Below are 144,179 nucleotides of genomic sequence, written 5' to 3' on the forward strand. Positions count from 1 at the left end.
TAGTTACGCAGATTTGAGTCTGATTTTGTGCGGAATTCGAAATTTTAATGCGGCTTTCCCAAGGGTGCGAAAGAGAGTTTTCTAAACTAAAAATAGGAGGTCCTTAGGGTTTTCTAAGGCATTCAAGAGGTAAGGCAAAAGGGTTTCCTAAAGCTTTGTAAGGGTTTGCTAGAGGGTTTACGGCTATCAAAGGTATAAGAGAGAGAGGAAGAAAGAGAGAGAGGAAGCTTGTGGAAGGGAGGCTATGCTCGTAGAGGTGATTTACCATATCTCAGCGCTTCCACATCCTCGTAATCAGTGAGATCTCTCCATTTTCTTTGTTTCTCTTATTGTTTATCCACTCCTGCGTGAATGAAGAAAGTTGTAACGGTTTACTTCATAGTGGATTATTGATCTGGACGAGGTCCCGTGGTTTTTACCTCTTAGAAAATTTTCTACGTAAAATCTCTTATGTGGTGTGGTTTGTGCTTTGATTTATTTCATTGCTTTATTATCCCATAATTCTGGTTTGTTTCGGGTAGCTAGATCTTAAGGTTTTGTGCAAGGCCCCCAACAAAGTGGTATCAGAGCTAAGTTCATTGAACGGAGTGGGATCAGTTTTGAATTATGGAAGGTAGTTCATCAAGGATGATCAGCCTCAATGGTTCTAACTAGACCATATGGAAGGCTAAGATGGAGGACTTGCTTTATTGCAAGGACATATATTCTCTAATTTTAGGCATATCAGCAAAATTCAAGGATATGTCTGATGATAATTGGAAGAAGATGGACCGGAAGACGGTGTGGTTTATTAGACAATGGCTGGATGATTCTGTGTTCCACCATGTGTCTACGGAGACCTTAGTCGCTAGCCTATTGCTGAAATTGGAAGGACTGTATGAGAGGAAGACGACCGGTAATAAAATCTTCCTGATACGACGACTTGTGAATCTCAAGTTCAAAGATGGTGGTTCTGTGGCCGAGCACATGAATGAGGTCAGCAATATAGTGAACCAGCTCTCCACTGTAAAGATGGTCATGGATGATGAATTGCGGGCTTTACTATTGCTTAGTTCATTGCCTGACAGTTGAGAGACATTGGTGGTGTCTCTAAATAACTCCGCGTCAGACGAAAAGATATCCATGGAACAGGTAACTGGTTGTTTCTTCAATGAGGAGACAATGAGGAAGTCTCAGGGGTCTATTCAGTAAGAGGCCATTGTGACACAGGAACGGGGGAGAGGAAAGAACAGGAAGGGCGGGAAGGCCCGAGACAAATTAAGAGGCAAGTCGAGTACCAGAAAGGATGTTGATTGCTGGAATTATGGCAAGAAAGGCTACTACAAGCATAAATGTCGTGGTAAGAAGAACGACAAGAAAAGAAAATGAAAGGAAAAGGAAGATGAATCAGATTCCACTGCGGTCGCTTCAGATGGCGACGTTGTAGTTATTCTTTCAGCAGATCACGATGTATGTCTCACGACTACAAGTCAGGACACCAACTGGGTGATTGACTTGGGAGCTTCTTTTCATGCGACTTCACGCAGGGACTTCTTCACAAGCTACAAGTCTAGTGACTATGGGACCGTGAAGATGAGAAATTTTGGCGTATTGAAGATCGTAGGAGTCGGTGATATATATGTGAAAACCGACGTGGGCTGCACATTGATTTTCAGAGATGTGAAGCATATCTCAGACCTTCGCCTCAACTTGATGTCGACGAGAATGTTGGATGATGATGGCTATGAAAATCGATTTGCTGGTGGGCGTTGGAAGCTCATCAAAGGTTTATTGATCGCAGCCAGAGGAAAGAAGTGTTGCACCCTTTACAAGGCAAGTATCAGTGTGTGCAAGAGTGGGTTGAATGCAGCGGAAGATTCAGCTATTGACATGTAGCACAAGCGTCTAGGTCACATGAGTAAAAAAGGGCTTCAGTAATTAGCGAGGAAGCGGCTCCTTCCAGATGTGACAAGTATACCTCTCAAAACCTGTATTAATTGTTTATCAGATAAACAGCATAGAGTTTCATTTATTAAATCTGCTTCTCATGTTAATAAAGTGTATACATTAGATTTGATTTATTCTGATGTTTGTGGTCCTATGAGGACAAAAACCTTGAGTGGGGCATTGTATTTTGTTACTTTTATAGATGATGCATTTAAGAGGGTTTGGGTTTATGCTTTGAAATCCAAGGACGAGGTCTTTGGTGTGTTTAAATTATTTTATGCTATGGTCGAGAGAGAGACGGGTAGATCATTGAAGTGCATCCGCACTGACAATGGTGGTGAATACATTGGCGACTTTCATGAGTATTATAAGTCCCTGGGTATATAGCATGAATAGACGGCTCTCAAGACCCCCCAGCATAATGGTGTGGCTGAGCAAATGAATCGCACCATTGTAGAGAGAATCATATGCATATTATCCCATGAGAAATTGCCCAAGATGTTCTGGGGAGAAGCAATGCATACGGCGGTGTATTTGATAAACAGGTCTCCATCAGCCACATTGAATGGAGAAGTACCTGAGAAGGTGTGGACTGGACATAATCCATCGTACAGTCATCTCAAGGTGTTTGGATGCAGGGCATCCGTTCACGTACCAAAGGACGAGAGATCCAAGCTCAATATGAAGATCAGGCAGTGTGTGTTCTTGTGGTACGGTGATGAAATGTTCGGTTACAGATTGTGGAATCTGATCGAGAGGAATCTCGTCAGGAGCAGAGATGTGGTTTTCTTTGAAGATCAATGTATAGAAGACATTAGTAAGCCAGAACTAGAGGACATGGATCCGATTATTTCTCCTGTGGTGCCTAATGACAGGGAAGTACAACAAAGTGCAGAGGACGAGGGAGTTCATTTAGAAGATGGACCAGGAGAACAACCCCCACTTAATCCACCTGTTAAGCCACAGGTGATGAGGTCATCTAGGGGCAGACAACCGTCCAAGAGGTACTCGCCGCATGAGTACATTATGCTAACTGATGGGGGAGAGCCAGAAGATTATTCTGAGGCCCTAACCGATGAGCATAAGGGAGAGTGATTAAGAGCTATGCGAGAGGATATGAGATTCTTGCATAAGAACTACACCTATTATATGATGAAGTGGATACTGTGGTATCTAAGAGGCTCATCCAGGTTGAGCCTATGCTATAGTGATGGTAAACCTGTGTTAGAGGGCTACACAGATGCAGATATGGCATGCGACATAGACCACATGAAGTCTACATCGAGGTTCACGTTCACGTTTGCAAGGGGAACGATTTCTTGGCAGAGCAAGCTATAGAAGGTCGTAGCATTGTCGACGACAGAGGCCGAGTACATTGCAGTCACAAAGGCATGTAAAGAGATGTTTTGGATGAAGAGATTCCTACAGGAACTTAGCTTAAAGCAGGAGGAGCACGTGGTTTATTGCGATAGTCAAAGTGTTATACACTTGAGCAAGAATCTAAGTCAGCACTCCAATTCGAAGCACATAGAGATTCGGTATCACTGGATCAGGGATACTTTGGAACAGAAGGTGTTACAGCTTGAGAAGGTCCACACGGACGATAATGAGTCAAACATGATGACCAAGGCTTTGCTCAAGGAAAAATTTGAGATTTGTAGAAATCGGGCTGGCTTGAAGAAGGTGAATTCCTCCTGGGTCGGAAAGGGGGAGATTTGATGGGGTTTTCCTCCTCGGGTCAGAGGAGATGAGGTGCGGTTCGGATGCCACAAACAGTGAAATTCCCTCGTTGCTCGACCAATCCTGTAGCCTGCTCGACCGGTCGAGTGAACAATGCTCGACCAGTCCTGAGTCACTTGACTCAAAGTCCAGCGAGCTTTATGAACAGTGCTTAAACAGTCGAGGGTCGGCTCGACCAATCGAGTGAACAGTGCTCGACCAGTCTTGCAGCATGCATGACCAGTCCTGGTTACGCAATTTTGAGTCCGATTTTGTGCGGGATTCGAAATTTTGAGGCGGCTTTCGCAAGAGTGTGAAAGAGATTTTTCTAAACTATAAATAGGAGGTCCCTAGGGTTTTCTAGGGCATTCAAGAGGTAAGGCATGAGGGTTTCCTAAAGCTTTGCAAGGATTTGCTAAAGGGTTTAGGGCTATCAAAGGTGTACGAGAGAGAGAGAAAGAGAGAGATGAAGCTTGTGGAAGGGAGGCTATGCTCGTAGAGGTGATCTAGCATATCTCAGCACTTCTACGTCCTCGTAATCGGTAAGATCTCTTTGTTTTCTTTGCTTCTCTTATTGTTTATCCACTCCTGCGTGAGTGAAGAAGGTTGTAACGTTCTACTTCATAGTGGATTATTGATTTGGACGAGGTCTCGTGGTTTTTACCTCTTAGAGGGTTTTCCACGTAAAATCTCTTGTGTGGTGTGGTTTGTGTTTTAATTTATTTCATTGCTTTATTATCTCATAATTCTAGTTTGTTTCGGACAGCTAGATCCTAAGGTTTTGTGCAAGGCCCCCAACAATTGACAGGACTTATTTCTCATTAACAATCTTAGTCATTATTGCACCCTATTTTTTAGGTTTTTGGAAGAACTAACTAAAATGAGACATTTTATTACATAAGATTATACAACACAAATGACATCTACAAGTACACATAGACAGTATTTTGCAGAAATGGGAAATATACATCGTCCATGTACGTAGCGTGACCGAAAAACTCGAAAGAAGAATGTGGTCGAGAGAAATATTGTGCTATAATAGTTACTAGGATAAGTGTCTAAGAAGAAGAGTATGAAAGATTGGGGTAGTGCCGAAGCAAGTGCTATTGATTAAACATGGGGAAGAAGCATTTAAATGGTTATCGCAAAGAGATCTATAAATAACAAAAGTATTTGATGAAACAAAAGCTCTCACACCAACCAAACCAATCAAATACCAACCAAACCAATCAAACTAATTATCGTATTAGTCAATTATCATTTATATTTATTAGCGTAATTAGTCCTTTTACGTTCCTTAGTACAAATAGTGGCTTAATCTTACATTAAGGGTAGCGGTAATTCATTTGCTATATTCCAAGTCTACGTCCATACGATGGAGTAGTTTTATTTCAATACAAGTAATTCTTCTTCTGAAAATGTGCTTTGCAGTTGTTTTCAGTGATCGACTATAATTATTTCTGTGTTGCAAAAGTTCTTTAGTATGTAAGGCAATGTGCAATCAACTTTCGGATGGCAAATCATACCCTTCGATAATCACTTAATTATCTTAAACAACATCTTACGAGTGGTTGAATAGGCGATTATTCTTCTCAAATCTCGATTATATATGTATCTATCTATCTTGACACTTGGGGTCAAAGTTGTTCGGTTGGAATTGAACCGAAGGGTCAGTTCTAGTGCACCCTCACGTTTCATGTGTGGCAAAAATTGTAAATCGAGGGGCAACAACTATCTAGTTTACAAGCCCGTAATCATATGATTAGAATCTTCCAATATATGATAGCCCATGAAAAAAAAGCAATTTGGGTGTGATAAAAAATTATAGGGTTTTCTCCTATCCTAATGTGTACCACCTTGATAAACATGCATTTTTTTATTGGGTTAATAAAAAATTTATAATTTTTTATTAAGCTCCACAAACACACGGTACTTTTTTATTGGACCATGTAAAATATTACACTAATTTTATATAATTCACGTTTGCTCATTAAATACATGCTGAATAAAATGACCGGATCGTGGCTATCAATTGAATTGTCCAGGTGTCCCAATACAACTACATGCAAAATAACTCAAGGAGCCCCCAAGGAATTTTTTTAATATTTATTTTAGGGGTTTAAATTATAAAATATAAAAATTCTGAGTCATTCAGATAGGATTGAGCCAAGTGGATGTTTTTTCAATTTTTAATCTTTAAAAAGGAAAGAAAGGCTTCTTTTCATTGTCATCCATTGATGAGTCGACATGATGACTCACCACGAGTCGCTAGTGTCTTTAATCATGATGAAAAATGCTCTATTGTTCTCCAAGGGCATTATAAGTTATAGTGCTCCTAGTTGTACTAGTATACTTAGACAGGCCAATCGATTGATCTAGACCGTTCATTAGGTCCAACGCAGATTTCATGCACTATGCAAAAATCACATTGATCAGATGATCCAATCGTCCTTATTCTGCACCCATCTCTTTTTTTCTAATCCAAAATGAGTCCTAACAAATAGATAGATGAAATTTCTGATGGGGCATGTTTTTAAATGATCTTAGCCCTTCATATTAAAGTCCATTGATCAAATGGTTAATTTATCATATCAGTGTAATTTTTTTGCATTGTAGAGCTGGACCCAATGAGTGGTCTAGATCAATAGATGGAAATATCTGAGTGTCCCGATGCAAGTAGGAGCACCATAATTTACAGCATTTTCAAGATCTACTATTGCTAATATAGTTTAATGATCCACAAAGACAAGATGCTAAGGTTGAGGTTTGCAAGAAAACATCTAGAAGTTTTTTAATAACACAAAAGCCCTGTCCATCCACATGCAAGGAGCTGATTATGCGCAGCCCTTGCCTTGGGGCCCACCTTGATGCATTTATTCTATATCCATGCCTTCCATCCGTTTTGCCAAATCATTTTAGGTAATGACCCTAAAAAAGAAATAAATAAAAATCTCAGATGGACCACACTATATGAAATAGTGTTGATTGAATGCCCGACTATTAAAAAATTCCTAGGGCCTACTGTAATGTTTATGTGCCATCCAACCCGTTGATAACGTCACATAAACATGGATGAAAGAAAATAACAAATATCACCTTGATCCAAAACTTTTGTGGCTCACAAGAAGTTTTTAATGGTCATTCACCACTGTCTTCTATGGTGTGGTCCATTAATGGTCATTCACCACTGTCTTCTATGGTGTGGTCCACCTGAGATTTAGATCTGCTTCGTTGTTAGGGGCTGATGCCATAAAATGATATGAAAAAACGGATGGACGGTGTGGATATAGAACACATATACAAGGTGGGCCCCACCTAATCCACTCCTGTTGCAGTTATTACTCATCCTTGTGGGCCACAATGGACAAAGCAAATGGATGGCTATGAGAAACTGTTCTAACCGTCCATTTGCTTTGTCCATTGTGGCCCTCACACGTGTGCCATGTTTCAATGTCGTGACTACGTGTAGACCCAAGAAACCTCGTGAGTTAGGACAGAAATGTCAACAACGACACCAAAAAATAATGATAATAAGGCCAAAGATGGCCGTTGGCACATTCCATTATTTTCCTTCAATTATTACAGCTGTTTCTATCTCGACCTACAAGATAATGACACGTGTCAAGAATATTGGATCAGGTGGGAAGCGATTGACTACTTCCTCTGCCACCAGCTCGGTGGCTGGTGGTCGGTGCTTTGTGGGCCCCGCCATGATGTATGTGCTTCATCCATTCCGTTCATCCATTTTTACTGATCATTTTAAGGTTGTATCCAGAAAAATGATAGCAATATAAGTCTCAAGTGGAACACACCACAGGAAAACAATAATGATTGGATACCCACCATTAAAATCCTCCTAAAGACTACTGTACTGTTTATTGACATCCAATCTGTTGATTAGGTCATAAAAACCCAGATAAAGGGGAAAAAAAATATCAGCTTGATCCAAAACTTTTATGGCCCCCAAAAAGTTTTTAATGATCAATGTTCATTCAACACTGTTTTCTATAATGTGGTCCACTTGAGATTTGGATATAACTAATTTTTAGTATCATACCATAAGATACCAGTAAAAAATAGATGTACGGAATGGATGAAACAAATATATCATGATGAAGCCCACAGAGCACCGACCCAATCCGTTTCCGGATCAGGTGGGCTATTCATGAACCTATACATGTGGCCGTCCCTGCAATAATCCTGGACCGGAATCTCTACGAGTACAACACTTATTTTATGCCACGTCAAACCCATCCCTGTGGGCCTCACCATATATATATATATATATATATATATATATATATATATATATATATATATATAAATCAGCCAGATCCATAAAGACTCTGTGGCGCCTACCGTGATGTATGTGTTTTATCCACACCGTTCATCTATTTGTCCAGGGAAAACACAAATATCAGCTTGATCCAAAAACTTCTATGGCCCCATGAAGCTTTCAACGGTAGTCGTTCAATCCCTACTGTTTACTGTCGTGTGGTCCACTTGATCTTTGTATATACTTCATTTTTTGTCTAACACCTTAAAATGAGCTGGAAAAACGGATGCACCGAGTAGATGAAACACATACGTCACAGTGGGCCCCACTTAGTCTTCACACGATCCTATAGGGTGCTTAGCGCCTAGCCGCCTACCTCCACAGTTCGCGTCCGATCCACAATTCAAGGCGGGCTATACGCCTCAGGGAACGGAGATGGGATGCCAACCGTAGGTTTGTCTGTGGGCCCACAATGGTATGTATCTATCATCTAAACCGTTAATCAGCATTATTTACCAGACATGATGTGAAAATACAAATCAATCTAATCCATATATCATGTGGCCCAAACCTCTTGAGTTTAGAGGATTTAGAAGCAGTTTTACATTGTTAAACATTGATTTGGATCATCAGAATTTTTAATGGGCTGATATTTTGTATGTACGGTTGTTGTAATGTTTATCACATGATGTACGGAGTGGATTATATATTTACAACATGGTGGGCCCCACAAGCTTGGGTGCTTGAGGTGTTGTAGACGATTCCAGCCCAATAATTTTTTTGTCCTTTCTCTTCCCACGTGTATCCCACGTGAATCTTCGCGAGAAATGCATGGGCCGGCATGCTTGCCAATCAAATCGTGCCATGTGTCCATTCCCACGTATCCAATTGCATAATGTTTTGGCACACGTGGCACAGGAGAGAGAGAGATCCAAACCATTCATCAAGTACAGGATACCTTAGATTATCTATACACCTGAAATCACACGGATCACAATCATAACTTCTCTGTTAGAGGACATGCCAACTAATGTTGCTTTCACCGTCCATTTTTCGTAAAAAGGAAAATTCTTCTGATTCAAGGGTTAGGATTGCCCTATTGGTGTCAGTTTTCAGATGTGGCCCATCTGTGGAAGGGCCTAACTGGTGATCCGTTTAGATCTCGTAAAAGTCTGCCACGTGTCGAAAAAGAGTGGCAGTCTTGTTCAGCCACACAATGTGAAAATATTCTATTCTACTCGGGATCTCTTATCTGCATATGGCAAACAACGACGCCCGCAGATTACACCCGTCTGTCCCGAGCACGGCACAGACAGAAGCTTTGAGAGCCGACTGTGATATATAGATTTTATCCAAACCGTCTATCCATTTTTGTATATTATTTTACTACAGAATCCAAAAAATGAGAGAGTTTAAAGTCTCGAGTGGACCACACCTTAGGAATCAGTGGTGATAATAGCACCTACTGTTGAAAATTTTCTAGGGCCCACCTAGATGTTTATTTGCCATCCGACCTTTCATAAGGTCCGAAAGAACTGAATGAAGGGAAAACAGAAATATCAACTTGATCCAAAACTTCTACAGCCCCAAAGAAGTTTTCAATGGTAGAAAATTCATTTCCCACTGTGTGGTCCACCTGAGTCTTTATATGCCTTATTTTTGGGAATTAACCTAAAATGATATGAAAAAATGGATGGACGGTGTGGATAAAACGAAAATATCACGGTGACTACTCAGAGCCCTACCTGTGCCGAGCAGGGAACATGCAAGGTAGTACCCAACACATACAGGCGTAAGGTTTGCTACAATACATGCAAGCGTATTGCAATACAATACGTCCGCACCCTGACTATATCAGCTGATCTGGGTTCATATTCGGTGATCCAAACCGTTTATAAGATGGGACCCATCGTGGATGATGGACTCCTAATGATAAAACTCTCTGAATGAAATACTGTAGAACTTTGATTAATTGATTGTTTTTTCCATTAAATATGAACCGTCTACATAACAGCTTCTTTGTGGGCCATTGTTTCAAAAGTCTAGGATTTTCCGATCTCGAAGTTTCTTGCAACAGACACGTTCCCCATCATAGATTGTCATATCAACAGTCTGGATCACTCAATGTGGCCTCAGATCCAACGGTTAGCAATACAAGAGGGATGTATTGTAGAAAAACCTCCTTGTGAGACTTACAATAGCATTTGTTTGAATCCATCCAAAAAAACAAATGCACTGTTCCACATTGTTGCAACTTGTTCTTGATAGTACAAGGATTCTACATGGCCCACCTTCCTGGGACTTTTGGCCACATCTCTTAAATGTGGGTAATTTTGTTACACGTGTCCTGTTTTCAGGAGCCATCCATGATCCAGCCAGGTGAGCCATGCCATGTGAAATTATGAAAAATCATGCTTAAAATATCTAAATGTATTTGGTGGGTCTACCTGAGCTTTGGAGTGCCTTGAAATTTGGCGTCACCCATTATCCACGTGGAACATACACAATGGATGGACTGGATGTCTAAATCACACTTTATTAGGACATATATACAATCTGAAAGGTTTTAATGGAGGGCATCCACTCTCAACTATTATTTGTAATGTGGCCCTCTTAAGTAATGGATTGGCTTGAATTTTAGGTCCATGGCTCACCATAGAAAGATGCATCTGATTGATGTGATGGATGTCTGTCACATATCATAGTGGGGCCATAGAGCTCCACCAAATGGGAAGCTTCCAAGAGGTAGGAGCTCATGTGTGAAAAGGTAACCTGACCACATGGCAGCTTCCCATCAGGTTCTATTGTGTGGCCGCAATGTGATGTGTGTTTGACATCTACATCATTAATCATATGCATTCTTCTATGGTACACCATGGGCTTAAAAATCATATTTAGGACTTAAGTGGGCTGCATCACAGACAGCACTTGAGCATGGATACCCATTCATTAAAACCTTTATGATTGTTTATATGCTCACTAAGATATGATTAAGATATTCAACTCATCTATCGTATGTATCACACTTGAACAAGGTCTTCAAAGAGGATTCTCGGCATCAACTTATAAAGGAATAGAGAAATGAGCAGATTATCGTTGTCTTAAGAAGACTCAAGTTTGAGATGGATAAGGTAAAACCGGTTAGCAATTTCCACGTTACTCATTTTTTACTTTCTTAAGAACAATGCCTTATGTTAGATAAAGCAAAGCAGTATATATCTCATATGACATACTCGAGCAAAATTGGCAGTTTGATGTACGTCATGGTCTGTACGAGGTCGGATATTACACATGCAGTGGGTGTTGTGAATAAATATATGTCAAACCCCGGCAAACAACACTGGGAGGCAATGAAATGTTTACTTCGTTACATACTAGGTACAGTGAACTACGTTTTGACATTCAAAAAATAGGAGGATAAGCTTATATGCCATGTGAATTCTAATTATGCAAGGAATATGGACAATGGAAGGTTGACTTTCAGTTATTCATTTATATTAGTGGGTGAAGCGATTAATTGGATGTTGAAACTTTAGTCTGTGGTCGCTCCGACATGCTTACAAATGTGGTTCTTGCGAAGAAGTTAATGTTTTGCTCGACTTATCTAAGCTTGACAAATGTTCGAGGAAAACGAAGTGTGCACAAGACGCGATGATGAAATTATGATGAAAACAATTAGAGATGGAGGAAGCAACTTAAAGCAGTGAAGCATAAAAATTAAATCTACAATAGAAATTGTTGAAATCAGGTGCCTTTAATATCTGCTGAAACAAGAAATTTTGTATAGAATCGACACCTTGGTTGATTTGATTGAGTAATTTCAGATTTTTCTCAATTGCTCGTTGTACAATTTTTGGAGATCTTTGATCCTATCAAAGTTGGGCTCGATCCTATCGACAAGCTGTCGATGCCACTCGATCATATCGAAGGTTCTACCGACAATCTGCATCTTTTACGTAAGTATGCAGTTTTATTTCTAATTCTGAATTCGGGTTACATATACGAGTGTAATATGGGTTTATGGTTATATGAAGGATTGAAAGCTTGTTCTAGAGAGAGCCAGAGTTGTGAAAAAAGGATATCTATAATTTTTTACTCTAGGGTTTGCATGTAAGTTGATTCCATCTCTTGTAATTTCATTCTTATAGTGAATTGTTTGTCACTTTGTGCTGTGGTTTTTTTTTCTGCAAAGATTTTTCCATGTAAGTTGTCATGTTCTCTGCGCATGCTTAATTTTTTTTTTTTTCTCTATGTTTGTTTGATTTACATTTGGATCACATCTAAGTGATGCTTCTAAGCTCAACAACCCTTAAAATATTTGGTTGTAGATCAACATTAGGAAATTAAGAAGCATTTGATTCTCCAAATCTTAAGTGATTCTACGATTTCTAACTGGTTATTGATTCTATTTTCATTAGCTAACGGTGACTCCAGAATTATATGCATTATTTTATATGAGTGCTGAGAAAGTGAGAGGGCATCGCTCATGTGAGTGTGTCCACAATGTTTTGCATCCACACTGTTCATTCATTTTTTCAGCTTACTTGAAAGCATTAGCCCAAAAATGAAATAGATCCAAAGCTGAAGTGGACCACACCACTAGATATAGTGGAGATAATGATAGTCACCGTTGAAACCTTCCTAGGGCTCATTATAATGCTTATTTGGATGACTGTTGAAACCTACCTAGGGCTCATTATAATGCTGATTTGCCATCCAACCCGTCATAAGATCAAATAGATCTGGGTGAAGGGAAAATACAAATACCAGCTGGATGTAAAACTTTTGTGGTCCTCAATAAGTTTCTCATAGCAGTCGTTCAATCACCATTGTTCTAAAACTTTTGCGGTCCTCGATAAGTTTCTAGTAGTAGTCATTCAATCACCATTGTTTCATATGGTATAGTTTGCTCATGCCCTAAAATGAGCTAACACAATGGATGGACAGAATGGATAAACACAGACATCCTGGTGGGGTGCACGGAGCTTTTTCCAGCACCAACCAATAATGTCACCACCGAATCCGAGTCCACTTATGGCCACATCTGACATGTGGGACAAGAAATCATTAATCTAATTGGATGATTCTTATCCTTTAAATGTTGGTGATTTTGTCACCCACCTATTTTTTTAGGAACCGTTTGACTAAAAGAAAATTTTGATTGAAATAATTGAATAGATGTTTAAAGAAGATGATTGGATTTTTATTTTATTCTTTTCTTCTCAATCTTCATTATACATTTTTACAGTATTGATAGGATGGACAAAACCATTCATCGATATGGTTTTCACGACATATCACATGGACTATCATTGTCTTTCCTACATATCATTTAAAAGCTTTGGAGACATCGCTAACATTGCATGATTGATGAGGATGACAATGGTCCCCTTTCCAATAATGTTCTAATGTGAAAGCTTTTTTGTGTTGTGCATGTGGTCCACTCCCCGAATTGATCTATCCATCACATGGTTAATATCCATGAAAGGTTCTCTACCTAATACATGGCCTACATCTCACACAGCTAATATGGACATCTCAATCACACAGCCATAATGCTTTCCAGTGATACCACCAAATGTTTGTTGTTTTTTTTTTTGTGATGATAAGAACGTTCACATGATTCCTAGCTGAGATGGAGGGACCCATCTCGTGTTTGTAACATGCAATCTTCCAACATATTCACATCCTCATGTGATGAATCTAGTTGTGAGATGATGAGTTGGAATCACATCCCACATCTAATGAGATTACTGTAGACATGAAGAATATCAAATATCACCTACTATGTGGTTATAAAGCTAGTTACTTGGACTTTTTTGTTTATAATATGCTTTAATTCAATCTAATTATTGTACCGTCTAATATGCTAGTTTCATATTTATTATTAGCTTGTGGTCCTTATTTGGATTGTCATGCGCATATTTGGGTTGTCGCTGTCTGCCATTAACATGTGTTAGAAATTGAGGGAACAATGAACCGTACTACACCTTGATTTTCCACTCATTCTCACCCTTCAAAGTTCTAATTAATGGAGCTATTTTTCTTTCTTTTTTTAAATACTCGAGATTGTTAGTGAAGATGGACTAAAACATTATCATCTATAGAGTTTATTGAAGGTGGAATCTTTTCCATCATCGAACTCTAGTTAGTTTCAGTCTCGGTGCCTTTCACATGACAAAAAAGGGCCCTATAATGGGGGGGCATTTTCACACTGGGCTAGAGTGGAGTGGCCTATGGGATGTAGGGGCACAGTCAGGGTGGGTGGCTCGCATAACCCATGGATTTGGGGCCCGTGTGAAGCAGAACCCATGGATTTGGGGCCCATGAGGAGCGTTCGGCCGAAGACCTAACCCATGGATTTGGAGCCTAGGCTATGAGATAAAGGAATTACTTCGTCATGCTCTATCAGTTCGAGCTTTTAGAGCAAGTGATTAATTGTCCCGCATCACCCTAGCCAATCTTTTTATTATTATTATTATTGGATAACAAATGACCACATTCATGTGGAGTCCATTGGTCCCTCATCACTTAGACATGAACTGTCCAAACCTACCATCTAGTCACAAGTGCTCCATGTGGCTCATCCTCATATTTTATTCCAACATAACTCCCCTCCAATTGCTTATGAGAAGATAATATTAAGTGTCACTATTTTAGTATACAATAACAAAGGTCCTAAATAATTCACAACGGACTTCGTCACGCTGAAAGAGTGACCTAATTGATTGTAAATTACACATTTGTGGTTAAGTTCATGTGACAACTACATCAAATTCCTAAGAATATTTGTGAGACTTATCCCTTGATAATAATTATTTCTTCTTTGATGTTTTAAAATAATGTTTTGAAAATGCTACGTATATGTATATATCATACTTTCTAAGTTTAAAATCATAAGTTTACTTAAGTACATTAAGTTGAATAAATATATTTGATAGTCGACTCCTCCGTATTAGCAGTAAACTCCATCCCGTGTGGTCATGAGAATGAGGACAAGCACTACAAAACTCAGGTTGTTGAACACTAGCTCTATATGTCATTTAATGCTTTTAAACAAATATAAGAAGACAATGGTGTTATAGCGGGCCCCAGCCCCGGCCCCACGGTGATTGTAATTAAAGGAAAATGAAGAATTATGTTCAAAAGATCTTCCACCATGTGACCAAGTGGGAGATGTTGGTTATAGGGCTATGGCCCCCACTCATCAGGTGGCCACTAGTGAGTGGGACCCACAACTTTCTTCCTCATTTAAATTTTGAAAAGACAAGAAGTTCGAGAGGGATGTAGAGATGTTCTTATTCCTATTCCCCTAAGATCTCTCTCCTAACCTCTCCTCCGCATATCTTGTCTACTTACGAAAACGCATAGATATATAGAGAGAAAGTTAAGAGAACTAGCACTTTATTGCATGATCTTAAGGCTGGCAATAGACCGGGCTCAGGCCTAGCCCCAAGCCTAGACCATATAAAGAATCCGAGTTCAGCACGGCCCACTTCGTAGGCGACCGTCTGGATCATTTGGATCATGGAAACATGACCCAGAATCTTCTTAAACCACACTTATGATGAATGGAACTGATCAAAACCAATCCATTCTTTCTGGATATCGGTGACCCACTCGATCAGTAGATCGGGTTGTTCATCATGGACCTGGGCCCAGCCCCGCCCATTGCCACCTCATGTAGGATTATGAATTCGTAGAAACAGAGTTGTGCATTTTGTGATTTTGTTTGCCACCCCTACAATGGTTTGGTAATCCTGACCATTGATGGGCCAGGCCCCAAAAATCTCATAAATGGGAGGATCCCTTCGACCATTTTCACATTTGAATGTGGCCCGCTGCATATTTCTCCTCTTGACCGTCCATTGACGGGACACACCAAAATAGTTAATAGTCCTCGCAAGGAGACTTTTGGGGCCATAGCACCCTTGGACACAACATACAAATGATCTGGACTACCAACCCATCTGCGCCATTTTGCATTAGCCCCACATGCAAAGTCCCATAGCCAAAAAATCAAGACCATCTTACTATTTTTATCTATGTCATGGATGGTATGTGAATGGACAGTTCAAGAAAATCTATAAAAAAAAATTAAGGAAAAAAAGGGCATTGGTCCAAACTCAGTAGAAGAATCTGCAAGATCTGATGGCTTACAATCGATCTCTTCAGGAATTTGGCTAAGAAATTCTTCGGCCGAGAGCACCCATCTGATGCATCTGGTTCAGCCACTTTGTTCTATTCACAGTAAGCATACATATCTGTATTGTATCAAGCAGCACAGTAGCTCTAGGGGTAGGTATGCAAAAACAAAAGGAAAAAAAAAAAGATGCAAATGAAAAATCGAAAGGGCATCCGTAGTCCGGTTTTGGGCCAGGAAAGGCTAAAAAGCTTCACTGGAAGCGAGCCCAACCTGCTGGCCTCGCCCGGCGTGGCCCAAAAAATGATTTTTTAAAAAATTAAAAATTTAAAAAAAAAAAAAAAAAAAAAAACAAAACAAAAAACAAAAAACTATTTTCCACTTGAATGTTCACAAACTACCCATAGATGAAGTGGGTCAAACATATAAACATTTTAGAGAAATGAAACCAATGATCTAAATTCTAGATGGATGGATTGCCTGAGGATTGAAATGGCATGTACAAACACACGTATAAAGTAGGGTTGGGTCAGGTCAGGCTAAAAAGACTTGAGCCCAAACCCGACCCAAAAACTGACAGACCTTGCATGTGAGGGCCAAGTCCAGCCCACAGGCCAAGCTAGTAAGTCCAAGCCCAGCCTGAAGTCTACCCAGCCATTGCCACCTTCAAAACTCAGGGTAAGAAAATGTAAAAATCAAAAGGTGAGAGGCCACATACCAAAACCCCCATCAGCTGAAACTGATCCAGGGTCTTCCCTCTCTATGGTATATTGAATGACCATCAAACTTTTATTTTTCATTACCATCTAGAATGCAACAAGGATCTTATTAAAAGTAGTGCAAGACAGAAGTAGCCCAACGGCTCACAACAATAGTTCAAAAACCCAAACGCTCAACCCAATTCGATATGCAGCCTGATCGGGATGACTTGAAGACTTGACTCCGTTCCACTGGATCCTCAAGTAGAGAAGTGTTTAAAGTGATATTAGATTTGAAACTGATACTAGGTTTTTTAAAATGACAACAATAGCCAGTAGTGCAACGCATGGCTAGTTGATAACATTGTTTGCACCTATGCTAGAGGTTGTCGGTTCGATTTTTGTTCCCAGTGCCTCTTTTTATTTTTATTATTAAAAGGACCATCACTCAGCAACGGACTCGATTTGAGTCAACCCAATTGGCGAGTCAGTTCAACAAGTCTCACCAAGTCAGAACCGGATCAAGGTCATGGACCCCTTGGGTCAGGTTGACTCTACAACTCTACCCAAATCTACTCAATAATTAGAAATAAAGATGTTAGGTATGATAATAGATGTCAAAACAACGAGTGACTCGGTTCGAGTCACCACGAGTCATGCCAAGTCGACTCGATGAGTCTTCCCAAGTCGAGAACGTGTCAAACCCGGAACATGTTTCCAAGAGACTCGGGTTGAAATCTCACTTTGTCAGAGTTGACTCAACCTAGCTTCAAATCTTGTAACCAAGATTCAGAGAAAACCAGCACTTCAGAGAGATCTAGTTTTGTGTTTTTTTTTTAAAAGAGACATCTAAACTAGCACGAAACGACCTCAATCGAGGCGGTGAGAGGGAAATGAAGGCTTTTACACAATTTTTTTCTTTTCCATTCCAATTGTTTGTTTTGAAATTTTGAAATAGCCAAATCTACCTAAACAAGGAAATGTGCAATAATGATAACTTTCAACGTATATCAGAGGGTCACAGAATTTTCTCACCAATTGAGGAAATTGATTTTTCTTCTTCTTTTTTAAAATGGTTTTGCTTGTTTTTTGGGGAAAAGCTCGGAAAAGGATACCAATTTCCCCCTCTTTTTTTGCTTCTCGAACAGAGGAAACTGTCGCATCAAGGAAATTTGTTCTCTCCCAAGGTCGTTTACATTTCTAATGTAGGACAAGGTAAAGAAAAATCTCGTGGAAAAGTTCGGTTGAAGGAAAATGGACCAGAAATTCGATCCAAGGTCTACTGCACACTATAGCTTCCAACGGCCATAACATTGCGGCCAGTTATCAGTTTTGCACATGTAATGTCGTTGGAAAGCTATCAACGAGCTCTACAACAGGTCCTTACTCTTACTCCGGTGGTAGACTCTCAGGAGTTTCAACACCTGATCGAGGGTTCGAGTATCCATAGGTGGTGAAATTCCACTACGGCATGAGTGTGTGGTGGTGTGCGTATGTGTGAAAAAAATAAACGAGCTCCACAACTCAGCCAATGCCAAAGGCTCTTGGGCTCCGAACAGTATTCCAAAAGTTTGGTCGTTTAAGGGTTTGAAGAAGCCAAGTAATGCCTGAAGTCCTCATTTGAGTCGTGTAAAAGAGTTTTGAGTAGGTGTAAAAGGCATTTACTATTTTTAACAAGTTCACTATTTTAAGAAAGTTTGCCCTTCCAGGAAACTAACCCATTTACAATCTAGGGCATATATAATTCCATATCAATTGCTCTGTAAAAAGGACTTCATTCATTATTCTCAATAATATTTTGTTTTTCTAGAATATTTGCTACCTTGCGGATTCTAGGTTTATCATGCAACCTCTTCATCCTCTTTTAAAACCACGCACCCGCTACGCCATTTTTCTCCCTAAGCAAACAAGTCTGCACTCACATAAGACCCCCAAACCCACACACACTATGATCATTGCAGTCTTTGGGAAGTAACTGTTAAAGTGATAAAGTCCCTTGATATACATTGATACACCACACTCTAAAAGCTTGAGCTTTTGGAGTAAATGGTTGTTTGACATGGTATCAAAGAGAAAGATCTATGTTCGAATCTTGAGAGCAGCAAATATGCATCGCTAATATTTTATTCTCCCACGGGGGGTCAGGAAAAATCAGGTCCAGCCCAGGGACCGGGAAATCAAGCCTGGCCTATTTATGGTGTGAGTGTCCCTCCACCCTTCTCAGTATGTTCCCGTGCAGAGTTCCCAACCCGCACGTGCGGGGGGGGTATTAAAGTGATAAAGTCCCTTTATATACATTGATACACCACACTCTGAAAGCTTAAGCTTATGGAGTAAATGGTTGTTTGACAGTAACATCCATCTAAGCTACTCAAGCTAAGGATGCTTTCTATCAAATTACCGGTCATTAAGACAACTCCCAAATCTGGAACCCCAAGCATCAACAATATTGAATTTTCCTTCCTTTTTCTTCCTAGACGATGGAAATTTCATTATTCAGAGAAGAAAAACATTAGGCTCAAGTAAAAGAAATTCTCAATAACACAGCTGGTTTCGCTGCACCCACTTTTTCTAGAAAACTGGCAATTCCATTACATGAAGCAACAAATTATTTCACCCTTAGTCAAATAGCCTTCAACTATTGAAGGACCCAGGACAATGAAGAAAAGACTGTTGATCCTTCTAAAAAGAGCTTCCGCTTGCTTTGGCCACATTCAAGTCACACCTCCAGAATGTCAGAAAAAGACTTCTCAATGATAGTACATTAATCGCTAATAACTCCACCCTCCCTAGCTGGATCAAGGCCTCAAGTTGACCCAACCCAACTGAACACCGAGTTGACATCAAGTTGAGTCTTGTTTTCAGGTTTTTGAACAATGCATGAGATTATGTCGTATCCTTCCTCCCTTAGTTGCACAAACCTTCAAACCAGGTGCTGCTCCTGCTTTCCAGCTATTGTACTTGTTAACATTTTCAAACAAACACTTTCCTTCCGCACCTGAATCTGTTGCCACTTGCCACTTTTATCTTCACACTTCAATCCAATGCCAAAGTAAAAGGAAAAAATGAGCCAAAATGATAAATTACCACTAATCTTTCCGTTTTCTAGTTTTACATGGAAGAGTTCTTTTGGCCTTGTTGGCATTACCCCATAGAGGAGAAATTTGGATCACGTCTTCGGGAAACTTCGTAGCTTCATGCCTTCTGAAGTTGGGAGGGAGCCAACTTCAAAAGACATGAAATTTCAGTTTCCCCCAAGTTCCCCTCATAGGTCCATTTGGATAGTGGGGAAAGAAAAGAAAATAAATCAAATTATAATGATCCAATGATGATTCCCCAAGATTTCCATGAGATAAATTTCCATGGTTTCCATTTTGGGGTGATGCGAATTGCATGCAGCAGAGCGTTGCATGCACCCAGCCCAATGATGATGTGCCGCAAATGAAAAAGCGTCATGTGCGCCTGTCAGATATAGGACCTACATTGAAAAGATTCCCTTATACAAAATAACGATTTTGCCCTTTTCATTGTGAATCCCCCGTCTAACACACACACGTGATGCTTTTTCATTGGTGGCACATTGCCGTTAGATGTGTTGCATGCAGCGCCCCCCTACATGCAATCCGTGTCTTGAGAGGGGGAGGGGGGTAAGGAGAGGGGGAAGCTGATAAAGCTCTCACATTGGTTATCTCGTATCTAGTGCGCGAAAATTTGACAATGGCGTTTGAGTAATTTCTGCTTTTTTGAAATCCAATATTTCTTCCAAACAATGTAAGAAGTCACATCCATTTTCTTTTCTTTCCCACTATCCATCGATAACAGGCCCTAGACATGATCCAATATCTACTCTACAAGGTAAACCAAACAGGGAAGTGATCCATTCAAAGCCAGGGGAAGCATTCTTTGGAAACTGTTTCCCGGCCTTATGTTGGGAAACATGGATAGAAAGAAATAGTTGAATCTATTCTTTAGCGACAAGATGCTCCATTATCGATTGCTGTTGTGTTAGATAAGATCAATAGTAGTTTTGACTAACTGGGATTTCTTGTGACTTGATAGCAAGGGATTTGCATTTTTAATTTCAGTTGTGATTGGTCCAGATGGTTATCAGATAGCAATCCAAAGCTGAAATTGTCCCCATATACAGGCTTTAATGCAAGCTAGATAGAGTCAACTCCACGAAATGGCTGGTTGCAGGCGAGCATTTCAGTCCCAGCGAACTGTTCAAGCATGGGAAAACAAAATTGGGCAATCCGCGAGCAACTCAAGTGATGATCAGATCTAACTTTAAGAACAAAAGAAATCAAATCCACCCTCCTTTCTTCTTCTCTAACAGAAAAATGAATTTCATTTCTAGCACAAACTTCCCCCTATTACAAAGAATATGATGTAGTTATACTAATCCCTTAATACTAACCAATCTAGACCACTGATTCTTCATGCTAGCTTCTATCCTGGCCATACTTCTTTTTTTTTTGGAAAGGTTTCTATCCTGGCCATACTAACATTAATTCACAGCAAAATGACCAAACTAACATAGGACTTGAAAGGAAACATTCAAATAATGGAAATTCGGTCCAAAACAGGGTGCCCACTGTTTGGCAAAAAACATTTTCCCGCAATCTAGATCCTGCCACACCGCATCACTAGCTCCCCACGATCCAGTGATGGGTCCTTGAACATCAGTGGTTGGCAGAAACTAAGGTTTTCCATAACAGTAACGGTGGCCGTAATGGTCACCGCTGTTACCATTACGATACGGGCTGTAACAGCCGTTATGGCTTCTTCTTCTTCTTCTTCTGTTTTGAAAAATCTATATCGGCCCTGTAAAGGTTACAGGCCATTACAAGTCGATTTTCCGTAACAGCTGTTACAACCCCATAGCACATAACGGTACCAATGTTACCGTTACATAACAACCTTTGCATAACCATTTTGGGATATCTTGGCAGAAAAGCCTTTTCCACCAGCTAGCGATGGTTCACAACAAGTTGGCTTCTCCCCTAGTCAAACGGTCTTGATGTATGGCCTATGGTTTATGGATCAATTTCTCCTCCTTTTTTAATGGCTAACCCTTAAGTGAAGCTTTAAAACTCAGTCTCTTCACGAACCATTTTCATAGTCTTCTCAACGATGAACCCCTCTCGCATGCGTGCACACCAGGAGCAAGCTCTTGTAGGCTGTAGCTGATATTTTCTAAGGAAGAATTTTCCAAAAAAAAAAAAAACACCAAAAACATTCCTACATTGGAGAGTTTGTGGTTGTCATCAGACCTCAATCTCAAGTAATTTGTTGAAAAATTTCTGGCAAAATATAACATTGCAGTTCACAAAGGGAGGATGAAATCCCTTGCAATATGGGGCTTTCAATGGTCAGTAGAGCTGGGCACAGGATGACTCGACTCGTTCAGATCCGACTTGACCCAAACCGAGTGGGTGAGTCGATCCGAATCGATTTGATTTCGTCCAATCCGAACTCAAACTGTCACCCAGTAACTAACCCAACTCGGTACTAACTTGACTCGATCCATATATATATGTGTGTGTGTGTGTGTGTGTGTGTGTGTGTGTGTGGGAAAAGGTTCTATGCGGTCGAGCTCATGGGAACTTCCCATGAGGTCGAGCTAGGTGGGCCCCACCATGATGCGTGTCGAACATCTACGCCGTGCATTTGATGGGTCCCCTTTAAATTATGGGATATCCCAAAAATCAGCCGTACACGGAACTCAGGTGGGCCATACCATCTAAAATCATGTGAAGACATGCCTAAAACATATAAAAGCACTTGGTGGGGCCCACCTGAAATTTGGATGCGTCTAAAACTTGGTCTGACCCCTCATCCAAGTGGTACACACATAATGGATGGGCTGGATTTGTGAACCAGTTCTCAGTGGGCCCAACAAATGATTATGAATGTTTTAATGAAGGGTAACCCCTCTCAACTTTTGTATGTGGTGTGGCCCACACAGCTCGACCTCATGGGAAGTTCCCATGAGCTCCACCTCATAGAACCTTTTCCCTATATATATATATATATATATATATATATATATATATATATATCTCAGATCTGGCATTTCATATCTGAGATGTCGTGTAGCTAATAGAGAGGCTGCAATTCTAGCAAGTGAATCTAGGTTTTGAATTGTGATTTCAGCACGTGGATATTCGCTGCACTCGACCCGACTCGGTACTTGTGACTGGGTTAGACTCGGTCCGGATTAGTCCAGGCTAGACCCGAACTCGGATCGGGTCAAGCATGCTGGACTCGGTACCGAGTTAGGTCGAGCTCGGGTCAGGCCTATTTCAAAACCGGATCGAGTCGGGTCAGCCCTAATTCGGTTCGACTCGACTCGATGTCCAACTCTAATGATGAGAGACTACCTATTGCATGCATATTTCCTAATACACAGGATTTTCATGTGACAGGTTAATATTCTTCACAAGGTTTGAGCTTATCTCATAATTTTCTTCTTGGTCCTGTTTGGATATGAGTGATACACAGGAAAGCACGTTCCTTGATTTGACATCTACGACTGTTTGGATTGCAAAGAAAACTGTGGATTCCATGCAGTAATCATTAGGCTCCAAAATTGGCAGAAGATATCAGGTGAAATGAGAAATGGAATTTCCACTTGCAATCCAAACAGACCACCCTTTTGGGAATCCACTAGTGAACAGTTCTAGAAAACATGATCATTAAAGTTATCCGTCCAAACCATGGATTCCGCATATGTAAACAGGCCCCAGGTATCACGAGGGTCTTTGAGTTCCGGCGAGGGGTTCAATCTTATGGTTGTAATCTTGTAATTTTCCTAAGGGCTTGTCTAGATTCACGGAAAGGAAAGGAAACATTGTTTCCCATGAAACTCACTTTCAGTTGTTTGTCAAGCCTTTCTTTGTGGGAATTTGTGGGATACACCATTTCCCACTTTCTATCTTTGTTGGAAATAAACAAATTTATTTTCCCACCTCTACCCAAAAGAAACACATTTTCCCACAGTTGAATGAAAATGAGTTTCTAAAGGATTAAGCCCAAATGTGCCAAATGGCAGTACGTGTGCCACCATCCATCTTTTGTGCCCCACGTGTAAAGAGCCCCACGTGTGCTAACGTGTCACATGTGTCACCATCCATCTTCTCTTGCGCTCTACATGTGCTATTGTGCCACATTACAACCATTCATCTTCTCTTGTGCCCCACATGTGCAGAGCACTCCACATGTGCCATCATCCATTTCCCATCACTCCAAAAATGCTACATGTGCCAAAGGTGCAATGTTCACAAGTGTTGTCATCTAGTTTCAAGTGCCCACGTGTCAAATGTGTCAATGCGTGTCTTGTGCTACATGTTCTTCCGTACAACTTCAACCCCCTCACATCTACCACATTTGCCACAATTCAACTTCAAGTGCCCACACATGCCGTGTAGCGCCCCGATTTCATGTAACCAATTATACACACACTTAAACATATATAACTACCTTATGAAGAATAAAGTGAAAACTTAAACATAATGAATCAATGTAAAAGGTATAAGTGATTAAATTTCGGGGACGAAATTTTGTTTAAGGGGGGTAGATTATAACACCCCGAACTTTTCAATACCCGAGTACTGAAAGTTCTCGAGTGTTACCGTGAAATTTAACTTAATATGTAAATGTATACGATACCAATCTAGCTATCCTAACCTTACGTCTATTCCGCAACATGAATCTGACTGTTGGGAATAATCTTCATCCATATATCAAGCCATCCGACCATTGATTTTAAGACATGACTATCATATATCTAAGTATCATCGCCTGTTCATCATAACGAACCGCTCAGTCAAATATGCACTGCTAGAAAGAGACATCTGATCGTCCACTTTGATTTTGGACCACTCGATCGTAATAAACTAGCTATTTGATCTCTACATCTGCTCATACACATATCAAGTTATGATTCTGATCCGTTCGTCTCGTTCATCACCTATGAATATGCATAACCCACCATTAGAATTACAATTTGAGGAACTTACACATGTGAACAAGTCACTCAAATCTAACGGTATACATGTTCTACCCTTTGATCGCTCCAAAAATCCACTTGTGCTCATCCATTTACAAAACTAACCGTACATCCACCTACATACATGGTCGGAGTGCTAACCATCAAGTTCTCTTATTTTTAACAAGTCACCTGACCATCCATCATGTTTTGATCCGCCAAACGGGCCACGTGAATATCATGGTAAATTGATCATCATGAAGATCTTAAGTTATATGTCCAAACTATCGGGTAATATTTCAACTAGAAGTGTAAACTGCCACTATTAAGCACGGAGTGTATCAGCCATAAAAAGAGCATTTTTGTCATCCTTAAGAGATCAGGGCCCAAACTTAACCAAATGAGATGAAAAATAACAATTAGTGGTGAAGTTTCCTCTCTCTTAGACAGTAAAGTTGCGAGTAATGGACGGCGAGAGTCCAGACAAAGGAAAAGGGTAGATTTGAAATTTTAAACCCGTATAGTCACGTTAACAACAACAATCTGTTACTGTTGCGTAAGTGGTTTTTACGGTAAGTATCAACCACAAATTGTTACAATGTGTGGCCCACCTAGGACTTAAATTTGTCCCATATTTGAGGCCATAGTTGAGCATGATCTTGCAAAGGTGATGAACGGAGCAGATTTCCAACCAAACATCAAGTTGGACCCCACCTTTGCCCCAGCCACTCATGAAAACCAAGAAGTTCACGTGCCTTGCACGTAACTGACTTCTCGGTTCAACGGTAAACATAGTCCCACGTTGACTACCTTTGCCCCAGCCACTCATGAAAACCAAGAAGTTCACGTGCCCTAACACCAACACACAAAACAGATGAACAGTGTGGATGGGTGACTCACTCATTCGGCGCCAATTTTTATCTCGACAAAACTTAAAGTTCAATACGATTTCCATCCCTTAACGACTACGTACTAGTTTGAAGATTTTGAAATCATCTTAAAGTCTGAAAATAACCCAGGAGAATTCTGAACGATCCACTGATTGACAAATTCGAACTTGACTCGGATCCAGACTCGACCTGCGACTCAGTGAGTTATGGTTTGGTGTGCAACACCCATGCTCTCTTTCTCTCTTCGTCTTATTCTTCCTCTTGTTCTTCTTCTTCTTCAGGGTCGAACAGAGAACCCGGATGGGCCAGAAAGTCAACCCATATGATCCCAACCGGGTTAACTCGATCAAGCACCCGAACTCTCTCTCTCTCTCTTAGTGCGGGAGTTTGAACGATACCTCCCTTCTTCCGCATACCAGGCTTTTATAAGGCCTTCAGTCTACGGGAGGAAGAATCCTAATAGAGGAAGATTGTGTCTTCCGCAACTCTGTTTATGCACAAGGGCGAAAAAGTGCGGATGCTGTCCGCACCATCTTGTTTTCAATTCTTCTCGTTGCTCTCTTCTTTTCTTTATTCCGGAAATCGAGTCGGATCTGTAAGGGTCACCGTCTAAACGACTTAGATCTTATGATGGAGCCAGTAATCCTCACTTGGATCGTCATCTTGGACGAGGAAGATGATTCATCTTCAATGGTGGATGGTCCCTTATTCTATATCCATTCGAGTGGCCTCTTTTGGATGGCCTGGGATTGTTGTCCGATGCTCCCTGGCCCACAGAATTTGTGTCCTGTACGTTGTGGAGTGGTGTACGCGATCGCTGATTCCGCGTGTTGCGGTTCATCTTAGTGAAGAAATGGCAGAACATGTGATCCTCCTCCTTTCCTTCCTTTTCGAGCGTCTTGGGAGGGGTCAGAAGTCTCCTCATCGAAGTTTGGACGGCTCGGATTGAAGCCAGGCTCCAAGTGTTGGTCGTCCTACGTGTGGAAGTTAGATTCCATCCGGTTTCTCCACTGTTTGTTATTTGCGGAAGAAATCCGATTTCAGCTCTCTGTTGTAGTCGGTGGGGTCCACCTTTGATAGTCTTTTGGTAGATCCACACCGTTCATCTGTTTTGTGTGTTGGTGTTAGCGCATGGGTCAAGATCTGAAATGGATCCGAGTTTCAGGTGGGCCACATCATTAGTCAACGTGGGACTATGTTTACCATTGAACCGAGAAGTCAGTTACGTGTAAGGCACGTGAACTTCTTGGTTTTCACAAGTGGCTGAGGCAAAGGTGGGGTCCAACTTGATGTTTGGTGGGAAATCCACTCCGTTCATCACCTTTGCAAGATCGTGCTCAGTTATGACCTCAAATATGGGATAAATCTAAGTCCTAGGTAAGCCACACATTGTTACACATTGTAACAATGTGTGGTTGATACTTACCATAAAAACCACTTACGTAATAGTAACAAATTGTTGCTGTTAATGTGACTATATGGGTTTAAAATTCCAAATCTACCATTTTCCTTTGTCCGAACTCCCGTTGTCCATAACTCACAACTTTATTGTCCAAAAAAGACGAAGATGCTCTTTTTATGGCTTACACACTCCGTGCTTCATAGTAACAGTTGTACACATTTAGTTGAAATATTACCCGATAGTTTGGATATATAACTTAAGATCTTTATGATGATCGGTTTACCATGATATTCACGTGGCCCGTTTGGCTGATCCGAACATGACGGATGGTCAAATGACTTGCTAAAAATAAGGGAACTTGATGGTTAGCACTCTAACCATGTATGTAGGTGGATGTATGGTTAGTTTTTTAAATGGATGAACACAAGTGGATTTTTGGAGCGATCAAGGGGTAGAACATGTATACCGTTAGATTCAAGTGACTTGTTCACATGTGTAAGTTCCTCATATTGTAATTCTAATGGTGGGCCAAGCATATTCGTAGGTGATAAACGAGATGAACGGATCAGAATCTCAACTTAATATGTGTATGAGTGGATGTAGAGATCAAGTAGCTCGTTTATTACGATCGGGTGGTCCAAAATCAAAGTGGACGGTCAGATGTCTCTTTCTAGCAGTGCATATTTGACTGAGCGGTTGGTTATGATGAACAGGCAAGGATACTTAGATATATGATTGTCATGTCTTAAAATCAATGGTCAGATGGCTTGATATATGAATGAAGATTATTCCCAACAGTCAGATTCATGTTGGGGAATAGACGTAAGGTTAGGATAGCTATATTGGTATTATATACATATACATATTAAGTTAAATTTCACGGTAACACTCGAGAACTTTCAATACTCAGGTATTGAAAAGTTTGGGGTTTTGCATGCCACATGTTCAACTGTTCATCTTTAGGCATCCCACTTGTGCCACATGTGCTAATCTGTTAAACATGCTAGTGACTACCTAAATTTTTTCTAAGAAAATTGTTTTGCCAAACAATAAATTTGAAAATAGATCCTAAATTTCTAGGAAAATCTTGTTGAAAAACAAACAAGGAAAACAATGTTTCCTTTCCCATAGTTTACTGGAAATAAGGATTCCCAAGAAACACTATTTCCTTTCATGCTTTCCATGAATCCAAACAGACCCTAAAGTAAAGTGAGAAATGCTAAAAGGAAGAAAAACCAGCCTTAATTTCATAGTTTCACTACAAGTCAAGGGCAGCATGAGTCAGCCAATACACTGTGGAATAGTTATCTAATGATGCATTGATTGTAAAATATCAAGTCCGATAAATAAAAATCTTACGACAACATAGAAAGACATCAAAATCTGACATGCCTTCTCCGCACCAAACTAGAGCCAACAATGTCTACATGCATAAAAGGAATGAAGATTCTCAAAACCTAAACAGAAATGGACAGTATATAACCTACCCAAAATCAAACATCTCCTCAGATTACGACTTAACGTCCAAGGGGGGGGGGGGGGAACACAAAGTTAATTAAAAATCATGTTATAAAGAGCTAAAAAGGCTCATTTCTATCATACAGTTGATTCGTATCTAATGACTGGGAAATTCATAGTCAAAAAGCAAAATCATAGTCTTACAGCAAGACAACACAAATTCAGTTACAAATATACCGAAGAGTCAGTTCTCTTCCATCTGCTAAGAAACCATCAATCAAAAGAAGGGTGGTTCAGGCTGACTCAAGGCATCACAGGTCCTTCATAGCACATGTTTTGCTGCGGGTCCTTCACAACCTGCTTGTTGAATCTGAAGGTGTATGGCGTGGGATTAATTCATTCTCAAGATAACAGAAGTATGGGTTCATGACCACCTCAAAATTTTCAGAATGAAACTATATTTATGCAAGAATATATCAAAAACATAATTGTCTGGTTTGTACTTTGATTAGGTTCTAATGTAGGCCCGCGGCCCACCATAGGGCCCAGCATATGCTGATTTTGGACTGCCTGTTTATATATTTGGGGCCTAAATATCAAGAGCCACAGTTTACTATTTGTGGGAGATATGGGGATGTGATAGATGATATGGTGCTGATTTAAAGATGTGGTTGAAGATTTTGACAATTATTACATAGATTTGCTTTTGCTATTATTAGGCTTTTACCATCTTAGGTAGATTATTTTGATTTGAAATCAACTAAGATTGGTTTGAAATCAATCTCTTAGTTGGGGAATCCTCATTAACGATTCATTTGCAGTCTAGAAAGGGGGATGGCGTAGGAGGTAAGCATTTCAAATTTTTCCAAGTGTGAGTTTTTCTCAAGCATTGTAAGAAGTGAGAGATTCTCAAGTATTGCAAGAGGAAGCTTGACATCAGTAAGGTTATTTCTCCCTCTACTCAACTATTATAGTGGGTGTACTCTTGTCCATTTCTTTACTATTCAGGTGTCAAGATCTCATTGACTCAATACCTGGGTTGTACAATTTTGTTATCAAAGCAAGTCTCACCTTTTGGGATTTTCAACTCCATGTTATCCCCTAATGGTTTCAAAAGGGGTATCGTAGGAAGAGTTTCCGCCATTAACCCAATTGATCTAGCACTCATAGAGCGAGTCGGCCAACTCACGCGCACAGTAGGCAATTTCACTAATCAAGTGGGAGAGCTCTAGTGTGGAGGGATTCTAGAGACTAAAGTTGAAGCGCGTGGAAATGGAGGAGGTCCCCACCAAGGTCTTAACCAACAATATGTGGCCTCGGCTTGTGAAGACACCAATGATCGAATCCTTTTATTGTTGGAACGTAACAGAGAGCCTAGAATTAAGGTAGAAATTCCAAAATTTCACGGCTATTTGCATGTTGATGACCAAGCAAGATGAAAAAGGTGTCCGAGTACAAGGAAATCGTGGATAATCAGAAGGTTAAGTTAGTAGCTATGAAAGTTTTCCGATCACTCGTTAGCGTGGCAAGACAATCTCCAAGACGAATGAATTTGTCAAGGTAAGGAGAAAGTAAATTCTTAGGAAAAGATAAAAATGAAGTTCCTACCTGCAACTTATTGCTGTGACCTCTATCAAAGATGTCACAATCTACGTCAAGGAAACAAATCGACAAATGAATACACCGAGGAGTTCCATACATTGACATCATGGGCAGGGTTTCGAGAGTATAAAAATCAAAAGATTTCAAGATAGCCTAATGGTCTTAACCCGGACATAAAAAGATGAATTGGCTTTCAAAGATGTATTTAAGATATCTGATGCATATACTCATTTGCATTAAAAGCCAGAGAGATAATTAATTGGTGACTTGGGTGATGATTTAGTGCACCACAAGAACCGTCATCAATGATGGCGCAGTATGCTAACTTCCCACATAAGACAACCACAAGATCTCCATATAGGTCAAGGGATGATAGGTCAACGTACAACAATGAAGCCAAAACCCAATCTGGGAGGAGGTGACTATGGACAAAGGACTAATGCAGGGTAAAACTGTAACACCCCGGTTTTCGTAACCTGAGTATAGAACTCTATTTACGAAAACCCAGGCATTTACCTGGAGGAACAAATGTATGTATAATGCAAGCCCATGGGCATCAAAGTACGAGGGAGAAAAACTAAGTATGGTATGTCATCAAATATCAAATATCATCAAATCCTAGTCCACTCAGCTGGGGACTTAGCACAAACCCAAGGTTATAAAAATGTTTTAACAAAATTGCAGTAGAAAATATACTAATATCTCCTGGTTGAGTCCATAGAACTCAGCCACATCCCGATAGGGCTCCTCCTTGAGGAGCTCCTCTCCCACCCTAGAGGAGTCAACATCAGGGTCCGCTTCGTAAGCTCCCCCATCTAAAGTTATCCACGCATCATCTTTACGGTTGTATATTCAAAGAACGAGTGGCCAGCTCAGTGTGAATTCCCCTCAAGATTACACACAACTGCATTAGATAAGTATAGTTATACCGGAAAACATACAAAATAATCCATGATGCAATCTTATTTAAATACATGGATGCATGAATGCACATCAACTACGGATGCTCATCCAATTGGCTTTTGGGCAAAACTAACAAGTGGGGCGAGACCCACATGCAAGTAGCCAATCACCAGCGAAAATACATCAAGTATGTGCGTAGTAATTAGCTCATACAAACTGGGTTGATTGTCGGTGGTCTGGGAGCTAGCGAAACATACCACAACAAAGGATACATGCTACAACATCCAGAATTAGCCACCCGTCATCGCCTATATGCCACAGATCCATGATTAGCCTAACCATTATTTTTCCATTTGCAAACAGCCATATTAAGAAAACTCAAAAGTATAGGGGGCTCGTCACCCAACCTAAGCCGACAGCTCGGGCATAGTATCTCATACCACCATCTCTAGCTTATGAGACTCCGACGCTAGGATGTTTAATGGTAACCTCCTCAACTAATAGTCAATCATAATTCAACAAGTGGAACTTACCATCTCAGGGTAATACGAAAAATAATTCATCAAGTCACATAGTGCAAATATTCAATCGAAGCCACACGGGGCAAATATTAAATCGAAAGCACATAGGACAAATATTAAATCAAAGACACATAGGGCAAATAGTCCATCAAAGGATGCGACAAAAAAGGATTATCCCCAAAAAGCCACATAAGCACAAACTATCCACAAGACAGTAAGTCCACAACAAATTTCCATTTAATCCAATACACAAAATGGTTTGAAACTTCTAGAGGCGGATTAGCATGGCTATATATGTACAACTTTCTTTCCATTTCAGGAAAGGAGCCCTAAGATCTAGGGGAGAGAGAGAGAGAGCCAAACGCGAGTTCTTGGGTTAGGTCGCACCACACCGAGTCAGACCAAGTCTTGCTTGCATCTAGGATAAGTCCAGACTCGATTCAGGTCATTTTAGAGAGAAAAGAGAGGAAGGAAAGAGAAGGCGAGGGGCAACAGCAACAAGTCAACTCAATCGTGGAATTCAGTCAGGACAGTTGGGGTCTAGTTCCAGTGAGTGTGAGCAACTCAAGCTCCACCTGAAGGAGTCATTGGGCTGAGTCGGCTTAGTTCATCCATCCGGATTCTCCCAGCGAGTCGAGTCTTGGGCCGAGCCAAAAGCAGCAGGTGCCTAAGCTCACCAAGTCGACTCTCATGGTTATCAGGTCACCACAGCAGGTCCGGCCGAGTTCGTTGGGTCGCAACATGTTTGGGTTAAACTCGGAGGTCGTTGGACTCTCAGGGAGTAGTGCAGGGAGACAGCATTATCCAGTAGTGTGATTTCACTTGGGGTTGTCGTCCGTCAAGATTCACCCAGCGAGTCAAAAACTCAGGCCGAACTGGTCGCAGCAGATGCAACTCCTACCGAGTCAACCCGTCTGAACTGTTGGGTTGATCCAAACCATACTCTTCTTAAGTACCAGTCAGGTATGTGCCATCCATTCGACTAATAGGTAATGACACCCCAACATTGTAGTCAACCCGTGTTGACTCGTTTCAACCAGAGACTAACTCAGTAATCCCCAGGTCCTGGTTAGTTCAGGAGTGGGATTTGACTCTTGAATCCTCGGCAGACGTTGATCCTCCCAAGTCAAGCTGAAATCTAATGGCTTGGACTCTGTTGCATCAGTTGAGTACGAAGCGAGTCGAGCTATTGAGACATCTCGATTCTAGGGACTCAATGAGTTGGGACGGATGAATGTCCATATCAACACGCTACAATAACATCAGATGTAGGACCTAGCGTGGCCAGGTTTACCTCATCCCTAATGGGATTATAAGATTGATGAATGAGCCACATTCAACTCATTTCGAGTCGAGTTAACTTATCTTATTTTGCTAAGTCTCTTTTGAGTGAATCTGTGAAGAGTGAGTTCACTTAAGAATGATTATCTTGCTCCAGGACAAGTCTAGGCTAATGAAGCTATCGATCGGTGACTAGGATTGCGTCACCACCTAGCCTAGCAGGCAATCAAGCAAGGTAGCTTCTACTCCGTATCTTTATAACCAATTTCTCTTTGACGTTTAAGAAGAAACCTAGCGGTCGACTTCAAATCTTAATGTAGGAGGTTGTGCAATTCTCTCACTCTTGAATTATTAGAATTGGATGTTAGTTGTTGGAAGACGATTGGTTAGATGTAAGACGACTCTCTAACTATTCATTGGGAATCAATTACGGCTTGATCTAGGTCTAATGAATCCTAACCTTACTTACATGATAAGTGTTCGAATTTTTCTAAACTCTACAGTACATTTGAGACAAAGGAGTTCTCTTATAAGTTAATGACCTTTCCCCTTGGACTTTCTGCTTTCATGTTAGTTTAAGCAATAGTTTCCTTTAATATTGATTGATAATTGATAGTTTTATTTCATGATTACCTGCGTTAGTTATTGGAATTGATCCTCAACGCATATGCTCAACATTTATTTAGTATAAATATTTGCATGTTACTCTTGAATATCTTCACATACTTGTGGATTCTCTATGAAACTTGAATTGCTACATCAATTAGTGGAAAAGTCCACTTATATATGTATATTCATACTTGAGATGTAACTTGATTGATTATGACTACAATGGACCCTCAAACTAGTGGCCATTTTGTGTATTGGATTAAATAGAATTTTGTCGTGAACTTACCATCTTGTAGATAATTTGTGCCTATGTGGCTTTTTTGGAATAATCCTTTTTTTATCACATCCTTTGAGGGACTTTTTGCCCTATGGGGCTTTGATTCAATATTTGCCTTATGTGGCTTCGATTTAATATTTACCCCATGTAGCTTCAATTGAATATTTGCCTTACGTAGCCTGATGGATTATTTTTCGTATAACACTGCGATAGTAAGTTCCACTTGTTGAACTATGATTGGCCACTAGTTGAGGAGGTTGCCATTAAACTGTTAGACAGCTCACATACCTTGTATGACTAGTATACCTTGTATAGTTTATTTTCATAGGTAGAGGATTCTGAGTTTATTGTTTTCTTTGTATAGATGGTTGTAATCTCTATATATTCAACCCCATTAGGTTGTCTCAAATATAGAAAAGTTTTTAGCTCCTCTTGGTTTACATGGTATCAGAGCTTCACTGATCCAAATATTACAATTCTACTCCTCCAATGGCCACACCCAACCGATTCGTGATCGAATCGGCCGAGGCGGAATCGCTCATGTCCGAGTCAGGACTCTCCTCCGTCCTCGATCTCCTCCCCTCGCTCGTCCGATCCGCTCAGCCCCTCGCCCGGGCCCCGATCTCCAATTTCCCCGTCGCGGCCGTTGGATTAGCATCCGACGGCCGGATCTTCATCGGCGTAAACCTCGAATTCCCCGGTCTACCGCTCCACCACTCCGTTCACGCCGAGCAGTTCATGATCACCAACGCGGCCCTCCACGATCTTTTCCCGATCCAGAGCCCCTGTTGTTGTTGCTATTCCGCCAGATCCAGAAACTGCAATCCCTTGAGTATCTCCTGCTGTACGGTACATCTAAGACCTTCTTCTGTGCTTTCCATTACTTCAGATCAATGGAAAAATCACGTACAGAGGCCCCATGATGTAATTTTGATGGTACCAACTATTCTCTATGGGCCATCCATTTTAAGAATTTCCTCAAGGGTCATGATTTGTGGGGACTACTGGATGGATCTGTACTATCCCCACTTCCACAGAGGCCGACAAATTAGCTGATTGGAAAATGAACAATGGACGGATTATTACTTAGATTCTTGATTCGGTCGATCGCTCCATTGTTGTTGGCTTCACACCTCATCGCACTGCTAAGGCGATGTGGGAACATCTCCAAACGATTTATCAACAGAGTAATGCAGCCCGGTTATACCGCCTGGAACAGGATCTCGTTAACCTTACTCAGGGTGACGACAGTATTCAATCATTTTACTCCAAAATTGTCACAATTTGGACAGAGATGGCTATGATGGATCCAACATTTCTTCGTGACTTTAAAATATTCCAAACTATGCGCGAGAGTGCGCAAGTTCGTCAATTCCTTATGAAGCTACGTCCGGAATTTGAGCATTGTCGGGTTGCTCTCTTGAACCGTAGCCCTACTCCTTCATTGAATTCAGTTATTAATGATTTATTGGCTGAGGAACAACGACTGAAAGTTCTCTCTCTTCCTTCCTCAACTCCGGGCTCATCTGATATGATGCTTGCTGTGTCCACCACTTCACCAACACGTGGTTCTGGTTCCTCTCCTTTGACTTGTCGCGGGTGCAACAAGGTGGGTCATGTTGTCGCTCAATGCGAGCAATGGTGCGCTTATTTTCGACGGACTGGTCATAGTATTCAGGAATGTCGTGCACATGCATATGCATCTTCTTTCGGCCGTGGACGTGGTGGTCATGGTCGTGGCCGTGGTCGTGCTCTTTCTGCTACTGCTGCCACTATTTCTTCCAAGCCGTCTGTTAGTGATTTTGCATCTACTGTTTCTGCTGAAGGTCTTTCATCTCCGTTAACTCCTGCGATGCTCCAGCAAATCGTTCAGGCCCTTTCTGCGGCCGGTATGTCAGGTATATCTCCATCTTCTGCATGGTTCTTCGATTCGGATGCTTCCAATCATATGACCAGTGATGTATCCCATCTTCGTGACATTCGTCCCTACATCGGCAATCAGGCTATTTCTACTGCGGATGGCACTAAACTACCTATTCAATCCGTTGGATCATTGACTTTCTCTCCTTCTGCTCATCACCAGTTCACCCTTCGTGATGTGTTTCATGTCTCTAACATCTCCTCCAATTTAATTTCAGTTGGTCAACTCACATCCAATAATTACTTAGTCATATTTCTTCCATACTGTTATTTTGTGAAGGATATGGCAACAGGGAAGGTACTTGGGACGGGTAGGCAGCATGGTCGTCTGTACGTGCTGGACTTTAATCCATCTATCACTCTGGCTCGTTGTTTCTTTTCTCCATCTTCATCAAATATTTGTTCGGCAAATAAATTGTGGAAACTGTGGCACTTTCGCCTAGGTCATCCACATTCCGATCGGTTACTTCAGTTAATTTCGTCTGGCATGTTAGGGAATATTTCTCTTAATAAAAATGATTTGGATTATTCTTATTTTTCCTATTGTCTTTCAAAAAGTAAGTGTATTCCATTTTCTCTAAGTACTACAAAATCATCTTCTATGTTTAAACTTGTGCATACAGATGTCTGGGATCCTTCACCAATTATGTCTCTCTCTAGGTTACGATACTATGTTATATTCATTGATGATTTCACACGTTACACTTGGATTTACTTTCTGCAATCGAAGTCACAAGTTTTTAAAAAATTCAAGTTATTTCACTCTATGGTGGAGACTCAATTTCGGGTTCCAGTTCAAACCCTTCGCTCTAACTCAGGAGAGGAATATCTCTCAACCGATTTTCATATATTTCTTCAAGGTCATGGGATTATTCATCAGACCACCTGTTCTGATACTCCACAACAGAACAGAGTGGCTAAACGAAAAAATCGCCATATTGTTAAAACTGCCAACACGCTGATGACAGTTATGAGTGTTCCTCGTTCTTTCTGGGCGGAAGCAATGTTACATTCCGTCTACTTGATTAACCGGATGCCAACCAAAGTTCTAAACAGTAAATCTCCCTACTTTGTTCTCACTGGCTTACTCCTGCATATTCCACATTTCGTGTTTTTGGTTGTATCTGTTATGTTCACCTGGCTTCACGTGAACGTAACAAAATCGGTCAAATGTATGTACTTGGGATTTGGCGAAACTCAGAAGGGTTTTTGATGTTATGATCCGGTTTCTCGTCGTGTTTGGGTTTCACGACATGTTGTTTTTCTTAAACATATTGCCTTTCATTCATCTCTTCCTCCTCCGCACACTCCAAACTCTCCTGGTCTAATCGCCTTTCCAGAAATTTCGTCTGTCTCAAGTACTCTTTGCAGGTTTACTCACGTCGACCACATACAGATCCACCACCTATTACTCAACCCAAATCTACTGTAACTGTTGCAGATCCCGAACCTATCTCGATACGTCGTTCCGCTTGTGAACATCGAGCGCTTGATCGCTTGATAGGCTCTATGTCTGTCATGAATGCTACTCTGGATACTGTTTCTATTCTTACTTCATACTCACAGGCAGCCACTCATGATTGTTGGAAGAAGGCTATGGCAGAAGAACTTGCGGCATTGGATGATAATCATACGTACGACATTGTCACTCAACCTGCTGACCAACAGCTAATTGGTAGCAAATGGATTTATTCTGTCAAGCTCAAGTTTGATAGATCATTGGATCGATACAAGGCTCGACTTGTCGCTCAGGGATACAAACAAGAATACGGAATTGATTATGATGAGACTTTCGCTCCCGTGGCCAAGATGAAAACTATTCGTACTCTTCTGGCTATATCTTCTATTCGCTCATGGCCACTCGCTCAGATGGATGTAAAAAATGCCTTTCTTCATGGAGACCACCAAGAAACCGTATATTTGAAACCTCCTCCTATCTCTTTAATCCCTGACAATAAGATATGTCACCTAAAGAAAGCCCTGTACGGCCTCAAACAGGCACCTCAGGCATGATTTCAACGCTTTCACGATGTTGTTACGGGTGCTGGCTTTACTCAAAGTGGTCATGACCCATCCTTATTTTTGCCCACCACCGTCAACGAGAACTTGTCATTAACGTACTTGTCTGACTTGAGACCTCACTCTCGACCGTAGCGATCTCTGGCATTCGTTTCAAAGGAACGTTCTCGCCATCATCCTTGATGGATCGAAACGATTCAACTCCCTTAAAACTTAACGATCACTATGGTCTGACATGAATCTACTTGCATGCTCACTTATACCGCCGTTTGGTTGGGAGTCCTGGTTCACATCGTAACTATGACATCGCCGATATGCTTACTTGTCCAGTCGTCATCACTTATGTTTCGCAATCCTCGGACTCTTCATATGACGTGGTGTATGCGCATCCTACGGTATGTTCGTGGACATCTAATCGATCCTTGCATTCCAGCTACTCCTCAGCTATTGGATTAGGGATTCCTACCGAGACTACCATGATGCCCGCACTTCTCTCATCTCTTGAAAGTGTAAAAAGCGGCCACTGTTTCCAAATCGAGCACAGCAAGTATCGGGCGATGTCTGCTGCGTGTAGTGAGCTCGTCTGGTTACGTGGACTTCTTTCAGACTTGGGCATTCCTCTACAGAATCCTACTCCACTCCATGTCGATAATCTCAGTGCCATTCAGATTGCCTCTAAGCCGGTTTTTCATGAACAAATGAAGCATATTGAAGTTGACTGTCACTTTATCCGCGAGAAATTTCAGTCTGGGCTCATTTCTCTTCCACATGTTGCATCCCATGATCAAATTGCCGACATTCTCACAAAGTCCCTCACTTCTACACGTCACTCTTTTCTACTTGGCAAACTATTACTTGTCGATGACCAGCATTAGTTTGAGGGGGGATGTTAGACAGCTCACATACCTTGTATAACTAGTATACCTTGTATAGTTTATTTCCATAGGTAGAGGATTCTGAGTTTATTGTTTTCCTTGTATAGATGGTTGTAATCTCTATATATTCAACCCCATTAGGTTGTCTCAAATACAGAAAAGCTTTCAGCTCCTCTTGGTTTACATAAACATCCTAATGTCGGAGTCTCATGAGCCAAGGATGGTGGTATGGGACACTATGCCCGAGCTGTCGGCCTATATTGGGGGACGCGCCCCCCTTAGTGACCTTTGAGCTTTCTTAATATGGCCGTTTGCAATTGGAAAAATAATGGTTGGGCTAATCATGCATCTATGGCATACGGGCGATGACAGGTAGCTAATTCTGAATGTTGTAGCACATGTCCTTTATCATGGTATGTTTCGCTAGCTCCCAGACCACCGACAATTGATCCAATTTGTGTGAGCTAGTCACTACGCATGTACTTGATGTATTTTCACTAGTGACTGGCCACTTGCATGTGGGTCTCGCCCCACTCATTGGTTTTGCCCAAAAACCAACTGGATGAGCATCCCCAATTAATGTTCATTCACGCATCCATGCATTTAAATAAGATTGCATCATGGATTATTTTTAATGTTTTCTTGTATAACTATACTTAACTAATACGGTGGTGCGTAATCTTTAAGGGAATTCACACTGAGCTAACCACTCATTATTTGAATATACAATCGTACAGATGATGCAAGGATAGCTCTATATGAGGGAGCTTACGAAGCGGACCCTGATGTTGACCCCATTAGGGTGGGAGAGGAGCTCCTCGAGGAGAAGCCCGTTAGGACATGGTTGAGTTCTATATATTAGCATATTTCCTATCGCAGTTTTGTTAAAAAAAATTATGACCTTGGGTTTGCACTAAGTCCCCAACTGAGTGGACTAGGATTTGATGATATTTGATGGCGTACCATGCTTAGTTTTTCTCCCTCGTACTTTGATGCCCACAGGCTCGTATTATACATACATTTGTTCCTCCAGGTAAATACCCAGATTTTTGTAAATAGAGTTATATACTCAAGTTACGAAAATCGGAGTGTTACAAAAACAACACTCTTTTCACATACTTTTAAGTGTGGGCCAATGTTCGCAGTATCGATATTGTGTTACATATCGCACGCATGGGAAACAAATACATATCGGTTATTGCACGGGATATGTTGTTTGTATCAAGTAATGCATCGCACATTTTGGGAAACATGGGGAAACATTGGGAAATTGGTTGAGTTTTTCAATGACATTTTAGGGACCGTTAAAAAATACCTTAATACACACTTTTAAATCATAACATTTCCCCCCCAAAAAAAAGTGCATATAATAGGTTTCCTTTGTATAGGGTCATAAGCTATGCACTGCTTGACTAAACTAATACAACTATATTCAAAGTGAACTCATTAACGTTTATAAATGTTAGAAGACATTAATGAAAACACAGCCGATTCATTCAAAAGCAAAAGAAGTAGAAATTAAGTATATGTAATGATCATTTCATCAAATACTCTTAAATGTTTTGAAATTACACTCAATTGACTGCTATTAAAAGTGAAATTTCGAAATATATATATATATATTTATTAATTTTTAATTAAAAATAATATTTCTCCGAATTTTGACAAAAACTTAATAAATCAGTAAATCATGCCTAATGAATGTTTGATTAGAGTACAACATTACAAGCAATTTGGGAGAAATTGGAAAAAAAAATAAATTTAATTAATTAATTTTTCCCAATTCCCCTCAAATCGGCCCAACTATCATCAAATCTCAAATCAAATGTTGAAATCCTTGATTTTACATACAAAACATGAAGAATCAAGAATTTCTTATGATTTCACACTAATTTTATATGATTTTAAAAAATACTCATAAAGCAGGGGCATTTTCACACTGGGCTCGAGTGGGGTTGCCTGTGGAATGCAGGGGCACACTCGGGGTGGGCGGTGTGAGGCGGGCCCCACCCATGTGAGGCAGGTGGCTCGTGTGTGGCGGTACCCATGTGATTTGGGGCCCACGAGTGGGGTTCGGCCAAGGTCCTAACCCATGAGATTTGGGGCCTGGGCTATGAGATAAAGGGATTGATTCGCCATGCTCTAACAGTTCGAGCTTTTAGAGCAAGTGGTTAATTGTTCTGCATCAAATTGGTATCAGAACGGGAAGTCTTGTGTTCGAGACTCCTCACCGGGGGTGATTAATGCAGGGGCATTTTCACACCGGGCTCGAGTGGGGGTGGGGTTGCCTATGGGATGCAGGGGCACACTCGGCTGGTGGGCGGCTCATGTAAGGCAGGTGGCTCGTGTGAGGCAGTACCCATGTGATGATTCTGATTTCAAATGTAGGTTTTTCTCCCAAATCCAAGTAAATGATGGACCGAAATCCATCCACAAACAATTTAAAAGACAGAAAACTAAAGAAAATCGTGAAAAATCGGATTTCGGTAAAGATATCACAATATCTCACCGAAACATTGCGATATTTTGACCGATAAGTAGGATTTTGTAATCATTTCCAGCAGTACTCTAGGGATGTTTCATATCCCTGGAGTGCAGTATCGATAATATCGGCCGATAGTATCAATACTACAAGCATTTGTGTGGGCAACCGGGATATAATTCTTTTCATTATCTTGAACATCAACGCATGCAAATAAAAGTTGAAGATGACACAATATCAAGGACATGCATATGAGGATGGGGTGCATGGTTAAATAACTAATGGACCATGCTATCAACGTCTCAAGTAATTGTTAAAGAACGATGGTTGTGAATTGTGATGCAATATCATCTGCACTACTTGCATTTCTGGTGGGAAAATATACACAATTTTGGTAAACAGGGAAAGCAGTAAGAACATTTTCTCACAAGAAATGGTGGATAAATTAAAACTCAAATAACATAAACATCAACGCCCATACAAGATTCATTGGTTCAAGAAAAGGGAAGAAGTTTCAATTAACTACAAGTGCTTAGATTCATTCTCTATTGTCCAAGTAGAAGGATGAGGTGAGGTGTGACGCAGTCCCCATGGATGCATGCCACATTTTGTTAGGGAGATCGTGTTTTTGGGACTAAGATATGGTGTGTTTGACTCAGGTTAACACCTATTCCTTTGTCAAGAATGGTGTAAATATCACATTGCACCCAATGAAACATCTTCCAAAACCCAAATTTGATAAAGATGAGGGTCAAAAATTGCTCGGGACAAAAAAGTTTAAAGAGAAAATTAAGGAGACTGGCATCATAAATGTCTCGATTGCTAAAGAAGGCATAAAATCGTTAGATGTTCCTGCTTCCTATACAAGAGCTCTTTCATGAATATGAACACTTGGTGACTAAAGAACTCTCGGCTAGACTTACTCCTATGAGGAACATTTAGCACCACATTGCTTTAATGTCAAGTTCAAGTCTATTGAATCTTGTATACTGTCAAATGAGTCCAGCCGAACATGCCAAGCTCTGGAGGCAGGTTGCTAAGTTGCTACAGAAGGTTTTAATTCGGAAAATATGTCACCATGAGTTATTCCTGCATTATTAACCCCTAAGAAAGATGAATCTTGGAGGATGTGTGTGAATAGTCGTGCAATCAACCAGATACCATCAAGAACCGATTTCCCACTTCTCACTTGAACGATATACTGGACATGTTGCATGGAACAAAGGCATTTTCAAAGATCAATCTGAGGAGCAAATATCATTAAATATGTATCTAGCCTAGGGACAAGTAGAAGACGGCATTTAAGACTCGAGGCGGGTTGTTCTGTTATTAGGCTAATGACAGAGGTACTCTGCTCATTTATGAAAAAGTTCATAGTTGTTTATTTCGATGATATTCTGGTTTTTAGTCCTAATTCATTTGTTCACATTGATCACTTACAACAGATATTTGATGTATTATGGAGGGAGTTACTATTTGTTGACTTGAAAAAGTACTCCTTACTTATCGATAGTGTTGTATTTTTTGGGTATATTGTCTAAAGAAGAGATTAAGGTTGACCCGGAGAAAATCAAGAATATTGCGGAGTGGCCCACACCACAAACCCTTTCGAAGTCCGTTCTTTCCATGGCTTGACGATATTTTACCAGAGATTTATCCGGAATTTCATTACAATTATTGTACATGTTACCGATCACATGCACAGAGGCAAGTTCAAATGGAGTAAAGCGGCAAACCCAAGCTTCAGTACCATTAAAAAGAAAAAGAAGATGACAAAGGGTCCAATTCTTGCACCTTCGGACTCAAATAAAGTATTTGAAGTGGAAAGCAACACTTCAAATGTTGGCATTGGCACGATATTAAGTCAGGAAGGAAAGTCAATCTCTTTCTTTAACAAGAAGCTTAATGATGCATGGAAGAACTACTCCACTTATGATCTCGAATTCCATGCAATGGTCCAGGCACTACGATATTGGAGGCATTACCTGATTCATCGAGAATTCATTCCATACTCAACCCCCAAGGCGTTGAGGCATATCAACTCCCAAAAGAAGCTAACTGCTCATTATGAAAAGTGAATGGCTTCCCTACAAAAATATAATTTCCTTTTATGCCACAAAGCTAGAAGTCATAAAAATGTGGTAAATGCTTTGAGTGGGAAGGTGGTTCTACTAGGAACACTTGCCGTGAAAGTCATGGGATTCAAGGCATTAAAAGAACAATATGAAGAGGACCCCATCTTTGGCAAAGTGCTCGATGGATGTGTGGATGGCTGAGATCCAAGGTTTGAATTCATCTAACACAATGGAAATTATTCAAGAGTTCTCGCTTATGCATTTTCAAAGGATCATTATAAGAGAAGATTATATCTAAGCTACATGAAGGAGGACTAGGTGGAGACTGTGAAAGAAATAAAACAATGGCCACGGTGGAGGGAAAATGCTACTAGTCTCATGTGTTGAACAGTTCGTAGCACGATGTTACCAATACCAAATCTTCAAAAGTCACGTGCAAAATACCGACCTTTATACACCCCTTTCCATTCCGGTTGCACTATTGGTAGAAATTCTATGGACTTCATTTTGAGTCTTCCTCAGACACAAAGGGGAGCATATTCGATTTTCCTTGAGGTAGACAGTTTTTCAAAGGCGACCCACTTCATTTCATGCAAAAAGGCGATGGACACTACGCATATCGCCAACATATTCTTCACAAAAATTATGCAACTTCACTGATTACCAAAAACAATTAACTTCAAACCACGATTCAAAGTTTGTGGGGCACTTATGCACAATTTATGGAAGCGGTTGGAGACTAAGTTAACTCTCTGATGCATATCATCCTCAAACAGACAGTCAACTGCGGAAGTTAACAGGAGCCTAGGTAACCTCTAGAGGAGGGCAGGTCCATGGCCCATCGTAGGGCCCAGCATGTGCTGATTTTAGACTGTTTATTCATAGATTTGGGGCCTAAATATCAAGAGCCACAATTTACTATTTGTGGGAGATGTTGGGGGATGTGATGGATGGCATGGGCAGATTTGAAGATGAGATTGAATACTTCGAGGATTTATTTCCTATATTTGCTTTTACTGTTATTAGGCTTTTGACATCTTAAATAGATTAGATTGATTTGAAATCAATCTCTTAGTTAGGAAAATCCTCATTAAATATTCATTTAGGGTCTATAAGAGGGGGAGTAGCTTAGGAGGTAAGCATTCCAAAAAATTTATCAGTGTGAGCTTTTCTTAAGCATTGTGAGAAGAAGTCTGATATCGATAAAATTATTTCTCCCTTCTACTCGACTATTCTTGTGGATGTTCTCTTGTCCATTTCTTTACAATCCGGATGTTGAGATCTCATTGACTCGATAACCAGGTTGCACCAATAGTTCATGGTTCACATTTTGCAGGGTGCCTACTCAATCCAAATTCAGTTTTATTAACCATCAATTCCCCACTAAGTTCATAGACTTTATTTAGACATTTTATGAATCTAATTGGTTTAGGACGCATTTGAAGTTACTATGTTTGGATTAAGTGGAACCACCATTGTGCACAATTCTTGTATTTGGTGAACTAAGCACACTTCCCATTTGGGGTTTTTTCTGGATAATGGGGTTTCCAAACAAAAGCTGTTTTCAGATTTAAAACCGCATTCATTTAAATGGGGCACAATGGCAATTTGTGTCCCTTCCCAAATAGTTCACAAAGTGGCCTTTATATCTCATTATATGTTTTTATGTCTTATGCTCAAGCATTTCCAAGCCCAACTTTCAATCCACATGATGAATTCAATTCATGCGAGCTCCAACTACTTGCAAATTTAGGTGAATGCAACGGTTGGGAGGGCAAACCAAGGAGCGAACTTTGTGAATTCAATATTCAAGAACTCACCGCCAAATCGTGAAAAAAATTGCAAAGAAGTGCAAAACAAGAAGATCCCACTCAACTTGAAACACGAGTAATAGCAAGTTCAGCAACTACAGTATGTATGAAAAATACGCAATGCATGCGAAAATAGCCGGTAACAGACAACATACACACGGCATGTTTGGATGCATTATCGCATAGAGTCACAATTATTAGTCTAACAAATGGGAAATAACCAAATTGCAATTTTGGTTCCTTAGCATTTGTATTGGGGATCTGAGATCCAAATTGCAATTCGCTTACTTTCAAGTTGAAATTGGATGAACGCCAACTGCAATAAGAGAGCTACTTCTTCCTTATGAATGGAAGTGATCAGAGTGAAACATGAAATACCACCTTTTGTTTTTGGAAAATGAAGAAACAGACTAAAATGGAGTGAAACAGGAAATATCACCTTTGATGGACAATTGATGGGATTCCTTCTTCAACACCATCAGTCAAAACCATGATAAGCTCACAGCTCACAAACAAGCACCAACTGTCTCCGTCTCAATCTTACGCCGTAAGACATACTGGTGCAACAATGTAAGCCTCGCAGTCTCAAATGCGAAATAACCCAATGCGGCAAAACACGCGCTGTGAAGGACCCGGGGACCCATCCCTCGGGTCAGCCCAACCCAGCCTTCTTCCTTCAGAATCTGCCTTATCATTGTAGAAACCCCCCCGTACACTGACGCCACAATCTTACTCTTCGCCACATCTCCCTGAGTCATCAGACGGGTCTTCACCACATCCAATGGCGTTGCAGTGAGCCGAGATCGCGCCAGCAAGAGCTCCACAGCAGACGCTCTGGATCGGCTCGAGATGAGCTTGGCCAGTTCTACTCAAGACAGCGGATTTCAAGTACTCAAATGACGAATAGCTCAAAACTCCAGCAGGCAAATTGCGAAGCAATGTCGCTGAATATCCAGCATAAAGACCCAAGATTCCATCTTTCTCCAAAATTCTCAACAGGACTTGCCAAGACCGCCCAGTGACAGATCCTGCCTGCATCCGCTGAGTGACCAGCTCCTTCGGGACCATGATCGCAGAAGAGACAATATTGCCCATTGCCCCAGCAGTAGGGGGGATGAGAAGCGGCGGGTAGTTTGGTAATTTGGACAGGACGGACTTACCGAACTCACAGGTGCCGAAGTAGATGGCAGAGGAGAAGGTGGACCCCACGATGACGGCGGAGACGCCGCTGTAGAAGCCAAGGATCCCTTGTGACTGGAAGGTCTTGACGGCAGCATCGAGGGCAGAGCTGTAAATCCGGGAGGCGCCCTTGGTTTGGAGTTTGGTCTTAACAGTGTCGAGCGGGTGGAGGCAGACATAGGTGAAGGCCCCGGCAATGCCACCGGCCATGGCACCGATGATGGATTTCTCGAGTACCGAAAGGCTCTTCATGAGGCCCTGGTACTGCATTTTGATGCTAGTTTTCGTTGCCGAAGGGCGTTTTAGCAATTTTTGGGGTGTGGATTTTATCGGGCTTTCCTCAGTTTCAACTGAGAGAGAAGTGGAGCAGAAATTGAGCTGATTCCTGCATTTGGTGGGGGCATTTTGGGAAGATGGGAAGTTTGGTAAGAGCAAAAGGGGGAGTTTCAGAAATTTCTGAGATGTGGGTTTTGTTGGGTTGTGTTGGATTTCAATGGGGAGAGAGATGGAAGGGAAACTGAGGGGGGTGGTGGTGGTGTTCTCTTCCATGCAGTTGGTAGGGGCATTTCGGGAAGATGAGAAGTTTGGGAAGGGCAAAAAGGGGATTTTCAGATATTTCTGAGAGGCGGATTTTGTTGGGTTATGTTGGGATTCAATGGGGATAGAATTCGAAAAGAAATTGAAGGGGGTAGTGGTGGTGGTGTTATCTTCCCTGCACTTGGTAGGGGCATTTTGGGAAGACTGGATATTTGGGAAGGGCAAAGGAGGGAATTTTAGAAATTTCTGAGATGTGGGTTTTGTTGGGTTTTGTGGGCTTTGTTGGGTTTCAATGGAGAGAGAAACAGAAGAGAAATTGAGAGTGGTGGTGGTGGTGGTATGCTTCTTGCATTTGTTAGGGGCATTTTGGGAAGAAGTGGGATTTTGGAGGGGTAAAAGGTTGATGAAATGGTGAAAAATGGAGTTGAAATCAGGGGCATTTTGGGGATGAAAATGTTTTTGCTGGGTGTTGGGAGATTCAGATGGAAGGGCAAAAGAGGAAAAGATTTTGGCTTCCATGGTTGGTCTGGATTCTGGAATTGCAGAGATGAAAAACCTGAAGAGTGTTTTGATAGGTGTGTGTGTATGATGAGTACTTTCACATACAACCGCGTGTTTTTTTCCATGTCTTTTTAAGATAGTAAAAAATCTAAGTCGTTCAAAATATCGGGCCCACTATATAGATTTCATATACTGAAACTAGTCCTGTCCAGATTTTTCATTTCACATGTGTATATTAATTCAGACCATTGGTTATATATTAATTTCTTCAAAGTACACCTATTTAAATAGCCTTTCAGGAAAAATGTTTTTATAAAAAATAATTTTATACTTTTTTTTACATTTTTAACGGTTTAGATTTCTTTAAAATATGACCCATTATCTACAAATTTATGCTGTATAAGAAGGTTTGCGTACAGTGTTGCTTTGTAACATACATGGTACTGAAGTCGTTAGCTATGCTGATGATACTCGCGCGAGTGAGATGTTGAAGGGGTCTTTCAGCGAGCGTACTGACGTGAAAAATGTGTGAAAGATCCTATCCATTGGTTTAGCTTTTTGCATAAGCAGCTTCACTGATGAAATGGACCTCGGTTAGCTTTGAGGAAAAACCAACGGTCAATAATTAACCTACATTTGTGGCCGGATTAATGAATGGACTTATCTGATTATTAAATTCAGGGCATGCTGAATGTTACAAACGTCTGATGAATGGACCTGATCTTCCATCCCTATGCCGCGTGTAGATAGTTACAGTGAGGCCCCCTCTTCATCTCACTTGCGCAAATCCTACTCGCATACCTTCGGGCGGTATGTGGACGATGTTTTGCCTCGATCGTGTCTGACGTCCACTACCTGGGGATCCGACGTGGCCGCATCGTCAGATGATCTGGGCCGTCTGTCTAAGTAAGTTCTACCTTGGTTAGGAAGTGGATTGGTTGGAGTACCTCACACCAGCTATATAGCTGCTGTAGGCACGTGTCGTGCAAAGACGAGCACTGACGCTCCAAAGTTACATGGCCCTACAGTGATGTATTTATTATATCTATGCCGTTCATTTATTTTTAGATATCATTTTATAGCATTATTCAAAAAATAAATCAAATCCAAAGATATTCTAAACCACATTATAAATAGCAAAAGAGATAATGATTTTCACAGTTAAAAACTTTATAAGGCCCGCTATAACGTTTATTTTACATCCAATCTATTTGTAAGGTCACAAATACCTAAATAAATTGGAAAAATAAATTTCATATTGATTCAAACTTTCTGGTAAATGTTCAATACCCCATTGGTTTTTTCAATGTGGTCTATTGGATAGTTAGATCTGCCTTATTTTTCATCTCAAGCCTTAAGACAAGCTCGCCAAATGGATGGACAATTTGGATATAACACATACCTCGTGATCAAACCCCACAAAACTTGCTCACGTCAATATAGAAGCTACATAGCTGATGTGAGTAGAGTTGGGCATGTCTAACCCAATACGATGGATTTGACACGATCCGAACCTAACTGATGGCCTGAATCTGTGTGGATCGAGTAGGACCATTTAGATCTAACAGTTTTTCGAATTGAGTTTGGATCGTGGTCAATCTGGATCAATCCGAACCGAAATCCGAACCAAATGAATCCGATCCAATCCATTTCGGAGTGATTCTTATGGATATTTATCACATATATTTATCTTATGAACAGGTTGGATGACAAGTAAATATTACTGGGGCCTTATAAATTTTTCAATGGTAGAAATCAATACTTTTACCTTTTTCGGTAGTATGGTCCACTTGAGCTTTAGATATGCATCAATTTTGGGTTCAACCACTAAAATGATTTGGAAAAATGAATGGATGGCGTAGATAAACCACATGCATTCACGGTGGGCCCCAACAGAGTTTACTCAGTGAGCCTGCAATGCAATTTCGTGGGAAGCGGATTACGTACTATCGTACCGAGTAACACACTACGCTAAGCGTACTAAGTAAACTTTGTGGGGTCCACTGTGATTTATATATTTTATCCACTCCTTCCATCCATTTTATAAGATAATTTTAGGGCTTAAGCCCAAAAATGAAGCATATCCAAATCTCAAATGAACCATGCTGTGGGAAACAGTGTGAATTGAAAGTCTACCATTGAAAAATTCTTGGGGGCCACAGAAGTTTTGGATCAAGCTTATATTTTTATTTTCCTTTCATCCATGTCGGTATGATCTTATGAACAAGTTAGATGACAAATAAACATCACTGTGGGCCCTAGCAAGGTTTCAACAGTGGAAATCATTATTCTCACTGTTTGTTGTGGTATGATACACTTGAGCCTTTTATATGCTTCAATTTTAGGCCAAACCCCTTAAATGAGGTGTAAAAATGGATGGACGGCGTGGATAGGCCACATACATTCACAGTGGGCCCAACTGAGTTTACTCAGGATCGTACAACTGTGTAGATACGTGTCGTGCACGGCACGTCAATAGACTCAACACTCAAGTGTCGTGAGCTGTGTAGATACGTGTCGTGCAAAGACGAGCGAAGACAATGCCTCGAGCTTTGAGTTGTACAAACGACTCAAATGAGATCAAAATTACATGGGCCCCACAATGATGTATGTTTTATATCCATACCGTTTATCTATTTTTCGTGATTATTTTAGAGCATTTGAAAAAAAAAATTGACTCACATACCCAACCCGATACAAACTGTACCCAACCTGATCTGACTCGGTTTCCCTGACCGAGTTGGACTCGGTTTAGGTCAGGCCAACTGTGCATCGGATCGGTTCGAGTCAGATGTCCCGGACTCGGTCCCGGATCAGATCGAGTTCAGGTCAGCCCATGTAGATTTCAAACTGAATCGAGTTGGACCTAATCCGATCTGACTCGGTCTGATGCCCAGCTCTAGGTGTGAGGTACACTAGCCAATCCACTTCCCTTGGTTAAGGAAGCGGATTGGATGGTGTACGGCACACTAGCAACCTAGCTGGTGTGTTGACGTCACCAAGTTTTGTGGGGCCCACCATGAGGTACGTGTTATATCTAAACTGTCCGCCCGTTTTGCAAGATTGTTAATGTTTGAGCATGAAATAAAAATAAGACAAATCCAAAAGATTAAGTGGACCATGTTGCATAAAGCAGCGGGAGATTGAACATCTACCATTAAAGCTTTACTGGGGATTCCAGAAGTTTTCAATCAATTTGATATTTGGTTTTTCTATTCATCTGTGTTTGAATGACATTACAAGGGAAAAATATTGCCATGGGCCCTATTAATATTTTGACAGTGATAATCATTATCCCCACTACTATTTGTGATGTGGTCCACTTCAACTTTGGATGTGACTTATTTTTTGGGCACATTTACTAAAATGATCTCGCCAAATTAACGAACAATGTAGATATAAAAAATACATCATGATGGGCCCCACGGAACTTTGATCTTCTTTCCATCGTTCATGCATGGGATGGAGGACTGCGGGGCTCTTCTTCATACACCACGTACATACACCAACAAAGTCGCTAGTGTGCAATACAATAGCTAATCCACTTCCCTTGGTTAATAGTGGCATGAATATCACTTGTGACAAATCGCTTGGAAACCACTAGCCACTGTTCTATGAAGAAAGGGATGAGAATTGTGTCCTACCTCCACCTGTCTTTAGCCCTGAACGAGCAGTTCTGTGGGTGGGCCCACTGTGATGTATTTGTTTATTCATGACGTCGATCCTTTCTCTTATATCATTTTAAGGTATGTGCACAAAAATGAAGCATATCCAACCGTAAAGTGGACCACACTAAATAAGCAGACCACGCCAAATAATAAGTTTGGGTTACATTAAATGCATAGAATATAAAATGCTAGTAATTTATGGCACGGTTTACTTGATTGTTGGATCTACCTCAATTTTGTATTGTTGAGGGTCAAATATTGCATATTAGACCCCAGTTATTACCTGATTTTATGAACATGATATGGTATAACGTTTTATTTTAATCGTGTTTATGATGCAAGGTGAATTTAGGAGCCTGGACTGAAAAGGGTACTAAAAGCATGGATTTAACGCTCTGAAGTCACTAAGGAAAGGGACGGACCCCAGGGGATCGAAATCGAAGAATTTACATGCCGGAGATCTGAGAAAATAAAGCCACTCACGTTAAAAGGGCCTGAAAATCATCCAGAATGCAAGATCAAAGGGTTCCCACTATACGTTCGGCTTGAAACTTTATATATGGCCTGAGGACCATAAATTAACCGTACATGTCAAATTTCAGTCATTAGATCCTTGTGGAAGTAGCCTAGCGGAGAGATCAAAGGGCGCTAGCCATTAAAGAGCATCTTGGTAATCCATAAGCAATCAAGGCTCAAACTTAGACATTAGAAAGAGCACAAAAAATGGTGGATATTCGCCAAATTTCAGGGCGTTTGGACGGTATACTCTAACATAATTGATGTCGGGAGGTGGTTGAGGAATTGATGGCAATTCTGTAAATAAAGCTAGAACCACGCGTGCCACTATTCAACCATTACTAAAGATTTCAATGGTGAGTATTGTCTACACATCGGTTGAGCGCGTGGTCCACTTACAAATCGGATCCACTTCATACTTTGACCCATGGGCTTACACGTTACTAAGAAGATGATGAGCGGAGTAAACTTCCGAAAATGTCATCAGAAGTAGGCCCCACATATTTTTTGAACAAAACATCTAAACAGTGTATTCCGTAACAAGGGATGCGAAATCGTAAGTGACGGTGAATATCATCCCCACATTGAGCCTTAATCTAGCCCACCGTGCATACCCATTCAAGAAATCCAAACCGTCTATCTTGTAGAGGGTTTAAAACCAACCAGGACCTTGAAGACCCCATATGTTTCAACCACATGTGCGTATACGAGCGAAGAGAGAAGGAGACGTGTGCGGTTGAACTTCACAAGACAGCTGGCTGCGTAATGTGCTGGCTGCGTAAATAAGCCTACGCATAAGGATGCAGTGGGCCACCACGAGGGAGCTGCAGGAAGATCCAAACCATTCATGTGGTCGGCCATCCAAAATCAACCCAAGCAACGAATATCAGATGCCAAACATGTTCCGCATCCGAGGTTTTTCTCGCTGCCAAATTTTTTGCTGCATAACTCCTTTTGCAGGCACCGCCTCTCCTCTTGCTGCATAAATTCTATACACCGACCGACCTTCTCATTGTTATGAAAAGGGAGAGAGGGCGTGAAGAGGGATATCTTTAGACATGATCATCCAGGGCAGCTGTGGAGGCGTGGTGTGGAGCGTGGGCCGACTTCAACAAGTTTTTCTTTCTTTTCTTTACTTCTTCTTTATTTATTTTCTTTTAAGAGATCTAGCTTAATCATGGTCCTGATTGGCTAACCTCTTAGCTATGGCTAAGAGGTGAAGCTTGTAGCGTGATGGGTTGTGCCTGTGGCTTGGATTCATGTTTTAATTAAACTCTCCTTTTATTCTAGTTTGATTAAAAGGAATGCTTTCAGTTTTTAATGGTTTGTTGTGACTTAAATTACAATGGATCTGCGATTGCTTTGAGCATGTTCTTAACATTATAGGATTTGTGAATTTAGGAACCCTGTTGTTCACCATCGTCTCCTGGGCATAGTTGGATGATGGAATCCTTCCCAACATTCATATATCCCTTAGATTGGTTATGGATTGGCTAAATTTTGTTGTTTGCTTTGTCTCACGGGCATAGTTTTGTGATGGAATCAATTCTAATTCTCATACCTATCTTCTATTTGATAACTAGATCAAAAGGAAGTTTATATTTGTGTTTTAATGGATTATCTTCCAATTGGATGAAGATGGGACTCCAAATCCAATTGTGTTCTTAAATCAAGCATAGATTTCCCTGATCTCTACAAGTGGATCCTTGGCACCCTAGTTCTCACATTTATTTTTATTAGTTTTTAATTAATCTATTCACAATTATTCTCTTAATTTTCTCTGATTTATATTACATCTTCACTTAGTTCTAATTCAAGTTACTTTCAGATTACGTATAAGGTTCAGTCCCTGTGGATTCGACCTCGGTCTTACCGAGATTATTACTACATCATAACCCTATACTTGTGGTGTGAATAACTGCTTGCAAGTTTGGTCGGGAGCCTTAAGGACTACTCCAACCCCGCTGCCTTTGGAATAAGAACATGAATGTTGGTATTAAAATAAAATTGATTAAGGAGAATTCATTTATGTTATGGCACAAGCGACCCGATCACATTTCTCGCAAGGAAATAAAAAGACTTATGAAATAAGAAATTCTATATGCATTAGACTTCATGGATTTTACAATATATATAATTTGCAAAAAGGGAAAGCAGACGAAAATATGAAAATTAAGTGCCATCAAGAGTACTAGTCTATTGAGGTGATACATACAGATATGTGTGGTTAATTCCCCATGGCTTATTGAAATAAACAAAAGTATTTCATCACCTTTATGGGTGATTTTTTTGAGTATAGATACATATACTTCATGATAAATCAAATACCTTAAATATATTTAAAATCTTTAAGTTTGATGTCAATAATTAACTTGACATAATGATTAAAGTCGTCAGATCTGACTGTGGTGGTGAATACCATGGCAGATACAACGAATTAGAACATAATTCAAGGCCATTTACTAGTTCTTATAAGAACATGGCATCGTCGCTCAGTATATCATGCCCGATATGTCATGTCAAAATTATATAGCCAATAAATGAAACATGACCCTAAAAGACATGGTTAGGTCCATAATTATTTATTCAACTCTTTTGAAATCACTATGGGGTGATGTATTAAAGATAACGATTTACATTATTAATTGTGTTCCGAATAAGGCTGTCAGTAAAACTCCATGTAAAATGTGGATGATAATGAAAACTAATGTTAAACACTTCCACGTGTGGGGTTGCGCCACTAAAGTGATGATTTACAACTCACATAAAAGAAAATTAGACCCAAGAACCGTCAGTGGGTATTTTATCGACTATCATGAAAGGTTGAAGGGATTTAGGATTTATTGTCCCTCGCATACTCTAAAGATAGTTGAATCATGGATTGCGAGAATTCTTGAGGACAACAATAATGGTGCACAACATAGGAACTTTGTCTTTGAGGATCAAAGGGTGACTAATCTCGCATTAATTGTAGAAAGATGATCAACCCATTTTTCATTCCACAAATGAGAATGATCGATTAAAGGCTCCATAAGACACTCTTATTATAAAAGAATCACCTAATCAGGAATAAGTGTTGTTAAGGAGATCTGTAAGGGAGAGGAAGTCAGTGATACTTGACAATTACATTATATATCTTTAAGAGCAAGAGTTTGACATATGTGTGGAAGATAACACTAAATCTTACACACAAAGCTAAATAAAGTGTAAAATCCTCTCAATGGATCGATACCATGGAAGATGAACTAAAGTTTATGAAAGACAACACCGATATTTGGGATTTAGTCGATTCAACCGAAGGGATGGTGCTTATTGGTTGTAAATGGGTTTATAAAACCAAGCAAGACGCCAATGGAAAAATTAAACGATATAAAGCACGATTATTCACTAAGGGATTTACTCAAAAGAAATTCATTGATTTTAAAAAGACTTTTTTTCACCAGTTTCTAAGAATTACTAATTTCAGATTGTTATGACACTAATGGACTAATACAATATTGAGTTACAACAGATAGATGCGAAAACCATATTTCTCAATAGGGAACTAAAGGAGAACGTGTACATGCTATAACTAGAAGGTTTAAGGTATAATGATATGAAAATGGGTTTGTAAGCTAAATAAGTCAATGTACGGTTTAAAGCGAGCATCACCTCAATGGTATTTAAAATTTCATGAGGTGATTTCTTCATATAGTTTTAAAAAAAATGTTGTTGATCGATGAATATATATAAATATCACTAGGAGCAAGTTTGTAGTCCCAGTACTATATGTTGATGATATTCTGCTAGCTTGCAATGATAAAGGAATGACGTGTGATGTCAATGAATTTTATCACATAAATTTGAAATGAAGGATCTTAACGCCACATCATTTATCACCGGTATATAAATATACCATGTCATATAAATACATATTTTAAGATCATCCCATAAAACTTATGTTAAAATGATTATTAGCAGATACGACATACAAAGTTATGCGTCTAGAGAGGCTCATGTCATAAAGGATGATAAGCTTAACATCTTACAGTATCCCGAGAATGATCTTGAAAATAAGAAAATACAGGATATCCCATATGCATGTAGAGTGGGTAGTATTATGTATGTGTAGGTCTGCACACGACCTTACAAAACATTTGCAATTGGAATGCTTGAGAGATACATGTCAAATCCAGTAATGGATCATTGCAGAGCTATAAAGAAAGGGATGCAGTATTTGCAGAGAACGAAGGATTACATGCTCATATATAGACGGACTGATTGATTTAAGCCAATTGGGTACACAGATTCGGACTTCGCTGGGTGCCTCGATAGCAAAAGGTCCACAATAAGATATGTTTTCATGATGCTCCGTGGAAGTATTTTGTGGAAGAGTGCAAAACAGATAATCATGGTTTCATTCACCATGGAATTAGAATTTGTCGCATGTTATGAAGCCACATGTCAGACAAGTTAATTATAAAATTTCATCTCTATGATTCAGGTTATGGATTTAATTTTAAATCCTCTGAAAATCAACTATGATAATACTACGAAAGTATTATTTTCCGACAACAATAAAATTTTATCTAAATCGAAGCACATAAACATAAAATTTTTATTTGTAAATAATTTTATGGCTTGACAAAAAAAATGAGGCTGATACAAAGCTCGAGTGGACCAGACCATAGGATTTAGGGAATTGAACGTCTACCGTTAAAAACTTATCAGTTCTACTATTTCCTTTAGTGCGGGTCACTCGAGTGTTGGATCAGCCTCATTTTCTGGTTTATGCCTCAAAATGTTATGCTAAAATGGATGGACGGCGCGGATATATCTTATATATCAGGGTGGGGCCTAAATATTTACACTAATTTTTTTTACTCGGTTTTCAAAACTGAAATGTAATTGATTTTTAAAACGGGATGGAGAAGTAATAATTACTAATTCACTGGGCATTTACATGAGATTTGGAAAATCAAACAAGCCCTTATGGGTTCAGTTCCAAAGCCTTCGAGAATCTACTGTGATGACATTGTGATGATATTATTTTCCAATAATAACAAAAGTTCATCCAAGTTGAAGCATATAAACTTAAAATTATTGTGAATTATAGAATTTAAGACCGCTTAGTGTTTATAGAGCACATTACCATGAAGCTGATGATTGCGGACCCACTAATTAAGGGCTTACCTCCCAATGTATTTAAAGAGTTAGTGAATGATATGTTATTGGTTAGCATTAAAGGTGTATTTAATTAGTGGGAGACACAAATACTTAAGTTTTGTGTTATTTCATTTTATCTAATACAATAAACAATTCAGTCTTATAGCATTATGATTTTTATTCCCTAAAGTAAAGTTTTAATGCGCATGTTTAGATAAGTGAACATAATACTTTAAAGTTTCGAAGCGTTAGGATCACTTGAAAATCTGTATGGATGGCCACACTAGACATGAGATTTTCGTACCACATTCCCTAGCTTCCAGAATCCATGTCATAGAATGTTGTCGCGTGTAATCGTGATTGGTCCCATTGCAATAAATGCAATGATGATTGTCATGGTTTCATAGTTGTAGTCTCAGTTGACCGGATTATTTAGGGTACTACTTTCGATCCATTACAAATATCTGGTAAGATTTCAAGCTTGTAAAGATATATTAATTCATTGTATAAACTAATGTCATTAGTAGACAAAGTGGGAGAATGTTGGAAATTTATGGCCCACGCCATGACATTGCTTGTCAGAGCAATGGAGTGGACGATTTGGATCGTTGGAATGTGTTAAAGGTGAGGCCTACAATGTGCACTATGTGTTGCTCATATATGCCCCATATAGTACCATACTCAAAATAGTTTTTTTAAAAAATAGTTTTCTTCTCTCTTGATGGAGAGAATGGCATGGATGATACAAACATCGACGGCAAGGTCCGATGATTGGCAAGACTCTATTACCGACTTAAGAAGATCTATAAATACATTGCTCGATCGCCTACTTTCTAAGCATGAAACATTAGTGTAAGACTCGTATCTTAGTCCGTACCATTCCGTAGGCTTCCGCGGTCCTTACGGTCGAATTCCGACAATCCTCGACGCATATCCAACGTTTGCATGCGATCCTAAGCCGGGTCCCACATACCAACATCAGCTCGATTCGAAACTTGTACCTTAATGACCGTGTCGTCGCCGTGGTTCTAACTCCGTGACTTGCACACCAAACCGATACCTAGGTCAGAAGATGTGAGTCTGCGTTCAATTAGAAGAAAACACCGCGCGTTACAAATTTCGAGGGAATCTCTACAATGTGCCCCATCAATCAATCAATCAATCAATCAAGTATACTCCATACCTCAAGTACATGCAACTCATCTCTCTTTTCCATAAGTCAACACTCTCTCCCCTATCCATCCCTCTTTTACTAATTTTTAAACCAAACCATACTCATTCATCTCCTTTCCTTACAACCACCATATCATCCCATCCATATCATTTCATCCCCCCCCTCTCTCTCTCTCTCTCTCTCTCTCTCTCTCATTTCTCAAAACCTTCCAAGCAACCAAAAACCACACGTTCATGCATTCCAAGAGAGAAAAATGACTTTGTGTGACCCACCTTTCCCATCCCAAAATCTATTATCCTATCCATTCAAACCTAATCTTCCACCATCAAAGTGAGACACAAGGAGATTGGCTTTCCAACGGACTAAGAAGATCGAAGGTGGGTGCTTATTAGGCTAGATTTTTCATGTTTTGATGATGGACTAAGTGAGGCCTACCGATTAATGGTATGGATCTCACTTTGGACCCTTGATGTGGCCGATGGACCACTTTGATCCTTATAATCATTCCATGATGGGGCCATTCTCCATGGACCCCATCATTATTGTTTACTTCCCTTGCATAAAAAGAGGTTATCTAGACCATCTATTTTGGGTGGAGAAGGAACCTCCACCATTGATTTTCGATTTGGTGGGCCACATGTAATGGGATCCACTTGATGTATGATTGATTTCAAAGGAGGGCCCATAGTGTCGGGGTCCCTCCATGCACGTGTTTGTCTCTCTCTCTCTCTCTCTCTCTCTCTCTCTCTCTTCCCTTTTGTGATGATATAGTTGAGTGGCCCACTCGGATGGACCCAACCTTGGTGTATGTTTTATCCACACCATCCGTGCATGTGGTGGCCCACCAAAGCAAGGCCCACCTTAAATGCATGGGTTATGGCCAAACCGTCCAGCGTCCAAAGACGCTGGACGTGAAATGAAAACCACAAATATTAGCTTTGGTTGAAAGCTTTTGGGGAGGGCTATTTATGTAGGCCCCACCCTGATGTATGGGACTAATCCACACCGTCCATTCCATTTCCCAAATCATTTTAAGCGTTGAGCCGAAAAATGAAACTGATCCAATTTTCTGGTGGGCTATAGCATAGCAAAGAGCATTTGCACCGTTGAAATACCCCCCTGGCATTTCTATACACCAAAATGTATCAGATATTGGGCTTGATGCGTTTGTATTGAGCCATATAATTCAATGATTGGGTCGGATTTCCTTGATGCGGGCCCCACCTGTGAAAAACCACAGGAAAATAAAAATAATAATTTAGATAGTGCCTACTGCGCTGGCGAGCAGACGAGCAGGGACCCATGGTCCCAGCCGTGGGCCCCACCATGATGTGTGTTTATGATCCACACCGTCCATTTTGTGGGTCCCTTAGGGCCGAGGGCCATCCTAAAAAATCAGATGTATACACGGCTCAAGTGGCCCACATCACAGGAAACAGTGGGATTGAACGTCAGTCATTGAAACCCTTTTTTGGCATCACAGAAGTTTTAAATCAGTGTGAAATTTGTTTTTTCTTTTCATCCAGGTCCGTGTGACCTTATTAACGGGTTGGATTGCAAATAAACATTTTGGTGGGCCTAGGTCTATGTGACCGTACCAACAGGTTGGTGGAAAATAAACATTACGGTGGCCCAGGTCTATGTGACCGTACCAACAGGTTGGTGGAAAATAAACATTACTGTGGGCCCTGGTTTGTATGACCTTATTAACATTGGATGGGAAATAATTGTTATGGTGGGCCACATGTGTGGACCCACCTTATGAAGCAGGTTGGCTGGAGTACCACACACCAGCTATATTGCTGGTGCATGTGATGTCACTAAGTTATGTGGGCCCCACTTGTTTCACCCTTGCCGTCCATCCACGGGACCCACCATGATGCATGTGTTGCATCCAAACTGTCCAACCATTTTGACAGATAATTTTAAGGCCTGAGATCAAAATGAGACAGATCTAGATTAAGGTGGACCACATTATCAAAAGCATTGGGTTTGCACGTCCACCATTAAAACCCTTGGGCTACCAAGTTTGGACCAATATGATATTTTACTTTTCCTCTAAATTCAGGTCTGCATGACCTTATGATCAAATTGGATGGGAAATAAATGTTATCGTGGGCCTTGGGAATTTTAATATTGGAAATCATTATCACCACTTATATTTGGGTATGTCCCATCTTAATTTATTTGTGGCCGTCCATTGAGGCCCACCTTGGTATATGTATGAAGCCTGGTAATATATCTTTCATTGATGCTCCATGACAGAGATCCGTTAAGATAGTGATAGTATAACATAATAAACAAATTCCTAACATAGTTAATTAAATACATAGATATCATGATATGCATATGTATATTCAGGGAGTAAAAATTTGAATCGATAGTGATATGGTTCGTCACCAAAATCACCTGTAAAAATATTCAAACATATATTAATGTGTCTTGTCACTAATATTACCCAGCAGTGCAATTCTAAACCGATAGTAATGTATGTCGTCACAAACATTGCACGCAATGCAATTCCAAATCGGCAGCATTGTGCTTGTCACCAATATTACCCATAACTACTATGATATGCATGCTTTAATCGAGCATTTATTAATTTATTTACACAGTCGTATTATGGAAGCTAGGATACCACAATTTTATCATGAGTCAAATCAACCAAATCACATGGCTCGTCACATGTTTCCCTTTTATCCAAATTAGGATTCGTTACCCAAATATTAAATAAGATAATCATTCTAAAGGTAGAGACTCATCGCCTAATAATATAATCAACATGGTAATGACTCGTCACTGATACCGAATACGAATAATTAATACAGAGATAAGGGTTCATCGTACAAAGTTGAATCAATATAATAAAAATGGCTCATCACTCAAATTCAACAAAGAAATGGTAGACTCGTCACCTAGCATAGGCCGATAGCTTGGACATGGTGTCATATATTACCATGTCCATCCCATGTGACTTTACTAATAAGATGGAATCACATTAATGGTTATAACTTTGACTTCAATATAAAGGGAATCATGTGTCTCTGATTTAATAAGGTATTATACAACAATTAAACACATAAACGATCAACTCTGAATTGGACTTATTCAATGGAATAAGGGAAACTCCGACGAAACCAGTATTAGGTATAAAATAACTCGTGTAACCCTAACTATGTCAACCGTATTCTTCCTTTGTTAACTAAACAAGTCTGTGCTGGCCAACCAAAGATAAGCAATATAAATACATAACATCATAAACCTGGTTATAAGCCCATAACATCCAATTGCAACATTATAATTAGATAATATATTTAAACATTTGATTTGCAAATCAAAACAATTGTGTATGCTTACAACATATCAAATAGCATAGATGATTTTTAACTTTACAAGTCCATGCAATTTATGCATTTCATCAAGCATGTTATTATATTGGCAATAAATAACATATAGATTATATTACTATAGTAATTCCATCATTTATATCATAAAATTTTTTATTAATACAATAAATTACTAACTGAAATTATTAAGGGTTGATAAAGGAGAACTTAGAAAGAATAATCATCACATTGGATGGAGGTTAGTTGTTCTAATAGCACCCACGATCGGGGATTTTGGAAATGACTAAATTTCTTAATTTAATTTCAATAAAAATTCAAATAAGAACATAAAATTATAAATAACCCATTAAATTTTATTATAGGGTGTAGGTCTTACCTCTAATTTCAGATATACATGGATTAAGTGGAGGGATTAAGTAACTCAAATAATCAATTTCAACAATCCATTTCTCTGTAGCCTAAAACTCCCAAATTAGCTCTCTTTCTCTCTCTCTCTCTCTCTCTCTATCTCTCTCTCTCTTCTCTCAATTTTAATTTGTTCCCCTTTTAATACTCTTTAATTACCCAATAAGATCAAATTTCGAATAAAGAGGGAGGTTGCCCAAAAATAAGTATTTATAGTCTCAATTAGGGGCCTGGTTGTCCTATAAAGAAGGTGAATGACTTGGTAATACAATAGTATGTTAATTTTAGCTTTTATGGCCCATTTTGGGATGAACATAATGATATAAGACATTGAATGGTTACATCTGGGTGTGATTTACACATGATTATTCTCGTTCCAAAATTTGGATGCGTCGATCGACAGATACAGTTAAGAGATCAATTCAACGGTGATCAATCATTAATTGGAGTCGCGACTATAGAATTATCTTAGGAACGGTGGTTAAGGTTGGTGTCCTTGATTTGATTACAAACCAATGGCCCGAATGACTGAATATTGAATAATATGAATTAGCATAATTACATTTTCCTTTTGAAAATACTTAGAAAACTTTCATGTTATACTAAAGATCTTCACACATTTCATATGCTCACTTGGGGCTTCAAGTTGAACAATTTGTCACACAGTCTCAAAAGTCCGATATATGTGAGGGATCAAGCTCGCTAAAATGAATATTTTTCTATGACTTTGAGGTTGATGACCCACTGACAAACGGTCTAAAACTTGTTTGGTTAATTCGACTATTTATAGAGTGATTTGAGGAGCGGGGTTTCCTATATATGATAGATGTGGTTTGGATGATTTAAGTTCATCGTTTAATCTTCATGAGATCAATAGAAAGGGTGATTTGCTATGATTAATTTACGTAATTGATTTAAGGGTAAAAAAAAGTAATTCAGTTTATTTAGTTGATGTGTATAAGATAATCAAGATCTAATTCATTAATTCTTTTGGTTTTAGGCGGATCTTCATTAGGTTATGGTTAATTTGATAACTCAATGACGGTTCACACATATCTTGGCTTTAGATGAATATATCACAATATTAGGCCCAAGATTTAGGGAATCAGATGAACTAATTAAGTTCTCAAAAGTATCTAGTCGACTTTGTAGAGTTCTTGAGAGGTAACACTTGCGTTTATGGTAGGATCAAGTATGGTGAAATCCATGAAATGTTACATGTATGCCAAACACCACACATGTATGCGCTTGTCGCCTTGTGTCGTGCTCGGGCTCAGGCTCATGCATAGGTTTGAGTTTGTCTACATTATTAATTTTGTTTTTTTATTTTTCCTCAAATACTTTTTACTTTGACAGATCCTTGCGCGAGAGGCTCGGTTTCGTGACGCTCGTTACAACAATGGTGTTGTAACTATTTTCACACGCTGGCTGCAACTTCAACATTACATGTTTGTCGTGTGTCCTTACACACACACACACACATCTGCTTTACAGAAAATTTAATCGCTCGTAAAAACACAAAACCACCATCTCTCTTTTTTCATACGATACAACTTTTTTCTAATCATCGAATTTTTCTTTTTAATATAATTATTTTAATTGCTCTTTCTTGAGGTATTTGAGCATCAACCATTATGTTTGTGGAGTGAGCGATCATCATTTATCAACAGCTGTATCCCAAAGGCGATCGCACTTGTGGTTTGAGATACATGAGATAATCATCTTCAGGAAAAGCAACTTGGTCACACACCTGCGCTAAGTTTATCACTCTCCATTTTCCTTTTCCATTCAAGGTTCCGAGTGCACTCATTTTGTTTATTTAATTGTGTCCATTTAATTTGTTTATTATTATTATTATTATTTCATTGATCTTAATTGTATAATTGTGCAAATTACTTTCTTTATTATATTTGTTACTGCACACTGATAGATTTGCCATATTTTTTGAGTTCATACCATAATATGATCCAACAAAATCGATGGATAAGCCTGGATAAAACCCATGAATTACTGTGGCTCCATAACTCTTAGACCGAGTTGGTCCAGGTAGGGTTAGGATGTAATGCGCTGTTATTGCTCATCCACTTCGAAAATTATCATTAATATTTACCAAAACTCTCATGCAACTTATCTTATACTTTACATGCTAGCATGGAGACCTGTGGATCAACACCGTCCATCTAGTGATCCTTGCCTTGGTTGACCATAATTTAAAACCGTAGGTGGTGGCATTACAAATTCCCCATTAAATCATAACCATTAAATATTTTTATTTCCCACAAATTGACCGAATGACACCATAAAATAAGTGATCACATAATTGGTGTGGTCTTCAAACTATAGGCCATCAACACTAAGGTTTATGATGTAGATGATCCCTATCAATCGCTCACCAGCCACTGTAATGTCCTGGATTTTTGCTATTTTAAATTTCAAAAAATCCTTGAAAATATTTGATATAACTAGCCTACATTGTCACTTATTGACTCTTAACGCTTAAGGTGAGCCTATACGTGGGTAGGGGTGTACATGAACTAAGCTAGCTTGGTTAGCTCACTCGACTCAACTCGAAAAAGCTCGATTCGATTTGGTTCGAAGTTGAGTTCAAGCTAGCCCCAACTCGACTTGACTCGGATCGAACCAGTTCGGTGACTTGGTTACTTTGATATTGATGTTGCTCATCAAGTGTTTGATAAATTGACTAAACGAAGTGTGGCTGGTGGCAAGGAAGGTACGTATATGAAATAAAGACCCTTTATTTCTTGATTTTTATGTTGCTTAGAAGGTGTTTGATAAAATACCTGTAAACCCCATTGCTGCTGTCTTACATATAGTGAGATTTTGAAGGTGCAGTCCAGGTGTTTGTGAAAATGCTGCACAGGGAACTCGGCTCGATCTTGGCTCGAACTGGCATGAGCCGTTGACTGAACCGAGCCGAGCTGGCCAGTCAAGCTTGAGGACCGACCCGAGCTAAGTTCGAGCTGAGGTCAGCTAGTGGCCAAGCTGAGTCGAGCTGAGGCTAGCTGGACTTGTTTTGACTCAATATACACCCCTATATGTGGGTGGTACTAGAAAAGAACCTCACAAATCTGATTAATCAACTGTAGGAAGCCAATAAATTCGCTCGATCACTTAAACATCGGGCTTAGCCTCGTGATTTGTTTACATAGGGCCCAAATTTAGCTAACCTATCACTAACTAATTAAGACACCCACATATAAATAAAGACCTACCAAAAGCCGAGACAAGTAAGGGTCGAATCTTAATTAACAAACCAAACTAACACAGTTATCCTTTTAGCCTAATAACTAACAGTTTAGGGTGATTATGATTGAATCATCATTTTAACTAGTTTTAAATAGGCCACAATATGAACTTACCTAATCCAAACCATAATCATTGCGTGCAAGAAATCTCGATACCCAATTCATTCCAGAAATACCCTGATTATCCAAACAAACTCTAAATTGCTTGTTAGTGGGCAACTAAACTTGAGACTATAGAAAGACATTCATCTTAGTGGGCTTGACGTCCATCGCGAGACATCAAGCCGAGATCGTGCCTCAAATCACTCAACTTGGACTTGTAAGGTCGGTACATGAGATGTGTGAATATTCCTGAAATTAATCAAGAATACTTGTCTACATTCAATCTTTGCCCAAGTTGTAGCTTTCGGACCATTTGATCATCGCCAAATTTAGGACAACAATTTAAGTTAATACCTCACATATATTCGTATAGCCGCAGCCCTGATCGACCATCAATGACCGTCGAATAGACTTCTGAACATACTCGTCGATCTATGCATCCGAATGGTGGGCCAATCGTATCCACATGCATATCATTATTAGGTCTAACTATTCTACTGTGTATATCAACCTCTACACCCTGTAGTGGGCCCAAAGGTTAGAAATACACTCCCATAGGACTAGTATAATGAAAACCCAACCCTTATAGCCATTTGCACCACTTCTGGCACTATATAAAGCCTTCATTTAGGCACCCCCTCTTCTCATTAAAATTTTGCCTTGGAGAGAGAGAGAGAGAGAAAAAGAGAGAAAAAAAGAAGGAGAGAAATCTTGTGAGGGAGATGTTAAAGTGTTCTTGATGGATTTCCTTCGACCAAGCCCTACCTTCGACCGTTCTCCTCCACCGAATCTATCCCACTTGCGATCGAGAAGTAAGAAACGAACCCTACTTCAAAACTTAAGTTTTTTTTTAATTGAATTGCATGAGTCTCACCTAGTTGTTTCTAAATTGTCGTAGGAATCATTTTCCCCCATATTCATAACCCTATGAGCTCAAAATCAGATATTCCTTCTTAAAGGTACGGACCATTACCCCTAGATTGTCGTTTATCGAACCCCGTATCATGATTAATGATTTCTGTCATGAATGGACGAATGCATGCTAACCTATGCGTACTTGTATGGTTCATTTACTTTTCATGAATTTCTATTTATGTGTAATGAAGCCTATATGTTCGATTAGTTGCTAAAATAGGTTGAATTTGCTAATTTATTGCTTATGCTTCCTAAAACTCACCTGCCTATGCATTTAATTTGTCTTACCTCACACAAATTGCTATGTCAGTCATGATGCGGACTACATGTTCAATAAAATGCCTAATAGAGTAGAATTTTCTAATTTATTTCTTGTGTCATTTCTCGTAGCTGCGTAGTTGATTTATTAGTATTATTAATTGATTGAGACTACTTGGGTAGTCAGGTTGGCTGACAAACCGCAGATCCATGAGGGCGGCCTTGACCAGGTCGGCCACCCTAGACTAGTCCGATTGACCCGAGGCGAACACGGACAACTGACAATAGTCGGATTACACGGGATGCTTGCACCCAACGTCGATTACACTGAGGTTCACCTGAGTCAACTAAATTAGCCTAATCACCGATCAACTGTGTGTGTCCACCATGTATGATCACGTGTAACATTCGGATCGAATGTTGCGACGTCTTAAGGCGTCCACTAGTGGAATTGCCATAGAACCGCACTAAGCGACCGCGTGACACACACATGCGAGACCCTAAAAAGCTAGGGATAAATGACACTGAGAGTCACTATCGCCAAGTTACGATAGGATGAAGTCACGAATGTAGTCAGGCCTGAGCATGATCAGTGTCGGGAATGGGCCGTGGTGCTGACCCTTCCAACAATGCATTGCGACAGACTAAAATGACCGTGTGTCGCCCGTGGAAAATTCAGTTAGTCTGAAATTATAGGCCTCACTAGGCTTAGGATCCATCACAGATGGTGGACCCAAACGGTGCCCTGAATTGCACAACTTGGACTGTGAAGGTAGTGCTTGAAAGGCGCGACTCTTCGGAATCTGAAATCCAAAACCTAAAACTTAAACAAGTTAGCCCCGCCACTAAAAAAACAAGGTTGCGACTTTTCCCACAATTGAATTTCAATCAAACTCAGGCCATGAGTCAGGGGGCACTTGCCCCATGACACTAATGGGTCAGGAGGCCTCTGGAATAGCACTATGGGCTAGGATTCAACCCACTAGGGGCATGCATGTTAGGAAAAGAACTCTTAGGGCCATACTGACACAAAATCCAGACTATATAAACCCAAAAATCACTCTCCCTCACTTTCATACAAAATTTCCTGTTGCAAGGGAGAGAATGAGTAGAGAGAGTAGAGGAAGGAAGCTCCCAAGGAGCTGAATTTGAGGAATTTCCCCTCCTACCACAGCCCGCATCGGAGCCCACAACTCCACCACCGTAGAAGCGGCCTACCGACAATAAAAAGGTAATTAATCCAGCCCATTTTTTAAATTTTAACATCTTAGGCCACTTGCATGCAATCTAACATGCAAATTCTATTGGTGCAGGGATCCGATACACCAACCTGCGGAACCAAAACCTTAGGAGCGGCTCCACGAACCGTCAAACTATTCCTAGGTGCGGACCATTATCCTTAGGTGACTAATTATCGAACCTAGATTGAAAATAATGATTATGTGTGTGAAATTGTTGTTCATGTTGATTAGTAAAAAAGTCGTTGGTAGTTACTCCTCATTAAATTTGTTTAACCATATTTAGAATAACCAGTGTTTGCTTCCATGCTAGATTAGGCCAAGATATTGAATTGTTGCCCTTCCTTCGATTCCCGCTATATGAAATTGATTTTGATTTATCCCCAAATCTGTGACGATTTGAGGGCAATGTGCCTGCATGTCGTCAATATATTTCGATTAGGTTGAATGCCTATGCTTATGAATATGCATGCCTGAATTTTCCATGACTAAGAGTAATTTATGATCTCCTATAAAATGTTAAATGATCAATCCTTTTTCTAAGTTAGCCGACAAAATTTCAAGACTCGCATGGGCAGCCCCACCGGTTTGGTTGCCCTGCGACCAATTCGACTAATTTAAGTCGAACACAGATAGCCAGCAGTAGTTGGATTAGGCAGGATATCCGCACCGAATACCAGATACTTCGCAGTTCGCCTAAATCGGCCGAATTGGCCAACTAACTGACCAACCACATCTGTTAACCATGTATGATCACACCTGTTTGAACCTGAGGCACCCTACGCCCATTGATAATAATTATGATGCGATCCACGAGTCTAGGGAGCCGGGTACAGTAGAATGAGACACTGTGCTCAAGCTGTTGGCTTACGCTGAGGTAACAAGCCTCCCCGTAATATCTGTGAGCAAACTAAAATTTCAATGCCACCTTTCGCATGAGTTTTTTGGGAGTGACAAACCCAAGCGGATCAAGGATCACAGGTACAAGACCGCCACGGCCGCCTGGACCTCACGATTGGGATAAGGTATTGACTTTGTTAGGGTGTCCCAGTTTCCCAAAACCTGATGGATGAATGGACATAGCTAAACACTTGGCTAACATATTCATGATCGCATTGCATTAATTAGGTTGGCAACTCGACAGTCGAGGTCGCATCGAGGGAGTGTTAGACATATGCGAGCATTTAGATGATGTCGCTTGAGAGAGTGTTGGATAGCGAGAGCATGCATCATATTACAATACCATGCATGAACATTAATAAGAGTGATAAGGAATTATATGCTTATATGTTTTTCATTAATTGCACATGTGAAATTGATAACTTGTGTAACTTAATGCTAATGGAACCACTGAGTTGATCACTCACTCTCACTCTGAGAAGGTGTTTTAAAACACCAACCAGACCTTATCTTAGATGCAGGTGTCACGGAACTTGACGCGCTAGATGGGGCGAGTGTAGACAATGAGGAGGAGCTCTCCTACATTTAGCTTCTGGGCGGATCACCATAAGCCGTCCTAGGACTAGTGACGGGGCCTTAGGGCAAGGGGACTTTTGTACATCTTTGGACCATACATTTTGTTGAGACGCGGTCCTATACATTCATGCATACTCTCTCATTTTGTTAGACACACATTATATTAGTCGTACTTAAATTCAGTAATTTAGTCATGTTTTATGTCTCATGATCCATTTAATTTTCCAATTGCTCATGTATTAATCAGGTTATACCCACATTTTGACAATTCACAAGGCATAAGTGGCACCTGGGAATTCCGGAGTTGAGCACTACTCGACCCTCGAAATTCATGGTGTTACATCACGTCTGCCTGTATATAGAGCACCCCATACCCTAGAGAGGCATACTAATAATCATTAATGATACGATCCACGAGTATTGGGAGCTGGGTATGGTGGTATGGAACACTGTGATCGTGCTGTCAACCTACTCTAGGGTGACGAGCCTCTCTGTAGTGACCAACAAGCACTAATGGAAGTGATAGATCATTGTTCGAGTGACCCCCGTCAAATTACCTGGCCGATGGTTTTGTGTCAGAGTACCATTTGAACATCCAGGGTATGAACGTAATTGGGTGACGAGCCATTTTCTTTGTGGCAATTTAGTTTTATTTGATAAGCACGCTCCTCATAACCAAGTGATTATATTCGGTGTTTAGGTGACGGTTCACACCAAGTTGATCCTCATACATATGTGTATCATACCTTGCCTTTGGAATTATTGATTTTCGAGATAAACGAGTGATACCTAAATTTAAATCATGGATCGCAGACTTAAAGCTACTACGGCCGCCCTATGCTTAGCAATCTATATGAGGCCATTAACTCAATAGAGGTGTTCTAGCTTCCCCAAATTTTATTGGATAAACGGACTTAATTAATTTAATCGGCTAATATGGACATTCATTGCATCGCATTAGTTTAGACTGTGGTGACTTATGCATTTTGGTCGCATGTTGAAGGGGTGTTGACATTTGCGAATGTGGCATCAGAGTCGCTTTATGAGGGAGTGTTGAATTGTGAAGGCATGCATTATGTCACGACAGCATGCACGTGCATTAATAAGAGTATTTGGGAATTGAGTGTTTAAGTTGCTTTAACAGTACTTATGCTAGTAGAATTTGAAAATATGCGTAATTTATAGTTAATGGAACCACTGAGTTGATCACTCACTCCTACACTAGGATAATATTTTAAAATACCAAGCATGTGATATTATTGATGCATGTACTATCGAGATCTCAGTCGGGTGGGCTTAGAGTAGCTTGCACCACCGATATTATATGTTAGAGGATTGGACCAAACCGAACACTTTACACTTTAATCGTTTTGAGCATGTATATTATGGCTTGTATAATCTCCATTTGGACAGACATCATATTTTAATTGTATTTTTTTTACTGTTAGCCCTATAATTCTAGATTTTCGTTATCTCTACTCACTTTGGATCCACTAAATTGAATTGTGTTACTTTTATTACTCTTGTGTGGAATGAATGTGAATCTGAACGAGGTCACACCATTTTCGAGGACTCGAAACTGGGATCTCTATACTTGGGTGCCAATTTTCAAAGCGTTATAGCCACGCATAAACTGAAAGATCAAGTACATGGGTTTCGAACACCTGGTAGAATAGCACACATGTGGAACATCCATACAATTCGTCAAACTCGTTTTAGGATATGATCCTAAAAATGCTGCAGATCCAATTCTAACATGGGCCACACCATAGGAAATAATGGTAATTGACCATTAAAATATTCTTGTGGGCTATAAAAGTTTTGGATCAAGTTGATATTTGTGTGATCCCTTCATTTAGGTCTTTATCACGTTAACAAGAGGTTAGTTGCCAACTAAAGATTGTGGTGGCCCTAATAAGTTTTTCATGGTGAGCGTTCAATCACCCCTGTTTCTTACTGTGTGGTTTACCTCATATTTGGATCTACTATGTTTTTTTGCCTCATGTCCTAAAGTGAATTAGATATAAGAAAAATATATCACAATGGGCCCCATTGTTAGGGATCCACTCACCTTGGGGAGTAGATTAGCTATTAGGCGGGTAACATCTTAGTGGTTGTTACCCTTATTGTGTGGAGGCCACCTCGTTGAATTTGTTTTATATCTATGCTACCCATATGTTTTTTCAGATAATTTAAGGAAGTTATCCCAAACTTAAGCAGATTCAAATCTCCATTGTAAAGTAGTAAATGACCATTAAAAGTTTTCTGCAGGACACAAAAGTTTTGAATCAAGCTAATCTTTATATTTTATTTCCATTTAGTTTTGATTCACCTTATCAAGAGGTTAGATGACAAATAAATGTTGCAAATCTGCTTATAATGGTTCTTGGAAAGTTTTGACTGGCGAGCATTGTGGTGTAGTCCACCTGAGATTTGAATGTGCTTAATGTGTTTATTATTTGCAACTGCCTACGAAAATGGGTCCAAGAAAATGAATGGACAAAGTGTATATACAACATATCATCAAAGTGGGACCTACAGTGAGGTTAATATCCACCAAGCTATTATCCGGGTAACACCTAAGCTGCGTCCTTACCTCGGTGCCAGTCCCATTGGGCCTCACATTTTTATTTTATTTTATTTTTTTGTTAGCTTGTTAGTACACCCCACTACCAGTTGACAGTTCACTGTTAGCCACCCCCACTAGGGATTGATACCAAGACCTCAAGTGTTGAAACGAGGTATCTTTCACTCAAGCTACCACTTGAGCTATGGATCAAAATTAGTGGGAGTCAATCATGTGCTACTGGGTAACACCTTAGTGGGTGCTACTGTTACCATGGGGCCTACCTTGATGATTTGTTGTATATCCATGCCATTTATCCGTTACTCTGTCCCATTTTAGGTCATGGTCTCAAAATTCAAGCAGATTCAAATCTCAGGTGGACCACACGCAGAAAATAGTAGTGATTGAGTGCCTCACCATTAAAAATTCCAATGGCCCTATCTTTTCATAATGTTTATTTGCCATCTAACTTGTTGATAATATTAAGAAGACCTGGATGAAAGGAAAGACTCTTGTGGCCCACAAAGAGCTTGTAATGATCATTCATCACTGTTTCTAGTGGCGTGGTCCACTTGAGATTTGGATCTTCTTTAAGGTTTGGGATATCATTCTGAATTGAGATGGAAAAGCAGATGAACAACATGGATGGATAAAAAATATAACAATATGTGCTTAGGGTAACACCTGCCGAGGTGTTACCGGGTAATAGCTAATCCACGCCGAATCAGCTCCCCTGACGCGCGGACGTGGTGTGGGTCTTCCATGTGCCGCCCTTGGTAGTACGAACTCTGGTGGTGGACAGTCTACGGGGTCCACATACATATGTTTTGTTGGGGAAAAAACACCAAGTCCGGAGACCCGGTTATGGAATGGACCAACTCTATCGGCACTGCCCGAGAGTCCGAGGCAACGTACGAGACAAAGCCTAAAGGAGAGACTTAGCTCGGATTCCTGGGAAACGAATCCCGATCGAGACCTTAAGAGTCAAGAGCCATAGGTAAAGTAAGGCATATAAAGTTGGCTCGGTTAATGAGGCAGCAATGTCTAAAGAGGCCTATTGAGGCCCTGAAGCTAAAAGCAACCTGACCAACCATAAAACTGATCCATACGAGGCCGGATGCAGTGTCGGGTATCAGATTAAGGAAGAACATCGACCATAAGTCGATCCTGTTCTATCCGACAGGGAGCAGAAAGCTTTATTCTTGCAGCTAGCCGAGACTCGTTAGTTACTTGAGTCGGTTTAGGCCGAGCCGAGCGAGGAAGAAATAGTGTAATCTTAAATACTGTTCCGAAAATCACGGGAAAGGATTCTCGATCCTGGGATCCTCGGGATCGGGAAGCATCCGTAAGAAGGTTACAGCTAAATCAAATCTCCTAGAAATCAGGGAGAGAATCCCCGTACGGCGGGATCATCCCTCTCTTATAAATGATAGACACTTGGAGGGTGAAAGGTATGTAAAAACTCTCTCTTAGAACCCCTCAATACTATAAGACCCAGATTCCTAGCCTGACTTTGGCATCGGAGGGTCCCCTGCTCTAGCCAGGGTCTCCTTTGTCTTCTTCTTATGCAGGTACATGAAGGTTTAAAGAGGGCAGACCAGATTTTTGCATCAATAGTTTGGCGCCGTCTATGAGAAACGATACAAAAAGTCGTGTTCTAGACTCTATTTAGAAGTGTCAAGCGAGCGTTAATGGTGAGAAGCAGAAAAAACTAGTCCTACCGAACCAAATGAAGCTGATGACACTGGACCATCAAGTCCAAACAGGACCCAAGGAGCTTAGAACCAACCTGACAATCAACAAGGTTTCGCGGCTCCGACTTAGGGTCATGCGCAAACGTTGATTATCAGTCGCAGGTTACCGAAATTTGACGGGAAGGATCGCGGGATTCAACGGAATAGTACAAACTAGGATACGGGTCTTACAAGAACAGACGATGAATGTTCCGCAACAAGTTGCCGACCTTCATCCCACTACCCGAGGTCGCTGGCATAGCCGAGTCAGCCCTATGGGCTGCCCGAGCCAGCGCCCGCTCATTCCGCGACTGCCGTGCTACCTTCCACTGATCTTCGACACGAGATAGATCAGAGGAGGCGCAACCGGCCTTCGGTTGAAGGGATGACAGAAAGTAATGAGCCTTGGAAAGCTGACCTTCAAGACTTTAAAAAAGAAGTGTTAGAGGAGATGGTGGATATGAAGCATAGTCGGGATGCATATTCAACTAGGACAGAAACAAAAACGTCCCCATTCGTCGATGAAGTGATGCAAGCTCGGCTGCCGGAAAGGTTTCTCCTCCCGCAGATTACACCTTTCACAGGCAAAACCGACTCAACTGAACACATCGAATGTTTTCGAACATATACGGAACTGCATAATGCCTCGGATGCCGTGATGTGTCGGACTTTCTCCCTCACGACCCGACTTTGGTTCAAGCAGCTAAAACCAAAGTCCGTCAGCATGTTCGCAGAACTCAGCGATGCCTTTCTCACCAATTTCATTGGCGGGAAGAAGTTGAAGCCCCCTGTGCATCTGAACAATATAGTTCAGAAAGAGGGAAAGCTACTGAAAGACTACATCAAACGTTTCAACTTTGAATCACTCCAAGTTCAGAAACATTCAGAGGAGACGACACTCAATTCCATCATGCAAGGCGTTAGGGATAAGCCGTTTCTGGCATCCCTGGACAAGAATCTGCCTGAGACTTTGGCTGAATTCATGACTCGGTCAGATAAATACGGGGACGCTGAGGAAACAAAAAACTTGCGTAAGGCCGCCCAGAATGCAAAAACTCCAACCAAAGAGTCAGCCAAAAAGGAAGTTGATTCGGCTGGAGGAAAGAAGCGTAAGGACGACCGAACACGAGATGAACGAAAGTCGGGTAAGCGACCTAACCGAAGGTTTTCTACATACACCCCGCTTAATAAACCTCAAGAGCAGGTGCTGATGGAAATCAAGATTGAAAGATTTGTCAGCTGGCCGAATAAGCTTCGGAGTAATCCAAACCGGCTGAATAAGGATAAATATTGCCACTACTATCGTGATCATGACCACAGTACGAGTGATTGTTATCACTTGAAGGAAGAGATCGAAAGGCTTATCCGAGAAGGCCGGCTCAGAGAACACGTCGAAAGAACCGGGACAGTGGAAGAATGCTCGGGGGACAACCGACCCATGGAGAAAATCTGGACTATTGTCGGTGGTCCCCGCGGCGGAGGTGACTCAAATAATGCTCGAAAAAGTCACGCCAAGAGCATTGGTCGACCCGAGTCCGAGATCCTGATCATAGCTCAGCCTTCAAAGGAAAAGAAGAGAGAAAAATATTGTATCTCGTTCACCGATGAAGACGCTCGAGGCATTCATAGTCCTCATGATGACACATTAGTTATCACTCTGACCATCGCAAACCGAAGGGTGTTCCGCATACTCGTCGACATAGGATCTTCTGCTGACGTACTTTTCACTCGGGCATTTGACAAATTGGGTATTGAACGATCGACCTTATGGCCGGTGAGTACCTCAATGATCGAATTCTCGGGAGGACAGATACTCCCAGAAGGTATCATTTCGCTGCCACTTGCTGCTGGAAGCCCTCCGCATCAGGCGACAGTAATGGTCGACTTTCTGATAGTCGACCAGTCATCCGTTTATAATGCGATACTTAGCCGACCCTCTCTGAGTCTCCTCCAAGCTGTGGTATCTACATACCATCTCTCTATGAAATTCCGACTGAGTTGGGAGTAGGAATCGTTAAAGGAGATCAACAAGACGCAAGACCCTGCTACGCAACAGCCGTAAAAGTCCCGACCGAGGTATCAGTGAACGAGTCATTAGATCCCAAGCCGAAACTCACGAGCGAGGGCAACTGGTGGAAGACCTTGTTTCGGTACCTTTGGTTGAGACTGACGAATCTAAAACGGTACAAATTGGCTCGTCTCTGCGATCGCCACTGAAAAACAATCTGATAGCCCTGCTCCGGCGTTACGCCGATGTATTTACATGGAGCGATGAAAACATGCCGCGAATTGACCCATCCATTATTATACATCGACTTAACATCGATCCGACCTACCGGCCGATCCAACAGAAGCGACATCCGCTCGGTCCTGAAAAGTACGCAATCATTGAAGAAGAGGTTAGCAAGCTCCTCAAGGCCAAATTCATAGAAGAAATATATTACTCGGAATGGGTAGCTAACGTCGCACTTATGAAAAAAGTCAATAAGAAGTGGCATGTCTGTATTGACTATACCGACCTGAATAAAGCCTGCCTAAAGGATAGTTTTTCTCTTCTGAGGATCGATCAGTTAGTGGATAGCACTGCGGGGCACGAACTTCTTAGTTTTATGGATGCTTATTCAGGGTACAATCAAATTATAATGCATCAGTCTGATAAATCTAAGACCACCTTTGTCACCGACAAAGGACTTTATTGTTACCGAGTGATGCCGTTTGGTTTGAAAAATGCTGGAGCGACTTATCAAAGATTAGTGAACAAAATCTTTGCTCGGTTGATCGGCCAAACCATGGAAGTGTACATTGACGACATGCTCGTCAAAAGTGTACACGCGGCCGACCATGTTGCCGACCTAGAAGAAATATTTCTGATCTTATGCAAGTTCCAAATGAAGTTGAACCCGAGCAAGTGTGCCTTTGGTGTGAGCTCTGGAAAGTTCCTCGGATTCTTAGTCAGTCAGCGAGGAATCGAGGCAAATCCGGAGAAAATTAAAGCTTTGCTTGACATAGAGTCTCCGAAAACTATAAAAGACATACAAAGATTGACTGGACGAGTAGCGGCACTAAACCGTTTCCTCTCCCAAGCCACCGATAAATGTCTCTTGCTTTTCAAACAATTGAAGGGACGACAAACGGTGAATTGGACGGAAGAGTGCAAAGCAGCGTTTCAGTAATTAAAGTCTTACCTCGGGTCTCCGCCCCTCTTATGGAAACCCGAGCCAGGAGAACTCCTGCTGTTGTATCTTGCGGTGTCCGAGGCAGTGGTTAGCTCGGCACTGATACGGGAGCACGAAGGGAAACAACTGCCGGTTTATTATGTCAGCAAAGCACTATTACCAGCAGAAACAAGATACCTACTCCTGGAAAAAGTGGCCCTAGTGTTGATCGTCTCCTCGCGACGACTTCGGCCATATTTTCAGGCTCATACAATTATCGTCATGATTGACCTCCCATTGCGTCAGGTCCTGCAGAAACTAGAAGGTTCGGGCCGACTCACGAAGTAGGCGATTAAACTCAGCGAATTCGATATCCAATTTAAGCCGAGAGTAACAGTCAAGGGGCAAATCATGACCGACTTCATTGCTGAAGTGACACCACGAGCAAATTCAATGTCTTGGAATACCGAGCTTACTGAAGAATTGACTACCGCCTCTCTTGAGTCAGCGCCCGACCCAATCCCTTAGAAGCTGTATGTCGATGGCTCCTCTAACTCTAAGGCAAGTGAGGCATGAGTAGTGCTGGAAACTCCTGATCAAACCTACATGTAGTATGCCTTAAGACTTGGATTTCAAGCCTCAAACAACATAATAGAATATGAAGCTTTACTGCTCGGCCTCCGACTCGCGGCCAATTTGTGCGTTACGCATCTCATTGTTTTCAGCGATTCATAATTGGTCGTCAATCAAGTCGCTAGTGTGTATCAAATATGTAAAGAGCAATTGAAAGCATACGTGGAGAAAGCCAAAGAGTTAATCGATGAATTCCAACAGTGTGTGGTTACTCGGATCCCTCGGACAGAGAACGCCAAAGCTGATCTGTTAGCGAGACTCATCTTAGCCGACGAGGACGACATACCGAGATCCATTCCAATCGAGTACGTCACCGAACCAAGTATCGGCGAATCGGTTAGCTCAACCGTGCATACAATCGATTCAGAGCCCACTTGGCTCGACCCGATTATCAGATATCTAGACAACAGAGAGTTGCCCGAAGATCACGCCGAGGCTCGACGATTAAAAATTCGAGCTTCTCGCTACACCATACTCAACGGAGTGCTGTACAAGAAAGGTTATTACGCTCCGTTACTACGATGCCTAAACCCCAGTGAAGCCGACTACGTACTGCGAGAAATACATGAAGGAATATGTGAAAATTATTCAGGAGGACGATCACTCGCGCATAAGGTTTTACGTCAGGGGTACTTTGGCCGACCATCGAGCACGACGCTCGTAAACTCGTCCAAAGATGCGAAAAATGTCAACGGTTCACAGCCATTCCGAGGTAACCCGTGGAGGAGCTGACCCCAATGATCTGTCCTTGGCCCTTCGCGCAGTGGGGAATCGATATTATCGGACCACTACCCATGGGAAAAGGGCAGACCAAATTCGTCGTCATAGCAGTGGACTACTTCACAAAATGGGCCGAGGCTGAGCCACTGGCAAAAATAACCAAGCAGAAGATCACATATTTCGTATGAAAGAACATTGTCTGCTGTTTCGGGGTACCCCGGACCATTGTTACCGATAAGGGGAACCAGTTTGACAATAAGAGCTTTCATGAAATGTGCGATAATCTCGGAATCAGAAATGTATACGCATCACCCCATCATCCTCAGACGAACGGATAGGTTAAAGCAGTCAACAAGATCATTAAACAACATCTCCGAACCAAGCTCGACCACGCTAAAGGAGCGTGGGCTGAAGAACTCCTGAAGATATTGTGGGCTTACCGAACCATTGCTCGGACAGCCACAGGAGAAACCCCCTTCTCCCTTGCTTATGGCTCAGAGGCAATTACTTCGGTCGAGATTGGAGTGCCCTCGGCCCAAGTCAGTTCATTCAATGAAGAAGATAATGAAGAACTCCTGTCCCTCAGACTCGACCTTGTGGAAGAACAAAGAGAAAGAGCTCGGCTACGAATGATGGCTCGGCAGAGACATGTAGCTCGATTCTATAATGCCCGAGTCAAAGTCAGACGATTCCGAGCCGGGAATATGGTCCTTCGAAAAATGTTCTTAAATACAAAGGAAGTTGATGCAGGCACACTGGGACCCAATTGGGAAGGACCCTATGTCGTTACAAGCACCATCCGACCTGGAACATATCGACTGGAAGACTTAACTGGACAGTTACTGCCTCATCCATGAAACGCCGAGCATCTAAAAATCTACTATCCCTAGGTCAGCCCAACGAAGCGTTCAGAAAGATTCAAAACTAACAAGCATATAAACTGAATCAAGATGAATAAAAGAAAACTGAGTATATTCATTTATCAGTACGTTTGTTACATTGAGCTACATCTTGTTGCGGCATTACATTGAGAAACCAAAAGGCCTAAAAGCAAAAGGAAAGGTCGGCTATGGCACGCAAGCATTTTCCTTAGCCGTGGATACTCTCGAGCCTGCCCTGCAGCTCGGTCTGTTTGAAGAGCTGGTGTGAGTGCCAAAAATGGAGCCGATGATGGTACCAAAAGAAGTGGTTTAGACTCGGCTACCACCATTGGGAGCAACCTCAGCAACTTCAAGAGCTGCCTCGGCCTCGACCTCGACACCAGCCGCAACATCAACAGACTCGGCAGCCTCGGCCTCCACACATTCGGGACCAGAGACATCATCATCGAATCTCGACAGATCAAGGTTATGAAAAGATTCCTTCATCACCTTGATACAAGCCATGTATCCGCTCTGATACAAGTGATCCCTCTCCTTCTCGAATTCCTGGGATTCGAGAAAGGCCTGCTGGGCCTCCTTAGCCTCGTCTATGGCCTTTTGAATGGCTGCCTCAGCCTCACCCTTGGTCCGAGCCAACTTGTCTGCGCAAGAGGCATGAGCTTGACGGATTCATCGACTTTCTTCTTGAGCCTCCGTCAGTAGCGAAGCCAAGCGAGCACACTTGGCTTTGGTGTTAGTAGTGGCCTTCCGAGCAAGTCCCAACTCGCCCGACAGAATTTCAGCCCGAGCCAAGGAAGCTTCGACTTTTGCTCCCGCCTCAGCTGCCTGCTTTTAAGCGGCAATCAGATCCGAGCAGGCCTTAACTAAACAAGGGGCCAACACCACAAACATTACCTTAAGAAGCATTTTGGCCACATGACCAAGAGTTTGTAGTGAAGGAGCATGTAGAGACTAGCAAAGTCTCTCTCGCTCCCATGAGCAATGGCCCAAGGGATCATCCCCGACACGGCCTGTTGGAAAGGCGAAGGCTCCTGTTGAGTCATCATCCCCGACATGGCCTGTTGGAAAGGCGAAGGCTCCTGTTGAGTCATCCCCCCTCTTGAAGCCTCCTTTCCACACTTCTCTCTCAGTTCTGAGACCCGCTCTGCAATGAGTCCTGGCTCAGAAGCCACCTGAGACTCGGCAAGAAGAGTGTTTACATGTTCGGCCCTTTCTTCGAGGTTAGAGAGTACAACGACAGTCGGTATGACCGAAGCAAGGGTGGCTCGGGCGGATGGCTCCTTAGCCTTTGGAGCCGTCTTCGCCTTCTTCGAAGGCCAAGGCTCCGACAGAAGTACCATCCTCTGAGAAGCTTTCATCCTCGATGCTGGTTTCAAAAGGGGCTGAGCTTCAGCCATATTTGTATCAGACAAGGGAAAGAGTTAGGAAAAATTCAAGAGAAATGTGTCAGAACAAATAGAGAATACCTGTCACGGCAGAATCTAGACCAGAGAGAAGAAGACGCTTTGTCTGAAGAAGATTCTTCCAAGACCGGTCTTCTGAACTTAGTACCCTCAGTTCCTTGATCAGAGCTAGAATGTTGGCCCCTAACTTCAGCCTTCTTTTGGGGATATCTGCAAAACACGTTCAGTCAGACTCAGGAATGTCAAAACAAAAAAGATATGGAGAAAGGAAATGTCGAGTCACCTGCTTCAGAAAACACTCGGAAAATATGAGATTCGAAGAGCCCAGGCTCGGCAGTCTCCCAGAACCACCTCTCTCTTCGGTGTTTGTTGGAGGTAGGAGGGTCAGTTATCAAAAGACCGCCCTTGTTTTGCCAAGTGCACAAGAAGTATCAGCCAGGTTGTTGAGGGTTTGGCCGTATTTGGTACAGATAAAGGAACTCGTCCATAGTCAGTGGGGGTTGCTCTGTCTCGGCCCACAACACTGAACATCCGAACAAGTTCCTCCACCCGTTCGGCACTATCTGCCCAGGAGCGATTCGGAGTCGGGACAGAAAATCCCGAGCAACGGGTTGGAGGGGCAGACGTAAGCCACATTGCATTGCGACTTGAAAAATTACGACCATCCCAGCAGGAGGATGGTCAGGCAATTCACTTGGAAGGGGAAGACGAATAATAACCGAGTCGGGGACATGATACCCGACTCGGATCCTGTCTAAATCCGCCTCAGTTAAAACTGATGGGATTGGACCCTTCTGATCGTCTCCAACTTCTCCCTCGGCAGCATCTCCCTCTTCGTCTGCCGACTCAACGGCCCTGGCCGACCTTCTGAGGGGAACCGATTCAGTGGTTTCCTCTAACTCCTCATCCTCTTCTTCCAAGTCATCCCCAGAAAAATGAGGGTTAGGTCTCCCAGGGGCAGTCACCAGAGACGCCCCTCCGCCGGAAGGACCCGCCGAAGCAGGACGTTCCGCTGAAGTTCCAGACGTTCTTTCAGAGAACCGGAAAGCTTCATTGGCACTAATCGCCATCTTCGCTAACAATGAGGGCGATTCCGAGACATTCCAAAGATGTCCCGTTTTGTCCTCATCACCGAAAATCCCTTCCCAGGAACTTGAAGAATGCACTGCCATTAAAAAGTCAAAAAGGAAAGGGAGGGAAAGAAAACTCATCGAATAGGCGTAAAACGCGCAGTTGAGGAAGTAAAAAGGAGAAGAAGAGCGAAAGTAATAAAGGAAATGTCGAAACGCGAAGACAGGCAGAGATGAGAAGAAAGGAAGAAGAGAAAACGAGAAAGGAAAGCTCGTGCGAAAATGGGAAACAAATCTCGCTCTCCCCTTTTATACCCGAGGCACGTGGCAACGACATTTAAGGAGGAGTCAAATCGACGTCTGCTTCGACTCCCCCGCCCGATACGTGGCGCACGCCGACTGACGTAAGTAATGCCCTTGCCATGCGTTCAATGCTCATAAGCGGACAAAACTTTCTGATGGCTGTCCGCTCGTGCGGCCTCGAGGACCGAATCGACGCCAGTTAAGAACGAAATAAGAAGCATTAAATGCCCCGTCATAACCTCGATCTCCAGGGCACACCGACTCAAAAAACTCGTACTCTTTAGTGTCGACCTAGCTAACACAAGGAGTAGGGGGTTTACTGTTGGGGAAAAAACACCAAGTCTGGAGACCCGGTTATGGAATGGACCAACTCTATCGACACTGCCCGAGAGTCTGAGGCAACATATGAGACAAAGCCTAGAAGAGAGACTTAGCTCGGATTCCTGGGAAACGAATCCCGACCGAGACCTTAAAAGTTAAGAGCCATAGGCAAAGTAAGGCACATAAAGTTAGCTCGGTTAACGAGACAGCATGTTTAAAGAGGCCTATTGAGGCTCTGAAGCTAAAAGCAACCTGACCGACTATAAAACCGACCCATACGAGGCCGGATGTAGTGTCGGGTATCAGATTAAGGAAGAACGTCGGCCATAAGCCGATTCTATTCCGTCCGACAGGGGGCGGAAAACTTTATCCTTGCAGCCAGTCGAGACTCGTCTGTTACTTGAGTCAGTTTAGGCCGAGCCGAGCGAGGAAGAAACGGTATAAGCTTAAATACTGTTCCGAAAATCACGGGAAAGGATTCTCGATCCCGAGATCCTCAGGATCGGAAAGCATTCGTAAGAAGGTTACAACTAAATCAGATCTCCTAGAAATCAGGGAGAGAATCCCCATACGGCGAGATCATCCCTCTCCTATAAATGATAGACACTTGGAGGGTGAAAGGTACGCAAAAACTCTCTTAGAATCCCTCAATACTATAAGACCCAGATTCCTAGCCTGACGTTGGTAACGGAGGGTCCCCTGCTCTAGCCAGGGTCTCCTTTGTCTTCTTCCTGTGTAGGTACATAAAGGTCTAAAGAGGGCAGACCAGATTTTTGCATCGACATGTTTTATTCACGCATTCTAGCCATTTTTCCGTGTGAAAGGATGGGGATTAAACTCCCACCACTAAAAACCTCTTGAGATCCAATTAGTTTTGATCAACTTGATATTTGTGTTTTTCCTTCATCCATTCCCATGGGAGTCTTATGAATAGGTAATATGGCAAAAATACATTCCGGTGGGCCACGGTATAATGAAGTTTTTAATGGTTGGCATCATTATACCACTGCTTCCTATGGTGTGGTCCACTGGAACTTGGATCAGCCTCCTTTTTGGTTCATGCCCTAAGGGTCTGTTTGGGCAGTGGGATTAGAAGGGATTAGGTAGGATGGGATTCATCCGGTCCTCCGCCAGTTCCACTCCATGTTTGGGAAGAATGGAAAAGCTTAGAATTACATTAAATAGAATTGCATTGGTCCCATGCCAATTTCACTCAATGTTAGCAAGTTGTTGTAGGTCCCGCCATGATGTGTGAGCTATATCCACACCGTCCACCCATTTATCGAGATTATTTTAGATCATGGGCTAAAAAATCAGGTAAATCTAATGCTCAAGTGGACCCCACCATAGAAAGCAATGGGGATTGAATACTTACGGTTGAAAACTTCTTTGGGGCCACATAAGTTTTGGATCTACCTCGTTTTTAGGCTCATGACATAAAATGAGGTTACAAAACAAATGAACAATTTAGATATAACACGTGTGTTATTCTCAATAATTTCAAATGATGGTGGATACATCCATTCAATGTACCTCCGTATTATAAGACAGAACAAGAAAAATGGAGAAAATGACCAATGTAGACAAAACCTTTTACCCAGCGGTTTTTATGAAGGAATACAAACTTTAGTTACCAAGTTAGACTAGCACGTGCGGACAGCGACTTTGAGGACGAAACTACCCCTACTTTTTACTGCGAAGACGAGCGCGACGCTCCTCCAACCGAGAGTTGTACGAGCGGCTTAAAATAGATCAAAGTTACATGGCCCCACTATGTATTTATTATATCCATCATTTTGGAGCATTATCAAAACAAAAGAAAATTGTATCCAAAGATCAACTGGACCACAACACAGAGCAGTGAAAAATTGATTTTCATCGTTGAAACTTTTTACGGCCCACCATAACATTTATTTTCCATCCAATCTATTCATAAGGTCATAAAGACCCCGATGGAGAGAAAAACAAATTTTATAATGATCCAAAACTGTGTGGCCCCTAAAAGGGTTTCAACGGTAGGCGTTGCTTTTCTGACTGGCGTATGGACGGGGATACGGCTATAGCTACGTTTATAATCCGTAGTCATAGATAACCGTAATTCGGCGATCAATCGCAGCTCCCACGATTCTACCGCAAGTCGCTATTCCGATCGGCGATCAATCGTAGATTCCGCGATTCCACCCCCGATCTATGACTACGGATTATAACCGTAGCTATAACCATATCCCTATGCACTTAAAAAAAAAAATACATAGAGAATTTTATTCTACCTACATTTTTCTATAACACATATTTATATAAATATATAAATATAAGCATATAAAAAAAAATCTCTTTTTTTCATATCTTTCTTTATTCATATAATGAGAATATTTTCTAAACCAAAATTAGTTACTTGACGTGCCATATATAATTTTAGGGCTGAAAGTTGGGCGGGCTCAACCCGACCAACCTATGACCGACCCGACATTGGGTTGGGCTTGGTCAGGATGTATTGGGTTTGGTCTTGGGGTTGGGCCATACAAACAACAACTCGATAAAACTTGGGTTGGGCTTGGGTTAAAGTCTCGGGAATTGCCAGGAAATGCATGGAAATGACCGTGAAATGAAGGAAAATGACCATGAAATGCATGGAAATGACCGTGAAATGAAATGGAATCGCTAGGATTGAAATGATCGTGAAATGAAATGGAATCGCTAGGATTGACCGTGAAATGCATGGAAATGACCATGAAGAGAAAGGAAATGTCCGTGAAATGCGTGAACATGACCGTGAAATGAAACGGAATCGCCGGATTGATCGTGAAATGCATAGAAATGACCGTGAAGTGAAGAGAATTGACCATGAAATGCATGTAAATGACCGTGAATCAAAACGGAATCACCGAGATTGGCCGTGAAATGCACAGAAATGACCGTGAAGTGAAGCGAATTAACCGTGAGCGAGGAAGCTAGAAATCGAGCGAGGCAACCTACGAATTTAGCGAGGAAAACTAGAAATCGAGCGAGGCAACCTACGAATTTAGCAAGGAATGCTAGAAATTGAGCGAGGCAACCTACGAATTGAGCGAGGAACATAAGATTTGAGCGAGGAAGCTAGAAATTTAGCGAGCCGAACTAAAAATTGAGCGAGGTAACCTAGGAATTGAGCGAGGAAGCTAGGAATTAGTAAGAATTGAGCGAGGCAACCAGGAAATGAGCGAGGAACATAGGATTTGAGCGAGGAAGGCTAGAAATTGAGGAGACTATAAATTGAGCGAGGCAACCTGCGAATTAAGTGAGGAAAGTTAGAAATCGAGCGAGGCAACCTACGAATTGAGCGAGGAACATATGATTTGAGCGAGGAAGCTAGAAATTGAGAGCGGCAACCTAAAAATTAAGCGAGGCAACCTAGGAGTTGAGTGAGGGAAGCTAGAAATTGAGCGAGACAACCTACGAATTGAGCGAGTGAAGCTAGAAATTCAGCGAGGAACCTAGGAAATGAGCGAGGAACATAGGATTTGAGCGAGGAAAGCTAGAAATTCAGCGAAGGAACTTACGGATTGAGCGAGGCAACCTATGAGTGAGCGAGGGAAGTTAGGAATTTAGCGAGGAAGTTAGAAATTGAGCGAGGAACCTACGGATTGCGCGAGGCAACCAAGAATTGAGCGAGGAAGCTAGGAATTACCATGCATGAACCTAGAAGTTGAGCGAGGCAACCTACGAATTAAGCGAGGAAGCTAGGAATTGTGTGGGGCAACCTAGAAATTGAGCGAGAGAACATAAGAATTGACGAAGGAACCTAGGAATTGAGAGAGGGAAGCTAGAAATTGAGTGAGGCAACCAGAAATGAGCGAGGAAACCCGGTCGACCCCGCAAATGGCATTCACACCCCAAACATTTGAGATCGTTTTTTGTTCCTCTAATAATTGAAACAAGGAGAAACAAGTTTTTAAAATAAGGCAAAAATCAACTTTGGTGTATGTGAAATCTTTTCGTATTTCAATTTTTAACTCAAGGTCAAGGGCTATTGATAAGCATAAATTAAAAATTAAGCGGGCCAAACTGGAAAATGAGCAGGATAAACTAGAATTTGAGCAGGCCAAAGTGAAATTTGAGCGGGCCAAATTGGAAACTGAGCAGGACAAACTGGAAATTGAGTGGGCCAAACTGGAAATTGAGCAGGACAAACTGGAAATTGAGCGGGCCAAACTGAAAATTGAGTGGGCCAAACTGGAAAATGAGCGAGCCAAATTGGAAATTGAGCGGGCCAAACTAGAAATTGAGCGGGATAAACTGGAAATTGAGCGGGCAAACATGGAAATGAGCAGGACAAACTAGAATTTCAGTGGGCCAAACTGGAAATTGAGCGGGCAAACATGGAAATGAATGGGACAAACTAGAATTTCAGAGGGCCAAAGAAATTGAGCGGCAAACATGGAAATAAGGGGACAAACTGGAAATTGAGCGGGCCAAACTGAAAATTGAGCGGGCCAAACTGAAAATTGAGCGGGCCATCCACCTCTAGAGCCATGAACAGACTTGAACAAGGAGAGAAGGGCTAGCTTTGCCAACTTTAACTACTATTAGGAGTAGTCAATATACTCTAAAAGATTGAAAATCTATTGTCCTTACACAAATGTGCAAGTCCTGAAACATGGCAAATATTAGACTGGTCATAGCATTTTTTTAGGTATGTTAGAACTGTGCTTTGACATAATGAATACCCTGGAAAATAAGCCACTTTCAAAATACCCACCAATATAGCTTCTCCAATTTTACCAACTATAAAGGTAAGTCTTTAGAATTTTAAGAAACAAAACTATGTGAGATTACTTCAGGATCATTTGAATTGGGGGCATCTAGATGCCTTGGATATTTCAATTACCAAGCATTGCAATACCTGGATGGTGTAACTGCTGGCAATTAAACGTAAAACAATGAAAAGCTGAAAAGCTGCAAACATAACATAAAACAATGGCTCTTCGATATAAACACATAAAACTTGTAGTAGAAGACATAGAACATTGTGGGGATGTTCTATGCACAATGAAGCCAAAATGTGAACTATTTAGACCACCTAAGGTGGATCCCACATTTATAGGGCCAGGGTATATCCAAGATTCTTCATCAGTTATAGGGGATGTGCCTAATATAAGTTTCCAACAACCCAGGGTATATCTACCAGATTACTCAATTTTTATGAAAATGTTTCTCAAACGAACATCCTAGCTTATCCTCTTGGGGCCGCATGCCTCCATAATGCCAAGAATATCTCCTGATTGCTGAGAAACCAGTTCTGAATGGTCTCTCAATTTAGTGTTGGATGTCTTGGAGGGACCAAACATCCAACCTTTTCTGATTCAAATCCTTTCGGATGGAAAATCAGAATAATATTGGGATACTCCATTATGAACCAACCCTATTGGTTCATCGATAAATCCGTGACCACTTCTTTGTTAATTGTGTAGTGAATTGGTTGTAGCATCACCCGTGGAGGATTATTTTATATACATTGACGATCTCCCATGTCCTAATAAGACTCCTCAGCTCATTTGCCAGTGTTGTTTCCACCCTTTTCTTAGGATTATACATCATATGTTGTAGGAAGAATTTCAATCCTTTTATGAATAAATTCCATTCTTGTTGGGAGTATTTGAAATTTTATTAGGGTGAGAAGTTGGGGTTCCATCTTCGAATTGGTTGTGTGAATAATAGTACAATACCTTGTTTGGTTTTAGTGCTTGTATGTAATGGTTATGGGTTATCTACAAATGTGATGTGAAGAGTTGATCCAAATTACTTGTCTTCCTTTTTTAGCAACTAGCCAAGGAAAATGTACCTAAATAAGACTTTAATTTCACTACTAAACTATGGAGGTGTCCCAAAAGAATACTTTATGGATATTCTGAGGAATGCTTTGAATGATGCTCAATTTTCAGTTTGTCCTGCTCAATTTCCCAATTTTCAGTTTGACCCGCTCAATTTCCAGTTTGCCCTACTCAATTTTCAGTTAGGCCTGCTCAATTTCCAGTTTATCCCTCCCAAATTCTAGTTTGGCGCGCTCAATTTCCAGTGTGCGATCTCGATGAAGAAGAACAGAGACACGATGGCCAGATTAAAATGCATTTCTCCCTGTTTCCATACCTCAGATATTATGGAGAAAGAGGATGCGCAAGAAGAAGGAGATGCTTTTTATATTACCCTGTTTCCATTGCTCAGGTTTCGACAGCAAACACAGGGAGAAGTGGAATAGAAGGAGATGCTATCATGTAAATGGTAGATTCAGAGTGAAAGAATAGGCGATAGGCAAAAGCAAATGGAAAGAAGGGTATATCGTTTACCTGGCCAGAGATCTCACGCTTTAAAAGAGACGAGTGTGCCAGTGAGAAGTGGAAGAGAAGGAGAAGCTTTTGAAAAGCTGAAATCTGAAATCATACTTATGTAGCACGATCGGTGCTCATGCGGACCACCGAATCACTACCGTCAGACTCATCCATAAATCGAACTACCATCAGCACGGGATGTAAATCCCATCTCTGCCCGAGATCTCTTTACCGCCATTTTGGCGCTGTCAGACTGCAGCCGAATCGCTCGTTTTTCAAACGCGTGGCTGAAGTGTAATGATGACTTATTACACCCAAATACGTGTAATTCATAGATTCTTATAATTCTTCTAAGCTCAAATGACGGCCACAAACGTGGCATATCAATCTCAACTATGGTTAAGCAATTTGGAATATTTAAAAGTTCATTCAATATTCAATAAATATTCCACATTGTATGGTTTATAAGACAAAATAAAATGTAATTTGTTGGTTCATGTCATATCTACTAGAAATATATCTACATTTAAGCAATCACAAATGTACCATAAGGGGATACAAGGCTAAATTCTCTACACATGGTTACTTAGAATTAGAGTAATAGGAATTTAAGCATTACATCATATACGTTAATACTAAATATCAAGCACTTGATAAATTTGAGCAAGCTTCGGATAAAATGGAATAAACCTCAACTAAAATTCAGCGCGGCAAACATGAAAATGATTAAGGCAAATATGAAAATTCAGCGATGCAACCTATAAATTGAACGAGGCAAACTAGAAATTCAGCGACGCAACCTATAAATTGAACGAGGCAAACTAGATATTCAATGAGGGAAAAGCGAAAGTTCAGCGAGAAAGGCTAGAAATTGGGTGAGGCAAACTAGAAATTGAACGAGGGAAAAATGAAATCGATCGGGGGAAGTTCGAATTTGAGCGACACAAAAGAGACGATTGAGCAAGGGAAGCTCGACGCAACCTAGATTTTGAATGAGGCAAATTAGAAATTTAGTGAGGGAAGAGGGAAAATTGAGCAAGGTAAAGTATATATTGAGCGAGGCAAACTGACATTTGAGCAATGCAAACATGAAATTGAGTGAGACAAGAATGAAATTCATCGAGGCAAACATGAAATTTATCAATGCAAACATTAAATTGAGCGAGCCTAGCATGAGATTGAGTTGGGCAAACATTAAATTGAGCAATTCTATCGTGAAATTGAGTTGGGCGAACATTGAATTGAGCGAGCCTAGCATGAAATTGAGTTGGGCGAACATTGAATTGAGCGAGCCTAGCATGAAATTGAGTTGGGAAAACATTGAATTGAGCGAGCCTACCATGAAATTGAGCTGGGCAAACATTGAATTGAGCAAGCCTAGCATTAAATTGAGCTGGGCAAACATGAAATTGAGTGACCATAAAATCAAATTGAGTGAGCCCTAAAATGAAATTGAGTGAGCTTCAAATGGAATTAAACAAGTTTCACATGAATTGGAATAATCGACGCATAAAATTGACTAAGCCTAACAAATGAAATTGTAAGAGCCTGACATGAAATTCACCGAACTTCACATAAAGTTCGACGAGTAGTCAATCAATTGTCGTTGACTTCAGCTCGTCTCAATTTCCGTGAGTTCTTTCTTCAAATTAAAGTGTGCAATGGATAAGTTTGACCAAGCACCTTTGCTGAATTACAAGCTGAATTTCCACAGGTACTTAGTTAATCATTGTTCAATACTACAAAGGAAAGTATCTATAAACCACACTAGGGTTTTTGTTAATATCTGTACCTCCAGCAACCGTAGCCTCGCTCAATGTAAGTTGAGGACGAATGCTTTCAAGTGAGGGATTAATTTGAACCTTTTCAAAGATTGGAGGTGCAACCACTTTGGAGGATTTCACGTGACCCTCACCAAGATGGAAAATGCCAAATGTAGAATGATAATATGGAGATGATAAAGTTTGAATTTTAGTAAGGAAAATGATAAGAAAAATGGCCATGCGTCGGTTTTTCGCTGCAATGGATCGTAGGGATGTGTTCTGAAAAAAAACGCGCATGTGTTTTCTGTTAGAGGTCAGCGCTCGTCTTCGCAGTGAATAGGAGGGGTAGTTTCGTCCTCAAAGTCGTTGTCCGCACGTGCTAGTCTAAGGTGGTAACTTAAGTTTGTATTCCTTCATAAAAACCGCTGGGTAAAAGGTAATGATGGTGGATACATCCATTCAATGTACCTCCGTATTATCAACAAAGCAGGGCATTAATCTTATCCCATGGAAACAGGGGACAATCCCTAATCCCTTCTAATCCCACCGACCAAACAGACCCTAATATAATCCGGCAAAATAAATGGACGGCATGTATAAAACACATAAATCAATGGCCGCACGCGACCACTGCAAGTATATCCTAGCCCAGGAACGGGAACGCGTAATCCGTGTGCCGTAAACACGGTACTCCTCTTGCAGAATTGCAGTAGAAGCGACTCCATCGAGTCGTTTCCCCCAACGAACGCCTCGGACGCGGATTTCCTGCCAAAGCCTTTGGACGAAGTTACTGCGCTTGGATGCTAGGTGGGGCCCACTGTGATGTTTGTTAGAAATCCACACCTTTCATCCATTTTTCATATCATTTTATAATATAAAACCAAAAATTAGGTGGATCTAAAACTCAAGCGGCCATATTAGAGGGAAAACCGGTAAGAGCCGTTGAAATCTTCCTGGGATATAGCCTATGTTTATATGCCATCCAAACCGTTTATAAGTCCTTTACTACTGGGATGAAGTGAAAACACAAAATTCTTAGCCTGATATGAAACTCTGTGACCATATTAATGTTTCAAACGGTGGTCACGGAATCCCCATTGTTTCCTCTCTTAGGTCCCACTTGAGCTTTGTATCCACCCGATTTCTAGTCCAATGACCTAAAATGAGATCTCAAAGCGTATGGACAGTGTGGATTTCTCACGAACATCACGGTGGGTCCCACCTACATCCCAGCACATGAATTTGGGCGCGGATTGGATATTGACAAGTCAATAGCCAAATCCCTACTTAAGTGAGGTCACCAAGCTCTGTGGACCCCACCATGAAGCATGTGTTGTATCCATACCGTCCAACCATTTGTAGAGATCATTTTATGGCATTAAAAAGAGAATTAGATGGATTTAAATTTCAAGTGGACCCACCACAGAAAACCGTGGGAGTCGTCATACCACTGTTGAAACATTTATAGGCCCACGGTGATGTATTTTTGAGATCCATCCAATTCATAAATTAACATAGAGATAGATGAAGTGAAAACAAAAATATCAGCTTCATCCGAAACTCCTGTGGCCTCTAAGAAGTTTTGAATGGTGGATGTCACAGTCCCCACTATTTTCTATTGTAGGGTCCACTTGTACTTTAGATCTATCTAATTCTCTTTTTAATACAGTAAAACGATCTCTAAAAATGGTTGGACGGTGTGGATAAAACACATACATCATGGTGGGGTCCACAGAGCTTAGTAACGTCACTTTAGTAGCAATTTAGCAACTGACCTTGTCAGTATCCAATCAACGCCCCCATGAACTTCTTGCGAAAGGCTTTCGGAATCCGTGTCCGTACGTCTCTGGCTCCGAGAGGAGAGAAATGTTCACGTACAGCAGGGGAACTTTATATACCGTTGCTTTCTGTCCCGCCGACGTGTTACCTTCATGTAACATCTGATCCGTTCGAAAGATGGGATACACTCCAAAGATTCCTAAAGACGAAATCCAGGAAGGTCCATTCATAAGTAGAACTGCACCTTTGACGTCGGAAAATGGCCACTGGTCTGACTCATTGCACATGTATGATACTTTTACTAAGTGAACTGTTCTAGATTTTCCTGGATGTAATTCTATCTGTATGTTCCACGATTTTAACCGTTCGGATGTTTCACTCAAGCATCAGATCAGCAAAAAGTTGTATGTGAAAGTTAACACATCAGGATGTACGTCTACAATTCTCCGGAAACGGATTGGCTACTCCCCTGCCATTAGCCACGGCTGCTGGTCGGTGCTATCACTATGTGGCCCCACAATGATGTATGTGTATCATCCATGTTGTCCATCTAATTTTCTATATTACCGTATGATATGAGACAAAAAATGAGGCATATCCCAATTTCAAGTGGACCACATTACAGGAAACAATGTTGAATGAATGTCGACCATTAAAAACTTTTTGGGGGCCATAAACATTTTGGATCAAGCTGGTCTTTGATTTTTCCTTTTATCTAAGTCTGTATGATAATCAACAGATTGGATGTCAAATAAACAGTACAATGGGCTTTAGGAGGATTTTAATGGTAGATATTCAATCACTATTGTTTTTCTGCGGTGTGATCCACATGAGATCTATATTCCTCTCATTTTTGGGATCAGGCCCTAAAATGTTAGGTACAAAATGAATGAATGTAATGGATAAAACACATACATCATGGTGGGCCCACAGAGTACCGACCACCAGACACCAAGCCGGTGGTAGGTAAGTAGCCAATCCATTTCCATAGAAAGAGGGAAGCTAATATAGCTTAAACTTGTGCACCGATTAAGCCTTTAATGATGGGTATTCAGTCAACACTATTTCCTGCTATGTATTGGACTTGACATCTGATACAATCACATTTTTCAGAATCATATTATAAAATAAAATTTAAAAATAATTAAAGGACATGGAAAAGCACATACATCCCGGTAATCCCACAAAGCACTGATCACCAACCATTGGTTAGTTAGAGCAACCAATTAATGCACCATGCAAGTCCAACGGTCTATGATTTGGACCGTTAAATAAATGTGCCAAATAAATAAAATTAAACTAACTCCTACTAATTTATAGGTAAGATTAAGAAGTTTAAATGAGAGCGAAGATTATCTGGTATCGTCTTATCTCTTTATCCCATTTACATTTAAAGTCGAACCAGCTAAAGAAAAACAGAAAAAAAAATGGATTAAAAATCTTGTAAGAGTGATCCACTTAAAATTGTTATAAATGGATCCCATGTGCCCATATCAATGGCAGTACTACCTGTCAAGATCTAAAATCAGACCAAAGAAAACGAGTTCAGCAAGACCCGAATCAGATATGAGCCATAGGACCAAACTGAATCTTGCCCGTTGACAGGTCTTTCCACGGAATTGTTACTACCTGTGGGTCCATAGGGTCTCCACTGTGATTTATTGGTTTGATCCAAACCGTCCATCTATTCTTTAATATAATTTCATGATGCAAACCCAAAAATAAGATAAATCCAAGACTCAGGTGGACCACACGGTGGATATTAAACACCTACCACTGAAAACCTTTGGGGCGCTACAGTTTTGGATCAAGTTTATATTTTTGTTTTCCCTCATCAAGGTGCATGTCACCTGCTTATTTTTTGGATTGTAACGTAAAATGAAATGGGAAAATGGATGGACGGTGTGGATGAAACTAATACACTGTGGTTTGGGTAGATCCATTAAGGTCGGTGGATCTCCAACCACCGTGCCACTGTAATATATGTGTGCCCTACATCCACCCCTCCATTCATTTTGAGAGTTCATTTTTTCAAAATACGAAGCAGAGCCATTCTCAAGCAATAAGAAATCGTCTTGATTGAATCCCCACCGTTTAAAGCTCCATGAGGCTACCAAAATGTTTATTTGCCATCCAACCTGTTTATAAGATCACACAGAATTAAACGAAGAAACCACGTAAATATCAGCTTGATACAAAATTTCTATAGCTTATGAGAAGTTTTTAACGGTTGATTACCACTATTTCCTATTTTATGGTCCATTTGAGATTTAGATCGTTTTCATTTAAAAAATAATGAATTTTCAAAACGAATGGACGGCTTGGATATAAGTAAAATACATTCAAGGTGGGCCCCACGGTCAGATATCTCACCCCCCTCGGTGGATCCGCGGATGGACTGAAGCCACTCCCATCCGTCCAAAGCGGGGTAGTATTCAGCCCGCTTCCCTGACTCTCTCTCTCTCTCTCTCTCTCTCTCTCTCTATATGTGTATATATATATGCGAGCTAAAACCACTGACAGTCTCTCTCGAGATCGTCTGACGTAAAGAAATATGGTCAGGCTCGGCGGTTTCCTCTTCAAAACCCTTCTTCTCCTTCTCTTCGCTTTCAACACAATCCCTCTCAGCATCTATTTCTACCGATCCCATTTTACGGAAAACCGCGAATCAGTAAGGGAAAACCACCAATCCCTAACGGAAAACAGCCATCCTTTAACGGAAAGCCGTCCATCCCAAAACCCTCTAAAACCATGGCCATCTCTGCCCTCCTTCCTTTCATGGTTCCCAAACCCTAAGGTTCCTCCTCACTCCTGCGAGGGGTATTTCGGGAACGGATTCTCCCGCCGCATTGATCTCGTCCGTCGATATTCGGGAGATCACCCTGGGCGATCGGAGCCCGGGTGGTTCCGGTGCTTCTATAGCGAGACGCTGGAGAGCTCGGTCTGCGAGGGTGGGCGGGTTAGGATGAACCTGGACCGGATACGGATGTCATCTGGCGGTGAGGGGTTGGAGGAGGTGATCGGGCGGGCGGAGGAGGAGGAGCTCCCGTCTTTCGAGCAGGGGGCTTTTGAGATCGAGGCCCCGGGAGGGGTAATTGGGGATGATGGGCATGGATTGGCGGTTGTGAGCAAGGATTTTCTGGAGCGGTTTGTGCCGCAGGGGGCGGTTCATTACCACACAATGCAGTCGCTGCTCAGCTCAATGCGGTTTGTGGGGTCCGGCGATTTTGAGTGCTCGCAGGTCAGGTTCCAATCTCTTATTCGTTTCTTTCTGTTATTGTATTTGTTGTGGGATTTTGGGTTTTCTGTCTTACTACCTTCTGATGATAATCCATACGGCAATTGTAAGATAGTGGACTCATTTGGCTTAAAAGGCCTAGGCGTGCGCTAGAACACCTTTAATTAAGATTGGTTCCATTAGATCTTGGCTCTGGGGATATGAATGGCTTCGAATGTAACTGTTAATATTGCGCCTTTTACTACCACTAGAAACATCCTAGAGGAGACTAATGGTGGATGATTCATCGATTGGGAAGATTGGTAATTTGAGCATAGGAGTCCATAGAGACAAAAGGATACTATCTTGAATTATCCTGTAGTCTGGGTGAGGGGTGTGTGGGGAGTTAAATGAGGTAGACCAGAGCAGTAAGTGGGGGTATGGAATCTTCTCTATGTTTATGGCTGGAAGTCTAGTTGTTGAAGGTGATTCAAAGAATGTGATTACTTGTTTTTTTTTTTTTTTTTTTGTTTTTGGAGAGGTTCTGAGTACAATAACAAGTGATTACTTGGGTTACGGAAGAATTTCTTGGAACATTGGAGAAGCTTTCTTTTGTCTTGGATGAAATTCATCTCGTCTCTCTCGGTTAGTATTGCATTCGTCCATGTATCTAGAGAGGCGAGTGACAGGATGTGCTTGTGGTGGGTGCTTATAAAGTCTTTCTTTTGCTTCATGATAAGTGATAACTAAAAAAAGAAAAAAAGAGGGATCATGACTTTCTATTAAGATAATAGATATTCGGTTAGAGCAAAGTGTGGAATCGCCAACAACACCATCCTTAGCTAGGCCATCAGCTATATAATGTGGCTCCTGTTTATAGAATCTCCTTGTATTGGAACGATTGGCCCTTCCCCTTGGATGTACCTGTTGTTCTTGTTCTTTAGGGACTGTTTGTTTGGATTCTCAGTTGCATACTGTACAAGCTATTTTGGATAGGCAGCTTGTACATGGTTTGTCAAATCTTTTTTTTTTTTTTGCACATGAATGGAGAAATGTAGGTGCACTATGGGCTCAAAATTTTATTGTTAGAAAGGTTAGTGTATACTTGCTAAAAAGGTTGCATAAGGGTGAGGAAGCTTATGCCTGGTATGGTGGATGTGAACACAACGTTCCATGAACTTACATCACATTTTACAAATGTGCAACTGTCCATGTTCAATCATGCACGTGTGCCACATGTCCCTACAATCTTCACAAATAAAAAAGAAGAAGTTCCAGTGCTCTTGTTCTACGTGTTTTACAAGTAGGGAATGGTACAGCTAGTCCAATACAACATGACCCGTATAGCTTCTTCTGGACATCATCTGCTGGATGGGTGAGCTGTGGAATGGCCTTTAGTAATTTATCATTAACTACACACACACACACACACACACACACACACACACACTATGTTTGAGAGATAAAAAAGAATAGTAATAATAAATTTTATTGCCTTCCAGAAAAAAAAAGAAACACCTCTGTTGCTTAGCAAATCATATGGTTAATAAGTTACCATTAAAATTTTCTCATATTTGGGAAATGCATGCCTCAACTTTAATTTTATGCTTGAATGTTCCCTCTGCTCATAAGTCGTAGTTTTATTTGATAAGGTTAAGCTTTACAACTCTTTTGTACTTAGTATTGAGGATACAACACTTTTTCAAGTGTCTTTAACTAATCATATTCATTTTGCCCACATGTTTCTGTAGTTTTCAAGTAAATTTTCATTTTTATTGATTTGAATAGTTCCTATTGCAGTGGATTGAGGATCCAACACTTCTAGTGACACGTTTTGAGTACGCAAACATGTTCCACACAGTTACGGACTGGTATAGCGCATATGTTGCTTCTAGAGTTGCTCACTTGCCTAATCGGCCTCATTTGGTTTTTCTAGATGGGCATTGCAAGGTATTTATGCTTGATTTCCTTTGCATTTCATTTGTCATTATAGAGTAATTTGATTAGAAAAACGATTTGTACTTAAGTTATGTTGTCCCAAGTCCATCTCGCCATAGTTTATGGTCCACTCAGCAAATAACTTCCAACCTATCATCTTTGTGCTGCACCCAACCCTTCCAATAGGTTTGCCCCACCTTAAGGACCGCATTGTGCAAAAAATCAGTCACATGCACTTATCTGGTGGGCCACACCAGTGGAAACATTGTCTAGCCATTGATAAACAATAGAATACAAGTGTGGTCAGGTGAATGTGGCTGATTTTTCACAAGATGATCCTCATGATGCAAACAACCTATTGGAGGGGTTGGATGTCATGCACACATGAAAAGGTTGGAAGTTATCTGTTGGGTGGATGGGAACTTATGGTTAGTGGACAATAACTTGTTGTCCAACCAGTTGGACTCAGACTTTCTCTCACTTAATTAGCTTTTTAAAGAGTGCAAAGATACAACAAGAGGGTGGAATCAATTTCTGGACTACGAGATGGGGAAGGATTGATCCTTTCTATCTAATCTATCTGCTAGCAAATTTTCCTCTTTGCTAGCATAGGCAAACAGAATTTTTATCTTTGAGGAAAGGAAATGAATTTCATTGACTACAAAAGAGACCATCCATGGGTTGGCATGATCATTGATGGCCCACTTTATGACTTTAAGAGGGTCGCCTTCGACAACGATCAGGCCCTTATGCTTGCACCCCCTTTTTCATGGGGATGCGCTCTATTGGTAGCCATTGTAAGCTTACGGCAGTGCTGTGCAGAGGTGGGGCCCACGTGATGTGTATGCATCATCCACTCCATCCATCAGATGCATTACCTCAGAAAACCTCTAGGAATGAAAAATCAGTTAGATCAAAAGCTCAGGTGGGCCACAGAATAGGGAACAAGTTAAGATGGGACTCATACCCTTGATTTTCGCGGGGTTCTAACTAGATGCTAAACTGCCTGAGTTTTTGCCTAAGCTTTCATCCTGATCAGATGAAGGGGCCGAACGTCCTGGATTCCATATAAACAACATGGTTGGCTCCCCATGAAAATCAATGGTGGATGTCCCTACTCGCGTTGGTCCCTGTTCCGTGGCTCGCCTGCATTTTGCATCAGGATCCTTTTTTGGGTTCTGAGGATTATTATTATTATTATTTTTTGTTGAGATGATGCAACTGATGGATGGGCTGGACTGTGTTCACGCATCACGTTGGCCCCACTGGACTGCACCCCTTTTCATAATCTATGCCATCTTTCTAGAAAAAGGCCCAAATTCTAGCTCTTTATCTTCATCTCTCTCTCTCTCTCTCTCTACCCACACCTGATCGCTATTCCTTCTCTACATTCTTCAGACTCAGTTGGAAGAAACTTGGGAAGCAATGTTTTCAAGTTTGAGATATGCTAAAAATTTCAGTGGTCCAGTTTGCTTCCGCCATGTGATCCTCTCACCCTTGGGTTATGAGACAGCTCTGTTTAAGGGGCTGACTGAAACCATTAGATGTAAGGGAGCCCCTGCCCATGAACTACGGGAGAACCCAGATGATGGGAAGACGGCACGGTTATCAGAGTTTGGGGAAATCCTCAGATCAGCTTTAGGCCTTCCGGTGGATGATAGACAGGTGCCAAAGCCAGTGTCTGGCCACAATGTGCTTTTCGTGCGGCGAGAAGATTATTTAGCTCACCCTCGTCATGATGGCAAGGTCCAATCAAGGCTAAGCAATGAACAGGAGGTGTTAGATGCTCTAAAGAGCTGGGCCACCGCCGATCACTCAAAATGCAAAATAAATATCATCAATGGGTTGTTTGCTCACATGCCCATGAAAGAGCAGGTCCGTGCCATTGAGGAGGCTTCAGTCATTATAGGGGCCCATGGGGCGGGCCTCACTCACATAGTTGCTGCGTCGTCAAAGGCGGTGATTCTCGAGATCATCAGCAGCCAATACAGGCGTCCGCATTTCGCATTGATCTCGCAGTGGAGAGGGTTGGAATATCACGCCATCAATCTCCAGGGCTCATATGCGGAACCCAATGAAGTCATTGACAAGCTTAGCAGCATAATGAAGAATCTTGGGTGCTGAAAGACTTTGGTTTTCAGATGCATGTAGATCTTACCTCTCTTGTCAGAAGGCGGGCTCAGCAGCAGCACATGGGTGCAGATTTAGAATTCTCTAGCAATCCTCTGCATTTGGATCTTTAGCAATACAGTGAAATCATCTGACTGCTAGAAGTGCTTCCATGTTGCGGATCCAAAGTCAGCCTCCTTTGCAGCTGTTGTGCAGAACAATCTCTCCTTGGTTTGAGAATATGGAGGCTTTTGATCGGTGGGTTGTGCCCAAAATCCATCCTGACCATGTTCAACACTGGGAGTTGCAATGCCAGACAAAAGAGAAGTGGAGAGGAAGACTGAAGCAGCGGCCCGCCTGTAAATTTTTCAAAAGGAGTCGTGCCACTTTAACCCACTTCAGCAAAATACTGCCGGTTAGGTTAGTGATTAACCACTCATTTTTCTAATTTACCTCCAGTCGTATTCTCCAAACCCTCATTAAGGTTAGGTTTAGATGCGCTGTCTGTTTGAATTGCAATAGTCAGTTCCATAAAGTATGAATGACGGAGTAGTCATTACAGCAGCATCCAAATTGGAATCATGTTACTCTTTATGTTGGTTTGAGGTCTACTTCACTATTATGAATGTGCAATTACTGTTTGGTTATTTCATCCCTGTTGTGATTTAATTCAATAGCACATCCAAACACTGCCTAACGTATTAATGTCTTATTTTGGTTGTTTCAAGGTCTCATTGGAACTCCACTTAACTTACTGTCAATTTGTTTATTTTTTCTTAATGTTTGTGGGGAAAAGAATTATGAGGCGTCAATTTTTTGCAGGACAGTGCTTCCTGTTTCTACATTTATGACACCTTAATACAACTTTGCCAATCCACGGGATTTTGTACATGTGAGGCCCATTTTTCCCTGTGGGCCACACCTTCAATGGGGCGATGCTCTAAAATTTCCCTTCAATATTTGGCCCTTTATTCGCTGAATGTGGTGTACCTATGTTCCTTAGTGAGAAACAATATGTAACTTGTCTAGCCAGAATAGCATGTGTGAGCATTTAAATGCCCTATAGTTTCCTAATATTTCCAGCACACGGGTGTGTTCAAGTTCTAAGTCATTCAAACAGGTGGCCCCACCATGTGCTTTTGACCCAAAATCAGAATGATCCTGCATTGGTAATACCTGTATGAAAGATGAATGCTTACAGTTCTAGGTCATTCAAACAGGTGGCCCCACCATGTGTTTTTGACCCAAAATAAGAATGATCCTGCATTGGTAATACCTGTATGCAAGATGAATGCTTATGGTACCCGATCTCGGGCCATCCATAAGTGGAGTCCAATAGGAAGGTATGGTCCCAAACACAAGTGAAACCCACTCTGTACTAGTAGATATGGTACAGCGGGATGAACAGATCCATGCATTTATTGGGTTCTAATAAGGGGTTATTTTTCAAAAATCAAACTTGTTAGAAAATCCATTGTCACTTTTTTCAATTTACTGTACTCAATATTTGGCCATTATCTATTTGTTTTCTATTAGGTTCATCAGATTGAGTAATAGATATATATATATGTTTTTTCATACATTACACCAGCTATGTTATGGTTCATCTTAAGGATGGATCCAGTTGCGGTGTGTCTACATGATGCATACCATTCAAACATGTGCACCACGGAGAGATGGCTCCATCACATTCTGGTTTCTTAGGATCTTCCATAATTTCTCCCACGCAATTACTAACATGGATGAAAGCATTGTCTGAAACTGAATACTTTTTCGCCCAATGGCACGAGAGAATCGCACCATGAACCGCCATCACCTATTAGATGTCCATATTTGAGGAAGGTAAGAATTCAGATCTGTTGGTGATTCTAGAGCCTTTTTTTTTTCTCCTTAAAAACCAGTAGTGTATACTATCCGATGTGTTTAGGAGAACATGGATGATACAATACCCAAAATGCCGATTCTGGCTTTTATCAAACGAAAAGAAAGTCAGAAAATTGGAGTAAATGGAAATATTAGAGAGGGCTGCCGCACATGCAGATCCTATTAACACATTAGATTGTTAAAGTTACCCATTATGCATGTGTCTTGAGTCTTGACCGGAGATCAAGGTGATTATTCTACATTGGTAATACTTGTGTGAAAGAGGAATGCATCTGGTACTCGATTTTAGACCATTCATAGATGGAATCCACCTGGAAGATCTGGCCCCAATCACAAGTGAAACACACTTGTTATTTGGGCACTCATATGACATGGTACATGTGCCTATATTGTTAGAATAATTTACTTGAGTCGTCCACTGGATCATCATCATCTAAGCTTTATCTCAATTAATTGGGGGTTGGCTACATGAATCATTTTCCGCCATTCCACTCTATGAAGGGCCATAACTTCAGTTAGACTATAGGTTAGGTTGTCAAGTCTTTTCTTACTACCTCCAACCATGTCCTTTTGGGCTTTCCCCTTGCCTTTTTAGAGCCCTTCAATTTGCACTGCCTCACTCCCTAAGTGGCCTAGGTCTTTGGTCGATTTAAGCATCCGAATGGTAGGAAATAATTGTACAGGGCTGATTACATTTATTGGATCTTAATATGGGCTGTCTTGTTAGACAAACCATCATCACATATATTCAATTTCCCTATTCAATAATTGACCATTAACCATTTGTTTTCTACCATAACCCTGATGGTCATTGATTATACAGGCCCTGTCTGTGTTAGGATTCAGTATATGGATGGGATCTGATTGATGCATATGCACTATGGAGAGATGGCTCTACCTTTTGCTGGTTCCTTAGGATCTCCTGTCAAATGATTTCTAACATGGATTAAGTATTCTCTGAAACTGATACACTTTTGCCTGCAGGTAGGGCTGTCGGACGGGTACCTGGACCCGTAGGTACCCAATGGATCCAACCTAATTTTAATGGTTATGGGTACCATCCTTAGGACCCATTGAGAAATCGGTTTGGGTCTCACTTTTTTGAACCCGGTTAAAAATTGGGTCTAGTCAGTTCACGTTGGGTCCATGTGATGGACTCGGCTAAAGTCAGTTCAATATGGGTCTACTCAGGTACAGCTAGTTTTATATATATATATATATATATATATATATATATATATATATATATAATATTGTGCATTGTATTATTTAATACATATTAGCAACAGAATGTGGTTGTAAGCCACATGCATGAGAGGGAGGGAGGGAGATTTTAAAATATTCTGACTTTATTGCAATATTATCAAGATATTAACTCGAAAATAGTAAGAGCATTCAAGAATATAAATATAAATATGAGGCGGTCTCAAGTCCAACCAACTTTGGTTGCTTTCCTACCATGCTTTTGACTCAAGGCGAATCAGTGCTCATGGTCTTAAGAATGCAAATCAAAGTAGTATAATAATAATGAGGACATAAAAGTCACCTATGGGACCAACATACATCGCAACTGGATTAGAATCTATCCATTACTTTTAAGTAATTGGTCCCATAGAATGCATGGCTCAATTCAGATGTTGTGAATAATCAAATGTTTGTTGTCTATGTGATCATCATGCATGATCTACCCGATTAACCGATGATCCATTCCCACTATGAGACATAGGCTTACACGATCTGATAGGGTACAGGGCTGATCGTGCTGATTTATGTGAGTTCTTATCTTTATCATCTCATGAATAGGTACATCTCATATGTACATGCATTTTGCTATGTATCATTTTTTTTTTTTTTTTACATTGCACTCACACTATGGTGGGATTTCACCACAATGGGTACTCAAACCCATGACCTCGTGTTGAAACTCTGGTGAGTCTACGACGGAGGCATGAGTAAGGACCCCCAATATGTATCACTTCATTGTGCATGCTACACCGTGGTCTACGCCATGCGAGAAGTAGATCACATTCATGTGCACACATGATCATAAAATGATCACATCCATACATATAAACTTAAACATTAAAATCTGCAAATTTCGGCAACATCTCCTCATAAAGGCCAATATAAACATTCACATGCACACATTATCATGAAATGATCACATCTATACATATAAACTTAAACATCCAAAAATTCTTAATATGATCCAATAAATGAATATGTACAGTGTCAATAATAGTCTGATGGGCTGCAGAAAATCTACAAACTCAAACATTCACAATGCTAAAACTTAATAAATTTGTGATATAAGGTAGGGTAGCCAAATAATCAATAAAACAATAAGATAAAAACTGAAAAATAAATAAATTGTTAAATGAGAATTGTTATTTTTTAATTATACAAAATTGTAGTTTGGGAAGTTTTGCATGCTGACCAGATCCTTAAAGACATTGGTTTTTCTACTATGATAGCGTACAACAATAGTAAAATAGTAAAAATCAAAACAATCAGACGCATGAGGATGGGATTTGTATGCCGGAAGAAGTGCCTATAACATTAGAACAAGTAGATAGAGCTGCTCCTGGTCCTGTATACTTTAAGAAGATGTCTGTGAGGTGTACATTCTGGCATGGCACGCCTTTGCTGCACAAGAGCTTGACTGCGACCTGTGATGCCGACGTTCCCTTGATGTTCTTGAAAATAACTTGGCTAACCCGAACACGGGACGGTGGCTGCGGACCAACAGGTGAAATGCATGTTTGTGTCATTCCCATGCACTGAAACCATATGGACAAGACTCTCAAGTGTCTGGTGGGGGCCATTTGAAAAGATGGTGCAAAAATCAATGGTTGGAATCATGTGGTCGGTGCCATTTGGGTACTCTTGAAGTCCATGATTTTATGCTGTGTTTATGGTCCACCCAAAGAATAACATCCAACCATCCAATAGGTTTTCCCACTATGAAGATTGGCTGGTGCAAAAATCGGCCTCATCCACTAATTAGGTGGGCCGGACCATAGAAGATAATTCTTGGCCGTTGATAAATAACAAAATACAAGTGCGGTTCACTCGGTGAGTGGATGTGGCTGATTTTTGCACATGGTAATCTGAATGATTGGGCCAACCTATTGGACGGGTTGGATGTGGCACACACATGAAAGGTAGGAAGTTGCTGGGTGGATGTAAATTATGGTGCAACCAGTTGGACTTGAAACCTTCTTACACACACGAACGCACAAACTACTTGCCCGTGGGCCTCTCAATGAAAAGTGTCGGAAATCCAAACCATGTGTCATACGTGGTTCGAACCACTAGTGTCAAAGGAGGCCTAAAACCTCTTAAAATCATGTGGTGGGCCCCACCGGAATTCTAGAATGGCCCGATTTTGTGTGTGTGTGTGTGTGTGTGTGTGTGTGTGTGTGTTCCCTCATTTTAATTTGGACGCCCACCATGATTTGGTTGGATGGTGTTAAGCCAACATTGGTGTCCTCTCTCTCTGCCATCCCCTTTGTGGGACCCACCTAAATTATGGATCGGGCTTATTTTTGGGCCTAACATGGCATAACGTGCTTGATGCATGGCTTGGACTCTGTAACGCTTTATTGTGGGGCCCACAAGGTCAATTGCATGGTAACTTATCATGCAGTCGATTGCATGTGAACGTTTCTCTCTCTCTCACTGACACACACACACACACAGAGGGAGAGTAGTATAATAAAAAACAAAGGCACCCAATTCATCAAAATGTATAAACATTAAAACAAAATGCAAGAGAGAGATAAGAGTGGTATTTATCGTCGACATTGGAAATTTCACCTTATTGCATGGCCCAACTGTTGCATTAAGAACCATAACAGGCTCTGAGCTGCAGTTTAATGCATTCTCTTCATCATCTCTAGTATATGAGACCCTTGATAATGTTGGAACTGCCATACTTGTATACGCCCCAAGGCTATATGGCTATTTAAAGTTAACATATCTCAAGATACATGATATGCATCATTGGCTAGTATTCTGAAGCCCTATGGGCCATTCGAGATGCTTATATGCTGAAGGCTATCCTTATTTACCTCAGTTTGATTGATAATTTCAATACTTTGAAGATGAATAACCATAAACTAGGATTTATATACATCACTTTCATTTATATATTTTATACCAGGTAATAAATTATTTTACTCGTTTTTACTTTTCAATCAAGGGTTTTTCTGCTATGATTAATCAAGGACCTGTGCTACATTTCAACTTAGAATGTATTTTGTTTCGATTAATGAAAGCCTCCCAATATAGTTATATTAGAGTGCATATCATTTATAGTGGAGTTAATAATAGCAGAATATCAAACCATAATGAAAAAAAGACAATTGTAGAGAGAGAGAGAGAGAGAGAGAGAGAGAGAGGCAATTGTGGAGAGAGTGTGTGAAAAAAAGGCTTGTGGAGAGAGAGAGAGAGAGAGACCCAATTCATCAAAATGCATGGAGAAACTATGAAAGAGAGAATACCTTGGGGCTGCAAGATTCTGTTGGGCAGTACTCTTGGTCTATGATGATAGGATTGTACACATTATTCATGACTATATTCTCAAACAGAAATTTTGAAGCACTACTTGGAGGTGAATCTGGCCATGTTTTGATCCTTAGGCCATTGGTGGTTCCTGTGAGGGTGCAGTTTTTCACTCTCACTCCGATAACATCATCTTCATTCTGATATTTTCCAAGGCTACCAACACTAATACCATGGCCCGGCCCACATGTGACACCCAACACTGTTACATTGTAACTACCCTCCCCAATGGAGATGCAATCGTCACCAGTTCCTATTATGGTTTTGGAGATCTTGACGCCATTTGAGTCCCCTATGTGGATTCCATCTGTGTTTGGGCTCTCTTTTGGTGAAATTATCTTCAAGGCTTGGAGCTTGATGTTGGTAGATTGGAAAACTACAAAGTGGTAGAACTTTGGGTTGATCGATGATATGCGACGGATATTTGCGCCTGTGACATAGCTGAGCTTGACTGACTGCAATGAGAAAACATGATTTTGGTTAGCTGTGTGTTGTATGCATGCATCGTTGCATGATCTATGATAGTAAATGTGAAGGGTTACCATTTATATATAAGATGATCATTTTGTCAATGAAATACATGGTATAAGTGTGTGTGTGTGTGTGTGTGTGTGTGTGTGTGTGACAGGCCCCTGCATGATATCTATGCCATGGAGAACCATTCTCAAAGGAAGTCAAGCAATAGGGTCGAGATAGGGCAAAGACAACCAAAGGCATGCTACAACTTGTTATTGGAATCACTCACACAAGATGTCATTGGAAAGCTATTGACAATTCCTGTATCTTAGCCAATTCCAAACAATATATCATTAGAAAGCTATTGACAAGTCATATATCTTAGCCAATTCCAAAGGTATTGGTTTGCAAATGGTGCGGTAAACATCAGTCATTATATTTAGCAGTCAAAATTGAGTATGAAGTCAAAATGATTTTACTAATTTTTAGCCATTTTAAAGTCGCTATAGCTTAAAATCCTTTTTTGTGTCATTTAAAATAAATTGAGCTAGTTTAGATGTCATTTTATTTTTAGAAAGTTTCTTATTTTTTAGAAGTTTACTATTTCAGGAAGTTATGCATCTTAAGGCTCGTATAGGCTATATCAATTGCATTATGTTAGAGCAAGTAGACGTACACCTGCAGTATCTTATACTCTTAGCAAGAATTCATTCATTATTCTCATTAAAATTATTATTTTTAGATATTTTATACTATGTGGATTTAAGGATTATCTTAGAGGAAGAACACAGCGATTTCTCCACCTTTCACCATGCACCCACTGCATAACCTTTTCCATGCAAGTGTGGCGAACTTTAGGAATAGCCAGGCCGGTTCTCAGTTTATGACCCAGCCCAGCAGGTAGACTGGTGATGGGCTAGCCTGGCCCAACCCATTCCCCATTTGGGCTAGCTATGTCTTGGATTCAAATCATGGGTTGGACTTGTGCAGGCCTCAGATCATGGGCTCTAGAAGCTCACCGTCGGCAAAAGCTTGCAATATGCATTGTAGGAGCATTGATTTTGTGGCCAGGCCGAAGCTCCTTGGCCATCGAAAGTCCCGCCTCCCGACACCTTCAGTCCATGGATGTGTTGGAAATGGATCCAAACACCATCTTTGTATTGGTCCACATCGACTGTAGCCTTCACTACTCCTTGGATTTGAACTTCCACTGGGGCCCTACATGGGCCTATCAATGCAGCTGGGCCCATCAGGAATGTCCCTTGTGGGATGACGATCTTTGCTACTCTCTTTCCCGGCCATGCACACGCCGCCTTCCAAGCATTCATCATAGCCTGCAAGATAAATCGGTGTCGTTTTAGTATTACATGGATGTTTTGTCTTAGACCATGTTTGGATGCAATGTGAAACTGAAATGAAAGTTTAATGAAAGCCCAATAGGTTAAATTATTGTTATCTATTATACTATGAAATTTCATGATATTTGGTGCTACCAAACACACCCAAAAATGTTATGAGGTTTGGCGAGTCAACCCTTGTCATGATTTTTCTGAGTCTTACCTGGATAGTGACTAAATTGAGCTTTTTTCAGATTCAAGTCGACTCAGTGAGTTGACTTGCAAAATATTATGATGTTTTGTGCAACCAAACACGCACTAAAATATAGTAGTGCATAAAAATTGTTGAATTTTGGTAAGTCGAGTCGTGTTGTGATTTTTCTGATTCTTGCCCTAATGGTGAGTAAATCGAGCTTTTCTCAGAGTTGAGTTGACTCGGCGAGTCAACTCTTTTTTTTTTTAGTTTTAAAAATATGCAAATGAAATGATGTTGGCCCGATGGAAAGTACACCTTTGTGTGGTATGAATTCCAAATTGACATGTGTGCCTTTGTATTGATGATGTATGTGTCTCATCCACACGGTCATTTTAGGGCATGAGCAAGTATATCCAAAGCTCAAGTGGACCACACCACAGGAAACCGTGGGAATTGAATGCCTATTATCGAAAACTTCATGGGGGCCACAGAAGTTTTGGATAAGATGATATTTGTATTTTCCCTTCATCCATGTCTACCTTTTGAACAGGTTAGATGACAAATAAACGTCACTGTGGGCCCCGAGAAGTTTTCAACAGTAGGTGTTCAATTTCCACTGTTTCCTTTGGTGTGGTCCACTTGAACTTTGGATATACTTCACTTTTGGGATCATTACCTAAAATGAGCTGAAAAAATGGATGGACAGTGTGGATAAGACACACATCATGGTGGGCCCCACTGGCTATGCATGCGGCAGTTGTAAGCTGGAATAGGAGGGATGCAACTGCAACACATTACATAGCACATTATTTGCAGCTAAAAAATTAGAGTATCCCATTAGGCCATTACGTTGTTTTTGAGAAATTTACTATTTTTTTTTTTTAATTTTTTTATTTTAGGTTTTGGACCAATATGAGACAGATCTAACACTTAAGTGGGTCATACTACTTGAAACAATGTCACTAAACATTCACTGTTGAAATAGTCATATGCCCACATTGTATTTTTAAAATATCCACCCTAACCAACTGTTTTTTCATATGATCTTATGGGGGTGTCGAGTGACCTTATAATCAGTTTGGATGGCATATAATAAGCATGGTGGGCCATGGGAAGATTTTAATGGCAGTCCTTCAATTTCCATTGTTTCCTTTGGTGTGGCCCACTATTATGCTTTGGATCTACCTCAATTTTTAGCCGAGTCACTAATATGAGCTGAAATAATGGATGGACGGAGTGGATTCTCAACACGCATCACTGTAGCCCTTGCCTACATGACTAGGTCCAGCAAAGGTTTCAATGGTAGGTAGGCATTGTACTTGGGAATGTTTCATGCTGTTTGGCCACAAAAGTTTTGGATCAAGCACATATTTTTGTTTTCCCTTCATCCCGGTTGGATGGAAAATAAACGTTACGGTGGGCCTTAGGAAGTTTTTAATGGTGGACGTTCAATCACCATTGTTTTCTGTGGTGTGGTTCACCTGAAATTTGGATCTAGTTTATTTTTGGGCCAATATCCTAAAATGAACTGTCAAAATGGATGGACGGAGTGGATACATAACACAAACATCAAAGTGGGCCCCACGGTTACAGTATTACTAGACTGTATGTTTCAATAATGGAAGATGGAGACTTCTTGGGTGAGTTGTGTTAAAACACACATTATCTGCTCAATAAGTAGAAATCATGGTAAGTAACTTGAAGCATAATTAGCATATTTAACGTAACTTACCATCCAAGCACGGCCTAAGTGTCTATGGTCCACTTAGCAAATAACTTTCAACCTATCATATATGGGGAACATCCAGCCTTTCCAATAGGTTGTCCCCACCGTAAGGATCTCCTTGTACAAAAATCAACCCCATCCACTTATTAGGTGTCCCACACTATGGAAAACAATATCTACCCATTGATGAATATCAAAATAGAAGTCTGGTCCACTTCTGATTAGATGTGGCTGATTTTTGCATAACGTGATACTCATGAAGCAGACAACTCATTGGACGGGTTAGATCTAGTGCACACATGAAAGCTTAGAAGTTATCTACTAGGTGGATGGTAACTTATGGTCCAATAGGTTGAACTTGAGACCTTATCTTCAGTGATACATGTTAAGACACTTGAGTCTTTTACTTGAGAAAATATAAATTACTAAAAAGTACATATAAAAAACACTATGGATAATTGAGCTGTAAGGGCAAATTCGGAAACTAAAATAGGTTGAAACTCCTTTTCATTAGTATCATAGAAAACATCTTAAATTATTATTATTATTATTAAAGTTAACCAAGTTGGTGAGTCGACTCAGTGAGTCTTGTTGAGTCATTTCTTAATAAGTCGTCGAATCGAGTTGACTCGGCCGAGTTTTGACTCAAGTCTGCGAGTTTTAGAACCATGAATGGGGATACATTTTAAACTATCATGTCCCATATGTTGTGTGCATGGATATGGGTGGGTCACCTGAGCACTATCAGTTGCACCGTCGGCTACGGCCCCATAGGCCGCCACATCGAATTCTTTCGATGGGCGTTTCCATCTGGCAGAATGCGCCCCATTTCGCTTCCCATGAGAGATTCTAACTCGATTGCTTGATCTCCTCACCACAGCTCCATGGCGCCTTTCACGGATGATCTTGAGTGGGCCATTCGCTTCGACGGCAAATGTGGTCAAGAACAAGAAGACCAACATGCATATTTTCGAGGCATTGGTTGCGATCCGGCCCATTTTGGATTGTCCAAGATGGTAACTCGGTTGTGATAGCCCCTCCTTTTCTCCTTTTCTCTTGATTTAAAAATAAAAAAAAATAAAAAATCAGTGAATGGAATGAGCAAACCGTTCTCTTGGTTTTATACTGTTATTACAGCATGGTTAACGTGCTCTCTCTCTCTCTCTCTCTCTCTCTCTCTCTCTCCATTTTGATGGGACTTCTTGCAACTCCAACCACTAACTTTCATAATTTGAGTGTTACGTACCACCATGCACTTTTCTTTTTTTAATTTTATTTTTCTTACTAGAAATCAATTGAGCACATGCAAATGCACGTGGAACACAAGTTTTTTTTTTTTTTTTAAATATTTTACTGTAAAAATAATAATTTTGAAGTATTAAAAGACATTTTTAATTAAGATATATGTTTAATTAAAAGAGTGATTTGTGGCTCGCAAACAATGGACAGTTGTAACAAATTAGCCTTATTTAAAGAGTTAGGATTTGGACCATGCCTTGCTCGTATTTATAACAATGAATGAATGGTTCAGATCGATGATAGGTCACCCCGCGTGCATTGAAAATGTTTGGGGATAGTGTGGGAACATTAATAAAGCTATTTTAAGTTTTTTTTAAAATATATAATTTTTCTAATTTCTGCTTAAAATTTGACCAGTTAAGTTAAAGGTTCAATCGTTTTCTTTTAAATTTCAAACCATCAATGGTTATTAGAAACTTTAATGGGTGTTTAATTAGTTGAACACAACATGATTATACATGCTTTGGTCCATAAAATTGGATCCTACCAATCAATGATTCAAGCTGTTCATATAATGAGCCCCACCTTGGATGTTGAATTCCCTAAAGTGTCATGTTGTAAGATCCAAACCACTCGATTGTGTTACCCATAAATATATGGTAAGAAAACGTTTAACGATAAAGTGGCACCTAAAGTTGTAAGCTTATAGATCTTTAACTTACAAGTATACATAAAGTACACTTTGAGCCTGCTTGTCTCGCAAATAGATAGAGTAATGCAAAGGAAATGAGTAACGATTATAAATTACTTTACATGTATTTTATCGTCAGCTACATTTGATCGCAATAATCAAAACTTTACATTATTTAATTTATCTATGATAAAATTATAATGATAATAATTTTATATTACTTCAAAGTTAAATCATCATCAAAATAAATTGTTATTATTATTCATGATAATATAATGAAAAGTACAATGATTACAAATTACTTATCGATATCTTAATACATTTGTATTGATAATGATTCCAGGGTTTAGTTATGGTAAAATCGTAATAATGACACATATTTCTCCCTACATTATTAGGATAATTGGCAAAAAAAAATAGGCCCATATGATGTGGGCCACCACGTTAGGTTTTTGGATAATTGCCTCTTTTTTTTTTCCTTTTTTTTTTTTTTTTTGGTGCACATGACATCAAAACCATGCATTAAGTAAATTCCATTGTGTCAATAGTATGCCCTAAAAGTCTGGCATAGTACAATAATTGAATAGGCCAGGTCGTATGTACGACCAACCAAAATCTCTACTTTTCCTATAAATGCTGGTTGAGGAGTCATCCAAAAATCTCTATATTTTTCTACAAATACTGGTAGAGGTGTCTTTAGCTGATTCCCAATTAGAATAGGGTTTTATAATACTTTGGTAGAGTATAATGTTTGATACACATGCCCTAGAAAATTGTACCTATGGCATACATTAACTTAAACACAACAACAAAATTCTGGACTCACCATCCATAGTTCACAATACCAAGAGTAGATTGGGTGACCAATCCGACCCTCCGATTAGTGGGCACTTATTAAAATAGGATTTGATATTTTTCGTTTTTAATTGTCCAATAAATGTCCATCAATCTTATAATTAATCCGATAATCAAATAAGCATGGTTTTTGGATGTTGCATGCTGATGTAGAGCGGGTCGCGGACAGTTACATGGCCAAGATGAATCAGAAAAGGCCCGGTCAACGACAGAAGTGATCCGAACCATCAGACCTTAAATCGGGCGTATCTCACAATCCGAAATGAGTTATCTGGCGTAAAATATATGATTTTGGGGTAGAACGAGCTACTTTAGCCAACCAACCCCGCTATGCTGGGTTGCGTAAGCCGGATTTGCGAAATACCCCTGGATCGACAGTCATTTTCCTGTTTTAATTTCGTTTTTACTATAAATAGTAAGTTTTAGTTTGATTATAACTCTTCATTTGTCGGGCTTTAGGAGTTGTGTCCAACGTGAAAAGAGCTTAGAATAATTAGGAGAACGGTTTGGTGAAGCCAAATAGGACAATTACTGTTTTTGGCTGAAAACCTTGCACACTAGTAGACATCATGCCCTCTATAAATAGTAAGTTTACTATTTATAGTAAGTCACGAATTCTAGGAGTTTTAGTTGTAGTTTGATTCTGATTTCTTTCTCATTGCCTGGTACCCCTATTTAAAGGGTCGTGAACTCGTTTTTATTCATTCGTTAATCAATTTCGAATTTATTAGAATTTATTTCTATTTCTTGCTTTCTTTCCTTGTGGATTCGAGAAGTCTCCGTGAGGAGTCCAGAGAAGTTCCGTGGATTCGGAATAGTTATCCTCTTAAGGAAGATGGTGCTCGACCTCACGTCCTCCCTTGCGTCACATGCACACAATATGCACTACTTGATGAATGGCTTGGATTTTTGATATATGTGTCATATACATGTTTGTGCATATTCATAGGCATCATAGTTTTTAGGATTTTACTAAAGAGAATTTTATAAACAACTACCTAATTAATATCGAAATTACATTCAGGTATCATTTTAATTTTTTATTTTCAAAAGCCTACCTCATTAATTGAATTATTATTCACTACTTCCCATTACAATGTCGACCATGAGAACAAATGGTTGGAATACACGCCTTTATGGGTAAAAATGGAAATGAAAATGGGTTTAAACTCCTGGATTAGGAAGATTTTATAATTTTAATTCTAAAAGTGATACTTTTAAAATTTTTAGAAAATTACCTTGACAATTCATTAAAAGTTTAATAATTAAATTTATTTATTTTATAATTAAATTATTAGATTAAAAACTTCAATAGCACATAATGGTAAAACTATCATTTATTAAAAGAGAAATATATAATTAAATATTTAAAAATTGTAACATCCTAAAGAGGTTATCTCTTTTAACATATTTAAAATATTACATAATATTTCAAATTTGCATAATAAATAAATTTTAAACTACTAAGAGATACCATGATTTTAAAATAGTTAAAATTTAAATCATCTAAAAATACTACATAGTAAATATTTAATGATAAATAGAAATTCATTAAAAATCTATAATTAAATTATTTATTTTTATAATTAAAATATCTAGAAGATGACAATAGTACAAATTGATACAATTAGTTTTTTTTTTATTAGAAGAGAAATATTTGTGAAAAACGATATATGATAAGTTTAACATATGTTTCTCTCTTTCACTAATTTAAAAATATTCAAAAATTTTAAATTAATTAAATTAAGATTTTTAAAATAAATTTCTCTTTATGATTAAAATTTTCCTAATTATATATTTAATATGCAATATTTTAAAACTATTTAAATTTTAGTATTTTCAAATCTTGGTACCTATTAGTTCTATAAATTAATCTTTTGTGTAATATTTTAAATATTTAATTATTTTTACTATGAAATTATTTAAATTTTATTTTAAAAAAAATAAATTTAGGTACACCTTAAATTTGAAATATTAAATGTGTATGAAAATATTTATACACACTTGCGTAAAGGTATTTAAAAGTAAAACTTCTAAATGATGGCTCCATTATAGATGTGTATATAACATTCATATATCACATGGTGCACCTTGTTTTGTACATAGTATATCATTCAATCCGTCCATATTTCAAGGCTTCAAAAATCAGATATATATAATCATTAGGTAGGTTAGCTCTCTTTCATAGAAAACAATTGACAATCATCTAAAAATTTTTGGAATCACGTGATACCCCACTTGGTATTGGATAGGGCTGATTTTTTGGTGGTCCAACTTTTGCAATGAGGTGGCCTTGTTGGGCAGGTTAGATGCCATACACACACTTGGTGGGCCCCACATGCAAAACTTGTATAATAAGCTTATAAAATTAAATTAAGGGCTATTTGGTACTCTTCTAGCAACTGCATGATTGATTATCAAGAAACCATTCTCTGAAATTATTTATTGAGAATTGCTTACGTGAGAACATGCATGTTTGAGAAATATGATTACGAAAGAACAATTTCCCCACTAAAGTTTCAATGGTGAGCATTGAATCCCCATTGATTCTTGTGTCATGCCCCACTTGAGTCTTGGATCTGCCTCATGTTTAGAGTCATGCCCTAATATGATATGGCGAAACAAATGAACAGAATGGATTTAGTACAGTTACATGGCGGCCCACAGCATTACAGGTGGGCTTTTTAGGAAAGTGGTGCGCACACGAGTGTACAATACAACTAATGAATGCACCACACATTTGCCATCACCGAATGTAGATCTAAGATCCAATCCGTCCATTAAAAAGGCATTACTATATTAATGCCCTAGCCTAAGATTTAGGTTAAGTCACTGGTTAGGTGGACCACAGTTTGAAAAACAAATATATAGCTCTAAAACACTTGGTTGAAGTTTTTTAATCCATCACCCTGTTTCCATCATCAGGGCCTACCTTCTGAGTGGGCTAAATTATTTTTAGGTGAAACATAATCGATCCAAACGGTCCATGGATATGATCACGGACCCATGTATCACGATTTCACATGTGGAGGTGTACGGCTCTACACCGTATAAAGAGATATTCAATGTTATGGGTACTCTTCTTTTTTCTTTTTTTTTTCTAGGGTTTCGGTTGTTAATTTAAAGGATAGGTAGAGAAGATTAGGACTGGAATCCTCTGCAACACCTATTTTATGCAGTGCTTGGAATACCCGAGCTTTGTCAGAGGCCCATTATTTTATATGTAAAATCCACTCTATTAGTAGTAGATTCCAGATCGTGGGTCAAAATAGCTAGATCTACAACTAAATGATCCCATTATTTAAATTTTGTAAATTTTAAAAATTAAAAATTAAAATATGCTACAAATAACTGAAATAAGTAAATATTTCATAAATTTATTGTAAGAAAATAGCTAAATGATGCCATCAAGAGAAATCACCCAGAAATAATGTTTTCATACATCACTTCCAAAACATCTTCAGGGTTGGAAGATCCGCACACAGAAGACAATAGATAAAGGAGATATACACCCAGATCCATAGCTTAAGTGGTAGACTATGTGAAAGATACCTTGTTCTAACACTGAGGTCTTGGTATCCATTCCTTAGTGGGGGTGGCTAACAGTGTAGTATGAACTTACAGTGGGTGTACTAACAAGCTAACACAAAAAAAAAAAAGAAAAAAAAGAAAAGAAGAAGATAAAGGAGATATTATTTATTCAAAGGAAAAGAGCTAAGTGCATGTTTGAATACGTCGAATCTATATGAAAATGATAATAATATTTTATTAAGAAGGCATTTGGGTGGTTTCGATACTTGGATTCCACAAAGTGATTATTATTCTTATTTATGATTAGAATTTTCTGTACAACAAATAAGGTAATTATTATCTAATAAATATAAAATTTTCACTTGTTATCTTAATAAGCATTCCATTTTTAAAATTCAAATTTTTACTATAAGGGAAATTATCTTTGCATAATTGTTAGGGGTGCACATCGAACCGGTAGAACCGTGGAACTGGACCGGAACCAACCAAACAGTTTGGTTCTAGAGTGCACCAGTTCCGGTTCTGGTTCTAAAAATCAAATAACCGATTACATCGGTTCGGTTCTCAGTTTGGGGGTATGTAGAGCCGGACCGAATCGTGAACCGATCCATAGAACCAAACCGTAGATCTAAATCGTGGAACCAAATCTGTAACCGAACTTGAAATCGAACCAAGAACCCTTTTATTGTTTCCATATTTGACTCATGATTTATGATTTACAATGCATCATTTGATTGTTTCCATAAATGTATTTTTGCATACCTTATACAATATCTAAACCATTCATCAAATGGATCACAACACGAATGGACATGGGCTAAATTATAAATAAAAAATGCAATTAGGCTGGATCATAAAAAGCTTAGAACCGTGGAACAGAACCGATTTTAACGGTCCGTTCCAGTTCCAAATATCCTAGAACCGTTAGGAACGGTTCGGTTCTGATTTCACCCCAGAACTGGACCGAATTGACCTATGTGTACCCCTAATAATTGTTACATTTTTCTGAAAAAATCATGGATTCCACATGTACACACCCTAAAGGATCAAAGGGTTAAAATATTCTAATTCAAGTGTTTTTTTTTTCCCTTTTGCTATTTTCTATCAGCAATAAAGCCCACCATAAAAAAACGTTTTAGATCATTGAAACATGACCTCGTATGCAATAGATCTAATCCACCAAAAATCATAATAATAAATAAATAAATAAATTTAAAAATTAAAAATTAAAAAAAATAAGGATGTATTCTACCGAATCTTTATGCAATTTTTGAGGTGCAGAACTATAGACATTTTAAAATGCATTAAAAATACAATTTAGATTATCTTTTAAAGTTAAGAGTTTGTCTTGAGTAAACCTCTAATGTTAGAGATATGTAGTTCAAAGACATCTTTCCTCTTCTTCTTTTTCTAACCATCATTAAGGGGTGTTTAAAGGCCATATAAAAATTTTGCTATCGTTTAGAGTTGCTTTGGATGGACTATCAAATCAAATTACAATAACTAGCTTGATGGAACTTTCCTCCTTGGTATTCATATTGAAGGTATGGCTACAAATTTGCAATAAGAATCTTCATTGATTTTAGTTAATTTTGCATGATTAAAACTGATTGTTTTGCAATACAATTCAAATGAGCATCCAGGTTTGAGGGAAATCAGGTTGTTGATGCATTAGCTAACCATGCCTGTGATAGTCTCAGAATTTGGTTTTTGGAATTAAGACGCAATCTCTTATTTTGCTGTCTTGGGATAGATATGGCTTTTTATCTCTTTGTATTAGTTAGGAATGTTTTATTACGTGTAAAAGTCACACAAGCAAGTCTATGGAGACAAGTCTCTACATTCTTGGAAAAGAAAAGAAAGGAAAAAAAAAAGAAGATAAATAAAGAGAATGTTGAGTAGAAGTGTCAATAGGCTGGAGTAGGGTCAGGCCTAGCTCTGTCAAATCTGGTTCACATTTTTCATCATAGACCCATGCTTGGCTCGAGCTGGTGACAAGCCAAAATAATCCAACTTGAGCCCGGCATAAAATGTTTATGTTGGGCCAGTTGGAGCATTATATGTGTCTATGAGGATTTTTATGTATTGTGTATAGTACAAAATTATCCTTATAAATCATAATAATAATCGGGGCGGGTTGATGGGAAACAGGACTAAATTTCAAGCCTGAGTCCAGCCCTCGAGCTTTTGACTCCAGCCCAAGGCGAGCTAACCCGGCCCATTGACAGCCCTAATGCTAAGAGAATAGAAAGAGAGAGAGAAACTACTTTATTATTATTTTTATAAAAAAAAAAAAGAAAAAAAAAAGATGCAAAAGATGAAAAAACTTTTACTTACGTAGAAAAAAAACTTTTATTTTATAATTCTATTAAAATCACAACTCTAAAATGATTTTTTTTTAATTAACCATTTCCTTAATTTTACTCTACCAAAGCTTCTTTAATAACTAAATATCCTAATTAAATTAAGATTTGAACAATGATTCTCAATAATTTATTAACATAAGGTGTAAATTCTATCCCATTAATTGAAGCTTATTTATCTTATATCAGTAAATTAGGTGGTGTGCTCCTGCCTTTAATAAAAACCAAAAAACAAAAATCCAAACAAATCAAAAAAGTAAATGAGCCCAATATTCAGTTATCCAGTTTTAAAATCATGTTTCGAACTAGCGACTTTTCTGTTTATTACACACACCCACACTCACGCCATAGTGGGATTTCAACAATTATAGAACTCGAATATAAGACCTTGTGTTGAAAGAAAGTCTAACACCGAGGCAAGGACCCGAACCCCAGATCCTAGTGACCTTGATCTAGTTTTGGTAGCCTGAGTCTACCTTACCTACCAAAAGCATCAAAAGTTGTTAGTGGTGGTCCTGAACCTACCTTACATTTTTGGGTATGGCCCATTCGTGATAGGTTTCACTATGATTGGTCCGGATTAAGGGACTAACCATGGACCCCACTTGTAAACGATCGAGTTGCATGTAATTGGGAGCCTATGACCATTCATCTATGTATGGCTATACATTTGAGCTTGAAAATGAAGTGCAAAGGTGGCCCAAAGGGCTTCTAGAATGGAACTTCTTAAGATGAGAAATCAGAAGGTCCTGATGCATCACAGCTTGGATAGTGTCTTGATGTGCTGTTTAGTACATGCAGAGCTCATGGTTAGGTGATCCAAACCGTTTATCTGATTGTTCATATAGTATATTTGGGTTGATAAAAAAATCTCTTAAGTTGGAAAATCATGGCCCTTTGATCATTGGCCTGAAAATGGAGTTGGTCAACTAATAAGTACAACAGAATTTTTTTTAAAAACGCCACATATTTCATCACCAGCATCTTTAAATCTAGAATAGTTTGGATGTCGAAACATCAATGGTTGGATGATCTGTTTGATAGTTCTGATCATTTAAAGAACGGCTATGCTTGTACCAACTGGATGCATCAGGTATTGCACAAAATAATTACAATTAAATTGCATAAAATAATCTACCCCATTTTAGATGGGCCATAAACCGACAAAGATACTGATTTGATTTCCTGCATGACTAATCACTGGACATCTGATGGATGGTTATAATGTAAATATGCAGTGGTTGGAAATTAATGTCACACATTCAATGGTGATCTAGAGGAGCAAGGGGGTCAAGAAGGGAAGTAATGATGCGATTTGAGATATGAATACTAATGATGATTGGGTGATCTTTGGCTTATATTTGAAATGACTCGGATGTTTGGATGCACTATGGTTGGGAATGATTGACCCAAGTGAGGTTAGGACGCGAAAGAGATGGTTGGAGGAGGCTATAATGGGGCTAAAGATGGGAGCTTGAGAATTCAAGCACTCCTCTCACTCACTCACTCTCCCTCTCTATCTCACTCTCGGTGGATTGATGGTTGTTTTGGATTTTCTTGGGTGTATCAATTGAAGAGATGTGAAGGCTATTTATAGCCTTTTGGGATGGCATTTTGGTAATTCCAGAGTTTTTGAAGGGTAAATATTGATGTGACAACTTGTGATTGGTTGAGGGGAGGGTAATGCTACGTGGCATGCTTTCATAGGCTCTTGGGCTTTGGTAGGATGGTAAATAGGATAAAAACTTAGGGGTAATTCTGTAGGAGAGTTGACTTTTAGAGGGGAAACGGGTGTGTGCTCAGAGGGGATACCTGTTGGGAGAGGCCGGTAATCCGATTACCGCCGGCGGTAGTCAGACTACCGCTCGAATGTGGTCGCTTCTATGGTTTGGGCTGGTGGGCCTATTTCGGGCCATGAGATGGGTCTGAAGCCCGTTTTCGGATGTTTCGCTTAAAATGACTGAAAAATGGATAGACTTTTGGACATGCTCTGGTTTATATGCTGGCTTGAATTAAGGTTTGTGGTAATGTGATGGTTTGGGTTTGGTTGGGGTTTGGATCAAGTTCAGGGAATGACTGCGGTTGAGGTTTCAGTTTAGCTCCTAAGGGTCATCCATGCCTTTCCAAGTTGCTAACCGGGGTGGGGTGTCTACAGATCCCCCTCTTAGGCAGAGCTTGGGAGCAACTGAATACCAAAGCGAGTGGATATCCCACCCTTTTAGTTAGAAAAGATTGTGGTTCAGATCCATTGCTTGGCATAGTATCATATTCAGTTTACTTTTTGGAAAGAGACGACTCGCACATATCATGAGGGTTTGAGGAAAACGTTGAGATTATTTCTGCACGTTCTGCGGCATTACAGGCTACAAATCACAACCTTTTCATGTCAGATTGATAATATTATTGGAGGGTAAGTTTGAAAAGTAGGGCCCCTGCGCGTTTTGCGGCTTTACGGGGATTCCCGTACTGTTTTGATCTTGTTGTTTTCTTTGTTACGTAATCACCATAGGGGTGCTTGTTTCGTTTGATCGTCAAAGTAGTTAGCTGCCCTACGTATTCTGCAGCCTTATGGGAAACTCATTACGCTGACTTGGACTCGATTAGACTTTCTAAGTGTCTCGGACTAAGTATGCAGGGGTAATCTTTTCCCATGCAGTCTTCTGATTTTGATATTTTAATTATGACGGATTTTCTCCACTTTGAATTGGTTATTCTTGCTAGAGATAAATCGAATCATCACTTGCATTCTATTTGTACGACTGTCCTGATATCAAAAATCAGACCAATCATACTTTTGTCGCATACGGATTCGATTATCCTCTTGGGAGACCGGAAGTGGTCGAATCTTATTTTATTATTTGCATCGGACACCACTAGGAAATATAGGAGATTTCTCAGTATATTGTGTGTCAAACGCTATTTTTTTTTTTTTTGAAAATTTGGTTTGTTAAAAACTGTCCTCCGCAAGGCTATACCCCTTGGGGATTTTATTGTAAACATTTTTGGGATTTTCAAAAAAATCCATTCGATCTCGCTTGAGGGCGTCATCGTTCGGTTTTTATTGCATTTTTTTAATAAGTTCAGATAATCGTATTGCCTCCACTAGTAAATTAGTGGGGTTGATCAACAATCTTGGCTTTTATTTTGTCATTTTTTATATTTTTGCACTTTTCTCTATTTTCCTGAAGTTTTTCTTCATTTTCTTATCTCAAGATTTCCAATTTCTCGTGAGATAATCATTTTCTCTTTTTCTCATGAGAATCTCTCCCTTCTTTATTCATTCTCTTTGTTCGTCGGACCAAGTCATTTCCAAGGTCCTCACATCCCATCGGTAGGGGATAGCACGCACTGCCCGGAATCCATTCGTCCATTGGTCAAAGGGGGGGTGCTGGTAAGAGGCCGGCTCTCGCATTCCCTATTTCTTCCTCTTGTTTTGTTTCCAGGGACACCATTGTTGTCCATTGCAAGCTCTCATTCTTCTTTGGTGTTGATCTTCATCTCCTTGTTTCTTCTTTGCTTCTTCTCTTTGTTCCTAATCTTTTCTTTTCAGGTAGTCATTTCTCATTTGTGCAATGGTTTTTCTGTTTTGATGGGTCCAAGTATTCATGTCTATGGAGCTTTGATGACCACCCCCCTTTTTAGGAGAGACCAAAAAATCTAAGATTTTGGAATGTTTACCTGGAATTCCAGCACTTTCATATTGCTGGAAAACTTTCTTTTTGCCATGAAATGTGTGTGTGTGTGTGTGTGTGTGTGTGTGTGTGTATTATTAAGTGGGGTGTCATAAGAAAGGTGCCCCACTCTTTTTTGTGCATGATTTTTTTGGTGTTTTTCATGTATTTTCTCTTCTTCTTCTTCTTCTTTTTTTAAATTTTTTTTGAAGAGGGTTCAATCCTTACACATCATGAAATGGTGATCTTTTGATGGGCCAGATTGATAATTTGTGGCCCACTTGGATTTTCGTGGATCTTGATGGTGGGCCATTATCTGGGAGTCGGGTCCACTTTTTGACATGATTTTGGTTCTAGGTGTGGATTTTGATTTGAAGGATTTTCTAAATGGGCCTTGAAATGTGGGCCTTGGATCATGGGCCTTTGAATGTGGGATTTAGAGTGGATATTCGAATGGGCCTTGAGGCGAGCTTTGGAATGTGGGCCTTTGGAATAGGCCTTGGATCATGGAATGGGCCTTGAGATGTGGGCCTTGAAAATAGGCCTTGGATGTGGGCTTTGGAGTGGACCTTTGAATGTGGGCCTTGAACAATAGGCCTTGGTCATGGGTGTTGAGGGTCAAATATTGCATATTAGATCCTAGTTATTACCTGATTTTACGAACATGATACTATTTAACGGCCTGTTTTAATTGTGTTTGTGTTGCAAGGTGAATTTAAGAGTTTGGACTAAAAAAGGGTACTAAAAGTATGGATTTAACACTCTGAAATCACCAAGGCAAGGGACAGACCCCAGGGGACCGAGATCGAAGAAATTACATGCCAGAGATCCGAGAAAATCAAACCACTCGTGTTAAACAGGCCTGAAAATCGTCCAGAATGCAAGATAATAGGTTTCTCACTATCCGTTTAGCGCTCAGTGCACCGGACCAGCTAAAGACGGTCAAGGGTCTTTGACCCGACTTCTCTCGTACGCAGGCCAGCGGAAGGACGACCGTTGGCGGTTTCGGCTTGTGGGCCCCACACATCTAGTGTTTTGATGATATGAACCGTTAATTCACTCCAGATATGGGACGTGAACATCTCCTAGGTGTCCCTTTTGGCCTCGTACATGCGATCACACTATTTCCACTGTCAAACGCAGGATGAACGGTAGCTTGATTTGGTACAGTGGTCATGCCAGAACCTACCAAAACCACCCCTTCTCAACTGGTTTTTCGCCAGGAATCTAATGTACGGGGTGGATTCTTCCAAAAACATCATTGTGGGCCCACCGAACACGTCAGCGAACTCTGTTCATGCAGGAACGTGTGCCCGTGAAAAACGGCCACAGTGGGCCGTTCTGTGATCAAGATCATGGTCGGATACATGATTCGGACCGTCCAGAAGTTGCAAGAGTGGGTCTTAAACCCCACCAAGAAGTCAGATGGCCAAATCAGTGGCCAATCCACGCCCAAAATCGGTCCAAACGCAGCTGTTTGTTCGTTTTTTTTACGCTGCGCAGAACAGAGGTGCGCCGTCTGTTTGGTTCGCGATTTCTATTGCGTAAGGAGAGTCGGTTTTCCGACTTCAACTGATCTACAAACAGCCGACCGCCCTTCCAGGCTCTATAAAAGGCAAGAGAAAGAGAGAGGCAGGGGGAGCCCTTAGACGTGAAGATCTTTGGACAGGGCAGCCGTGGAGGCACCAAATCAAGAGTTTTTTTTTCTTCCTTTCCTATTTTTCTTTGTTTATTTCTTTACTTTAGGGAGTCCTTTAGCCTAATCATGTCAGACTAAACCTCTTATCTAGGGCTAAGAGGAGAAGCTTGTGGCTTGATAGGTGATTTCTACTGCTTGAATTCATGACTGAACAGATGTTGATTCCAGTTTTATTACAAGAAATGCCTTTAGTTTTTAATGGTTTTTTATGACTTAAATTACAATAAATCTATGATGACTTTGAGTATTTCCTTTTCATTATTATAATTATGGAGTTAGGAAGCTCTATTGTTTACCATCACCCCTTGGACATGGTTGGATGATGGAATCCTTTCTAACATTCACACATCTCTCAGATTGGCTGTGGATTGGTTTAATTCTGTTGTTTGCTGTCTCATGAGCATGGTTTTGTGATGGAATCCATTCTAATTTACATCCTTCTTATCTCTTGAAACCTATATCAAAAGAAGTTCAGATTTTATTTTCATGGTTATATCTTCCAACTGGATGAAGATGGGACTCTAAGTCCAGTTAAGTTCATGAATCAAGCATAGATCTCCCTGATTTCTACAAGTGGATCCTTGGCACCCTAGTTTCCTACATTTAAATTTGACGAGTTTTAGATTAATATTTCACCATTATTCCCTCATATTCACTTGATTTAGATTTCATCTTATTCTAGTTCTAGTTCTAGTTACTTTTAGAATACGTATAAGGTTCAGTCCCTGTGGATTCGACCCAAGTCTTATCGAGATTATTACTATATCACAACCCTATACTTGGGGTGTGAACAATTGGCGTTGGAGTGTAAGCTTTGAGGTGGGCCTTGGTTAATGGGCCTTCAGGAACCCGTTCATGATGTGTACCACTCTTTCGGAATGTTTGAGCTATTTATAAAGGTAAGGGTGAATACTTACCTGTGAACGTTTGTCCATGCAGCATTTGAGAGCTTATGACCATTCATCTATGTATGACTATACATTTGAGCTTGAAAATGAAGTGCAAAGGTGGCCCAAAGGGCTTCTAGAATGGAACTTCTTAAGATGAGAAATCAGACGGTCCTGATGCATCACATCTTGGATAGTGTCTTGATGTGTTGTTTAGTACATGTAGGGCCCGTGGTTAGGTGATCCAAACCGTTTATCGAATTGTTAATATAGTATATTTGGGCTACTTAAAAAATCTCTTAGGTTGGAAAATCATGGTCCTTTGATCATTGGCTTGAAAATGGAGTTGGTCAACTAATAAGTACGACATAATTTCTAAAAGAAATGCCACATATTTCATCACCAGTATATTCAAATATGGAATAGTTAGGATGTCGAAACGTCAATGGTTGGGATGATCTGTTTGACGGTTCCGATCATTAAAAGAACGGCTATGCTTGTACCAACCGGATGCATCAGGTATTGCACGAAATAATTACAATTAAATGGCATAAAATAGTCTACCCCATTTTAGATGGGCCATAAACCGACACATTGATCTGATTTCCGGCACGACCGATCAGTGGACATCTGATGGACGGTTATAATGGAAATAAGCAGTGGTTGGAAATTAACGGACAAATGTATACTAATCAATGGTTAGAATTGTCCGATGAATTTGATTTTGGCATTATGACCTATCTAAAGTGGGCCCTGCGATTTGGTTGGATACATATGAGTCACACATATACCAAGTGTACAATTTCTAAGTGCTTATGTACGAACTATCACACTTTGCCAGAGTATAAAAATAATAATCCTACGAGTAAAAAGGGAGGAGGACGTGACAATGGAAGTACAGCTGGGCATGTCTGACTCGATCCGGTGGATCCAACCCATTCCGAATTGAACCGACGGCCTGGATCGGTGCAGTTCGGGTAGGATTAGTTAGATCTGACCATTCATCGGATCGAGTTTGGATTAATGGTCAATCCAAACCGATCCGATCCGAAATCCGATCCAAATGGATCCAATTTGATCCGATCTGACCCGACCCGATCCACACAATGTTCATTCAACACTATTTACTGTAATGTTGTCCACTTGAGATTAGGATATACCTCATTTTTACTTTAATATCATAAAATGATCTAGAAAAATAGATGGACAACATGGATGAAATAAAGACATCATGCTGGGGTCCACAGAACACCGACTATCCACCATTGGTGGGTGGAAGGAGTAGCCAATCCTGCCTCTGTTGTGCTCATGGCTCGAGGTGCATCGAGCACCGAGCTACACAGCAGGGGAATAGCCGAGTAGGTTCTATGTCGTACAGCTCATGGGAACTTCCCGTGAGGTTGAGCTATGTGGGCCCCACCGTGATGTGCGCCAAACATCAACACCGTGCATTTGATGGGTCCCCTTTAAATTATGGGATATCCCAAAAATCAGCCATATATGGAACTCAGGTGGGCCATACCATCTCAATCATGTAAAGACATTCCTAAAACATATAAAAGCACTTGATGGGGCCCACCTAAAATTTGGATGCATCTGAAACTTGGTCTGATCCCTCATCCAAGTGGGACACACATAATGGATGGTTTGGATTTGTGAACCACACCTCAGTGGGCCCAAAAAAGGATCATGATGTTTTAATGGGAGGGTAAACGTAAGTACGTAACCCCTCTGGTAGGTGTACTGTGTAGTTAAGTAGACTGTCATGCATCTTGCCAGTTTGTATATTGATGTAAGCAAGCTCTGTGGGTCCCATTGTGAGGTATGTGTTATATCCAAACCGTCTATCCATTTGGCGGGCTCGTCTTAAGGCTTGAGCTGAAAAATACGACAGATTTAAAGATCAAGTGGACCACACTGCGAAAAGCAGTGGGGGTTGAACATCTACCATTGAAACAGAGAATTTGATCCGAATCATACCCAACCCGATCCGACTCGGTTTCCCTAACCGAGTCGGACTTGGTTCGGGTCAGGCCAGCAGTGTGACGGATTGAATCGGTCAAAGGACCTGGACTCGGTCTCGGATTGGATTAAGTTCGATCATGGTATTGAAAGTTTCGGACCGAGTCGAGTTGCACTCATTCCGGTTCGACTAGACTTAATGCCCATCTCTAAATGGAAGGAAGAGATAGCCACAGGTAGGGCTATCAATGGGTTGGGTTGACCCGATGGGCCTTCAGGCTTGCCTGCAATGAGCCGAGTTTGGGCTAGGGTATCAGGCCCAAAAACGGATTGGCTACTCCCCCTGCCACCAACCTAGTGGCTAGTGGTCGGTGCTCTGTGAGCCCCACCATGATGTATGTGTTTCATCCATTTTTACAGATCATTTCAGTGTTTAATCCCAAAAATGAGAGGGATATAAATCTCAGGTGGACCACACCACAATAAAACAATAGTGATTAGATATCCACCATTAAAATCGTCTTAAGGCCCACTATAATGTTTATTTGACATCCAATCCCTTGATTAGGTTATACAGGCCCAGATGAAGGGAAAAAACAAAAATCAGCTTGATCCAAAACTTTTATGGCCCCCAAAGGTTTTTAATGGTCGACAATCATTCAAAACTGTTTCCTATAATGTGGTCCACTTGAGATTGGGAGATACCTCATTTTTCGTCTCATACCATAAAATGATTTGGAAAAATAGATGGATGGTATGGATGAAACACATACATCATGGTGGGGCCCACAGAGCACCAACCACCAGCTATTGGTTGGTGGGCTCAGGTTTAACACCCAAAAAGTTCGAAGGCCCGGCCCAGCTGAACCCAATTGAAAATCTTGTAAACAGTAACTATCATGAGTAATTATTTCATTTCCTTTTCTATCACAGGGTGCACAGGATAACTCTTTGCAACTCATCGCGCATGATACATGCACTCTAGTCCCTGCTTCACTTTTATCATTTTCAATCCGCATGTGTTATCTCATCGCAAATAGGATACAATGGCACATGGGAAGTTTTTGTAGTTAAAAGTTGCGTGGGTTTCACATAGATGCACGTGATAAATCGACTCTATTCATCCGTTTTGCATGACCGCAATAAGATGGGATTGAAATTGCATATAATAGGCTCATGGGCCATGCACGGAAATTTAGTGGAGCTAAGGAATAATTACTATATCATACAAGAGGTGATTAGGAGCAAATAAAAGTTTAGCCAATTAAAACATAATTGTCTAATTTAAATTAATATTTAATTTAAATTAAGTAAGACAATTAACTCTAAAACTTCTAAGTCATTAAAGAGTATAATCCTATAGACTAAAAAGGATGTGGGAAATTTTTGCTTAGAATAACATCGGCCAAATAGGATACTTATTATTTTTGGTTGAAAACCATGCACACTAGTAGGAATCACGACGTTTATAAATAGTAAGCTTACTATTTATAGTAAGTCCTAATTTCTAGGAGTTTTAGTTGTAGTTTGATTTCAAAATTTCTTCCATGGGTTAGTATCCCTATTTAAAGGAGTGTACACTCTTTTTTTCAATCTATCAATAAATTTTCATGAATATTATTTCTATTTTTTTTTGCTTTTTTCTTGTAAAATTAAGAAGTATTCAAAAAAAACTTCTTGAATTCGGAGTAGTTATCTTAAGAAAGAAAATGATCGACCTCATTACATTCATCTATGCATCAATATGCTACATATCAACTCCTAGTATTTATCTAATCATGTATATGTTGGGGGCCGTTGCACAAAACGTTAGGATCTAGCCTCCCAAAAATACCAGAATTATGAGATAATAAAGCAATGAAATAAATCAAAGCACAAACCACACGACACTAAAAATTTTTACGTGGAAAACCCTTAAAGAGGTAAAAACCACGGGACCTCGCCTAGATCAACAATCCACTATGAAGTAGAACGTTATAACCGATTACAAGTACACACCACTTGGATCAAACATACTTCACTCACGCAGGAACTGATAAACAATAAGAGAATAAAAAAAAACAGAGAGATTTCACCGATCACAAGGACATAGAAGCGCTGAGATGTCGAGTGCACAGTAGACCACCTCTACTAGCAGAACTTCTCTTCCACAGGCTTCCTTTTTCTCACACCTTTGATAGCCCTAAATCCTTTAATAAACCCTTGTAAAGCTTTAGGAAACTCTTTTACATATCCTAGAAAAACCCTAGGGACCCCTATTTTTAGTTTAGAAAACTCATTTTCGCACCTTTGTGAAAACTGCTTCAAATTTATGCAGTCCGCACAAAATCTGGATATAAATTTATGTAACCTCGACTGGCCGAGTAGGGTTCTCAACCGGTCGAGCACCTCCCTCGACTGGTCGAGCATTACGGAGTCCCAAACTAATTTGCTCGCTGGATTTTGAGTCAAGTACCACTCGACTGATCGAGCACCATCCTCAACCGATTGTGCGAGGCACTCGACAAGTCGAGCCATAAGAAAAAAATCCTACATATAATTAACATACTATTTATCAACTTCTAACATTCGTTTAACCTTACTTACATATAATTAAATATTTATATAAATTGATATAGGTGTGATGGTAATTAAATTGATACATGCGAGGATCTTCCCTGCCCCGGGGCTACCACTTGCTGACGTGGGATATGTCGTTATGTCCACATTATTCGTCAGGTTAGAACTCACCTCTTATGTCGGCGCCGAAAGTCAGGCTGATATTGACATCAGGTTGATCACATGTGCACGGGGATGAACATTGGTAGATTTTCTTAACCGTCCATTTTTTTTTTCCATACATGTGCGGCCCACACTGTAACCAGAACTTGCGATGGCACACACGTGTTGGGGCCCATTTGATGAACGATCTGGATCGCATACATAAACACATGCTATATTGGCATGTGTGGGGGGATAGTGTAATTGGACGGTCTACATGTTTGGATTAGTAGTGTTGGACCATGAGGACAGCTCATTGGATTTGATGGCATCGTTCAATTCCAGCACGCCGATTGCATCCTACACCTGCCAGGCTCTGTGAGGCCCACCGAGATGTATGCGTTTTATCCACACCGTCCATTTATTTTGCCAAGATCATGTCAGAGTATCAGCCAAAAAGAGGCAGATCTAAACGTCAAGCAGACTACACTATATGAAAAGTGGGGATTGAACCCTCACCGTTGAAAACTTCTTAGGGACCTTAAAAACTTTTTTTTTTAAAATCAAGCTGATAATTGTGTTTTTCCTTCATACAGGCCTACGTGAACTTATGAAAATGTTAAATGGCAAATAAATATTACGGTGGGCCTTAGGAAGGTTTCAACTGTGTCCTCATTATCACAATTGATTCCTGTGGTGTGGCCCACTTGAGCCTTGGATCTCCCTCCATTTTCAGATCATTCCATAAAATTGTCTATTAAAATGGATGGACTGCGTGGATAAAACACATACATCACAGTGGGACCAAATTTATTTATTTATTTTTAATTAATTTGTTAGGTGATGGGGATATGTGGTCACCCTGATGGGTGAATCGGCCCTTTTTATTGCCAGGTGATGTTTACGATGGATTCCTAACTTTGACGGCTGGGATGCATAGGCATGCAAGAAATACAGTTTAGTTAGTTGGATACCTGTATGTGATCATTACATGATGAACGTGTTTCAAAGACCACCAGACACGTGGCATGGCTGTGTATCGATCAGGTCTACTCGTACTCTGTTTCCGGACAGCTGGCTCCTGTTGTAAAATCAAAATTCATTAACGAACAAGTGTCTTTTAATCAGATTCTAGGATCATTTAATCAATATGATCCTGGGACATTGACACTATCTACAGTGCTTCTCACAAAATTGACGGTCCTATTTGGGTTAATATCACACCACGTGTACAATATCAGACTGCCAGAGTATTAACCATCGTATTCCGCCAGAGTACCAATACATTGATACCGTCGAAGGGTGTTTGGACGAAAGTACTTGAACCCTGTTGATTTCTTAAGATTCCACGTCGACATCCATCTCGATTAATGCCAGCATGTCATGCGTACACGTATGAGCTGCACAAAATGTGGGCCCCACTTTGAAGATGACTGGGGACAAAAACCAGGTAGATCCATTCATCAGATGATCGAGCCATAGAAAACAATGGACGACCGTTGAATTTATTGTGAATGGCAAAACTGATAAATTCTACACTTGATTTTCACACACGATGATTTCAAGTTGGGGCCTAGATTTTTAACGGTTAGGATTTCGTGTAGGGTATAGTAGATGAGTGGCCTATTGATGTAGGGTATAATAGATGAATGTTCCTCATCCCGTGTAAAATATGAATAGAAACTGACCATCTGATAGCCGTTGATCAGTGGGGCCCACACTCGCTATTGAGGGTGGGGTTTGCAAACCAGGTCCGGACACCAATTGTATAATTCTAGACGTCTGATCAATGGATTTCCATCAGTTGAATATACAGGACTCGATGGACCAACAGTTCCAGGCTATTCATCCAATGGATCTGACGGTTGATTTCGCATGATCAATCATAATTCACCAGTATATACCATCTGAACCATTAGTTGGCTAATTGAATGTGGACCGTTACTATAGTTTACGCTTAACCGTCCACTTGTAACCCAACAACCGAACTCTGGGTGTTCTCCATCCATATGGGACCACCAGATCAACGGCTTGGATCACCTAATCATTGGCCCACTTTCACGAACTGGCGGCCAGCAAAGATTCACGTTCTATACACCAGTTTTTACGGTAAGAAAAGTCTGATATCGAGAAAATTACCACTGTAGACGCCACCTTTTATCCAGCATCTTTTATGAAACATCCGAAACCTAACTTCCCAACTTAGACCTTGCATGTACGGACAACGAATTTGAGGACGAAAATACCCCTCCTTTTCACCGCCGTTCTCTTCCTTTTCACTCCCTTTCCTCGCTCCATTTCCGAAAGAGAAAAAAAAAAAGAGAGACAAAAAATCCTTTTTCTGCACGAAAATCTGTTGCTTGAATCGTACCATCCTCTCACTAGATCCCACCCTCCATACATATGCATTTTCTTGATTTTCTAAAAATAGCCCCTCCATGGAAGGAAGCACGCACCACAAGTATAATGTAGTATATTTTCCTAAATGGTGTAAATTTTTTATGGGCCATTAAACTGCTGGATGAAGCTCGCATCTTGGTTTTTGGTTCATCCATGTAAACATCGTCCTATGAACATGATGGATTACAAATAAAACATCATTGCAGGGCATAACAAGGTTTCTACGGTGGAATCACTATTTCCTTTGATATGATCCACTTGATATTTCAATATGTTACCGTTTTGGGCTCAAACCCTTACTTTAGATGGAAAAACAAATGAACGTCGTGGATAGTCCACATACATTCAAGGCAGGCCCAACTCAGTTAACAAAGTTTGATAAGAGTGTAGTAAGCAAATTGTAAATCCAATTTGCGATAGGTTTTAGTCCATTTGACCTACTTCTTAGCAATATGCTCGAGTCGTCGCCAACATTCCCGGTTTATGATTGGTGAAATTCACCGAGCAATTCATAAATTTGACAGAGATATCATAAAAATATGATGGGGAACTTCCACGGATTCATGTAATGTAACGAAAAATTTTATGAACCACTCGATTAATTTCATTAACTGCTCGGTCAAATTCACCGAAGAGCAAATTGTTAGGCTAGTTCAATTTCATTTAAAGTTCATTCCAATTCATGTTAGCCTCGCCGAATTTCATGTTAGCCTCGTTGAATTTTAAGTTAGCCTTACTCAATTTCAAGCTTGCCTCACTCAAATTCATGTTTCCCTTACTCAATTTCTAGGTTGCCTCGCTCAATTTTCAGCTTGCCTCGCTCAATTTTTAGTTTGCCTTGTTCAATTTTCACATTGCCTCGCTCAATTTCTACGTCGCCTCGCTCAATATCTATGTTCCCTCACTTAAATTCTAGATTGCCTCGCTTAATTTCTAAATTGCCTTGCTGGGTTGCCTCGCTCAATTTCTACGTTGCCCCACTGAATTTCTAGGTTGCCTCGCTTAATTTCTAGATTCCATCGCTCAATTTATAGGTTGCCTCGCACAATTTCTAGGTTACCTTGCACAATTTCTAGGTTACCTCGCTCAATTTCTAGGTTACCTCGACCAATTTGTAGTTTACCTCGCTCAATTTCTAGGTTGCCTCGCTGAATTTCTAGTTTGTCTTACTGAATTTCTAGGTTGCCTCGCTTAATTTCTAGGTTACCTCGTCGAATTTCTAGGTTGTCTCGCTCAATTTCTAGGTTCCCTTGCTCAATTTCTAGATTGCCTCGCTCAATTTCTATGTTGTCTCACTGAATTTTTAGGTTACCTCGCTCAATTTCTAGGTTGCCTCGCTCAATTTTTACGTTGTCTCTCTCAATTTCTAGGTTGCCTCGCTCAATTTGTAGTTTGCCTCTCTTAATTTCTAGGTTGCCTCACTCAATTTCACCTTGCGTCGCTGAATTTTATGTTTGCCTTGCTGAATTTCATGTTTCCCTCACTCATTTTCTACTTTGCCTCACTCAATTTTTAGTTTGCCTCACTCAATTTCAAACTCTCCTCGCTCGATTTCATGTTTCCCTCGCTGAATTTTCGGTTTGTCTCGCTCAATTTCATGTTTCCCTCGTACAATTTCGAGTTTGCCTCCCTTAATTACCAACTTGCCTCGATGAACTTCTAGTTTGCCTGGATCAAATTCATGCTTGCCTCTATATACATTGACTTTCATATATTTATATCTTATATTCGATTATTGCTAAATCATATTATTCTATGAATTAGGCTATTGACAAATATGTTGAATTTTTAGAGGAAAGGCAATTTGACCTTTCAATTGCATATCCTCAGGATTGCAAGTTCTGTCTCACGTATTTTACAGTAAATGTTTACTTCGGATTATCGCTAATATGTTTTTTCTATTAATTCATGTTTTCACTACTTGTATTGATCTTTGATTACGTTTGTAATAGCTATGCCTTCACGCAAGTATGCTGAATCTAAACGCGTATTGGCACTCCAAGTCTGCTTCGGAACATGCGAAGTTGGTAGACGAGATGAGCAATGTCGCCACAATCGCCAAGCAGCGGGATAAATCACACGCCAATGCGATTTGGCGTTGTGAACGAATAATGCATTCGTCACATAACATCAAGCCTGGTTGTGTTTTATGATCATGTTTTTATTGATCGCTCAATTTCTTAAACATGGATAGGTTTATGTACCTGTGAGCCATGATAACTGTTATTAGTTCTTGATGGTCGTATATCCAAGACAACGGGAGATCGTTATTATTGATAACTTAATGTCAAATGCTCTCCTAAAGTATAAGCAAAAGATCAAATTGGTGACGAAGGCGCTCCCCATTCTCTTCCATGCTACCGGAGATGTCATTGCGTTTGAAGGGAAGACTTGGACCACCAAAGAAGAGAATTTTGTGCCGAAGCAAAGCAATGGTTTTGACTGTGGCATATTTGTAATGAAATTCATCGATATACTGTGCAGCGGTCGCACCTTGGAGGAAACAGACATGCAAAAATTCATTGTTGTTTGGAGGAAGTCGATAGCGCATGATTATTTGTCTGTAACCTGTAAATGATACTTGACGTAGGCATGGGATGAAGAGAGAAATTTTGTGGAATGTTGTATTATATAGTATTGTATATACCCTATGCAATTTGTACTTCAGGAAAATTTATAATGAATGAAAATTCATAACTTGTAAATGTTCCCTCTCTCAACTTTCATGTTTGTTTTGTTGAACTTCTAGTTTGCCTCGCCTAATTTCAAGTTTCCCTCGCTCACCTTCTACTTTCCCTCGCTCAATTTCTATGTTGCCTTGCTTAATTTCTAAGGTCCTTCGTTGAATTTTTAGGTTGCCTCGCTCAATTTTTAGGTTCCCTCGCTCAGTTTCTACATTCCTTCACTGAATTTCTAGGTTCCCTCGCTCGATTTATATGTTGCCTCGCTCAATTTCTAGGTTCCCTCACTCAATTTCTAGGTTCCTTCACTAAATTTGTAGGTTGCCTTGCTTAATTTCTAGGCTCCCTCGCTCAATTTGTAGGTTGCCTTGCTCAATTCTAGGTTCCCTCACTCAATTTCTAGGTTTCCTCACTGAATTTCTTGGTTCCTTCATTGAATTTACAGGTTCCCTTGCCCAATTTCTAGGTTGCCTCGCTCAATTTCTAGGTTCCCTTGCTCAATTTTTAGGTTGCCTAGCTTAATTTCTAGGTTACCTCGCTGAATTTCTAAGTTGCATCGCTCAATTTCTAGGTTGCCTCACTCAATTTCTAGGTTCCCTCGTTGAATTTTTAAGTTGTCTTGCTCAATTTCCAGGTTCCCTCACTGAATTTTTAGGTTGCCTCGCTCAATATCTAGGTTGCCCCGCTCAATTTGTAGTTTGCCTCACTCAATTTATAGCTTGTCTCACTCAATTTCTTAGCTGAAAATTGAGCCATGCAAACAAGGAATTCAGCGAGGCCTCGCTCTAATTCAGAAGATAGTAAGCTTGCCATGATCGAGGCTAGGGGTGTACATCGAACTAGTAGAACCATGGAACCGGACCAAAATCTATCCAATGGTCCTGTTTGGTCCGATTATAAACTGCACCGATTTCGGTTCCGGTTCCATGTTTTCAAGAACCGTTAGATACGAATCGGTTCCGGTTTAGGGCCATGTAAAACCGAACCGAACCGTTGATCCGAATCGTGGCCCAAACCGTGGATCTGAACTGTTGCTCTGAATATAACTTTAGAAAAAAAAACCTAATCTCTCTTGCCCGATTGCTGCCCCTGCCCTCTCTCTCGCCGATTACCACCCCTGCCCCTGCCCCTGCCTTTGCCCTCTCTCTCTCTCTCTCTCTCTCGCTCGCTTAAATTCCTCTTGATAGCAAGCTTTCAGAAATGTCATTTATAGTAACTCTAGAAACCCAAATGAGAAAAACAACTGCTTCATCATTTCTCTACTTGAAAGAGATGAGATCTTCTTCAACAAGCTTCTCTTCTCTGATATATTACCAGGTGGTTGCTGGGAACGTCCAGTTTAAATGGGAAGTGTAGCCAGGGAAGCCCAAGGTTATGCCGAAAATCGCGCTGATCCTGCCTGTCAACCCTCCCCCTGCCATGGTGGGCTTAGTGTTAGCTCTTCCACGGTGCGATTGCACTGTAGCCAAGGGCTCGACATGGTTGAGGCTGTGGTTTAGGAAGAAGAAAGTGAAGAGTCAACCGAGTCAGACTCAAAGTCGGATGAGGAGTGAAGTAGTAGTGCACATGGGTCGATTCGGTCTGGCATTGATGTTGACAAGTTCAAGCTTGTTGAAACAACCTGATTTTTAGGCTAGAACCATGGAACCGATCCGGAACCGAACTATTTTTCACGGTTTGGTTCTGGTTCGGTTCTAAGGTACCAACGGTTTAGTTCTGGTTTCACCCCAAAACCGGACCGAATTGACACATGTGCACCCCTAATCGAGGCAACCTAATAATTGAGTGAGGCAAGCTAGAAATTCAACGAGGCAGACTTAATTTGAGTCAGGGAAACATGAAGTTGAGCGAGGCAAGGTAAAAATTGAGCGAGGCCTACAACCAGGACTAAATACAAGTAATAGGTTCCAAAATGATCATATTTAAGGGGAAGAAAGTATATTAAAAATGTCATATACATCAAGTTGGGATACATGCCTACAACCGGGCCCATTACACATCTAAAGCTCTCATTGGTACAAGAGTTCCGCGTAGTCCAAATACTGTCGACCATCTAAGTTCAACCCAAGTCAATCGAACAAGTCAAATGTGGCTAGCTCGGATCAAGCTGCTCCTTAATTCAGGTGGTTAGTCGATGTTCTCGAGGGGGAAAGAAAATCATATATCTCTGTAACTTGATAATCACTACGATACTCTAGCGTAATGTTATCCTCTCTCGGTCAGCCTCCTCTTTGCTTACCTTCCCTTTTATTTCCCTTGCTTCTCCCTTTAGAAACCCCTAGGTTATGGGCTTTAGATTACGGAGTGTCACGTAGTTCAAGAGCTACCTTGAAACTGCAAAGGGCATGGCTCGAGGCACAATTTGGGTCTACTGTCCGCGATGGATCTCAAGCCTAGTGAGGCTCATAATTTCCAATAGTTTTGGACTTATTGGACTTTCCTCGATCATGGCAAGCTTGCATCGTTGAATTTGTAGTTCGCCTCGCTGAATTCCTTGTTTGCCTATCTCAATTTTCAGCTTGCCTCACTTGATTCGTAGGTTGTCACGCTCAATTTTCACATTGCCTTGCTCAACTTCATGTTTCCCTGACTCAAATTCAGCCTGCCTCGCTAAATTTATAGGTTGTCTCGATCAATTATTAGGTTGCCTCGATCATGGCAAGCTTGCCATCTTCTGAATTTTATGTTTGCCTCGCTGAATTCCTTGTTTGCATGGCTCAATTTTCAGCTTAGAAATTGAGTGAGGCAACTTAGAAATAGAGCGAGGCAAACTGAAAATTCAACAAGGCAACTTACGAATTGAGCGAGGCAAACTGAAAAATGAGCGAGACAACCTATAAAATGAGCAAGACAACATAGAAATTGAGCAAGACAACATAGAAATTGAGCAAGACAACAATCCTAAAACCTTCAATTCCTACCCCTTTTCAATTCAAAACCCTCTTTCTCAAGGACCTACAAACCTTCTCTCTCCAAGATAACCACCTAAGCCTCCTTCCCTTCTAAACCCATCTCCTTCAAAACTCCACATTACCAAACATCCAAACCCTCTCTCCATGCTTTGAATGAGTGAGGCAACCTGGAAATTGAGCGAGACAAACATGAAATTGAGCAAGGTAAACTAGAAATTGAGTGAGGCCTCGCTCAGTTTTCAGCTTGCCTAACTCAATTTTCAGCTTGCCTCACTCAATTTTCAGTTCGCCTCACTGAATTTCAAGTTTGCCTCGCTGAATTTCTAGTTTGTCTCGCTCAATTTCTAATTTGCCTCCCTCAATTTTCACTTTGTCTCACTGAATTTTCAGTTTCCCTTGCTCAATTCCGAGTTTGCCTCGCTCAATTTCCAGTTTGCCTTGCTTAATTTTTAGTTTGTCTCGCCTAATTTCTAGCTTCCATTGCTCAATTTTCAGTTTCCCTTGCTGAATTTCCATCATCCCTCGCTGAATTTCTAGTTTGCCTTGCTCAATTTCTAATTTACCTCGTTGAATTTTGAGCTTACCTCACTGAATTTTTTGTTTCCCTCGCTGAATTTTCAGTTTTGCCTCGCTCAAATTCCAATTTGCCTCGCTCAATTTGTTGTTTTCCTTGCTCAATTTCCCTCTTTGAATTGCATGTTTGCCATGTTCAATTTCCTTTGATCCTCGCTGAATTTTCAATTTGCCTCGCTCAATTTTCAGTGTGCCTCGCTGAATTTCCAGTTTGCTTCACTAAATTTCTTCTTTGCCTTACTCAATTTCATGCTTACCTTGCTCAATTTCTAGTTTGCCTCGCAACTTCCAATTTGCCTCGCTCAATTTCATGTTTGCCTCGCTTAATTTCCTCTTTGGCTCACTTAATTTCCAGTTTGCCTCGCTCAATTTTATGTTTGCCTCGCTAAATTTTCAGTTTGCCTCGCTTAATTTCCTGTTTGCCTTGCTCAATTTTCAGTTTATCTAGCTTAATTTTCAGTTTGCTTCGCTTAATTTCATATTTGCATCACTGAATTTCCTGTTTGCCTCGCTCAATTTCATGTTTGCCTCACTCAATTTCCGTTTGCATCGCTCAAATTCCTCTTTGCCTCACTCAATTTCGAGTTTGCATTGCTCATTTCACATTAGTCTCGCTCAATTTTCAGTTTGCCTTACTTAATTTCTAGTTTGCCTTGCTCAATTTCAAGTTAGCCTCGCTCAATTTCCAACTTTGTGGATTCATAGTAGTTATCCCCATGGGGCATGTTTAGTCCGTTGATTTGAATGGTACTGAATTGTATCAGAAGCGATTAACACCATTATTGTACAATGATTGCATGACTAGAAATACTTTGGCATTGTAGCCATCTAATCCCATGTTTGAGATAAAAATTTTGCTACTGGAAAACATCGGATTAAGTAAAATCATGTTTGGTGGACCATCATATTGTAATCAACAGACCAAATTCACAATGGATGTTGTTCACTTGAATATATATATAACTAAAATGTCACATGTAAATGATGTATATGGATGAATGACATAAATAAATGCATGCATCAATGTAGGGCCCACATGTGTAATGGATTTCAAAAACCACATAAATCCCGCATGGACCAAATGTAATTCCATGAGACTAAATGTAATTCCATCCCAACTAATCCCAACCTTTCCCATCCTCTCCAAATGATGGATGGGACTAAATACAATTCTATCCCGCTTAATCCCATTTAATACCTTGCATCAAACGCCCCCTTGAGCAATACAGGTTTAGGGAATGAGGGGTTTTAAGGGAATTGGGTTTGAAATGAAGAATTTGGTAAATAGAGAGCCTAAAGATGAAGAGTATTTAGGGAAATGTGGTTTGGTGGGGAGGATTGGATGTAGGGAATGGGCTTAGAGGAGGGTTTTGGGTTTTGAGGGAGAGGAATTAGGAAAATTTCAAAATGGAGGTGTCTGGAGGCTTTAAAAAGGGCTAAAAGTGCTAAAAGGGGCCCCACACATGTATAGAGGGCCTCACAAAACTCAGGCCCCAGCGGGGTCACGCTGATCTGGTGGTGGCTCAGCCCAGCTCTGTTTAGATCGGCGGGGTCACGCCGATCTGGTGGTGGCTCGGCCCAGCTCTGTTCAGATCGGCGGGGTCATGTCGAAGCAATGGTGGTCCTATTGCTAACCATGGATATACTACCTATGGCTACGGGTATAATCCGTAGCCATATGTGTACGGAAACATAAAACCAATTTCGAAAAGCTGGAGTATTTTCGTCCTCAAATAGTCTGTCCACACATGAAAGGTCTAAACTAGATTGTAAGTTTGGGATGGCTCAGAAAAGATGCTGGGTAAAAGGTGGCATCTACAGTGGTCAATTTCTCTCTGATATCGGTTGATTGTGATGGTCCATGCGCATGGCGCAGAAATTGTATGCAGGGACATTTATATAATTTATTTAAACCGACCAAATGGTGTGTCCCAGGCCAAAATTTTAAATTCACAGCTTTGGTAAACCCCACGCGCGTATAGAAGGCTGCCCATCTGATGCAGTATGTGAATGAGATCTAAGCCGTCCATTAGTATGGGTATGGCCCACTTAATAAGTGGACCAACCTGAGGTTTGCATAAGAGTATCTACATGGCGGGACCTACCTGATGGATGTCTTGGATCTTTGACCGGCAGTATTTACATCCGCGTGCATGCTTACGGAGCCTTTGAATTCAATGAGTGGATAATTGGATATTGTCAATGGTCGTCCATTAAAAAGAGTTTAGGATTGTCTAACCAGTACTATTTTGGGGCTATGACGTATCTATAGTAGGTTCTATATGATTTGGACGGTCAACTTTCAGTTACATATATGCCACTTGCCCAATTTTTTAGAGCATGCGTATATGGCCGTCATACTCTGCATGCGTACATTAAAAAACTCCATTTTATCCTTTTTAAAAGTAATTATTTTTAAAACTACTGCAGAATGGATTCTAAAGAAGAATTGTCTCATTAGAATTAATTATGTGAAAAGATGCATAAGAAAAAACAAATTTCTTACGTAGGTTTCAATGCTAAGCAATTTCTGACTGTTTCATGTGGTGTGGCCCATTTAAGTCTCAAATCTATTTAATTTTTGAACTTTTAATCTAACAGGATGTGGTGAGACGTGTGGACGGAGTGGATGATGTGCGATCACTGTGGTGGGCCCTTCAACGATCCAGGTTAGGAAAATTGCGTCCATCGTGCATGTGGTATACAATTCATGTGCATGCCACATGTTTGCCATTGTGACATGTAGGTCAGAGATTCATTCCGTGTATTGGAAAGGCCCCATTATATTGATTCCCTAGCCCAGGAATTAGGTTGATCCATTGATTATGTGGCCCACAGTTTGTAAAACAAATGTACGGTTTTAAAACAGTTGGCTGAAGCTTTCTAGCTAATCCATCCACCTGTTTATAATAATTTTAAGGAAAATATTGTTGGACCAACCAATGGATGGATTTAATCTCATGCTTACACGTCATGATGGCACATTTGTGGAGGTGTGGGGCTCTACACTCGCGTGCAGCTAATGGAAATGAAAAAAAAAAAAGTAAATTTGGAAATGATCTTTCTAAAATTATTTAATTAATTACCAACGCTAATTACGGATGCATATACGCATTATAAACTTCACTCGGACTTTATATCTACATTGTTTTTAAGCAACATATTAATATAAGTATGTGGAATAGATGTAACATCATAATGGAACCCACATATCTTTTGTAGCAAGACTCTTGTTAGGGGACTGCGGAAGCATGCAGTGATAAATCAAGTAATCCAATTGCACCAATCAAGCATAAACACAAACACTCAAATTTTAACGTGGAAAAATCCTTTCGAGAAAAAACAATGGCATAAAGCGATAGAAAGAAGAAATTACACGAGTTTAGAGAATATCCGGTCCAAACAACCTTAAATTACCCTAAGTTACACCCTCCAAACCTTATAAACAAATAAGAAAGATTTATGATACACCGTAATCCCAATTATACCCTTATATGTATAGCCTTAGAAAGAATCACAATCAAAATCGAAAACAAATCCCGTAGATATATAACTCTGCGCAGATGGGACCTTCAATCTCATCGATAGACCATCGATGGCATCGAGCTCACTTCGATGACATTGAGATAATACCAAAACAGTCAAGAGACAAAACATGAAAAATCAGATTTTCTCGATTGCACTTCGATGGGTCTCGATAGCAACGAACTTAAGTTTAGATGGCATTGAACATGTACCTATAGTGTCCAGCAACCAACGGGAGAAATCCTAAAATTCTTAATGGGATCGAGCAGATGTTCAATGACATTAAATGGTATGTCGATGGCATCGATAGACCCTGTTTCTAAATAGATTTAAGACATCAAAAACAACAATTTCTACCATGTTTTCAATCTTCAATCATGTAGTTTCTTGTTCTCTTCTTCTATCTTTGCGTTGCATCATAGTTCCATCGTAGCTTGTCATGCATACTTCATCCTCCTTTTATGCCTTTGCCAAGTCCATAGAAGTTGCATAAAATTTAAACTTCTCTGCATGAACCACCTTGGTGAGTATGTCTGCTTGATTCACGCCACTTTGAATCTTTTCTAGAGTCACGCTTCCTTCCCCAAGCACCTATCGGATAAAATGATAATGGACATCAATATGTTTAGTACATGAGTGATAAACTGAGTTTTTAACTAAATTGATAACGCTCTCGCTGTCACAATTAACCGGCATGGCCTCCTGCTGAAGCCCTAACTGATTTATCATGCCTTTCAACCAAACACCTTCTTTGAACACTTCTATCACTGCTATATACTCTGCTTCGGTTATGGAAAAGGGTCACCACAAACTGAAGCTTCGACGTCTAACTGATTGCTCCACTCGCCAGTACAAATAAGTAACTTGAAGTCGAATTTCTAGAATCCACTCTACCCACATAATCTGAATCCACATATCCAATTAACTTGGCCCCTGACTTTTCAAAAGATAAGACGTAGTCTTTCGTACCTTTAATGTATCGAATTAGTCATTTCACCGCTTTCCAGCATTGCTTTCTAGGGTTAGACATATATTTGCTCACAATACCAACTGCCTATGAAATATCTGGTCTAGTATAGACCATGACATACATCAAACTGCCCACTGCATTCGAATAAGGCACACAAGACATATCTTGTTTTTTTCATTTATTTAAGGATATTGTTCTAAAGATAGCTTGAAGTGAGTTGCGTGAAGAATGTTAACCAACTTTACCATGTCCATCCCATACTTGATCGATCCCTTCTTAAGGAATTCTACATGTGATAACTAAAGCTTGCTCTTCTTTATATCTCTGTGTATATTTATGCCGAGAGCTTTCTTTGCAGCCCCCAGATCTTTCATCTCGAATGTCATTGATAGTTGAGTCTTCGGTAAGTTGAACTTAGATACATTATAACTGACGATTAACATGTCATCAACATACAATATCAGGATGATGAATTTGTTGTCACTTAGTATCTTGTAATAGACACGGTGATCGTATTCACTCTTGGAAAACTTTTGACTCAATATGAAAGAGTCAAATCTTTTATACCACTGCCTAGGCGACTTTTTTAAGCCATACAACGACCTCTTTAACCTTCAAACATTGTTCTCTGTTTCTTTAATTTCGTAGCCTTCTGATTGTTATATGTAGATATGCTCTTCCAATTCCCCATGTAGAAATGCAGTCTTCATATCCATTTGTTCCAACTCGAGATCGTATTGGGCAACCAGGGCCAACACAAATATGATAGATACTTGCTATAGAACAAGCATAAATATCTTTGCGAAGTCGACTCATTCTCTTTAAGGGTAACACTTCGCTATCAACCTTGTCTTGTAGCTATCATGTTTTTTTCTTAAAGATTCACTTGCACTCAATCGCTTTTCGACCAACTAAAAGCTCCACCAGCTCCCACATCTCGTTCTGGTATAGGAAGTTCATCTCATCATACATCGCCGCTTTCCATTGTTCTGCATCGAGCTCTTCAAGAGCCTCCTGAAGAGTAGACGAATTCCCTTCATCTATAATAAGAGCATATGTAATATTAGAATCGTCATTGTATCTTGCCAGTAACCTGCGATCCCTCGGCAAATTCCTTCTCACAGGTGGCTTCTCCACCTGCTCCTGTACCTCTATCTGCGTGTCTGTCTTATCCAGTGTTTAAATTATCGGCGATATTATCGAATTATCGCCGATAATTTCGGTATCGCTAGAGTTCCGACACCAAAACTCCCTTTTTTCGTTTCTCTTCCTAATATCGCCGATTTTTCGACGATTTTATCGATTTTTTGCGAAAAGTCCAGTTATCACTCAGTGTTCGCAATATCGGCGGATATATTGGCCGATAATGTCGGTATCGCAGTCCAACGATACGAAACACGTCGGAAGAAATATTCTGAAAAAATTGGAAAGAGAGAGAGAGAGAGAGAGAGAGAAACTTTCAATAAGGTGGATTTCCGCACCTGTAGAATAGATTACCCTGATTGGAAGCTGTATTTGGTGGGCCATTTGAATCGAAGCTCGTCATTCATAGGTTATCGTAAAGAAAATCTCGATTCCCTTTTCTTCTTTCTTCTATTAGATTGTTAACGGAATTGATTTAGGAAGAAAATGAGAAAAAAAATAAAAAAATCCAGAGAAATCCGGAGATTTGGGGAAGAATCCAGGGTTTCAGGGTCTCTCAGATGGAAAATGGGTTCGGAGCCCTTTTCTATCGGGCGCAGATGTGCTACTGACGGGTTGAGTAGCGAACTCGCTACTGAAGTGACGTCACCAAGTTCTGTGGGTCCCACCATGATGTATGTTTTGTATCCACACCGTCCATCCATTTTAAGGGACCATTTTAGGTCATGAGCCAAAGAATGATTCAGATCCAAATCTCTAGTGGACCCCACCACAGAAAAAGTGGAGAGAGTGACGCTCACCATTAAAAATTTCTAATGGCCATAAAAGTTTTAAATGAAGCTGATATTTGTGTTTTACCTTATTTAATGTTTATGTTAACTTATGAACAGATTAGATCTCAAATAAACATTACGGTGGACCTTAGGAAGGTTTCAATGGTAGGTGTAACTCACGCCACTGTTTTCCATGGTGGGGTCCATTATAGTTTTGGATCGGCCTAATTCTTTTGATCATGCCGTAAAATGTTCTCTCCAAATGGATGGATGGTGTGGATACAACACATACATCATGATAGGATCCACATAACTTGGTGACGTCACTTTAGTAGCGAGTCTCGCTACTCAACCTGTCATATAGCTACTCCGCGTCCTTTTTCATCGGGCACGGCTACAAGAGGCACGTCACATGTGTAGTGGGCCTGCAATCTGAACTGTTCATGTGATGTGACATCCCATGAAACTCCCAGGAACCAAATTTTACCCTGATCTAAAACTCTGGTGGGCCATAACAAAGAATGATGCAAATCAAGGGAGAAAATTGTTTTCTTTTATAATGGCCCACTGAAGTCTTAGATGAAAGCAAAAGTTGAACCATAGAAGTTTCATGGAGTGCTGCATCACTTAGACCGTTTAGATTTTGGACTCACATCACATTTGATGAGTTCTAAGTTCTCAGGTAACTCTGTTGCTGGGAAAATCTGCATTGGCGCAGATTAGGAGCCTAGAGATGGATGGTCTGTTAGGGCTCTGGAAGGCCCACAGTGATATATTTGTTTTATCTACACCGTCCATCCATTTTGATATGTTATTCTAGGGAATGAGCCCAAAATGTAGCCAGATATGAGGCTCAAGTGATCCACACCATAGGAAGTTGTGGTGAGAATGATATCCACCGTTGAAGCTTTCCTGGTGCCCATCATGATGTTGATTTTC

At 40.4% G+C, this 144,179-nt stretch overlaps 5 protein-coding genes across 5 annotated transcripts; 3 read left to right on the forward strand and 2 right to left on the reverse strand.

The window, feature by feature from the left end:
- Positions 1-28,595: 28,595 nt before the first annotated feature.
- LOC131228943 (protein MITOFERRINLIKE 1, chloroplastic) lies at positions 28,596-47,168 on the reverse strand. The gene is given in 3 exon segments (XM_058224778.1): positions 28,596-28,872; positions 45,317-45,672; positions 45,674-47,168. Coding segments are annotated over 2 exon segments (1,728 nt in total). The 5' UTR covers positions 47,113-47,168; the 3' UTR covers positions 28,596-28,872; positions 45,317-45,383.
- Positions 35,130-36,083, forward strand: LOC131228944 (uncharacterized). Its single transcript, XM_058224779.1, has 2 exons — positions 35,130-35,593; positions 35,896-36,083. The coding sequence occupies exons 1-2, from the start codon at positions 35,227-35,229 to the stop codon at positions 35,928-35,930; spliced, it is 402 nt and encodes a 133-aa protein (XP_058080762.1). The 5' UTR covers positions 35,130-35,226; the 3' UTR covers positions 35,931-36,083.
- A 26,120-nt stretch (positions 47,169-73,288) lies between the features above and the next one.
- On the forward strand, positions 73,289-74,911 carry LOC131229827 (uncharacterized). The gene has a single exon (XM_058225865.1). The coding sequence runs from the start codon at positions 73,289-73,291 to the stop codon at positions 74,909-74,911; it is 1,623 nt and encodes a 540-aa protein (XP_058081848.1).
- An 18,828-nt stretch (positions 74,912-93,739) lies between these two features.
- Positions 93,740-99,254, forward strand: LOC131229099 (beta-1,2-xylosyltransferase RCN11). The gene is made up of 3 exons (XM_058224968.1): positions 93,740-94,477; positions 96,254-96,403; positions 97,790-99,254. Exons 1-3 carry the CDS (start codon positions 93,791-93,793, stop codon positions 98,513-98,515), a joined length of 1,563 nt encoding a protein of 520 aa, XP_058080951.1. The 5' UTR covers positions 93,740-93,790; the 3' UTR covers positions 98,516-99,254.
- Positions 99,255-102,560: 3,306 nt separating this feature from the next.
- LOC131229489 (exopolygalacturonase-like) lies at positions 102,561-109,722 on the reverse strand. Its single transcript, XM_058225454.1, has 4 exons — positions 109,400-109,722; positions 106,426-106,740; positions 104,890-105,405; positions 102,561-103,119 (listed from the first exon to the last, which is right to left on the reverse strand). Exons 1-4 carry the CDS (start codon positions 109,661-109,663, stop codon positions 102,895-102,897), a joined length of 1,320 nt encoding a protein of 439 aa, XP_058081437.1. The 5' UTR covers positions 109,664-109,722; the 3' UTR covers positions 102,561-102,894.
- Between the last annotated feature and the right edge of the window lie 34,457 nt (positions 109,723-144,179).

Source organism: Magnolia sinica, chromosome 16 (assembly GCF_029962835.1).
Source record: "Magnolia sinica isolate HGM2019 chromosome 16, MsV1, whole genome shotgun sequence".
Lineage (NCBI taxonomy): Eukaryota > Viridiplantae > Streptophyta > Magnoliopsida > Magnoliales > Magnoliaceae > Magnolia > Magnolia sinica.

Coding starts and splice junctions, on each gene's coding strand:
- LOC131229489 (XM_058225454.1), bottom strand. CDS start 109,663: ATGGGCCGGATCGCAACCAATGCCTCGAAAATATGCATGTTGGTCTTC. Junction 106,741..109,399: donor GTGCAACTGATAGTGCTCAG/GTGACCCACCCA, acceptor TTTATCTTGCAG/GCTATGATGAATGCTTGGAA. Junction 103,120..104,889: donor CAGAATCTTGCAGCCCCAAG/GTATTCTCTCTT, acceptor GTTGGTCCGCAG/CCACCGTCCCGTGTTCGGGT.
- LOC131228944 (XM_058224779.1), top strand. CDS start 35,227: ATGATGCTTGCTGTGTCCACCACTTCACCAACACGTGGTTCTGGTTCC. Junction 35,594..35,895: donor TTCTGCGGCCGGTATGTCAG/GTATATCTCCAT, acceptor TATTTTGTGAAG/GATATGGCAACAGGGAAGGT.
- LOC131229827 (XM_058225865.1), top strand. CDS start 73,289: ATGACAGAAAGTAATGAGCCTTGGAAAGCTGACCTTCAAGACTTTAAA.
- LOC131229099 (XM_058224968.1), top strand. CDS start 93,791: ATGGTCAGGCTCGGCGGTTTCCTCTTCAAAACCCTTCTTCTCCTTCTC. Junction 94,478..96,253: donor GCGATTTTGAGTGCTCGCAG/GTCAGGTTCCAA, acceptor TTCCTATTGCAG/TGGATTGAGGATCCAACACT. Junction 96,404..97,789: donor TTCTAGATGGGCATTGCAAG/GTATTTATGCTT, acceptor TACATTCTTCAG/ACTCAGTTGGAAGAAACTTG.